Source organism: Cupressus sempervirens, chromosome 8, assembly GCF_028749045.1.
Source record: "Cupressus sempervirens isolate cs-2001-9-10 chromosome 8, ASM2874904v1, whole genome shotgun sequence".
NCBI classification, from domain to species: Eukaryota; Viridiplantae; Streptophyta; class Pinopsida; order Cupressales; family Cupressaceae; genus Cupressus; species Cupressus sempervirens.
In genome coordinates this window covers 656,128,504-656,272,682 of record NC_143125.1, presented here as the reverse complement: position 1 = coordinate 656,272,682, position 144,179 = coordinate 656,128,504, and positions in this window count along the sequence as shown.

The following is a 144,179-nucleotide window of genomic DNA, read 5'->3' as shown; positions in this document are numbered from 1 at the left end:
TTTTTATAAACTATGTATTAAAATTAAATAGTTATATTTTATTTCTTATTTATTACATCATATTTATTCATCAACATCAAATTTATATGTATTACATCTATTTATTATTTACAAATGTACTTATTAAATTATATAGATATTATTTCATAATTAAAAATTACTTACTTTTATGAAAAATTTGGAAATACAAAACATTAAATAGTAAATCTTCTCTAACTATGTAAAATTAAACAATTAGTTTTACTTATAAAATATTTTTATATTTCAATACATTTCATTTTTGACAAATGTGAGTTTTAATATAAAAATTAAATTCTTAGTTTCATTAATTATAATATAATATATTTTAATTTTTCATTATAACCATGATTTTATTTTGACAATTTGTTTTATTAAGAAAAATAATTATATTTAATACTCTCTCTCTCTCTCTCTCTCTCTCTCTCTCTCTCTCTCTCTCTCTCTCTCAAACTCTCAAATACACACACACACACACACACACACACACACACACACACAACTTATGTTTGTATCGCTCCATCTTACTATTTTATCTCTCTTCCTCTTCCTCCTATATATTCTCTATCAGTTTTTCCTTTACATATATGTTTATGTTGTTATTGTTCTATACTACTATTTATTTCTATCTAATGATTAAAAATAGTGTGACTTCCATTTGATAATTAAGATGAGAATAATACATAGTTGGGGACTTTGGCCTCTTATTATTAGGCTTAAATGCCCAAACATACAATAATATAACACGCGAACTTAACAACAAAATATGAGTCATCCTTTCAGATCACAACTGCACTTCTAAGACGAGAATTTAATAACAAAATATGAGCCATTCTATCAGATCACAAGTGCATTTCTAGGCAAAAATTAATGCATTCAAAATGTTAATTTAGAACTATTTAACCTTATTCTCACTCATCTACACCTCTACAACCATTATGCATTAGGTAGGAACTATGACGCATTGCGTCTCTTGTCTACATCTCTTTTTTTGAACTCTTTAAAAACAATAATTAAAAATTATCTATCACAAAACTAGTAATAGGAGGTCTCTTCTACCATGATGTCTATGTCATCATCAAAACATATTTTTTAGTTAAATTTAAATTTTAAATTTTATTGTTAAAAAATAAATTTGATGGAAGGTTCAGACTTGCGAGGCAACCTAGTGAGGCATGAGGCTTGCAAACTACCAACCAGCGAAGGCTACCACTTGAAGATTTAGGAACATGATACGGACCCACACGTGCCTGAAACATCTTTGGCTTAGAGGCAAGGACTGAGGGGCATCCACGCTTTCAAAATCACCAGGGCATAATCTCGGCCTCGTTCCTTATAGTGTTGGAGCCTTGCACTCAGCAAGATTTGATCCCTGGTGGACTTTTTGTGAGCCATTCAACATTCAACTTCACCAGTCGACTTAAAATTTGAAATTAAGATATAATTCTAAATTGATTTTTAATTAAATTAGTAAAAACAGGAAATTGCCGCCCTCATGCTGGCATAGACATTGGCCTATTGTCTTACTCAAGGTGCTCGCTTCGAGGTTGCTTAGGAAAAGGAAGGTTTGGGAATTACGCAATAGCAGAGGCTCTAAGAAGTCCTTCAGCTGTCCTCAACTAGTCACTCTAACTCTCTTAGTAAGACTCTGATGCTTCTTCGTTTCTTCCGCGGGGTTACCTCAGCAATACACGCAGTCTACGCGTTTAGTCCCACTTTTATTTCTCATTACTTATCCCTCTCCTGATCTTTTATATGCACCCACTCCTTTTCACCTCATCAACGAAAACTATTTTCCCGTAGGACAGCCCCTTTTTTCAACCTTAGTTGTGTCCGCTTGCATCTAATATCATGGCATCTGCTTCTAACCCACACAAGCCCCAACTGGATGAGGAATTTTGACCATCTTCATCTACTTCCAGTGGATCCAGAATACTTTATTGCCTTGTCGATCTTCTATCTTTCTTTTGTGGCGCTGTTCGGTTAAATTGCCAACACTTTGAAGAATTTCCACCATCTACATCTGCTTCTTGTGCATCCACGATGCCTGTGAAAGATTTCCCACGCTATGATGTATTTATCAATCATTTTAAACATCGTCTGGGCAGAGTAATTTATAAAGAGCTTGATGCGTTGGGACTGAAGGTTTTTTTGAATTCGGAAGAGCTCGATTTGGGGGATGAACAAGTAGAAGCAGCTTTTAAGAGTGCGTGGCTTTATATTCCAATATTTTCAGAGGGCTATGCACAATCCGACCGGTGCTTAGAAGAGCTGTCGTCCATGCACAACAGGGGTAAATTAGGCACTAAAATTGTTCCCATTTTCTGCCTTGTTAAGACTGATGATGTACGGTATGTAAAAGGAGGCTATGCATTTGATCCAAACAAGGTTGGACGCAACTCTGAGAAACTGGAGGAGTGGAGAAAAGCTCTTTACAGTGTTTCACATTATGTAGGTCTGGTCATTGAGAGCAAGGAGTAAGTACTAAGTACGCATCTCTCCACCAGATGCACTAAGCGTTTACTAATCGATGCATTCTTTTATCTTGAGGCTCATAGACTTCAGTTATCCATATAACTTGTGACGTTTACTCTGTTTTCTTCGTTGTCGAATGTGTCCAGGGACGAAGACATGCTGCTGAAGGCAATTACAGAGTGGGTAGCGAAAGAGAGAAACACGTGTCAAGAATTTGTAGGACCGGCTAAGACTAGTTCAAGCATCCAACAACAGGGTGAAGAATTTGCAGCCACTACATCTTCTTCGGGTGGATCTATAATGCTTGTGAAAAAGCTTGACTATGATGTATTTATTAACCATCAGGGTCCTGATGTCAAAAGTACACTCGCCACAGCTATCTATAAAATGCTCACAGGAATGGGACCGAAGGTTTTTCTGGATTCAGAAGAGCTTACGTGGGGGGGCCACTTTCCTAGTGTACTAGAACAAGTAATAAAGAGTACTTGGCTTAACATAGCTATATTTTCAGAGGACTATGCAACGTCCAAGTGGTGTTTGCGAGAGCTTTCGTTGATTAGCGGAAAAGAAGGCAGTAAGTTTGTTCCCATTTTTTACCATGTCTGGCCAGATGATATAAGAAATGGAAAGGGAAGCTACGGTGAGGCATTTGGCCGGCACCAAGACAAGGGTAGACATAACTCAGAGAAGCTGGAGGAGTGGAAGAAAGCACTTCTCCATGCTTCATACTATGTGGGTCATATCATCAATAGCAAGGAGTAAGTTAACACAAGTTCTTGTTGATACATTCTTTGCATGTTTCCTTCCTCATTTTCAGGCTCACAGACCTTTTTTTTCGATATCTTAAACTCTGAAGTTTATTATGTTTCCTTTTTTGTTGAATATGTCAGCGACGAGGACATGCTCATGAGGATGATGGCGGATTTGGTAACGAAAGAAGGTAAAGAGGCTCAAGAATTCAAATTAGGTAACCCTCGTCCTACCATTCACCCACGGGGTAAATTGGCATTTCTTTCTGGTGGAATATACGCAAGGCCTACGAGAGATGTCCGTTATGATGTACACATTAATCATCGCGGACGTGATGTTAAGCGTTCACTGGCCGTACCTATCTATAACAAGCTTAAGGACATGGGACTGAAGGTCTTTCTGGATACAAAGAGCTTAGATTGGGGGATCACATATCTAGTGTAATAGAAGAAGCAATAAGCAGTGCTAAGATTCATATAGCTATATTTTCCAAGAGATATGCACAATCCCCCTGGTGTTTGTTAGAGCTGACACTTATGCTCGAGACAGGCGCTAGAATTGTTCCTATTTTCTATTATATTGAGCCAGGGGATGTCCGGTATGCTAAAGGAGCCTGTGCTCATGCAATTGATCGACATGTAAATAATAAAAAAAATGCCTCGGAAAAGATTTTGGAGTGGAAGGAGGCGCTTCACTGTGTTTCATTTAATGTTGGCCACATCGTTGAGAGCAAGGAGTGAGTACTAATTACTACCTTCAATTTATCAATGCATCCTCTGCAATTTTTTAAAAATATTTTATCAGAATAAGGTGAACTGTTACAGCCTAATTTTTATTCAATGTTATGTTTGCATGTGTAGAGACGTGGACAAGCAGCTCGAGCATATCGCTCATCGTGTGGGGACAGAGGTTAGAGAGGTACCGCGGGTTGCCGCAGAACATCCGGTGAGACTGAGCGTAGATGGAGTTGTATATGACTCTAAAATGAGCACACTTCAAATATGTTAGAAGCCTTCAAAATGTACCAAATGAAGCTAAAAAGTTATAAATAAGAGAAATGTAGCTTTCTTATTCGATGTTAGAGATGCTGCTGCCAGACATCTTGGCTTTCTCTATTACTCTATGTTATATTTGATTTGTAAAGTATTAATAATTATTATAGACTAACAAGACATCACTATTTAACTAACATAATATACATGATAAACTCTAATAGTTTAACTAGTTTTTAAAATAATTGAATTAAATGAAATTAACTCTTCTAAAATAAGATTACTAATAAAATAATAATATAACAATTAGACTAGTGTACGTCTTAACTAATCTAATTAAAATAGTTAATGAGTAATCTATGAAGTCACTTGTCATCACATGTAAGTATCAAACTATAATATTTGAAAAATATATATTAGAAATTGATATATCTCTAGACTTGATTTAGATGGGCATAGAGAATGACAAAGCATAAACACAATATGCCTTACATCTTAAACAAAATTCTAAATGTAAATAATTGTAAAATAAAAATTTAAGAAGGAAAAATACTAGAAAACTAAAAAAGAACTTTTCAATGATAAATAAAAAAGAAAAACAATAGAAAAGTAAAGAAATAACTTCCTTCCTAAACTTCGAATATTCTAGTGTGAATATGAATATCTCCAAACTTCATCAATTACATTTTTGATGAAAAGAAGGTTGTACAAAACCTATTTAAACATAATGAAGAATCTTGAGATTGTTGTGGAATGTACAGTTTGTTGACTTAATTCTAACATCATGATAGCTTGAATGCCTTCTTCCTTCATTTGATATTGTTGAAGAAAATAAGTATTTACTATTTACACTTACTTAAGTTTACTAAGGTTAATACATTTATTTATTAGTCACCTAGGAGTATGTGCACTCTTGTGAGTTGTCATGTTGACAACACAGGAGTTTGCACCTCTTTTATTCACATGTTGTCTACAACACAGGAGTTAGCACCTAATTAAGTACATGGTGTCTACAACCTTCTCATTCTTATCCACTCATCTAGAATGTTGGATAAGGTGTGTGCTTAGTTGTCATGATGCTTATCTTATCTCTTGGTTGTTTCTAGAGAGATTCAGGTGCTTCCTGAGAAGCCTTTATATATAGGCACTCCTAGTGTGTTTGTACATAGCGAATAGAGAAATGTATTAGGACATATTTTCATTAACTGATCATATCCATTTTTGGTCTATAGTTGTGCTTGTGTTGAGTTCTACGATCTTGGGTGAATCTTGCTCTAAGGCAAATTTTTACAATGTATCAGAGCTCTTGGAGAATTCCTCTTCACAAAGTTGTTCAAGACCATCATCTTGCTTCAGGACCATATCCCAACTCTAGAGTATTGCAGAAATTGGGGGTGTCTAGAGCCAGATCTGAGCTCGCCATTGTGTCCAGAATGCTGATTCAGTGAAAATTGGCTATAAACTCAGCTACCCTAGCCCAAAGTCAACTGTGAGGCAATTTTTTTTGCAAATTGGCACTCATAGGCCCCGATTTGCAGTTTGAGTATGGTCTTTTTTTGTAGATTTAACGAATTTATTTGAGTCTACAATTTTATTTCTTTGCAATTATTTTCGTTTGTATTAGTTTGAATTTTTTTTTTCCCATCGGGCAGATAGTAGAAATTTTTTTTTAGCAGAACTGGGTTGTGAGCTCTTGGCCCTGCACATGGAATATCCCATTTGTTTACAAGGTATATTCCATTTTTTTGGCAGACAAATCTGACCACACATCACATTACCGACCAGCACCTAAGTCCATACTCCTATTGTGCCTCAAGTTTTGGCTAGCGAGTTCCACATCAATTGGCGAGATTTCTTTTGTATGCACGGGCTTTACAATATATATTGCCTTGGTCGATCCCCATGCTCAATGTGGGATCAATAATCCAAAATCCAGCCATCACACAAGTTCATAACTTCGGCAAGTTAAGGTTCCTCGTGCACTGTCTGACGTCGTAAACTCTAACCTTGGTTGCACTTAGGAATTTGGCAATGCACATTACAACTTGGTGTATCAAGGATTTCCAATGTATTTTTAGAATTTTTCTTAGTGGACTTTCGGTGATTGCACTTTTTAATTTTTGGCACGTGTACTAGTTCTCCAACCACCGTTCTTTACAACTTTTGATGAGTATCAATTTTGCAACCACATCCTTGCTTTGCCATGCTTCACTTTTACATTGGACACACATCAGACAAGTCTCCATGTCACCAAGCACATGCTGTAAGTGCCACGTAGACCCAACATACAACCCTTTCATACAACCACATGAGCTATCTATACCGCTACGTGTACAGTCCGTACCATACAGATGGCCTAGTCATCTGACACATTAGTAGGTGGCCCATTTTTTTGCTGATGTCAGCATTTACCTATGTTAAATTTGATGACCGTCTGACCATCAAATCCATGGAATTTTCAACTACGGTGATGGTCATTTGACCGTTAAATTTAGACACAATTTTTCTTCCAGACTCTTTTTCAAATTTCTTTTCAATTTGGTAGCCTGACTTTGCGAGCCCATAACTCGGACATCCAAACTCTGATTCAGGTGTATTTTTTTTTAAATTGGGTAGAATTTCCTAAATTTTCTAGTGGTGGTGTTATTTTCTAGTTTTGGTACAAGGATTTGTCAAAAATTTCATCTTTTGGTGACTATACCTATTCAATCTTGCATTTTACAACTTGAAACGCTCTGTACAGGCTCATCTGGACTCCTTTTCAAGTTTTATTTTCTTTGAAAGTGCATTTTTTTTGTCTACTTTCCAAATCTATAGTTAGATTCTAGGGTTGTGTGGACAATAATCTCACTTTAAGAACTAGGGCCTTTTCTACATTGTATTGCTTTCATTTCTTTTCAAAATTGTTGTATCTTTGAGATACAATGCTTAGTTCTAGATTTAGGCCTCAAAAGGTAGTTGCAACAGTCAAAATCAGAAGTCTACATTGTTCATTTTGACAAGTAGCCTATTGTAGATGCACTACTTCTAAAGTGCCAAAGCATCTTTTTCAGGGTGGGGGGGGGGGGGGGGGGGGTGGTTGTTTCTTTGATTCTTTCGGGGTTCATTAATTGATCTCGTAGAGGAGTAGTGTTTCACATTTCAGAATGGCATTAGACCTAGGTTGACAAAATGAAACTATCACACATAGAGTGATACACTTCTTGATCATCTTAGAAGAGAGCATAAGGAAGTATTTCCTTATTTATGTTCCAATTAACTAATCTCTAATGAAGAACAACCATCAGTTGGCTGAGTGATTGTTATCATTCTTACCAATCTCTCTTCTTCTGATTATTCTAAGCTAGTTTCCAAGATATGGCCTCCACATGATTATTGGATGTATCTTTGGGAGAAGTATGGAGATCCAAACATTCCTCCTTTCCTAGAAGATATCTTACCTCTAGTTGTAGTTGTATCCTCTTTAGATGAGATCACACCTCCAGCTCCTATTGCTCCTACTGATCCTATTCTAGCCATAGATGCTTCGAATTCAGTGCGGTAGGACCCTTTATGTCTTCCTACTCTACCTTCATGTGATGAATTCTTTCCAGTCCTTGTAGGCTTTTTCATGGAGTCTCAAATTGAAGATATGGGAGACATCTTAGATGATATTTGTCTTCTTTTTCAGGTGAATAATTCATTCATTACCATAGTGACACATTCATGTACTTCAACACAACAGGGTACACATGGTCTTCCAGGTGATGATTTCTTACCAAACATTTTAGCTTTGTTCTTGGAGTCACACACAATAGATTTGGAAGACTTCTTTGATGATCTATTGCTTCTCTTTGCTGAGGAATATCCTTCTATAGTTGTTGCGAGGGCCCACTCTGACCCTTATGCCCATTCTCTCCATGATCAATCTTCATAGGTTGGTGTGATTGTGGATACTTATGTACATCAATTGTCGAAGGTCTCTTTATCAATTGAGAAGACTATTGGTTCCTTGAAAATGGTTCTACATCACTCCTTGTTCGATCTACACTTCTTCTCAATAGTTTTGGAGGAAGCCATCATCAACATCGACATAGGGACACTTGAAAAGGTTTCAAAGACATCATTCATCATAGAGATTCCTTCTCCATACAGGGGACACATTTCCTTTGTACCCTTGCCTTTGTTTCTTCCAAAGGGGAGAAACATCATTCCATGGTCATGGATCAACTTCTACATTGGAGCATTTCTCACTGGTTGGCACACTACTTTTGGGGGGGGGACTACCTCGTCTCCTTCTTCTCCTTTTTGGGGGGACTTTTTCCTCTTAGGGGGTTTTGTCCTTATCCATTTTCCTCTTGTATATACTCAATGTATGTCGTAATGGTGGGGGGGCCTTGATTACTCCATCCATCCATGCATCCCTTTTCATCTCTCTTTTTGGGGGAGCATTTTTCCCACAAGGTTTTCCCTCTTTCTTCACTTTATGAGAGATTGCATCTTCATTATGTACATGGGTACCTAACATGGCCTAGTAGCTGTTAGAGTAAATAATTAAGTATTAATTATTTATTCTATTTACTTAAGCTTACTTAGGTAAATGCAATTATTTAATACTTTTGTATTTAATGCATGTTGTGGTTAGTTGATGACAACATGGGAGTTTGTTCCCTTCTAGTTGTCATCCTTATCTTCTACCACCTTTCAGCTTGTTCTACAAGCTTCCATGAGGTATTTATAAGCGACCTCTCTCTCTTTGTATTTTCATAACATCACATATCATATTGCATATTGTAAATACATTTCTTATTGTGTTTGCATAATTTTCTCTCATGTCTGTTTAGGGTTTTCCCTTGCTCCATGCTCTTCCCCTTCTTGGCTTCTCTTTGACAGGTCTCGCATGCAGGTGATCTTGGGCATCGTCGAAGTTGGCTTTTCTCAACTCCAACATGGTATCAGAGCCTTCCTGCTGCTGCTTGGTTGAAGAAATTTTTAAGCCATGATTTGAAGTCACAAACCCTAGTTTGTTTGTGTAATTTTTCTTCAAATCAGGGGATCAAAAATTTTTTGGAGCACTTTCAGCCCAAACGGACATCACCATTGGATCCGGAAGGCCGTTTGCAGTTAGGATTCATATAAAGCTTGTTGTTTTTGGAGACAGAGCTTCGGGAGACAAAAATTTTTATTTTGTTGCAAGTCATTTCCGTATGGATCGTACGGATTTCTGAGCGAATAAAATTTAAAAAATAGTTATAAGGGCCGGCCACCGAGCGGCCACCACTGCGCTATCGTGGCCCAGCCCTTGCACCGTCTGCCGCCGCCATCTGCAGCCGTTGCAGTGCACCGCCGCGGGTTCTGCAACCTCAGCCTCAGTTCGGCTGCCCTTCAGCAATCTCCGCCGGTGCTATTTTTTGTCTCGCTGCCCTTACAGCCACCTCCGCTGGCTCCTTTGCTCGTGTCCCAGTCACCGGCCCACGTCAGCGCCCGCGGCAAATGCATAGTCAGCAGTCAGCAGCATTTTACTGAGTCAGCGCCAACAGGGGTGACACATGGCCTGGGCACCATGTAGCACACTGCCACGTGGACCCGCCACATCATCATCCGTACCTGCCATGTGGCGATGCCACCTGGCATCCTTTTTGCGGTGACGGCCTCCAAGCTGTCAAATTTAATCATGGGTTTTGCTGACATCAGCATGACGTCATCGCTGTGTCATCATCCTTGCTTGCACTCTCCTTCAAATTCTCTTGTAGACCTACTTGTGGTTTTTTGGCCATAACTTTTGCATACGAAGGTATTTTTCTGATCTGAAAGAAGCGCCAGAAAGATGGTTCCGAGACAGAGACTTTGGCGTAGGTATTTTTAGGTTTTGATGCTTTTTTATTGCTCATTTTTTCTGTTGAAGTCTGAAGTCCTCTTTTTGACTCCGGCATGCATATCTTTTTCGTCCCATGTCAGTTTTTTGAAAACTTTATATTTTTGGAAAGCTGGTTCTGTCACCTTTTCAGAAATGTAATCCTTGTCCTTAGTTTTTGGGCTCTACTCTTTCTATCATAGTTTTGACAGTTTTTCTCTATGGTTGATATTTCGAGTGTTTTAGGCCCGAGGATCATTTTCCTGGCATGGTTTGTTTTTTTTTGGCTGTACTTTCCTTTGTTGCAGCTCTTTTTTAGTTTTTATCATTGTAGCTATCATTTTGAAGCACTTTTTTATTTCGCACTGAGATAAAGTGTCACTTTTGCATTCCGGGAATCATGAATGTTGTTTTGAGTCAGTTGTACTTGCACTATTTTCATAAAGCACCATGGGGGGGATTATTGTTTTCTATTTTAGGCATTCTCCCTTTGTCAAGTGAGTGTCCCTTCCACGACATTAGACCCATGCAGAGTCAGTTTGACCGTGTCTTTATCGGTGTCTGTACCTCTTTTCCTCTCTCCTCATTCTTGGTTCGTTTGCAAGAGACTTTGGCCCACCTTCTCAGTTGACTGTCATCACACCCCATCTACATTAAGGGGGGGTTATGATGTTTTTCTAATGCATTCATGTTTCAGTGGTTCGATAGTGTGAACTATGTATTCAGTGGTTGATCCTATATACAAGGCGATTGCAGTGGCTGGCTACCTATGCATTTCGGTGAGATGTATCATCTACCATATAGACATGCTCGGTTCGTGCCTTCTTCTTCCATGGAGGTTCTTTTAATCAGTAGTTTGGTAGATTTGCGGCTTCTTCATGCTTCAGTGATGCTGCTTCTTCATGATCACTCCTTGTTCCTATTTTAGGGGACAATTTCCCTAGTTGGAGACTTCTTCAGTTCTTCACTAGGTTCTTACCTCTTTTTGGGGGAGGGTTTCTCTCACGTGGTTTTCTCTCTTTCCCTGTTTACAGAGGTTGCATCTTCTTGCATTGTACTTGGGTACCTAACATGGCCTCGTTGCCGGGACTCATTATGCATTCATCTTAGTTTTGTGAGCTTAAGGCATTTCCCTAAGTTGCACTTAAGGGGGGGTGTTAGAGTAAATAATTAATTATTAATTATTTATTCTATTTACTTAAGCTTACTTAGGTAAATGCAATTATTTAATACTTTTGTATTTAATGCATGTTGTGGTTAGTTGATGACAACATGGGAGTTTGTTCCCTTCTAGTTGTCATCCTTATCTTCTACCACCTTCCAGCTTGTTCTACAAGCTTCCATGAGGTCTTTATAATCGACTTCTCTCTCTTTGTATTTTCATAACATCACATATCATATTGCATATTGTAAATACATTTCTTATTGTGTTTGCATAATTTGCTCTCATGTCCATTAGGGTTTTCCCTTGCTCCATGCTCTTCCCCTTCTTGGCTTCTTTTTGACAGGTCTCGCATGCAGGTGATCTTGGGCATCTTCGTAGTTGGCTTTTCTCAACTCCAATAGTAGCTGGGACCCATTATGCATTTCATCCTAGTTTTCATAAGCTTAAGGGCATTTCCCTAAGTTGCACTTAAGGGGGGGTGTTGGTGAAAATAAGTATTTACTATTTACACTTACTTAAGTTTACTTAGGTTAATGCATATTTTTTATTTATTTATTAATCACCTAGGAGTATGTGCACTCTTGTGAGCTATCATGTTGACAACATAGGAGTTTGTACCTCTTTTATGCACATGTTATCTACAACACAGGAGTTAGCACCTAATTATGCACATGGATTCTACAACCTTCTCATTATCATCCACTCATCTAGAATGTTGGATAAGGTGTGTGCTTAGTTGTCATGATGCTTATCTTATCTCCTGGTTGTTTCTAGAAACATTCTAGGTGCTTCCTGAGAGGCCTTTATATATAGGCACTCCTAGTGTGTTTGTACATACTAAACAGAAAAATGTATTAGGACATACTCTGATTAATCGATCATATCCATTTTTGGTCTATAGTTGTGCTTGTGTTGAGTTCTATTATCTTGGGTGAATCTTTTCCTAAGGCAAATTCTTACAGATATAAATGTGGTAAGAGTTTTCAATCTTGCATGGGAAGTTGTCGACTATCTTTTCACATTAACTATTTGTAATTGGGGAATACAAACTTCATATACTCAAATTTATGTAAACCCATTATGTTTTCTCTTTTGGTAAGTTTTGGCCTTCTACTTGTTATCCTTCAATTTCCTTGGTGTGGGACTATATATATTAACATTGTGCTCTTTGGAAATTTCCTATTTCTTAAAAAACATTGTGTATTAAATGTTAGGCAGAAGTGTGAAACGTGGGTGTAAAAATTTGAGAAAATTGGGGAAGGAAGGGTGAGATAGACCACACATAGAGATATAAAATATGACAAGAAGATAATGGTTTAACACAAAAACATATTTATTGATATTGCAAATCCATTAGATATTGCATGTTGTTTTTGATGTTACATTGGGTAGTTTTTAGAGGTTACAACCTCTAAAATTATATATATAGTCTATAATTTTTTTGATCGGTAAAAGTATATTGCCAATTTTATTCATCATTTCAAAATAATACAAATTATTTATGCCTTGTTCAAAGTATGGGCATTGGGGAAAATATAACCGAGAAGAAAAATCCCTATATAACTTGGGATGTAATGTCTTGACTACTACAATGGCCTCTTTTCTATCTGAGGTCTTTAGGAAGACATACCTTCCTTTACATATTATATAAAATTAAAATTACAATGGATTTTGTTTATAATTTCCCCTAAATTCATTTGGGGTCTATAAGAAGGTATACCTTCCTTGTATAGATTGTTTGAATTATAAAATAGTGTGGAACTATGAGATACTTTCTTTAAAGTTCTGCATATCTTATTTTGCCAAGATGATTGCTAATTCATAAGAAAATAGTTATTTTTGATTAAGGGTTAAAATGAGTTTTTTCCACAAGGCCCAAAATCCCAATAGTTCTAATAAAAGAATTAGAAATGAAGTGCCAAAATGAAATTATGTTGAAGAGAACATCACACCCATTACAACATCTAAAACAATAGACACTTGAACCAACTTTAACAATTACTTGAGCCCGTTTAGTTATTAGAATACAACTGGAATAGGAATAAGAAATTATAATATATTTTTTATTCATTTTTTGGTGCACCAAATTAGAATTGGGAATAGGAATACATATTCCCATTTTGCCCCTAAAATGAGCATATTTCCATTCCAAAAACTACTTGTTATTGGAATAGCTATTCCTATTCCCATTTTTACATTTTCTTATTTGATAATATTTTTAGATCCACTTCAAACTTATGATACTGAAAAAATATTTTCAAGATCTATAAGCATAGATTAAATTACTTGGAAATCACCCATGAGACATTCTTCACAACATCCAACTGATAGATCCATAGCTTGTGGCATCGTAGTTTAGAATTCTGGAAATCTTGCTCAAAGTCCATGTTGAGCAAAATGTTGGAGGGTTTCAAATCATAGTGGAAAATTGGCTACAAACATTCATGATGAGGGTACTTCATCCTTGCTGCCATGCCCCACAATCCTCAAGAAAATAAATTCTCAGTTTGTAGAAGAGAGACGAAGAAACCCTAATGCAGAAAAAATACAAATTATAATAAAAAATAAAATCAAAATTTGATTTCTATGACATTTGAAACTTATTGATCTGAAGTTAACTATTTCTTTTCTCGATGTGCTCGGTCAAGGTTTGATTCAACATAAACTCCATAACCAATGTCGTGATCCTTAATGATGGAGAGGGCCTAGGATTCTATCTAATAACCACTTCTAATTAAGGTGCTAATCTTGAATTATCCAATGATTCTTATTTCTTGTATTTTCCACCAATCCAAGCCCCCATGACTCTTCCTCCAACTTGCCTCCTAGATGTAGTTGGTCTGGTGTAGACATAATCCCCCTTCTAAGGCACTAGTCCTACTAGCCCTTCTTTCCCTTAGAACCCTAACCCTCACTTAGGATCTTTTTCTTCCACTTCATTGGAGTCAATTTTTTTTGTAGATACCCTCCATAACCTTCCTAACCTCATTCAACACTTCCAGTCACAGCAACAACCAAAGAAAACTCAATTTCTTCACATAGCCTAATTAGGCCTCTTATCTTCTAGGTCTAGTAACCCCGTTTTACACCGTTACTTCAGATTCTTCCAAACAATCCAAAAAAAAACCTTAGGAATCTAGAAGCCATCTCCTAGCACTCAAAGATTCCAAAATTTTAGAGCTTCAAAACAAAACAACCCTATGCTTCCTTAAGCCGAAGTTTTTAGCTTAACTTTTAGGCCTCCAAATCAGTCAGCACTAAAAAGCTTCTAACTTCTTTCAAACTGCTAATCAGTCTTCCATTCCATTAGCACATTCGAGGTAGCATACTAGGGCTTCTAGGAACACCATTTGTTAGAACAACCTTGATCATGGGTGTGCTCTACAACAACTTCCATAAACTCTCCAAGCTCACACACTCGTAGCAGTTAGCCTAGGGCATCAAACCATAGTTTGGAAACCAACCTTAAATATGCAAATTAAAAAAAAAAATACTATGTACAATTTCTAACCTAACATCCCACCAGGTTTCATGTATTTTCCACTGTGGATGATTAGGTTAGAGCCATTGTTGTGAAAAAAACCTTGTGAAGGAAGTTCTCAAACTAGACGGCAAGAAAATGCTACAACTTGCGAACTTGATAACTTAAATCCAAAATTGAGTATATAATAGAACAAGGAAAAGCTAAACTACAGAAAACTTAAGCCTAATCTCTTGTGTCAATCTATACATAGTAGTACTACAACATTAAACAATGTAAAACTTAAGAAATTGTCTGTACAATAGGTCCACACATGCATAATCTGATGGTAAACCTTCCAACCTTTCAAAATATGATCTTCCATTCTCATATACCTGAGTATGGATAGTTACAACCTCCAAAAATGTTATTTGCAACTTTTTGCAAAAATTGTAAGAGTTTCTCAAGCAACTTTGCACCTTTTGAGCAATTTTGGCTCCTTAGAACCTTTGGTCAAATGGGTTCACCTAGGACCATTCTAGGACCCTAGATAAGATACATAGGACCTATTTAGATAATCAAAGACCTTAGTTACTCATCCCTAATCATATTTGACCTATTGAGCAACTTTTTGACTCAATGAGAAACTTTTGAGCAACCTAGGACCTAGTGAGCAACTTGACTCTTACATTTGGACTAGTTGCACTCCACGTGCTCTTGGAGATTATTAAGAACACACACACACACACACACACACAAAACTAACCTCTAAAAAACCCAAACACCAAAATTAGAGAGGTTCCCTACACCACTTAAGCCCAAATGTAACCCAACAGACAAACCAAGTTATCTTATCACTGCTAGTGCAAATCTCGAGCGACCAAATTCTTTGGAAACTGGAGCATGGGATTGATACGGCCTATGAAATTCTCATTTTTGTTTTTCTAACCAAGAATAGAGAGAAAAATCCAATTCCAAAAAAGCAATTCCTATCCCCGCAACCAAACAAACCCTAAATTTAAAAATCAATATACTTAAATGTTGATCATGAGAAATTAGGAGCATTAGATTAGTACTAAATATTTAAAAGAGAAGTTGACCACATCGTAGTGGAAATTATGTTGAATAGCAGGTCGAAAGAAGCCATAATGTACCAAACAAAAATGGCAATGTTGAATTTCATAATAAGAAAGGATGTGTGCCACATACAGTCTTGCTGAATAGTGGACTTGATGAAGCCATGCATCACTTGCCATAATGTTGTTTATTGAAGTGACATGATGAAATGGCTTGTCAAGAAACTTCATAACATGGAGAAAACTTTGTAACATGGATAATTCTCACATTGATATATTCCCCACAGATATTAAAGTAGTGAGTGATGTGACACGAGGACTTCCGCATCACCCATCAGATGCTATTTTGAAAGGTGCATAAAAATTGGCATTGTTATTTGACTTTATGTTAGTGAAAGTGTTCATATATCATGACATCCATTAGCCTTCATTATAAGTACCATATATTCTAGTAGAAAGGAGAATGGTCTTGGTGGAAATATTACTTATTTTTATTAATGTTTAATAACCATCAATATTGAACTTGAGTGTTATGTATATTCTAAATAGGCTATGTTATATAGTTCAACTTATTCTTAGAAGATCATAATTTTACATGGACATGCACTAGAATTTTTTAGTATAATTAAATATTTTAAATACTTCAACTTCTAGAAAAAATAAACCTTCCAATAAAACAATTTTATTTAATTCAAATAATTTCTTTCTTAGATATTATCACTTTTTTAATTTTAAAGGGTCCAACACATTATGCAAACTCTTTTATGTAATTCACAAGAAGTTAAATTAGTAAATATCAATATATTTATGGAGTCAATTGTGTTTGTTTTTAGCATCTAGAAAACACACAATCAAATTTAAAAATATATTGATATTTACTAATAGCATGTGGAAATATGATATTGTTAAGTTAAATTAGAAGATCCGTATTATGATCCATGATTTTAAGTTATGCAAGTTTATCCCCCCATTTTCTCCAAACTCACTTGACCTTAGCAACAAAAAAAATTTGTAACACCCTTCATCCTCAATCATATGAAATCTACTTTTTCTTTATTCGTATCATACAAGCCGAGTTTCTCTATTTTCTAATTTCAACCTAGAAAATATGTATCACATATATGTCATATATTTACATGATGACAAATTGTAGGTTACATTAAATTTATACATGTATGCAATGATGATACCCTTTAATATTTAAAATCTTATGTTATGCATACAGTGAGTGTCAATGCTACATTTTTTAGACGTATAACCAATCTAGGATTCACACAAATCTCAAAGGTAGGATAATAAAATTATAAATTTTGTATACCAATCATAATTTCAATTTATTTTTATGTTTATTCTAAGGAAAATTTCTTGAAAAATAGATATATTGACAAATGAAATATTTATTCAAACATTACACATATTTCCTATTCAATTATCCCCTAACATTTTCTTTATGGACACACATCTCAATAAAGTAGCCCTAATTGTACATTTACCAAATGATTATATGCATACATATAATTTAGATTAATCCATTTTTTATGTTGTAATTTGAGGGACTGGCCTTACATTTATAGACTTGACCTAAGAATATTGAAAATAAAACATGGAAAATTATGTCCACTCATGCTAATTGTTTTCCTTAGAGAGTGTGATGAACTAATTTAAAAAACAACATCATAAAGAGTAAGAACAGAGTTAAATAAAACAAAGCAGCAAAACAAGATTCAATATATCAAATATGCACACTTTATCATTAAAGCACTATAATTTTTCTTCATGCTTTTACAGATGAGAGGAATGCTCTATTTATAGAGCTTATACATATTTCTAGAGACTTTTTGAGAAGCTTCAAGAAAAGAAGCATTCTAGAGATTTCTATATATTTTTAAATTTACATATTGCTCAAAGAAGGAAGCTTCATGAGGTTGAAGTAGAAAGTTCTAGAATACGCATTAAATACATTCCTATGAATAAATAAAAATTATTCTAACACTCCTCCATAATGTTTATTTGGAGAGAATAGAAACATCTTTAAGTTGCAATAGATCTCTAAATTTCATAAATTTGGCTATGGATGATGCTTTTGTAAATACATTAGCAACTTGATCTTCTAAATTCCACAAAATTGTAGCTCCACCTCTTGACTTTCAATTAAATCTCAAACAAAATGATGATGCATTTCTATATGCTTGGACCTTGCATGATATATTAGATTTTTTGGTAGCTTGATAGCACTTTGATTATCACAAAATATTGTTGTTAGAGAGTCTTTTGGATGATGCAATTCTTCGAGTAACCTCCTAAGCCACAATGCTTCTTGAGATGCCTTTGATGAACCAATATATTTAGTTTTTGTAAATGATAGTGACACTATTGATTTCTTCTTGCTGCTCCATGAGATTGGTCCCAATCCAAGATGGAAGATATATCCTAAAGTTGACTTTCTATCATCAATGTCACCTGCACAATCAAAATCTATATATCCAACTAAGTAGGCTCTCCTTCATATATGTATTAGATGCCAAGCTGGTAAGTACCCTTAATATATCTTAATATTCTTTTAGCCACTTTCCAATGTTCAATGTGTGGATCTTCCATGTACCTGGATACAATACCAACAACATATGAAATATTTGGTCTAGTTATAGTAAGATACAAAAGATTTCCAACAACCTACCTATACAATTTTTCATCCACTTTCTTTTGAGTAGAGTTAGTACTCAACTTCAGTCCTACTTCACATGGTGTATTACATGGTTTACAATCACTCATATTGAATTTTTTAAGTACATCAAGAGCATACTTAGTTTGAGAAAGCATGATCCTTCCTTCTTCTTGCCATACTTGCATACCCAAAAAGTAGTGCATTAGTCCAAAATCAATTATTTCAAAAACTTGTTTGAGTTGATCTTTAGTTTTCTCAATATCATGTGTGCGATCGCCTATAATAATCAAGTCATCCACATACAATACAATTATAACAACTTTATCATCACTATATTTTACATACACATCTGGATCAACTTTACTTCTTTTAAATCCAACATCTAGAAAGTACTTATTTATTTTTGAGTACCATGCCCTTGGTGCTTGCTTAAGACCATAGAGTGATTTTTTTAATCTAGGCACCAAATTTTCTTCACCATATTTAATAAATCCTGGTGGTTGTATGTAAATTTCCTTCCTTTAAATCGCCATGTAAAAATGCACTTTTTACATTAATTTGAAAGATTTTCCAACCAAACTTTGTAGCTAAAAAAACTATTGTACAAATGGCAGTCATCTTAGCTATTGGAGCAAAGGTTTTAGTATAGTCTATACCTTCTTCTTGTGAGAAACCTTTAGCCACTAACCTTGCTTTACATTTTTCAATAGCTCTATCTGATGTGAACTTGGTTAGATATAGGTCCACTTTCAATTAACCACATTTTTTCCTTCTGGAAGTGTTGTTAGTTCCCATGTTCAATTCTTTATCAAAGAATTATATTCTTCTTGCATCGCTGCTTCACATTCATCTTTTCCTTTTGCTTCTTCATACATGCTTGGAGTGTCAACCTGAATCACCTTAGTCATAACAACATAGTTAGCAAATGTATTTCTAGGACCTTCTGGATAAATCTCTTGGATGCATCTAAATTTCCTTGGATTTTCATTATCGCTTTCACTTGATTCTTCAACTGGAGTCTCTTCCCATGTATTAGTTTGCACACTTTGACTTTGACTATTGGTAGAAGTAGAATTTTCTTCATCAATCAAAATTAGAAAGAAGATAATGTTGGAGAGTTATCATTCTTAACATCTTCATCAAACCATACTTTTCTTTTAATATAGATTTCATTAGTTCTAGGATTGTATAACCTATATCCTTTTGATTCCTCACTATATCCAACCATTATGCACTTCTCACTCTTCCTTTCAAGTTTGCTCCTTCTTTCATCAGGAATGTGAGCATATTCTTTACAACCAAAAATTCTAAAATGAGATATTGTAGGCTTTCTTCCACTCCATGCCTCTTCTGGTGTTATTTTCAAAATAGCCTTAGTAGGTGTTCTATTCAAGATATATACAATAGTATGAACTGCTTCAACCCAAAATTTAGCTTCTAGATTTCTAAAATGAATCATACACCTAGCCATTTCTATTATAGTTCTATTTTTCCTTTCACCAACCCCATTTTTTTGGGATGAATAATAGATAGTTGATTCCTTCTTTATGCCATGTTATTTAAAAAAATCTAAAAAGGTCTTATTCATGTATTTAGTCCCTTTATCAGTTCTTGTTATCTTTAAACACTTTCCACTTTGTTTTTCAGTCAAAGCTTTAAACTCCTTAAACTCTTAAAACACTTCATCTTTCTTTTGTAGAAAATACACCAAAATTCTTCTACTATAATCATCTATAAAGGTGAGAGCATACCTTGATCCTCCAATTGAAGGTGTTTTAAAAGGACCCGTTACATCACTATGGACTAAATGTAGAGGAGTTTTTACTCTCCATGATTTACCTTGAGGGAAACTTTCCACATATTGTTTTCCCATTGCACATTTTTCACATACCTTAGGACGAAATGATATCTTTGGAAGCCCATGCACCATTTGTAATCTCTCCATAAGCTTAAGACTTTGAAAATTGACATGTCCCAAGTGCTCATTCCATAACCTGCTTATATCATCATGTTGGGCAATAAAACACATATGTTTGTCTCCACATTTAGAAGTAAATTCTTGAAACTTATATAATCCATTCTCCATTTTACCAATTGCAATAACTCTATAATTATCATTGACATCCTTGATTAAGCACTTATCATTGTAGAACTCTATTTTATGCCCTTGACTTGCAATTTGAGATACTGAAAGTAGATTTGTTTTTAATTCAAGGACTAACTTCACATTTTTAAACAAATCATTATCAACTTTGACATCACCAGTCCCTTTAGCTTTTAAAGCACTAATATCCCCCAAATATATTTTCTCTATATTATTTTCACTTATTGATTCAAATTGATTCTTAGTATGAGACATGTGTTGTGTAGCACCATAATCAATAACCCACTCATCTTTGAAAGTATTATTTTCTTTAAGTGCAACACAAAATGCATTTCTTTTAGAATCACCAAAATTTGGAGAATTATTTATCTTTTTCACTACATCTTTCTTCTTTTTGAAACATTCATTTTCCTTATGACCCAGTTTACCACAATAATGACATTTTCATTTACTTCTATTATGATCTATAGATGAAACACTCTTATTTTCATACTTCAAATTTCTTTTTTTAAATTGATTATCTTGTGACTTCTTATAATATTGTTTTCCTTTCATTACAAATGCTTGAGATTCACCATCAAATGATTCTTTTTCTTTAACTTGTCTTTCTCTTCTTGAACTAACTTAGCACACAATTCTTCAGATTTAATACTTTTTAATTTATTCACAACATCTAAACCCCTTATAAATGATTGATAATATCTCGGAAGACTTTGTAATATAATTTATACAAAATCTCTATCATCTATATCTTTTCGAAGAGAAGCAAGCTCATTCTTCTTTTCCTTTAACTTACTTAAATGTGGGACTATCTCTTGTAAGCTTGATAATTTCATATTATATAACTCAATAGTCAGAGATAAAATCCATACATCACCTGAATTTTGATATAGATCCTTCAAAATCTCCCATACTTTGACTCCACTTCTTTCATTATAAACTTTCGAAAAAACCTCTTTTGAAAGTGTAAGCTTGATTAGTGTTGCTGCCCTCTTGTCCCCTTTATCCCAATTATCTTGATCCTTTCCTAGATTTGTGGGCCTATGTTCAATACCAGTCACAATATCATAACAATTTTGTAGAGTTAGAGTGATTTCAACATGAGATACCCAATCATAATAATTTTTCCATTTAATTTAATTGTGGGCAGAGTAACACCAAGTGATTCCATTGTTAAATTCTCTCTTTTTTGGATGAGAATGAAAGATATTTAAAAAAATTGAACACACAGACTTAAAATTGAAAAACTCTCACCAATTTGTTGAAGAAAAACCCTTTTCTCTTGTTGTAATATTCTTTCTTTGTCACAAGAAATGTTGGTGCTGCTCACTCCCAAATTTTACACCTGCAAGTATTCACTCATACCAAAAACACCATATATACATAGCCCAAAGAACTAAAACAATTCAGATACCATGATGAACTAATTAAAAAAATAGTAGCATAAAGAGTAAGAACAAAGTTAAATAAAACAAAGCAACAAAACAAGATTCAATATATCAAATATGCACACTTTATCATTAAAGCACTACAATTTTTCTTCATGCTTTTACAGCTAAGAGGAATTCTCTATTTATAGAACTTATACATATTTCTAGAGACTTTTTGAGAAGCTTCAAGAAAAGAAGCATTCTAGAGATTTCTATGTATTTTTAAATTTACATATTGCTCAAAGAAGGAAGCTTCATGAGGTAAGTAAAAAATTCTGAAATATGCATTAAATACATTCCTACCATTGAATAAATAAACATTATTCTAACATGGTGACTAATATAAATACAATTCATTTTCTCATTTGATAACATTATGCACTCAAAAACTATCATTCACATTTAGCATTCAAATTGAGATAATAGAATGAATCTGAATTTGAATAATCATCCTAGAAACATTTTCCATAAGATTGATGTTCTTGATGTTCATCAAGAAAACATTCCTTCATATGAGGAAAAATAATATTATAATATACCTGAATACAATTTAAAGTACATGATAAAAGCAATTTGAAAATACAACTCCCTTTATGCTGAGTATTTTGCAGCATTTCATTTAGAACCTATTCGGCAATGAGAATACAAGTAGAATAGGCATATGTAAATTCTTAAAATTTTGAATTATTCATTTGGATGTGCCAAATCGAAATTGAAATACAAAATAAAATAGGAATACATATTCTAATTTTGGCCCAAAATTGAGGTTTTGCAATTCCACCTAAATAGGTGGAATTGGAATACGTATTCCTATTCCAGTTTTTATTTATTTTAGAAAACATAAATTTTTGGGTCCGTGAATTCCCCATCAAATTTTGGGTGAACCAAATAGAGAATAGGAATATGTACCCCCATTTTTTATTCTACAATAAGTATTCCAGAATAGCTATTCCTATTCTTGCAATCAAATAGGCCCTTAGCTTTACAAATCCCTGACATACAGATGGAATATTTTTGAACAGCAAATCCCCATGTCTTGTGCTATATATAAAACCAAAATAGAAAAAATAAACATTAGCTTCAAGAGTTGCGATTATACTTAATACGAAATACAAGAAAAAAAAAATCAAATAAGTATAACAAATAAACATTAACTTTTCAGAGTTTGAGTTTGTAATTGATAAGAAAAGAATAAGGGATTTGATGCTCACTCCTCGCTAAGGATTGGACCGAGATGCCATGAAGGCCTGAATAGCATCCCCTTGCACTTTTGAAGCTGCTTTGAGGTGAATCTAGCCTTCTCTTTCAGTCGGTGAAAAGCATCCCCAAAAACTCTTCTTGTATATCGAACTAGTTCAGATTCAGCATGATATAAATGGGAACTCTCGCAAACACCATTTTGACTCTGCATAGTTCATTGAGAATATAACAACATGAAACTTTGCTCTCTCCATCACTTTTTCTAGTACACTAGGCACGTGATTGCCCCATGTAAGCTCTTTCGAAAGGGCAGAGACAGATCCATTATAATGAAAAGCTTTCTCGGATTTTTCTCTTTTTCCATCCCATATAGGCCTCTCTCAATATTCTTCCCATTCTTGCTAGAAAAACCCCTCTTTATCAATTATTTCCACAGTATATAACCTTTTCATCTCTTTCCAGGGAACAATTCTACTGCCTTTCCTTCTTCTGTGTATAAAAGTCAGCTCCTCCAAACAGCGGCTGGATTGAGCATGCTCCTTCGAAAATATGAATCACGCTCGATTGTTGTTTGTACTTGTTGATCCGCCAATTGAAGCTCTTCTAAATTCAGAAAAACCTTGAGTCCCAAGACATTAAGCTTTTCAGAGATAAGTTCAGCCATCGGATGTTTGGTGTGACTAGTAAATACATCAGACGGAGGAGATTCTACAATATGCGGAAAACTGCTGCTCATGTTGGAAGATGATGCCATGAAATTGGATTCGACGGAACACAACAATGAAGGGGAAAAAAATGGAAGCGTCAAAGAAGAAAGGGATTCTTGTTTTTGACCACCAGAGAGAATTGCTGACCGCGTATGTTAACACAAGAAGCCTGGCAGAACAAACAGAGATGATTGACAGGATACAATGTAATTAAGCAAAAAGTGGCTCGTTGTGGAGAGAAGAATAAGAAGGAAGCACACTAGAACTTTCTAAAATTGTCCCATTTTTCCGTTTGACTTTTTGTGAGGCGAAATGCAAAGCATATAGCAGAGGAGACGATACGGATAAAGACATAAAGAAGATGAAAGCATGCTGATGTGGCATCATAACGGGTGACATGGATTTGCAACCTTAGTTGTAAGTAGATGACTCGCCAAGTAAGCTGCTGTAAAAAATTGGGAGCAATTTGAAATTTTCACGTAAGGTTTCGATAAGCGCAAAGTCAGGGTGTTCAAGTACTAGGTCCTCTCCCCTAGTAGAGGAGACGATAGCGATAAAGACAAAAAGAAGATGAAAGCATTGATTGCTAACAAAGGCGTTTGCATCGTGGAAGAAGTGTGAAAGACATTAGGGAGGCACATGTTGGTATACATCAATTTCTCTACCAAATTTCACCTGTGTCAACCTGTACATTAATGTTGGCTATCTAATTATGAATTTGGTCATTGAGCATTTTATAAATTTGGAAAAGAACATTGTTATTTGACTAGATGGCTCACACTAAGCTTCATTCTAAGAGTAAAAGTATTAAATAGTCAAAGTTGACTTATATTTCCAAAGCTTAATTTTAATGGTGGCCTTATTTGACTAATCCTTCTATGCTTCTTTCAACCATTTTCTAACATGTTTATTACTTCTATCCAACAAGGATAAGTATTGTATTTTTTTCTTTTCATTTTTCATTATTTTATAAATCACATTTATGATTAATTCTATTGGACCATTTTTTTGGTAGGGAGAAAATTCAAAAATTTTCAACCAAATTACAAATATTTTTCCAACATGAAAAGATGTAAATCCATAAAATATATCATCTATTAATGACAACTTTATCTATTTGGGTATGGATTTGACATTGGAATAATGCATGTTTATGTAAAGTCTAAGGCATGTGACGAAATCTCATACAATCTCAATAGTGCAGTTTTTTTGGTTATTGATATTCCTTTACTATATGCATTCTCAGTAGAAACATTACTAACATTCTAAGTCCCTATAGTTTCAAAAATAGAATCAATGACATTTACACTAGTATATGTGACATTGCCACCAATTTTTGTTTTTGTTTTCTTCTCCTCTTTGTTACATTATCAACAATAGCACTACCAACATTGTCTACAAGTTCATTAATGTTCTCACCAACAAAATCACTAACATTTACACAATCATCTATAACATTATCACCAACATCATGACAATGAGAGAAGAAGTGATGTTGTCACAAGAACATCACCCACACTGGAAAAAAATTTAAAATTGATAGTTTTAATCTAGCTACATTGGATACCCATTGGAACATTCTATGTGACATATGCATCAAGTGAAGGCAATGATGTTCTAGATCCATCTAATAGACTATGAAAATATGGCATTATATTATTATTTTTGCATTTGATGGCCTCCCTTTGTGATGCAATGCAAGGTAGGAGAATCCACAAAAGAGATGTCCTAACTCCCAACAAACAACCATACAATGAAAACACAATAATAATGCAAGATCTGATATTAAATCACAACTCTTTATTCATAAAATAACTAATTACATGCAATGTCATGGGCTATAAGGCCTTCCTGGTTATGGCCAAATCCAAAGCAAGTAATAGCTCTACAAGATCCCTCAAGATCCAATCCAACCCTAGCTAGTCTAGATCCACACTTTGGTAGAAACCTTCAAGGAAGATCCAACTTGTGCTCACAAGCCCACCAAGAAATCTCCTTGTTTTCCAAGCTGTAGCTGCTAGCTCTTCTCAAATTTTTCTCCTCTACCACCTCCTCTTCTCCAAGATGGATGAATAATCACAATCTTGATGTAAATTACCTTAGATTTGATGCTTTGTCCATAGACTCAGGAAAAAAGTTGCTACCCAACTATTCTCCACACTCACTCCTCCTCCTCTGAATGAATAATGGAAAAAGACTTCACAATACCCCCTACTTATACCCAACTAAGCCACAAGTCAGCCCAATAAGCTAAAAATTAAATATCCCTTAAATTAAATGCTTGAAGAGCCACAAGTCGACTTCCAGCAAAATAAATAACAAATTCTTTTAAAGGCTTAGAATACTTATTAAATACATGAAAATTAATTACCCAAGACTAAAATAAGTCCACTCAACTCTACTAAAATCCCTTAATCATGCATGATAGCCAACTACCCCCAAATGCTCCTGCATCAAACTCCCCAGGTGCAAAAGAAAAGTGTGTCCCACACTTTGATGCCCAATTAAAAAGTTTGAAAATGTCTTCATCTTCACCAAAGACTTCCATTTCAACGAGCACAAGAAAACATGTAAATCATCCACATCTGCATCACTCCATCAAACACCAGAATCTCAACCATCCAATCAACATGCTCACTCTCAAGAACAAACTGAACATAATGCTTCATCAACAAAACCTCATCCACATCAACAACTAGTAAATCCACACCAGCAACAACAAACTCCATAATAACAGCAATATGTAACCCCTCAACAACATATGCCAAAATCTCAACACCAACCATCTCATTGCTCACAACAAGATGCTCTACAACATACAAGTCACCACCAACATCAACTAGAACATCCACAAATGAGTGCTCTTCAATCTCCATGTTAGACTCAACCAACTGATCATGAAAACCAATCTCCATCCCAGCATCAATAAGATTAGGAATATCCTCAGCAACAAACTCTAGTTGGTCTACAGGTTTTGTATCAGGCTCCACAAATTGATCAACAAAGGCAATCTCCTCCACCCCGATCTTACGATACCATGTTCTCTCTCGAACAAGTCTTCTAACAAGTTAGAAAACTCTCTTTTGGATCAATAGACTCCAATAGCATACAACTTCCTTCTTTTGTTTCTCAACTCTTTTAGGAAAAGTAGCATCCACAATAGCATCCACCCGAGCTACTGTCTCATTAATCCTCCTCTCCACTATATCACAAAGATTCACAATCACCATAGGGTCTAATCCTCTCAGAGCCATCTTCAAAGATCTTTACAAACCCTCTACAAAAAAATAGTAATAGATCAATCACTACTAAATACAAGAGTGTTTTAAGATGTCTCTTTTAGCCAAAATTAGTATTTTTTCTTGAAAGTATAAAATCTTAATTTAATTAATTTAAGTTAAATTTTTGTTTTTTTTCATTACCTTAGTTTTATGACTATGAAAAAATAGAATATGCATTTCCCCCAAATGTGAAAAAGACATGCATTTGCACTTTCACGGGCAGGGTAGACGAATAGCGAGGAAGCAAAATGTTAACACGTTTTAGGAGTAATAAATCGATCCAAATTGTATTGCATTTCTTTTCTTCCAAAATGCAAAAGAATATACAAAAAGCTCTCATTGCAGACAAGTACAGTTTGAGGATATATTAGTTTATGCAGTGAAATCTTTTCTGGTTTGTGAAAGGAGTTTTTACCAGGTACCAAGAAAATATATCTATTTTAGTTTTTTTATAAAATTTCATTACCCAGTACTTATTTTTTAATTTTTTTGGTATTATTTATCTACAGGGTAATAGTGATGTTCTCCTCTATTCTTTCTTACAACACATCTTCTTCAAAAGTGATCTTCTCCTTTGTTCTTTCTCAGGGCATCTCTTCTTCAAAACAACGGTTTTGGTGAAAAAATACTAAAGATTTATATCCAATCATACATTTTTAGGTATCTAATGTATTACTATTCTTTAAATGATTTTTTTTTGATTTGGGTTTCACAAAAATAAAATAAACATCCAAAAAATTTACAGGCTACAAATGTTGTGATATAAATTCTCCTAAAAAAATCTACAGACTAAGAGTGATCTTATCCTGTATTCTTTCTCAAGGCATGTATTCTTCAAAACAAGGGTTTTGATGAGAAAAGTCTGAAGATTTACATCAAATCATACATTTCTAGGTATCTCATGTATTACTATTCTTTAAATGGATTTTTGTAATTTACGTTTCTGAAAAATAAAATAAACATCAAATAAATCTATAGGTTGTAAATGTTGTGATATAAATTATCTTGAAAAATTATGTAGGGTAAGAGTGATCTTCTCCTCTATTCTTTCTCAGGGCACGCCCTCTTCAAAATAAGGGTTTTGATGAAAAAGCACTAAAGATTTACAAGGAATCATAAATTTCTAGGTATCTTATGTATTACTATTCTTTAAATGGATTTTTCTTATTTGGGTTTCAGAAAAATAAAATAAAAATCAAAAAAATCTAGAGGCTATAACTTTTGTGATATAAACCCCCCTATAGAAATCTGAAATTTGTTAGTATAGACTACATTTGGACCGATGAAGTGAGGGAACTAAACTTTCTTGGTTTTCATAAATATTTTAGGCATTATTGCATTTTGGTTGTATAAATTATGATTCTATGGTTCTCTCATATTATTTGGTTATTACATTAAGGCTATCTGGTTTTGTTAGATCATTGTGGTTTTGTAGTTTAAGATGTAAAAGACTAGTTGAATGTTCCCATGGCCTCTCATGCGTACTCTTCTGACATTGCAAGTAGCTCTTCCTAATAACTTAAAAGCAACTAGTATTTTTTGACTTAGATATCAAACTTGGGTACTCTTCAGAAATTTGTATTGTTTTGAAAGCTAGGTTAATTGTGTAATTTTATTTCATATCCTAGGAAAACTATCGAGAAAACAAATCACCAAGAAAATTATTATCATCTGTAAGACATTTGGACATAGGATTAGGCTTTCCATCTTTGAACACATTATTTGATTGTATCATTGAACCTTTAGTAGATAATGGTGTTGGAAGACATGTTAGGAAGTCTAGATCTTGATTTTTATAAATTAAAATCATCTTCTCCATTAGGGGAACACATTTGCAAGTCATTTGTTTCTATAGTTGGGCTTTTGCTGCTACACACCAAATCCTTGCGAATAATTTTGTGGGCATTGCTACCACTCTTCATAATTTTCATTTTGAGCTTCTTCCTTAAATGGGTATGCTAGAAATTATTTATCTCATTATCAATTCTCCCAGGTAGTATCAAAGAAATTTCAGACCACCTATAACTCATCACAATTTCATAAGATATTAGTAATTCATTACTGTTTTGTATAGATCTTAGTTCTTTTTATTGACCATTTTGATGGAAAGTATTTACTCTAATAAAGAAATGACAACAAAATGACATATTTGAAATATTTTTTCCATTACTATTCCTTATTCTTTCATACTCTTTCATGTGCATCAACAATAATTATTTTCCTGGTCTCAAGTAATGATACATCTAAGCTTGCAACATTTTTGGTACTTATATAGGCCTGGATTAAAAAAAATAAAAGCATTCATTGAATCCATCATTGATAAAAAAAAAATATAGAGCAACTTTGATTTTATTTTCAAGGTTATGTTTAGTGCTTTTACCCTATTTTCCCTTTTCCCGCTTTTGTTGTTAAATTGTCTTATCTATTCACTACTGTTAATAAAATTTATAATAACAACCGCTTATTCACTTATGATTTTTTCGTAAAATCCAATTGTATTACTATGATGATGATTTTTCTTTTAACAATGCTTTATTTTATCAATATAAGATGATTAATAAAAAAGGCTATTCGATTCTCATGTGGCAAAAAGAAAAAACATGAAGAACAAGATGAATTACCAGGGCCGTCTCATGGTAAAAGAAGATGTGTTGATTGAGAGGAGCTTCATTAGTAGAAAAATATTTTTTTGGAGCAAGGCCTTTGTAGGGTTGTTCTTCTCATCCAAGAGTTTCAACAAAGTCATTGAAATCCATTGCATACTCTAAGCCAATTTTTTTGAAGGGAATAGCTCTAGAATCATGCATTTCTCTTTCAATCTATGCTCAATTCTCTTCTAATGCCATGAATTTCAAAATTGCTCCAATTTCTTCCTTATGAAAAGGCCTTAAAACTTTGGGAAACAAGTGACCATCTTGGATTTTTTATCCTCAACTCTACCCTCAATCAAATTCTCCATATTTCTAGATTTAATATCACACACATATTCAAGTCAAAGAAGCCACACAAGTACATATATATTTTCCCATCTGAGATAGGTTAAATAGGACAAGGAAATGCATTAAATTTGGTAGGTCAAAGAGAAAACAATAGTTCATGACAACTACAATTTCTATGACATGTCTTGTGGGTTATCTGTGAAGAAATTGTCTTTGACTCATGTTTCAATTGAAATCAATGACATTTTCTGTTATGTTGGTTTTGATTCTTCACGTTGGTGGACTTTTCAGCATTCTTATGTTACACGACATTTCAACTTGTGTTGATTCCTTTCATATAATATGTTAATACCTTGTAATAATTATTCATCACATGGAACAAACTATTCATATTTATAGTGGGTGGTGGGGGATTCAGAAGTAGAGTCAATTTGACCATAAGTAAATCATTGGGATCATTGATAAACATGGTGTTTAAAGAATTTTACAATATGGGTCAATTTGACCTTAAAAACTAATTTTGTGAAGTATAATTTGTGCTTTACACTGTGAAAGAAAGTATCTAATTTGTCTTAGAAAATCCCAAATACCAACGGATAACAAGGTATATACATTTGGTCTTTTTCAGCCAAGACAACTCTCACAATATGTGGTTTGAATTAAATTTTAAAAATGTTTTGGAGTGTGGGTAATAGATTGTGTTGAGCAGTGGGATGAAAGTAAAATGACAAGATGATAAAAATATTTGAAGACAAATACTTTGGTTCCCTATATAGGTGACCGGTTTAGACATCTCAAAAGCAAACATTTCTCTCAATTCGACAATCAAGGTTATGTTCAACTTGATTATGATCATTTAGAAACTTATGCCCTTTTGGATTATTGAATGACCTTTGCAATCAGCTTTCTTCTCCCTCTACCCATGGAAAAATAGATAAAACTACCATCACGAGAAACAACTCTTATTATTATTATTATTATAAATTTAGGCTTTAGAATAGTGATATAATTTTTAAAAAATGGTGGCTAGTAAGTTAGTATATTCTCAATGTCTATGTTAGACCAGTTCTGAAATGAATATAAGATTTCAAATGAGCCACTCCATATTTAACATTAAAATAATGAGAGGAGAAAGCAACATAAGTAATAGATCATTGCCTTTCTTCTTAATATTAAAATAAGTGAGTAGAGAAAGCAACATAAGTAATAGATTATCCCCTTTCTTCTTAATATTAGAGGTAGGATTGTTATCAATATACTTTTAGCTAATAAGAGTACCACCTTTAAGGTTGAATGTAATGTGAAGAATTTAATAATTCTATCTAGGGACACTAGTTAGAATCTAATTAATGATAAAAAAATGTTCGCGAGAAGTGGTACAAGTTGGTGGTGACAATTGAGACCAATTATGAGAAATGTTCTCTATTTCTTAGGAGTTGAGAGTCATCAGGGGGACACAACAATCATTCCATAATATGGTTACAACCTCTACCAGCTCAAGTTCTTTTGATTTAAATTTTATATAAATCAACATACATACTAGATAGGAAAATCCTAGTATAGAAAGAGAAAAAAATATGAATTGAACTTCCTAAAAATAAGCAATAATTCAATTTTTTGAAATATTAAACATAGTTTTTACCTTGAAAACATATTAAATTTTAGTATACTTGAAAGGGAGATAAGGATAGCCTCATAAGTAATCCATGTGCCATAAAAAGGAGCAGGCCTAATTCAAGTTCAAGAATTATTGATGGTTCAACTAATCAACCTTAAAAGGATAAAAATATAGCTAGAAATGTTTTTTTTACCAAACTTATACTAATGAAATGGTACATCAATATATTTTTCCAATTCCTTCCACTAAGATTTGAAATATTTAACACCAATTTCAAGCTTCATAAGATTTTCTACAAAATCACTAAAGATACTTGAGAATCCCAAAATATGATCCACAAAATAGATAATGAGATGAAGAAATCAGTAATGTGTTAAAAAGGAACCAAAAGGAAGAATGAATGAACCTAGAAAAGTGGGGTAAGTTATAACTCAAAAACTAATGATGGTTTAGCTAATCAATAATGTAAAGTTAAGAAACAGACAAACATACTCTTTGCAAGGCTTGTAATTATGAAGTGTTATATATGTCAAGATACCATTCTAGTCCTTACACCATGGTTTGAAAGATTCAACCCCAACACCAAGCTTTTGGAGCTTTTATACAAAACTACTAAAGATACTTTAAATTCTCAAACAACCAAATAAGAAAAACATGGGGATTATGAATTCATAATTTTTTTAACACATAATAAAGTGGAAAGCCTTGATAAAATAATGCACTAAAAAATGCAATTTAAGCTCAAGAATCTAAGATGGTTCACCTAATCAACCATAGAAAGATTAGGAGAAAGACACAAATATCCTTAAAAACCCTTATAAGTATAAAATGACATGTCAAGTTACCATCTTCAATCCTTCTGAAATATTCAACCTTAGTTTTATCAATACTATAGACAAGAATAACATTGATAGTAGTTTGAAAACTCTCTTAGAGTCTTGACTAAATAATTTAATCTCATTTTAACTTTTTAACCAAAAAATATTGGTGGAAATTGATGAGATTTAATAATTTCAAGGCATGGTCCCATGATATCTTATCTATTGGGTGACCTTCACAAGATAAAATAGAATCTCACAAAATACACTCTTGGTTGATTGAAAGGTCATTACAGTAATTATTCCTTCTAAAGAAGTCAAACTCAATAGCCTCCTAGAATTTTTAATTGATTTTGATGACAAAAGTATCTTGTTAATAATCTTTCTACAACATGGTGAGAAGAGTATTTGACTCTTACACTTTCCAATAGAGAACTTGAAAGGGACACTTGAAATACCACACAAGGGGGTTCATGTGTCTTGGTATTTGTATATAGTTTTGTATCTTTTGTTAACAACATCACCACCTCTTCAAATAAGGAATGGACTAATAAAAATTCAATTGCAAACTGATGTACCAATATATGGTATATTGTTGTGTCCATTTCTTTGTCTATGTGAAAGTTTTTGCATCACCATATTAGATCAAACTATATGACTAAAAGGAAATAAAGAACAAAGAGAATGATCCATCACGTTTTGGTTTCTCTCACTTGGCTATATTTTTATCTGTGATAGGGTACTATATAATTAGAACTAATAGCTATAAATCTGAATGTTGTTCAAATTTCTTTGATGAGTGTTTAACATCTTTGAGTAGTTAAGTATATTGAATGAAGCTCTAATAGTGGATGCATCTTTCCATAGTAGCTTGAATTTCATGTGAGAAATGATAAGTGACCTCTAAAGTCATATATTTCTGCCTTGCTAACATGTTTAAATACAAGTTCATGTTATCTTTTTTTATTGCAAAATAATTAAATATTTTGAATACAATAGTTTTTGTTTAGATATTTTGGATGAGTTATGTGTACTTTGAGTTACATATATTTTCCTTTAATAAGAAGCTCATTATGTAATGGTCTTGACTGACATTGATACACTTATCTTTCTATATTTCTATTAGGATATTCTTGGAGTCCATACAAAATGTCTAACTAGGTACACACACACACACACACACACACACACACACACAGATATATATATATATATATATATATATATATATATATATATATATATATATATGTATGTATGTATGTATGTATGTATGTATGTATGTATGTATGTATGTATGTATGTATGTATGTATGTATGTATGTATGTATTTATATACTTTTAGTATCATTTTAGTTAAATGAAACATGAATCATTAAAAGTAATCTTTGTTATAATCATTATGATGAAAATATTGAACTAGTTAGTGATAAAAAAAAATGTTTTAGAGTATTTTTTATTAATTATGGAACTCCTATTTGAGGTCTCCAGAATTGTTCAAATAAGAGAACTCCTTCACAAGACATACCATATTACAAAACTAGGAGTAATGTCACATAAGTACTAGTATAGGAACAAAAAACTATCAACTTGTACTAGTAGTGCTATACATCCACATTGCAAATGCCCATGAAAGGGTGATCTAATAATAAAAACCCACACTTTAAATATCATCTCTTTGAACTTGAAAAATATTTATTAGTTTGTGTGCTAAAAAATTATATACAAAAAATAGGTACAAATATTTCATTTACATCCCCTTAAAAGCCATGTTTTCAAAGTCTCAAATTCCTTGATTTGTATCAGTCTTGTTCTCTTCATGGAGATGAAATATGCAAGTTAAAATTTGTACACTTATTGTTGATAGTACATGGTGCATTCAGGAAATATTGCATCATCATCATTTGAATATTTAGATGAGCGGACAACAAGACCTATTCTAGGTACAAATGAATACTTCAATGAAAAGGTATATTGCAGTTATCAAAGGTGCCAAATTGGAAATTAAAGAAGCAATGCCTTGTTGATATCCATAGATTGAAATATGGGGTTTATATAAAAGAGGTACACTATAAGATCGACATATTGGTAATCTTGTAATAGGTAATTTTCATACTATTGAATTCATTATTATTGATCATATTATTTGATCTTTTGATGAAAAGACACTTTCAATTCCCAATATTGTTGAAGACACATTTATGGATAAAACCACTTCATAGTTAAATGAAGCTGGCATCAATGAATTTATCCAAGACTTCTACACATCTTGTGAAGAAGGTATTGATTCACCCCTAGCTCAGCTGGCTAGGACGCCTCTTTTTCCAAATGTAGATACTTCTCTATTGGAAACACTCATGTTGTTGATGAACTTGAAGGTTGCACATGGATTGAAAAACACATGTTTTAGTGATATATTAAGGTAGGCATTGATATTACTATTAATTGATTCTCTAGATGCCTTATTTATTTAAAGTGGTGCATATACTTATAAGAATCATTTGTTGCATCATATAGGCTTTTGGAAAACAAAATACTTCCAAAGGATAATAAGTTGCCTCATTCTCATAGATAAGTATATTCAATAATGAAAGACATTGGAATGTAGTACAATATATATGATGCATGTCCAAATGATCATATATTGTACTATGGAAAGAATGAAAACTTCCAGCAATGCCCAGTGTGTCACACAAGTAGGTATCATCAAGACCAAGTATCCAAGAAGGTTACTTATAAAGTACTAAGACATATTACGATAAAGCCAATGTTTGAGAGGATGTTCAAATCTAAGGAGTTGAAAAAATACATGGATTATCATGCATAGGGGAGAAGCCAAGATGGTGTCATGCGTATAGTTACAGATAGAAAATGTTGGAAAGAGATTGATGAAAAATGGTCACATTTAAGAAATGAGCCAAGGAATGTAAGAATTTCTCTAGCAATGGATGGTGTCAATCCTTTTGGACATCTTAGAACAACATACTCAATTTGGCCAGTTTTAATTATTAATAAAAATCTTCCACCTTGGATGACAATGAAAAAGGAGCATGGAATGTTAACTCTTGTCATACCAGGTATTAGAACATATGTATGGAATTTATATAAAAATATTTTAATTTTTTAAAACCCTAACAAATTTTTTGGTTAATTAGGGAAATATCAAGTAAAGGATATGGATGTATATATGGAGCCCCTCATTGACAAACTTTGTGAATCATGGGATGGTGTAAATATGTATGATTTATTAAAACCCATCGATGATAGAAACTTTCACTTTCATGCAATACTTATTTGGACAATTCATGATGCCTTTGGGCTCTCTATTTGTTGTGGTAATATATGATAAATTGAAATTTGAAATTATTGTGTTTATTGTGTCACTTACTATTTTTCATTCTTATTTTAGGGCTACAAACAAAGAGGAAACATGGTTGTCCATCATGTGGGCCAAAACTCTTATACAGGCAATCCAAAGAGCTCTATAAAACTATACATGATGAATATAGACAATTATTACCTCAAAATCATTGTTATAGAGTGCATGAAAAAAAAAAATTCAATGGAAAGGAAATAGAAATGAGAAAGCCAAGAAGGATGGACCTTGTTAGGTGGAAAGTGATATATGATAAAAAGAACGGATGAGATTTCCATGGGGAATGAAAAGATTCTCAATTTTCTACAAATTAGAATATTATTAGAACTTACCAAGAGTGCATCTGTTTGATACTATGCACATTGGAAAAAATGTGGAAGAGTGCTTGTGGAAACATCTAAATGGAAACAATTTTGAAGCACAAATAAAATTATGAAAGGACTTGCAAGTTGCTAATATCATACCAACAATGTGATTGCATGTAGAAAAATCATATGTTCATGCTCCATGGACTCTTACATCAAAGGAGAAAGAAAAAATCATTGATATAATGAAAACAATAAAATTTCCTATTAGTTTTGGTCTGACATTGAAAAACTTATTCAGAAGAGATGGATCAGAGTTGTCAGGGCTAGAAACACACGATTGGCACAATTGGATAAAGGTAACTTTGTAGTACATTAAAAATATTGAAAATATAATTATAAATTTTTATATTTGAATTATAGAATTTGTTCATGCATATTTTAACATGGATATTCATCAATGGTCATACAACATGTGCTGCCTGCAATAATACCAAGCACTTTTGATCACAATGTTACATCAACTATTTATAAATTATCCAAATATTTGAGGTAATTTGAATAATTCATTTATACTTTTCCATGAGTATTATTATTTTAATCACATCATCTTTTTGTTTTAAGGATATCATAAATCTTAATTATAATACATGTTAATATGTGTAGGTGGGTCTCATCTAAAGAGATACATCACGATGACTTGAAGTATTCGAAGAGGAATATTTCAATTTTGATGTGTGATCTTCAAATGTACTTCCCTCCAAGCTTCTTTAATTCTCAAGAACACTATCTTCCACACGTTGTATAAGAGATTAAGTTGTGTGGTCTTATTCACATTTGAGCAATGTGGCTTGTGGAGAGATATATGAAGGTTTTAAAGAAATTTGTATGGCAAAAAGCTTGACATGAAGGGTCCATGGTTGAGGGGTATATGGTTTTCCAAGAAATGGTCCATTTAAGTGAGTACTTACTTCAATTACACCTTGAAGCCTCATGATTATGGAATTATAACCAACCTGAGTCATTTGAAGGAGACAAATTAGAGGGCCAGGAGACTTCAAAGAGGATAAAAGGTATGCAAAAATGTTGGAGGTAGTTATTTTTATCTTAAATTTTATGATGCATGGCTTCAAATAATTATTAATTTGTTTAATTTCTTTATTAAATTCAATGTAGATGCTAAGAATTGGGAGGAGTTACATTTGTACATTGCATACAATTTTGATTTTTTGTTGGAGTGGATAGAGAAGTATATTGAACAAAAGAAATTAGAGGATGAAAAAGCATGGGTTGACATATACAATAGGCATGGTCAAAATACCACTTGAGGACTATCTACAAGCCATAAAAGAAAATGGCCAAATAGATGCTCATGGAATTGGTTAAAGACCACTATTGAACACGAGGCCAGAAAAAGGAAGAATAGAGTGACACCACAAAAAATGAATTTCATTAAAGGATCTATAAATGGGGAGGTGATAAATATATATTTACATGCTAGATATGTTCAAAATTATCATGCTAGATATGTTTAAAATTGTCTTTTATATTATTGAATCTAATTAGTTTTTATTTATATGAATTTAGGTAAGCTATTACAAAGGAATGTGGAATTTTGGTCATCATTTTTGCATAAGAAGAGTTGATGAAAAGAGACAAACATATGATTGTGGAGTTTCAACATCATTTGAGGTGGATTTTCATTCACATGCAAATGATAGACAACCAATCACAAGCACATTTCAGTATTATGGAGTTTTGGAGGCTATTATAGAGCTTAATTTTACATCTTTCAAAAAGTTGTTTTCTGTGTTGAATGGTATAAGCTTATCAAAGTGGGTGAAGAAAAAACTATCTTATTGCACAAAAATGGATTCTACATAATCAATACATCTAGGTTTGAAGCCACTTCTGAACCTTATGATTTTCCAAATCAATGTGATCAGATATTTCTTATTCCAAACTTAGAACAACTTGGATGGTCATTTGTGATTGATTATAATCCAAGAGGACAAAGAGTAACATTTTCTCAAGATTTAGAGGATCATGATTTACTTTAAGATAAAGAAGTCCCCCCTGAAGACATAGATGGTCAAGTTGGAGATGATGAAGTTTTTTTTGTTCAAGATGGAGTTAACCAAGATGAAGATCATAATGAGTTTATTGAAGTGTCTAAAGGACATGAGCATCAAGTCCATGAGGATGACAAACTTATTGATTTTGATTTACCTATATTTCAAGGTGATGAAGACCATGAAAATGATAGTATTAATTTATTTGTGGACTTAGGTCCCATTAATGATGGGGCCCATATGTCATTAGATAATGAAATTTCATGTGAGGATGTCAATAATTTATTACCATGCTCACTTTAAGGTGGTTGTTATTATTATTATTTGTAACACCTCTAATATTGATCCAATAATCTATTACTTATCTTTAACAATGTTGGTGAATTCATTTCATTGTGAACTTATTTTATGCCTTCATGTTGTTATGAATGCATCTGAAGTATTGTAGGGGTGTATTATCTACTATTTTTGTTTCGTATGTTGTTAAGGTGTGGTTCATATTTCTAAATAGATGTTATTGTTCAATAATCCTATATTTTTGGACTATCCTCCTTTTTAAATGTGTTTCCCATTTTAGAAAAATACATATTTTTACGTAGTAGTATATCTTTGGAATAATTTGAAAACTACTAATCAGATTTGTTTGGTGGGGGAATTTTTTAGAATACATGTTGACTGTAATGACTACACCCAATTATGGGCTTAAACATTCCCACGCAATGAAAAAATGATCAATTTTTTTATTAACATCTTTCCTATATGAAATTAATATTGTTTTTGACAAGCATTTAGTGATTAACTCATAAAGTATGCACAAGGTTGGTTTGGATGTTGAACTACTTTCCTCTAGAATTGAAATTCTTAGTGCACTGAATGCATAACTTTCATAATGAAATATATGATATAAGGAGGCTTATCCTACATTACATGTTTTCTATTTGTATCTTTCTTTTTCAAGGATAGTTCATATCATATTTTTTAGCTTACAACAATTCAATTTTTTTATGTCTCAACAATTCCATGTAATGAGTTCAATTTCTTTATAATGTGGTTACCTTGTCAAGAATTAAAAAATTGAGAATGTATGATTAGAAATATTTGAACTCAATGAATAGCAAAAATCCTTCTCTTAAAGGTTTGTGCTAACCTACATTTGAAAATTCCACTTAATCTTGACAAATAATCTAAAATATGCTTTCTTATAAAGTCCAGTGAAAATTTAATGGAACTTGAATTGTACTATTAGGAATATTGTTGTCATTTCTATATGACTATAAGATTGGATCCATTGCCAGTCAAAAAGTGTGGCATAGTTTGATACATTGGGCTACAGCGATTTATGGATGAGAAACACAACACTTTTATAATATTACTATCCACTTTGAACTTTTTACTATTTTTAATACAACTTGCATTTGTCCTCTTATCAATATTACATCATTTTATATCATTATGTGTTTCTTTAAGGATGTGTCTATGGGTGCACCCAATTCTACTATAGGATATCCAATTATCATAAATACTATAATTAAAATGCTAAGGAATCAGGAAGGACAAAATATTACTACGATGGTTCATGAGGTATGTGATATTTTATTTGTTTTATCATCTTATGTTATTTATTATAGCACATTAACTTATGTTTTTGAAATGCAAGCTATCTCTAAAGTTATTCAACCCCTTATTATTCCTATTAGTCCTTCTAATACCATGCCAACATTAAGATCTCATCTATATTTTGTGCACTTAATTAACTTATTTTACCTTTTATATGTTGTTAATATTTGAATTTTCTTCCATAGGACACTTCTAGAGTAACTACACCAAGCACAAATCTCATTGGCATGCAAGATCCAATTGTAACATCTAATACATCTAATATCATGTTAAATGTAATACTAAAACATATTTTTGTGTGGCTTTGATAATGTTAGTTAGCTTATCATATCACTTTGTGATTTATATTTGTGTTTTATAAGATATATCAAGATCTTCCATGCCCTCCACTTCTAGGCTGGGAACACCTATAATAGGAGTGACATCAAGCACAATACCTCACATGACACCATCTACATCAAAAATAGATGCTCCTAGTATCCCTATTAAAATGGAAATTTACGCACCTAGTAGGAGTATGCCACGATTGTCAAATAATCCATCAAGTGTAGGTTCAGTTAGAATTTTCCCAGCAACACCTGAACAAGTTTCCTTGAGGAATGTTATGGAATCACAATCAAGGATGTTAAGAGTCCCACCTGATAGTCTTGAAAGTGTTTAAATTGGGAAATAAATACTTAAACAAATTCATATCTACAAGAGGACATTGTTGGGGAGCACAAGCCTTACTACAGTTGAACAGATAAAGTTAGCTGATGTACTATAATATTACTCTTTTGAAGTTCATATTTTTTTTAGTATTTAGTATTTTATTTTTCACAATATGAGAATTTTTATTTTTTATTACATGGTGCCTTCATTTATTTTTGAATCACCTTTATAATGTATAGACCTTATACTACACCTCTTGGCAAGGTATAACTACAAACTTGTATCTAATGATTGAAAGTCATTGCTCTTTTATTCTTCTACTGATGTTTCTACATTGTAGCTATCATTAAACACCAATTTCCTTTCAAGGTATGACTACAATATTTATTGTGTTGAAATATTTAACCTTAATTTATGTTACATTTGTATTTTCTTGAAAAATTGTATTCATGGTTATTGCCAATACATTTACTTTTCATTATTGTCATATCTTTACTTGAATTATTTTGACTTAAATTAGTATAACTTAATACTATTGTCTTACCTTTACCTGATTCATGTTTTATAGAATGCATTTCTTTCACCAAACTTGTTGTTCACAACCCATAACCCATGGTGGTGACCTATGGAGTAAGGCAAATATTGATATTTACCTAGTTAGCAAAAGACATAAGTTTAAAGAAAGTATTGCAGCTTTTAGGGGAACAGACAATTTCTAATGAGAGTTTGATGGAAAGAGGAATTCATTCATGCAACATTAAAGTTCTATTACCTCTTGCAAAAAATCAAACCTCATACTTTTAGGATGGAAACCCTAAAGATCTTATTTGGGATACAAACCCCAAGATTTTTAAATTGAGTGGTGTTGGATTATGCATATTTTAGCAATCTCTTTAAATCTAGTGCATGTCTTAAAGGAAGCAGGAGAGACCTAGGTAATTCTAATGATAGCATAAATAATGAGATAATATGCCCAGAACTAAAGAGTTTGAACATAAATTTTAGATGCCTTTTCCCAATAAAAAATCATAACCTTTCATTGAGTAAGGCAAACAAATGATACTTCCTCAAGCAATCAAATATAGAGCTATAACAAATTCAGTGAACCACCTGTTGAATTTACCTCAGACCTAGCTTGTTCTAACTATATGTCCAATGTCATTTTTGTATAGAAGAATCAATATAAATGAAGGTCACTTTAACTTAAATTTCTTACTAGTTTTAATTAAGGATTTTCTTTTGTATTTTCTCTACAAATTTTATTTCTAGTCATTATTAACATTTCACAGAACTATGTTATAAAACATAAACTTGTAATTAGTTAAATCAAAATTCCAAAACTTCATCAAGAAACTTAGTCAAAATATTCCATTTTTTGTACTTGAAAGATTATGGAATAGATGATGACACATCTATAGTGTAACTCAGAATCCATACCAACAAAAAATAAGTTGTTTGCAAAAAAAAAAAACACTATCAAGAAGCTTTTATGATATAAATTCATACCCATTAGAAAGCCTATAAGCATGTGTGAAAGAGAAATTTGTTAGGTGTTAAATTGTGAGATCCCATTGTGTGTGAAGAAGTGTTTCTTTTAATCTTTTTGTTTCTTTGAGTTGTCCCTTTAACTTTAAATTAGAAAATAGTTGGATATTATGGTTGAGTTTCTAACAATTTTATAATCTCATTCTTAAATATAGGAAAGAGATAAAGAAGTGAGTTATGTACCTATAAGGGCATCTACCTCAACACTTAAGACATCAACAATGTCTTTCATGAGTACAAAAGGGATGCAAGAAGTTACAATCTTACTCTCCTCGAATGGAAATGTTTTGAAAGATGAAAATGGTATGAAGTTCTTTCATTTTATATATCATTGTGAAGAGCATTTATTCAGAAATACAATTTGAAAGGATTGGAGAAAAGAAGAAAAAAATTACAAAGATCAAGTTTCTAAAGATGTAATCATTACATTTGGAAATCCTAGTTTTAACTGGGAATTTATATTGGATATTGTGAGAAAATACATTCATTCCAAAAGAGACAATTTAATGCCCAAATTGACTAAAGATTTAAGATATCCACATCCAACTTGGATAAAAAACCAAGTTACATGGGATGAAATTATCAAAGATGCTAAATTTAATAGGAAGGTACATGATAATCCAAACTATTGTCCATCTGTTAGAGGAGGATCTAAAAGATACCTTCTAGATATAAAAAAAGCAACCCAAGCTAGAGTTTTCAGTAATAGATCCCATAAATTAGGATCTGGTCAATATAATAGCATTTGTGGTGGTTTGGTATGTAACTCTGCTCATCTTTATTGTTTTCTATTTCATAAAAAATTCATGATAAAATTATGAGTTGATTATATCTTATAAATCAATATAACTTATAAATTTGGTTCGAATTTTTTATGTAGGTTCACCATTTTCAAAGGGAGGCTTCAGAGGAGGACTTAAAGTACACCTTGCTACATGGTTCTCAAGGATTTCAACAACAGTTGATAGAACAAGGGGAGAAATTAGTCACTGGTCATGAATTTGAGGTAACTTCTTTATAATATTCTATCATATACAATAATTTAATTAGAGGTATTATGTTATTTTAATAAATTAAGTTATCTTATGTATAGGTAAGTGCACCAGGTTGTGGTGCCAAAAGGGGGGTATAAGTGGACACCTTTTTTTTGAAATCAGCAATTTTTGAACTTCAACAAGAATTTGAAGATAGTTACACTCAAAATTTTAAGATATGACAAAAACAAAAGTAGTAGTCCTTTGAATCTAGTTTCTAAACTACTAATTTTTTTTCTCAAAATAGTTTAGTTTTAGGTCCTCAAAAAAGGGGGCCACAGAAAGTGGTACTATTTATTCCAAAAAAACATAACACAGTACAAAGTGTGGCCCCCCTAAAATTTTAACTTTTTTTTTTGAAATTATTTAATTGCTCTAGTCAAAAGTTACTTAACACTATGTAGTTTATCCCAGATTTTTTAGGTAATTTTATAATGTGATTTTTTTTAATGAATTTTTTAATTAGACACATCCCAAAAATATGAAATATCTGTGTGCTCCCCCTAGAAATGATTGAAAACTAATCTAAAATCAAAACTTATTTTTTTCAAAGTGTGTAGAATGGAGTCTAGTTTCTAAAAAACTAAGTTGTTGCAAAATTCAATAAACGGGCTAAAATCTATAGCTCAATTAGTACATGTTGGTTTTTGACAAAAAAAGACATACATTCAAAAGAAATTATAGATGAAAGGCTTGAAATAGTTCAAATAAAAAATAAATTATATGGTTATATAGCTAACATAGAGACCTAAAAATTCATGTAACCTGATCTTATCGATGCTCAACCATAAGGAATCTTGAAGGAGAACACATAAGAAAAATCAATTATTTTTTGTATGTTTGCAACAAAACACGTCTCAAACTAGTTTATAGACTCCAAATCTTTGGGTTGGATCCCCAAGGCAAAACCAAGCCTTAGGCTTGGTTGAATGCAAAGGTTTCAATAACATGTACACCCTATATCATGTGCGTGCTATAGCACACATGCACTATTTAAAGTTTTTTAAATTTGGGTCTTAATAGCACATGCACACTTTAGTGTGCATGCACTATTGAGACCTAAATAATGCATTGAGAGGTAAGAAGAGAGGTAGAGCAAGAGCAAGAGAGAGAGGGGGGATGGGTGTGTGTGTGTGTGTGTGTGTGTGTGTGTGTGTGTGAGAGAGAGAGAGAGAGAGAGAGAGAGAGAGTAGGGGATGTGAGAGGGGATAGAGAGAGTAGGGGATGATAGAGAGAGAGTAGGTAGTGGGAGAGGGAGAGAGAGAGAGGAGGATGGGAGTGTGTGAGAGAGAGTAGGGCATGTGAGAGAAAGTAGGGGATGGGAGAGAGAGAGAGAGAGAGAGAGAGAGAGAGAGAGAGAGAGAGAAGGTAGTGGGAAAGGGAGAGGAAGAGGGAGAGAGAGGGGGGATGGGAGTGTGTGTGAGAGATCTAGAGAGTAGGGGATTGGAGAGGAGAGAGGGGGGGTGAGAGTGTGTGGATGTGTGAAAGATATAGAGTAGGGGGGGGGGGGAGAGAGAGAGAGAGAGAGAGAGAGAGAGAGAGAGAGAGAGAGAGTAGGGGATGGGAGAGAGAGAGTAGGTGCTGGGAGAGGGAGTGGGAGAGGGAGAGAGGGGAGAATGGGAATGTGTGTGTGTGTGTGAGAGAGAGAGAGAGAGAGAGAGAGAGAGAGAGAGAGAGAGAGAGTAGGGGATGGGAGAGAGAGGAAGTGTGAGAGAGTAGGGGTGGTAGAGAGAGAGTATAGGATGGGAAAGAGAGATTGAGAGTAGGGGATGGGGGGAGAGAGAGAGTAGGTGGTGGGAGATGGAGTGGGGAGAGAGAGAGTGAGAGAGAGGAGGATGGGAGTGCATGTGTGTGAAAGAGAGAGAGAGAGAGAGAGAGAGAGAGAGAGAGTAGGGGATGGGAGAGAGAGAGTAAGTGCTGGGAGAGGGAGTGGGAGAGGGAGAGAGGGGGGAGTGGGAATGTGTGTAAGAAAGAGAGAGAGTAGGGGATGGGAGAGAGAGGAAGTGTGAGAGAGAGTACAGGATGGGAAAGAGAGATTGAGAGTAGGGGATGGGGGGGAGAGAGAGAGTAGGTGGTGGGAGATGGAGTGGGAGAGGGAGAGTGAGAGAGAGGAGGATGGGAGTGCATGTGTGTGAAAGAGAGAGAGTATGGGATAGGAGAGGGGGGAGAGAGAGTAGCTTGAGAGAGAGAGTAGGGGATGGGAGAGAGAGTAGGTGGTGGGAGAGAGAGTGGGTGAGAGAGAGAGAGAGGGGTGATGGAAATGTGTGTAAGAGAGAGAGAGAGAGATTAGGGGATAGGAGAGAGTGTGAAAATGTGAGAGTAGGGGGTGGTAGAGAGAGAGTAGAGAGGGAGGGAGTGAGAATGAGAGAGAGAGAGAGAGTGAGAGTGAGAGAGAGAGTAGGTAGTGGGAGAGGGAGTGAGAGAGGGAGAGTGACTAAGAGATAGAGTAGGGAATGGAAGAGGAGAGAGAGAGCAAGAGAGAATAGGGGATGGGAGAGGAGAGAGAGTGAGAGAGAGTAGGGGATGGGAGAATTGAGAGAGAGTGTGAGAGAGTAGGGGATGCAAGAGAGAGAATGAGAGAGAGAGAGTAGGCGGTGGGAGAGGGAGTAGGAGAGGGAGAGTAAGAGAGAGTAGGGGATAGGAGAGAGAGAGAGAGTAGGGGATGGGAGAGAGAGAGTAGGTGGTGGGAGAGGGAGAGAGAGAGGGGGGATGGGAGTGTGAGAGAGAGTAGGGGATGGGAGAGGAGAGAGGGTGAGAGAGAGTAGGGAATGGGAGAGAGCGTATGTGGTAGGAGAGGAAGAGTGAGAGAGAGAGTAGGGGATGGGAGAGGGGAGAGAGAGAGAGAGAGTAGGGGATGGGAGATGGGGGAGAGAGAGAGGGGGGATGGGAGTGTGTGAGATAAAGAGAGTAGGGGATGGGAGAGGAGAAAGGGTGAGAGAGAGTGGTGGTGGGAGAGGGAGAGGGAGAGAGAGTAGGGGATGGGAGAGTGGAGAGAGAGAGAGTAGGTGGTGGGAGAGAGAGGGGGTATGGGAGTGTGTGAGACAAAGAGAGTAGGGGATGGGAGAGGAGAGAGGGTGAGAGAGAGTGGTGGTGGGAGAGGGAGAGTGAGAGAGAGTAGGGGATGGAAGAGGAGAGAGCAAGAGAGAGTAGGTGATGGGAGAGGATAGAGAGTGAGAGAGTAGGGGATGGGGGAGAGAGAGTGAGAGAGAGTAGGAAATGGGAGAGGGCAAGAGAGAGAGAGAGAGAGAGAGAGAGAGAGAGAGAGAGAGAGAGTAGGGGATGAGAGTGGAGAGAGAGACTAGGAGAGAGTAGGGGATGGGAGAGGAGAGAGAGAGTAGGGAGAGAGAGAGAGTAGGGGGTGGGGGATGGACATAGTGCATAAGCACTATAGTGCCTATGTTCTTTAAAGTGCATGCATGCTATAGTGCGTACACACTATGTGAAATCAGGAAAAAATGGCCACAAAGCAAGTTTGGGTCGCTTTTGATCTATATTCTACTTTTTTTGTATTGTGCATTCTATTGTTCCAATAGAAAACACAGGTTTCAAGCTGTTGGAAGTTAGAAAACACTATTTGAAGACTTTTTGAAGCTTGCAAACACCAAATTCAATCATTGGATATGCTATTTGAAGGCTTTTTGAATATTCTTTCTATAGAAAAGGTTAGTACAATCCTTTTTAAATATTGTTTATTGATATATAGAGACAAATTTGATTATAATTTGACATATTGTTTAATATATAGTGAATTCATTAAAACTTGTATGTTTGAATGAATTGTTATTTGGAAATGGTTAGAAATTTGGCAAGTTGTTTGATATATATTGTGTATTCATTGAAATAATTGTAATTTTTATATGTATTTGAATGATTTGTAATTTACAAATTGTAAATAATTCAGATGTTTGAATAATTTGACATGTATAAATCATCATCATGCCAAGGAAGAAACAAAAAACTCAAACAAATGAAGAGAGGGAGAGAGATTTTGCAATTAAAAGAGATAAATTGAAACTACTATGTGAACAAAGAAAATTGCAAAGCAATAATGAAGAATTGACTTTCGAAGAGGAAAAAGAACCACTTATACAAAGAAACAAAGAGGAAGAATTGGAAAGACAAAGAGAACGAATGAGACTTTTATGCTCAAAAAAATAATTGAATTGTGAAGCTACACCATCTTCCAATGTTGGAGTCATATCATCCTCTCATGTTGAAGAGACGCTAATTTATAGATCTGACGATGTACACACTCCATCATGTCATGTTGAAGGCACATCAACATATCAAGTAGGTGATATTCCATCTTTGCATATTATTGCCAAGGCACATCATCTTCAGTTCAAGGTACACAAAAAACTGAACCTTATGTTGATGTTCAAAATGTTGAGGGAGTGGAAGAGATTATTACACCTTATAGAATTCTTTTTAGAAGACCAAAATATTTGATTGATATTGATACTAACATTTTGAAATCAATGCCTAACAAGATTAGCAAGCATGCTTGTCAAAGAAAAGTTAATCATACGTGGAGATTAGTCTTTGAAGAATTAAATGTTATAGGTCAATGCTAATTATTTGTTGAAATGATGAGGAATTTGAAATTTAGGCTTATCATGAAGATTCTTGGGCTAAGAAAGATGGACGATTCAAATGAAAAAAGCATTGTAAATAATCTAATGAGTGCTTATGACAAAGGGGGTTCTAAATCACATACCAAAGATAGTAATATTACAAGATGAGTACTTACATCAACAACAGTAAGTACCCAAATGAAGAAATCTCAACTCATGAGAAAGATAAGCAAAACATTGAAAATTGATAGAGGTACTCTAAGGAGAGCCATGCTAAGGCATGAGGGATTGGAAGATCCAACAAAAAATGAGTTATGGAAATTTAGCAGTAGACTATCGCGAAAGGATAAAGAAATTAGTGAAGCTTTGAAATACTTGATCATTGATTTTTGAAAAAAGAACACACGTGTTTCCTCTAATCAAAGAGATGTTGTAAGGAGGAGGATTTCTAGCCAAAATTGTGACCCACCTGCGAAACATTTTTTGGACTCAACTCAGACACATTTTTTGCAAAATTTATTGGTATGTATCCTCAAATTTTGGGTAAATCCTTTTATGTGAAGATAAATAACACATGCACAACTTGTTGTTGTAGGAAACATATTGAATTTACTAACCATTTTGATATTTTTAGGCATATATGTGTGTTTTTGCATTATGAGTTTGTTTTGTAAGATTGTGACATGAATTAGCCACCAAGATCTTCAAGGGAATTCATATCCAACATTTTATGTGAAATAAGGGATGGCCAAATATTTTACAAGACATCATGCTCGGATGGTACATGCTTGTTTTGTGGTTCTTTGCAACTTTTATCAACTTGTGAACATATGGATAGTACACATGCAATTGGAAATAAAATATTAGATTACAGAAAATTTAAGACAGTGACATATGCTCTAAAAGATAGGAAATAGGGTAAAAGATGTGATTTAGTCATTGAAAAGATTCCAGCATATGAGTTTATGATGATTTTTCATGAAAAGATTATTTACGAGTATGCAAGGCATACACATAGAGCTCGATAGTTGTATTTGCAATTCAAGTTGTACAAGGATACATTTCCACTAGATACCATTGTTTCAGTTGTAGACTTCGTAGAGAACTACACAATATAATCACAAAATGAGGTGCAAGAAAAGTATTATACTTCTCAATAGGTTTTCATATTTGTTCACATAACATTCATGTATTCACCTACAAGTACAAAGAATGACAAGAAGATTTTGAGGGAGTACCATTTTTACATCAACAATGATCGATCTCATTCTACGAAGTTTATACATGGTTGTTTTCATCTATTTTATGGAGATTTGGCTAATAGGGGCATAACATATCATCAGCACATTATTTGGTTAGACAATTTCACATCTCAATTCAAGAATGCACGAATGTTCTATTGGTTGAGCAGGATGCATAGGTTGTGTAGAATTCAATATATGTGGAATTTTATAGAGGTTGTTCATGGAAAGGTAGAGCACGATGGTGCAGGTGCATGCATCAAAAGAGCCTTAGCTCGTGAAGAACTAAAGTAAAGAGATGGAGCAATATTAACATATGTAAAATCCATAATCTAGTGGTGTAATGCTAGAATGGGTCTAGTCAAGGAAGGTGAGTCTACGGTTTGTAGATTTTTTTGGTTGATAGATAATACTAATATTGACCCATACAAGGATTTTTGCACACTAACAAGATCATATGAGTTTCACTCTTTTAGAAACTCTGATGCAAGTTCACAGAGTATCCATACATGAAAAATGACATGCTATTGTTCATCATGTGTAGAGGAAAATTGGGATGACAGTGAGTCAACTGAATGGGTGGACAAATGGGATATATAGGTTTTGGACCCAATTGACACCTATCATCCCCCACAAGCACTAGAAATGGTAGAGATGGATTCGTCTATTGAATTTGACCACTTTTCTAATCTAGTGCAACTTGGTCATATATATATTTATATATCTTTTTAATTTCAATATGTAACTTTATAAATTTTACCTAAGTATTTCTGAATTGATAATCGTATTTTGTACATTTGTCACTGTAGGCCATGTTTTTGCTATTATTGCACCTGAAGACAATGAAGAAGGAATAGATTATTATTTGTGTCATTGTGTCCAAGCCAAAGAAAAATTAGATCACTTGGTTATAGATGGTGAAGGTTTAGAGTACCATATTGTTTCGGTGGTTGTAACTAGCACATGGCTTAGAGGATATTCTATGAAGAACCCTAACTTGTGGTTATTCAAGGATTGGCAAACAAAGAGGAAGATTCTTCATTATTCAAACCTTGTTGTAACATCAAATGTCCACTTGATAAAATATGGTGAAAAATCACATAATAAGATTCTTTGGAAAGTTCATGAGTCAGACCATGAGGCAATACTTGAGACATTAAAATGTTGAGCAGATCCAGTTGGTTCATTAGATTGAATAGGGAGAGAGGGAGAGAGAGAAAGAGTGATCAATTGAATAGATAGGTGTCATCCTAGTTTTGAATTAGGAACAAGGTTGCAAAATGATGTAATAAGACCCAAGATGTAAGGTCAATTGGACTCTAGGTGTCATTATAAGCCAAAGTGCCAAATCGAACCAAGGGGTAAAAAATGAGCAATATAGGTATGCATAATTATACATAATTACATATGATACATGTTAATAATCCATCCCCAAGTCACAATTAGAATAGAAAGGGGATGGTTACATTATTTTGCTTGAAGGAAACTAGTGTAGGACACCAAGTTAAATGGATAGTGGTCCTAGTTTTGGATTTGGAACATTAATAAGAATGTTGTAATAAGACCAAAATGTAAGGTCAATTGGGCTCTAGGTGCCATTATAAGCTAGAGCACCAAATTGTACCAATGGGTCAAAAATAAGCAATTTTGGTGGTTTTTCAATGCAAATAGGATTTTTGTGATCCTTAGAAGGTTTTAATAGTCCTTAGGGTCATTTGGTCAAGTCCTAGCTTTTCCAAATTTGTTTGTATTCTTGTATAACAAATAGACCTAACAAAGGAGACATAAACATTGTTTTGTTCACACCTCTTACTGAACTTGGTTCACACCTATCTTTAGAGTATAGAATGGAACTTATTACAAGGCCAAATTTAAAAAAGCACTAAGTGACAATGAATTTTTTTAAATAGATCAAGTTGAGATAGGTTTTCTAATCATTTGAGGTATATTTATATACTTTGTGAGATCTTTATTCATATGAGCAAGAATTGCACAAATGTAGAAGTCTCTAATTAGAGTTTTGAGACTAGTTGGTGGGAAAAAATGGCCTGGATTATTCATATGATGCAATTGATACAACCAAGGGGATCATCAAGTCTAAAATACACAGTAGTCTAAAGATATACATGCTAATATACACCATCACAATGATAAATAGAATTAGTAGATGCAATGTTCTCTCCATGATCTTAAATACTATCCCAATCTAGTGGTTTTTACAAAGTTCATAGAGACATACAAAGGTATCAAAGGTCCTCTTCAAATACATCAAAATACTTTCTATAATTTAAAGGAACAATAGACAACCATGGTAGAGTTGTCATCATACTAATAGGAAAAAGCATCAACCTCCAATTTAGGTGTTATACCAAATTCAGGATTTTTAATGTTTTTGATCAAGAAATCATAGGACTAAGTTTTTTTTAGTTGGTTTTAGGTATGTTAGAACCTTTTCCAAGTCGTAGAAGTGGAATCAAGTGAAAATTATAAAAATTGCACTTTTTGTGCAAAGTTGCATTGTTGAAAGTTGTAAAAGTTGCTCAAATTTGCAATTTAGTGGGAAAAGGGTTATAACTATTAAAATATTGGTTCTAACCATTAAAATATACATAGGAGATATATATAACTCATTTGTGAGGTTTGGAGGGCATTAATATATGGATTGGAAGAAGTTGCAAAGAAAGAAATTCAATTTTCAAGTCATTTTTACTATTGTTTTCACTCTACACGAAATGTATAAAATTTTAGACTAGATGTGATGAATTTTTGAGATATATCTTTGAATTATCTTTCTTTTTCTTCTCGTCTCATTTTTGTATGTGTTTTCTAACTCTAGTTATTGCATTTTTAGTGAAACTAAGTTTTTAGGACAACATTTTGGTGCACACAGCAAAAATGGGCCTCTAACTACAATTTAGTTGGTTAAATTTCATGACCACTTGGGAAATGGTAGTTAGTAGGGTCATTTTTAAGATTCTAGGGTTTCAAGACTTGAGGATGAGTTTTGTGATTTTTGTAATCAAGCCCTAGGTCAAGTACCATGAAGGATTTGACCTCTTGTAACATGTTGATTTGTGAATGGAAGAAGTTTGAGAATTAGTGAAGGACTAAGCATTTGGAAATAAGTTATTTTAGTGTTGCCAAACTTTTTTCAAATTGTAGAAATGGAATCAACTAAAAAATGTAAAAATTGCACTTTTTGTGCAAAGTTGCATTGTTGAAAGTTGTAAAAGTTGCTCAAATTTGCAACTTAGTGGGAAAAGGGTCATGGCATAAAACTTTCTATTCCATTAGCTCTAGGTGGGTGGGTAAACCCTAGCCCTAAGCTCATCCCATCTCATTAGGCAGTCAAATGTTCTTGGGCATGCTGAATTGAAACATCCCTAAGGGTCACTAAATGCCATAGGGTAGTGATCTTTGATGGGGCATATCTAGAGCTTGTGCAAGGTATGGATACAATTCTAGGTCCTATAAGACCATGTTGTGGAGACCTACAATAACTTCTCTCACTTTTTGGAGATCTTAATTTATTTTGATTTTGGGACACCATCTCAGGTGATGCTGAAACTCGTAGTGTTGGCCAGTACAAAGTTGCCAACTGCCAAATCTCCCTCACTATTTGTCGTGGGATTGAACTATCTATTCCATTAGCTTTAGGTGGCTAAGTAAACCCTAGCCCCAAGCTCATCCCATCTTGTTGAGCACTTGAACATTTTCGAGTAGACCAAACTGAAACGTCCCTAAGGGTTACTAAATGCCATAGGGTAGCGATCTTTGATAGGGCATATCTTGGAGCTCATGTGAGGTATGATTAAGATTCTAGGCCCTATAGGACCATGCTATAAAGGCCTACAATAACTGCTCTCACTTTTTGGAGATCTTACTCCATTTTAATTTTGTGACGCCATCTCAGGTGATGTTGGAACTCATAGTGTTGGCCAATACAAAGTTGCCAACTGCCAAATCTCCCTCACCATTCATCATGGGATCAAACTATCTATTTTTTTAGTTTTGGGTGGCTAGGTAAACCCTAGCCCAAAGCTCATCCCATCCCGTTGAGTGGTTGAACATTCTCGGGCATGTCAAACTGAAATGTTTGTAAGGGTCACTAAATGCCATAGGGTAGCTATCTTTGACAAGGCATATCTCAAAGCTTGTGCAAGGTATGGATGCAATTCTAGGTCCTATAGGATTGTATTGTAGAGACCTATAATAACCTCTCTCTCTTTTTGAAGATCTTACTCTATTATGATTTTGCGATGCCATCTTGGGTGATGCTGAAACTCATAGTGTTGGCAAGTACAAAGTTGCCAACTGCCAAATCTCCCTCACCGTTCATCCTAGGATCAAACTATCTATTCTGTTAGCTCTGGATGGACAAGTAAACCCTAGCCCCAAGCTCATCCTATCCTATTCAGCACTCAAATGTTCTTGGGCATGCCGAACTGAAATGTCCCTAAGGATCACTAAATACCATAGGGCAATGATATTTGATAGGGCATATCTCAAAGACCGTATGAGGTATGGATGTGACTCTAAGTCCTATAGGACCATGTTGTAGAGACCTACAATAAACTCTCACTTTTTGGGGATCTTACTCCATTTTGATTTTGCGATGCCATCTAGGGTGATGTTGAAACTCATATTGTTGGATAGTACAAAGTTGCCGACTACCAAATTTCCCTCACTGTTCATCATGAGATTGAACTATCTATTTTGTTATCTCTAGAAGGCTAGTTAAACACTAGCCCCAAGCTTGTCCCATCTTGTTGAGTGCTTAAACATTCTTAGACATGCATAACTGAAACATTCCTAAGGGTCACTAAATGCCATAGGGAAGAGATCTTTGATAATGCATATCTCAGAGCTCATGTGAGGTATGGATGTGATTCTAGGTCCTATAGGACCATGTTGTGGAAACCTAAAATAACCTCTCTCACTTTTTCTAGATCTTACTACATTTTGATTTTGCAACGCCATCTCGGGTGATGCTAAAACTCGTAGTTTTGATCAGTACAAAGTTGCCAACTACCAAATCTCTCTCACCTTTCATTATGGGATCAAACTATCTATTTTGTTAGTTTTGGGTGGCTAGGTAAACACTAGCCCCAAGCTTGCCTCACCTCATTGAGCACTTGAACATTCTTGGGCATGCCGAACCGAAAAATCCCTAAGGGTCACTAAATGCCATAGGGCAGTGATCTTTGACGGCGCATATCTCGAAGCTCGTGTGAGGTATGGATGCAATTCTGGGTCCTATAGGACTATGTTGTGGAGACCTACAATAAACTCTCTCAATTTTTGGAGATCTTACTCCATTTTGATTTTGCGATGCCATCTCAAGTGATGCTGAAACATGTAGTGATGGCTAGTACAAAGTTGCCAACTACCAAATCTCCCTCACCATTCATTGTGGGATCAAACTATCTATTTTTTTAGCTCTAGATGGCTAGGAAAAACCTAGCTCCAAGCTCATATTATCCTATTGAGCACTCAAATGTTCTCAGGCATGCCAAACTAAAATGTCCCTAAGGGTCACAAAATTCCATAGGGCAACAATCTTTGACGGAGCATATCTCGGAGCTCGTGTGAGGTATGGATGCGATTCTAGGTCTTATGGGACTATGTTGCAGAGACCTACAATAAACTCTCTCACTTTTTGGTGATCTTACTCTATTTTGATTTTAAGATGCCATCTTGGCTGATGTTAAAACTTGTAGTGTTGGCAAGTACAAAGCTGCCAACTACCAAATCTCTCTCACCATTCATCGTGGGATCAAACTATCTATTTTGTTATCTCCAGGTGGCTAGGTAAACACTAGCCCAAAGTTTTTCCTATCCCATTGAGCACTCAAATGTTTTCAGGCATGCCAAACTGAAACATCCCTAAGGATCACTAAATGCCATAGGGCAACAATCTTTGACCGTGGCAACTAGATATGTCATCTCATCCAATGATGGAGACTCGTGATAGATGGTAAAGGGGTGACCATACACATCATTTTGAACATGTTATTTTTTTATGGTAATAAGGTAATCCTCAAATCTTTCTACTTCATCCCATGCCCTATTTTGGTACTTCTTCAACCTTGGGTTTTTCATATTTAATATTCCCCTAACAGCAAGGCTCAACAATTCCTACCAACAAGGCTTCATACTCCGTTGTTGTATTTATGTTGTTTTATCCTAGTTTGAAAGAATAAGGGAATTTATCACCTTGTAGTGATATCAACACTACAACAAGTCCTATACTATTGGATGAATAGATACCATTGAACTTAATATCCTATAGGGAATCCTTAATATTAAGTTTTGATTCAACAACCTCTTCCCCTTCTAAAATAATGTAGTTAAAAATTTAACACCTAGTGCATAGAATTTGGGCTCGAGGATCTTCTGATGAAAGGAATGTACATAGAGTTTCCATATGGTTGGAGTGTCACAATTTCCTTACGCACTAGTATAGTATCTTGGGACCAATCCAATTTAACTTTTCCTTCTAGGTCCCTACAAAAACTCTTTCTTGACATGTCATTACTAACTAGGATATTAGGAATGAAAATAGTTATCTTTAGTGTCTTTCCTGGATGAGTGGCTAATGCAAATTGAGCATTTTTTACTTGTTGTACTAGAGGGGCCTTATTATAATCCATAAAAGACCATTTACCAAAGATTTTTGTTAGGGGGGAGGGGGGTGGATCTAGTAATTTTAGAAAATACAAGGCATTGTATTGTTAGAGGCCCTAGAGTCAATTATACAATTATTGATCTTATGGTTGTGTATGAACATAGAAATATAGAAAGGTTTGAGCTTCATATCTAATGAGACGTATTTTTCATATGAACCAAATTTAGCCTCAAATTTAACAATGGAGGAATGAACTGCATAATTTTGACCAATTTCTAAAGATAAAACATTAGTTAATTATTTATCAACAACTTTAGGCACAAACTGATGACGTATGACATATTCAATCAACTTATCCAATTTGTTAGGGTTTGATCTAAGGTACTCATAGGGGGGATTTTTTAACTTTTGGATGACTTATAGAAGTATGGCTTTTTTTAACAAATGAGATTTTGGAGTCATTGAACTTTGAAATTTTGAACCAAAGGTTTGACAAAAATGATGTTTACCTTTGTTCAGCTACTTTAGGCACAATGTATTCCCCTGAGCCTTAAGGATCTATTGGCTTCTTGTTGGAATAGTGCGTGAAATATATCTTGACATTACCAGGATATTGTCCTATTTTTTTACATCAAATTTATATTCAAGAGGACAATTTACATAGTCGACAAACATTTAAGGATTTCCTACATTTTCAACCATCTCTCAATAGGAATTACCATTGAACTTGGGAAAGATTTCTTTAGCTCCTTTAGGTAGGTTGTTTAGATTAGCACTTAAGAGGTGGAAGCTCTCCATGGTTGAGCCATTGCAGAAATTAGAGTTGAGATAGTGACTTTAGGGTGAAAATTTGTCCCATGTAAAGTTTAAGTTTTCCAAATAGTAGGTGGGAGTTGACTGGGTTTCCTTTAAAAGAGATGAAGGTCTACTTTTTGGTTTTCTTCTAGACCTTGTAAGGTTTGGTGAGAAGTTAAGGTCTTGTAATTATTGAAATATAGAATCAGGGATACCTTCCCTTTTTTGAGATCTACTGTACTGTTTAGAGAATAAAAACTCCAATTTTCCCAACAATGCTTCACAGACTATGATATTTGGGATTCTTGGTTTCTAGAGGTTATTTGGTTTTTTCCTTGTCTTTGTTGTTGTAGTTGTCTAATAAAATCATCGATATCTTCTTCCTCCCTGAGAACTCTACTAGCTCTATGCTAATCTTCTCGAGTTCTCCTAGACTACCAAGCAAGAATATTTAATTGACTAACAATATCTTCTTCTTGTCTTGAAAACCAATATTGGGTTCCAAAATTGGTATAATGTTTTCATGTACTTTGTAATTAAGCTTTGAAAAAACCCTAAAACCTATCTCTAACCCAAGGAGAAACCTATTTATGCTTGAAGAAACCTTAATCAAGGGTTGGCAACTCATTTCTTGTGTGAATCTATACTGTTGGAATGTATGTTGCAGACTGTGACTATTTTAGCACAAATTTTACTAGTTTTTAATCTTGTTTGGAGGTAAATCACACGGCTATTATCATTTTTTTGCATGATATAGTTGTCTTATTGTTTGTTTTCCATTTTCCATGCATTAGTTATAGTTTGTGACCAAGTTTTGAAAGGGTTTGTAAATTTCTTCAAAGATACCTATTTGCTGCTAGTTTTGGAGTTGTATATCATGAAAGTGATGTAAGTATGTGTCCAAAATGGCCTTCTAGATTTCAAGGCTATAGAACTTAATGTATTATATTATGCAAGAAAAGGCCCTGGAAGTGAGTGCAAATAATTCTTTGACCAAGCCCTAGGCAAGCTAGGCAATGCCCGGCTAGGGACTGTCAGCAAAGAAAGAGCTCTTAAGAGAAAAGTTTGAAGAATGAAGACTTGCCCTTTTGAAGGATTGAAGAGGGATATGAGGAGGATATAAATTGTGGAGGAGGAGTCTTGATGAAGTTTGGAAGGTGCCTTAAAATTTGGGACAACAGGCATCCAAGAAAACCCTACCAAACCCTCAATTTTGTTATTTTTGTTGTATGACTTGTATTCACCTAAGACCTTAAAAATATTTGAGAATGATTCATATGTATGAATTTTTCTTAAGGCCAGAGGTGTTGAAACTCTAAGACAAAGGAGCTATTGGCCCTCAAAATTTGGGTGGAGGCCTAATTAGGGACTCTCCTTATAGCCCTTTTGTGAAGAAATCTTGAAATTGAGTACAAACCCATTGTTGTTATCCATTGAAGAATAGTAAAAGTGTTCCAATAAAACCTTAGGACATCATGGAAACCTTGGTTGGACTAGGGAGTACTATGGTACCCTAGTAGACCTATAAAACCTTTGGAGGGATATTGTTCCTAGAAGAGTAAGGGAGTGATGCTACAAGTTTGGATCAGTTAACTTGGTGAGGAGGTTAGGCAAGGTCAGTGGATGTTCTAAGTAGCAAGAGATCCTATAGACCACATAGGTGTAGAGAAATCACCAAGATCCACATATAATATACATGGTTGCATGGAGACGAGGGTACTTGGTACCTAGGTATGGGTACGGGTATGAGTTTATCTATTTTTTATAATAGGGGATGGGATTACTTGGGTATGTCAAACTTTATTTTTAATTATACTTTTATATTTATAGAAAACCTAAATCTATGATTGATGACAATGATTTTTCAAATCAAGAACAGTGATAAAGTTTGCAAATGTAATGTATTGTTTTCAATTTCAAATTTGTTATATGTTTGTAATAATAATTTATGATAAATGTTTAGATCTGCATACATAGAAGGTAGGCTTTAAACATGAACAAGAAGATCATAAATCATATAACAATGACATATTGCAAATGATAAATTTCATTTCTAGCTTTAACACTGATAAAGTTTATTGTTGATCAATATTGTATCAAAGTTTCAAACTGATTAGGTATTGAGTTAAGCTTGATAAACAAATAGCAGAGAAGGAAAACTTTAAACATGAACAAGATCATAAATCATATGATGATGACATATTCAAAATGATAAACTTATGCTTGAACAACTATAATGTTTATTGTTAATCAATATTCTATCAAAGTTTTGAACTAATTAGGTATTGAATTAAGCTTGATAAACAATGAGCTAATACACAAAAAAAAAATCGAAAAAAAATATCCCAAATCTCAATCAAGGTCCTAAGCTATGATGCTCTCCACCAAGTACCTAGTACTTGGGATATGTGTACCCAGTACTTGGGTACATGGGTACAAGTACCCATGCAACCTCATAATATATTATGATAACCAATAATGTTATACATGAACAAACATAGAATAGAAAATGATAACCAATAATGTCATACATTAACAAAAACATAATATATTATGATAACCAATAATGTCGTACATGAACAAAAATTTCATATATTAACCAATAATGTCATGCATCAAATAAATGTTATACATCAAATATAAAATGTCATATATACATCAAACGTATATCGAATATGTCCACTGACATAAAATCCAACATATATGTTTGCTGATGCCTATACATGTGTGTCTATCAACTATATCTTCTCCTTCCCACGAGGGGAAGGAAACAAATCTCTCGAGGTCTTTGATCATCATGTGGAGGGAGATGATGGGGATGATGGGGTCTTCCTCACATTTTCGCTTGTCCTCTTGTTGAGGCTCTTCTCTAACTCGAGTTGATACAAAAAAAGTGGATATGAATCAATAATTATTATACATTGAAATCAAATATATGTACACAAAATTAATTATTTTCATACAGGCATCAAATAGTCACTCTGCAACTCCACCTCAAAGGCTCATGGATGATCGGGTATAACAAGACCCTAAAACAATTCAATCAATATAATCACTTATAAATAAAATTAGAAATTTTGATACTAACTATTATAAACAACAACTAAAACCAAGAAAATTCTTTCATACCTCAGTCAATGGCTATGAACTAGCCATAGTTGCAGCCACTTCATGATCGATGAACTGTCAAAGATGAGGAGGAGTCTTAGATGTCAAGAGTTGCATGTCATATAATACATGTTACATGTAACATGAAACAAATATAATCAAATGAATTAAATTAACATGAAAAAAATGTACCTCTACGAAGCTCATATCACATCTAGGCTTAGAGTCCCTAGTGAATGTCGACGCTCGTATAGAGGACTGATGCACATGCATAATTTTTTTTGTCAATCATTCATATGATTACTTAATAAATATATGTATTAATTTAAATGATTAAATTAATACATACCTTTGGACTCATTCATGGGATGAAAAATGGGGCTGGGGGATCACTACTAGGGCCGCCAACACTTCGATCCTGAATTTTGAACAATGTCAATACATGCTAATTAATTAGTCATTCACTATACATATGAAATGTGATCAAATTAGTTTATTATAATTTTCATTTACCTGTGTGTCAATGCCAATTGTCTCATTTATGAATTGATCAATAACTAGCCCATCATCCACACTATCTCCAGCATGACTACCAAATATGCATAAGGATCCCATGATGTGCATATGTGACCGTGATGCACAGAATGATCCTCCTCAACTAATGGACTCGTGCAATGAATGAGAGTGTACGTTAAAGCATTAATAGTCCCTAGGGTGCTGGCCTCTGTATGTTCCTTCACAACTGAAGGAATAGTCACATGCTCATGCCCTATAGCTTGACAATAGGTGCCCTAGCTACATTAGGGTCATGGCGTGCCCCCCGACCTCTCAAATGATGACCCCCAACCTCTACCCTGAGATTCTAATATATCAAAATAATTGGGGATCTCCCCAAAGACAAACTCACAATACAATTTCTTTAAGAAATACATTAGGACCTCATGATTATTGTAGGGAGGGGCATCAAAAACCATCCACCATCTATCCCAAAAATTATTTCTAATACCATCATGTAGGCACCAATGGATGGGAAACCGTTTAGTTGTCTCTCTTACAATATTTTGTTCACCAGGCTTTCTAAACAATGTACAAATGCTACCTTTTGGTATTTCTTTTTTTAGCATCTTTATATGATAATTTTTTTGCATAATATCTTTTTTGTTCATCCCTCTTGACCTACCAAATATCCAACTGACCACTAAAAGAAGCTATGTGGGTCATAATGGACTCGAGGGAGGATGTCAATTGAGCTCTCATTGGATTGGTTTGTCCACAAGCTTTCAACCTACCAATGAGTGCTTCTAATTCATTTTTGGCTCTTTCTATTTCATTTATTATGTTGTCTTGTGTTCCAGGAGGAGGTCTTCCAATCGGTGCAGGTTGTGGAATTTCTTGTTCTTATTGTGGAGGATTTTGATTCTCATCTTGTTGAGGGTTTTGGTTTGGATCTTGTTGTGGGTTTTGGTTTTGATCTTGTTGGGAATTTTCTAGTTCATTATTCACATTTCCTGATAAGAAATCAATTGCAATCTAAAAAAAAAAACATTGAAAGCAAAAGTGAAAAAAACTGACAAAACAATACAAAAACATATAAAACAATGCAAAAAGAAGGCTAGACAACATACAATGTGATAACAATCTCAAACTTTGATGAGGAGGAGGCATATTGATAAGGTGGGTGGCAAAAATCTTCAATTTATTGAATTCACATACGCACTATGAGGAGAGGAAGTTGCAAAATGAGGAAAAAAGGAATGGGCTGCAAGTTTCTAGCCCATTTATAAAATTTTTGGGTTTTAAAAATGCATGTACACACTATAGTGCATGCACGTTATAGTGCATACATGCTTTCTAAAGTTAGAAAAAAAAAGGGTGTCATCTTTTTGCCACCACAACTTGGTGCACTTACCCTATAGGAATCACAATAGTCAAAGTCATCCAATAGTGAGTATGAAGAGGAGCTAGAGGAACATACTGAATTATTTGTTTCTCATAATGATCCAACTATGATTCTGGAACCACAACAAGAAACTCTCCTTCAATTTGAACAAGTGAGAAACAATAATAATGAGGCTATTTAACATGATGAACATTATATGCCCCCAATTACAATGGTTCCTCACAGAAAGAGGACTCTAAGGAAGAAAATGGATAAAGGACAATGATGAACTTGATCTGTAGTAGTGAATCTTCCCAAACAAGATCAACCTTCCATCTTTGCAACCATAGACCCATCTACATGTCCTTCCAAGGTCCTGGTGCAAACTGCCTCAACTTTAGTGATCTGTCAACACACTTAGGAACAACCTTGCTCTGATACCACTTGATGTAGTGCAAGGTAGGAGAATCCCCAAAAGAGATGTCCTAGCCCCCAACAAATAACCATACAATAGAAACACAATAACAATGCAAGATCTGATATCAAATCACAACTCTTTGTTCATAAAATAACTGATTACATGCAATGCGTCAGGTTGTAAGGCCTTCCCGATTATGGCCAAGTACAAAGCAAGTAATAGTTCTACAAGATCCCTCAAAATCCAATAGAAAACCTAGTTAGTCTAGATCCACACTTTGGTAGAAACCTCCAAGGAAGATCCAACTTGTGCTCACAAGTGCACCAAGCATTCTCCTTATTTTCCTAGCCACGACTACTAGCTCTTCTAAAACTTCACTCCTCTACCACCTCCTCTTCTCCAAGATGGATGAATAATCACAATCTTGCTATAAATTGCCTTATATTTGGCACTTTTTCCACAAACTCAGGGAGAAACTCACTATCTAGCTACTCTCCACACTCACTCCTCTTTCTCCTCCGAATGAATAATGGAAAAAGACTTCACAATACCCCCTACTTATACCCAACTAAGCCACAAGTCAGCCTAGTAAGCTACAAATTAAATATTAGTTACATTAAATACTTGAAGAACCACAAGTCGACTTCTAATATAAGAAATTAAATACTAAATACCTTTAAAGGCTTACAATACTTATTAAATACATCAAACTTAATTATCCAAAACCCAAATAGGTCCACTCAACTCTACTAAAATCTATTAATCATGCAGGATAGCCAACTACCTTGGGATGCTCTACATCAGTTTGATAGGTCGATGTGTCCTACTACTCAACATCTCTTACTTTCAAAAACTTCAAGGATGAATTTGATTCCTAAAAAATGTAGTAATAGATAAAAAGAGGAAAAAAACAAGGTATTTTTTGGTGTTGTAATGCATGCCATGTAGAGAAGATCATATTAAAATAGAAAATACAACTAAGCTGGAAGAAAATTCTAAGATCAAAATAATAGAAAATAACAACCAAAATAAAAAATACTAACATCAATATTATTTTTGTTACTTATCTTAAAATTTGCATAGTAATAGGGTCTATTGGTGATCAACATTTAAAGAATATCCCAACAATATTTGACCAAATTGCAAACTGATCTGGACAAGCCATAAACTATAAAATGTTTAACAACTCAAAATGGGAAATAATATCTTCAATCCTATATCCTTCTTCACTTACCCTTACATTTTTACAACAACATGGTCCTTAAATGACTCAACATCTAAATAATTCCTCAATAAATTGTTTAGATAGAGCTTGTGGAAGTGCAGATTGGTCTAAACAACAAACTAAATGTAGAATGTTTACAATCTCATGTACTTAAATATTAAATGAATTTAGTGAATTGTGTACCATTCTACCATTTTGGAGATTAAAATTTGGCAATCTTGGATGGGATTATGGCCGTGTCATTCTAAATTTGAAGCTGAACTATGAAGTCAATATTACTATTCAATAGCCCCCATTAAGAAAAGTTGATGCGGGCCTAAAGAAGATATTAATAAATATTTTTTGTTAAATGGTGCCTTAAAATTCAAAACTCATGGGTAGATTTTGGCAAATACATGTGTCTCCTATTGGAATATTAAATGCTATTCTCATTTTCCCCTAGAGCCAAATGCACACCTACCACCTCTGATGACCTGCACAGTAGATAGAAATTTGAATGCGATAGGTGAGTTTCAAATTTGGAAAAGAGGGGGAAACATTTTTGGAAATGACACAAAAAGGAATGTATTGATTCATTCGTTCAGTTCAGTAGATCAAAGAGAGCAAATATTTTGCAGAGCTGAGCTGAGAAGGAAGAAGGAAAGAAAGTGATCAGTAGATCCAGGCGTGCAGAAGATAGAAGGAAATTTGTTTCGTGCCTATAGTTTTCCATGTTTCTTTTCTGATCATTCTGTAAGTTTATTGTTTGTTGGATTTGTCCTTTGAAGTAGTGATTGCTCTAGGAACTATTGTATGCAGCCATTAGAGCTAAAAGTTTAAAGTTTCAAGTTTCAAGTTTTACAAGTTTGAAGTTCTTAGGGTTATATTAGGGTTTTTTGGTTGAAGCCGAATGCTCCCAAATTTTGTAATAGTTTTAATCAAAGTTGAATAGAAGGCAAGTAGGCATACTTGAATCCATTGTTCTTCCTCTATTCATTGCATTTGAAAAGTTTATTGTTGAGAGTTTCAAGGTTTGACTCTCTAGTTTTAATAGTGAAAATATTCACATTATAAATCTATCACTCAGTCTTGTCTTATTTGAAGTTCTTCTCTCTGTAGTTTAAGCCGAGCTCACTCGGCATCCACACTGCCGATCTCACTTGACATCCATTTGTGCCAAGTTGCCCTTCAAGTTCTGAGCTCACTTGGCTCCTTCATGTGCCAAGCTAACTTGGCACCTTCTCCTATCACTCGGCAACTATTAGTGCCGAGAAAAATTGGCACTTGGCAATAGTTAGTGCCGAGTGAAAATTTCAAAGTTGTGATTTATATTTTACATGGTCTTAGAGCTTTGAGGCCCCACATCCATAATGAGTTAGGGCATATTTTTTCTGGGATATTTCACATGGTAGGAGATGCAGGAAAGATATGGTAGCAACCATCGTCCTTCAATGGAAAAAATTATGATACATGGGCAAAGAAAATGAAAACTATTATGGTTGCAAATGATTTATGGGAGTTTGTGATAAATGGGTTCAATGATGTGATAGAACCAACTCAGTATGTTTGCCTCACAAATCCACAAAAGACTTAGTTGAAAGAGTCTTGGAGAAAGGATGCAAAGGCATTAAGTTTGATTGAGGCAGTAATGACAAATGCAATTTTTTCCAAAATTGCAGCAACAAATTATACAAACAAAGCATGGGATATCCTTGAGATGAACTTCAAGGGAACTGATAAGGTTAGAATAGTGAAGCTATAGATGATCAGAAGAGAGTTTGAGAACCTTTAGATGAGGGACAATGAACCTATTGCACAATTTAACTCATGAATCTCCACTTTGATAAACTAGCTCAAATCAAATGGAGAAGAATATAATGAGCAGAAGATTGTAGAGAAAATATTAAGGAGTTTACCTCATAACTATGACAATCTTGTCATGACCATAGAGGAGGCTAAAGAACTCACCACATTGACCTTGGATGAGTTGATGGAAACTCTTCAAACCCATGAGAACTGAATAAATAGGTCAGCTACTACTTCCCAAGAGAAATCTTTTAAGGCTCAAGAGAATTCAAGAGGCAGGGGAGAGGAAGAAATGGCTCTGGTAGAGGCTCAAGAAGTAGAGGTTGTGGAAAGAATGGTCAAAGGAATGCTAGTGTAGAAAGCTTAGAAAGAGCAAGCAACCAAGTGGGAGCAAACACCTATCAAAACAACTCTAGAGGAGGTAAGAAGGATTACAACACCAATAAGAGTAATGTTGAATGCTACTACTATCATAAATATGGACATTATGCAAGTGAATGGTGGAAGAAACATGGTGATTGGTCAAAGAAAAATGCTAATGTGGCTGATACAAACATGGGAAATGCAATCAATCCCACTACTTTCATCATGTGTAACATTGGTGAAGAAGGAAGCCCTAAGGTATGGTACCTAGACAGCGGATGTAGCAACCAGATGAGTGGTAATGAAAGTTTATTCTCTTTCATTGATAAGACTTTTAAGTCTAAAATTAAAATTGGAAATAATAGAAGTATTCCCATGGTGGGAAAATGATCTATTATGGTCCACACCAAGCAAGGTGAGAAGAAGGAAATACAAAATGTGTATTTTTCCCTTGGTATGAAGTACAATTTGATGAGTGTTGGACAACTCATTCAAAATGGATATAAAGTGCTGATGAAAAATGGCATGTGTGTCATTTATGAGAAGGATGGGAGTAATAGATAACTTGCAGTAGTCCAAATGACAAAGATTTGGATGTTCCCATTGAGAATAGAGACATGTGTCTCTTCTCAAGTTAGTGTTGCACCTCCCAAGCATGCATGTACAATAGTACACTAGCAATCAGCTATTAGGAGTGTGATTGAAGACCCCTCCAAGCTTTGGCATCTCAAATATGGACATCTTGGTTTTGCTAGTTTAAATTTTTTGTCCAAGAAAAGAATGATAGATGGTTTTCCAAGCATTGTAAATTCATATGACAAGTGTGAGGCTTGCATATTGGGTAAGCAACATAGGCTTCCTTTTAATTCTAGAAATTCTAGAAGGGTTAGAGCACCATTAGAATTGGTGCATTTTGATTTTGTAGGCCCTATGAAAATTGCTTATATTGGGGGGAGTACTCATTTTATGACATTCATAGATGATTTTAGTCATAGGACATGGGTGTATTTTTTGAAGAATAAATTTGAGGCATTTGATAAATTTGTAAAATTTAAAGCCCTAGCTGAAAAAGAATGTGGACACTATATTAAGGTCCTTAGATTAGATAGAGGAGGGGAGTATACCTCCAATATGTTTGTAAACTTTTGCAAGAAGAATGGCATCAAGAAAGAGTTGACAACTAGTTATACTTCGTAGAAAAATGGAGTGGCTGAGAGGAAAAATAGGACCATTGTTGAAATGGCAAGGAGCATGATGAAAACAAAAGGGCTTCCAACTGAATATTGGGGAGAAGCTATAGCAACAATAGGATATTTGATCAACAGGTGTTGTACAAAATTAGTTCATGACAAGATATCTCTTGAGGCTTGGTCAAGAGGCAGATGGACAGTTGAACACTTGAGAGTGTTTAGATGTGTAACATATGCAGATGTGCCTAAAGAACAAAGGAAAAAGCTAGATGAAAAAGGTGTGAAGTGCATCTTCACAAGGTACAACTCAGAATCAAAGGCTTATAGGCTATATGATCCAATTGCCAAGAAGATCATCATTTCAAGAGATGTGGAGTTTCTTGAAAATCAATCATGGGATGGCTCGGTAGATGAATCCTCAAGCATTTCAAGTAAAGTGCCTACTATTAAAGAGGAAGAAGATAACATTGATGATCAGCAAGAAGATGGAGCAGAAAACATAGATTGTAGACAAAGGCAAAAAGGGAAGCAACCCTTAACATGTCGAGCATCAACTCCAAGCACATCAAGACAACCACATGCTAGTATGAAAATCAGTTGTAGTAGCAATACTAAAAATTCAGACCCTACTCTTGCCTCCCTATTTCCAAGAAAGACTAAAAGTCTAAGGGAGATATACTAAGATGAAAGGTATGTGGAAGATTATGACGAGAGTGTAAATTTTGCATTATTTTCTCATAGTGACCCAATTTATTGAGGAAGCCATGAATGAGGAGAAATGGTGTAATGCCATGGATGAGGAAATAGATACTATTGAAAAAAATGAGACATGGGAGTTAACCACATTGCCTCCCAAGAAACAAGTACTTGGAGTGAAATGGGTATACAAGACCAAGTGCAATGCTGAAGGAAAAATAGATAGCCATAAGGCACATTTGGTGGTCAAGGGGTACAAGCAACAGTATGGTAGAGATTATGATGAGACATATGCCCCAATTGCAAGAATGGAAACTATGTGTGCTATCATAGCAATTGTAGCCCAACACAAATGGAAGGTATATCAAATGGATGTGAAGTCTGCCTTCCTAAATGGTGTATTAAAGGAAGATGCATATGTGGAGTAGCCACCTAGTTATGAAGTTGTAGGTGAAGAACACAAATTTTATAGATTGAAGAGAGCTCTATATGGGTTCAAACAAGCTCCACGGGCATGGTATAGTAGGATTGACTCATATTTGATGAGCAATGGCTTTAGTAAAAGTGATGGTGAGCCCACAATTTACATCAAGGAAACAAATGGTAATGTGTTGATTGTTGTATTGTATGTAGATGATTTAATTTTCATTGGAAATGATAATTTCCTTATTGGTGAGTTCAAAGAGGCCATGAAAAATGAATTTGAAATGACAAATCTAGGTCTCTCGAAGTATTTTCTAGGAATAGAAGTAAAACAAATGCATGATGGCATCTTCATCTCTCAAGAAAAGTATGCAAGGTAGATCTTGGAGAGATTCAAAATGCAAAATAGTAAAGTAGCCCCAACACCAACAATAGTAGACCTCAAGTTGAGTAAAGTAGATTGTAGCAAACATGTGAATCCAACACTATACAAGAGCATGGTTGGAAGTTTAATGTATTTGACTGCAACTCGGCTAGAAATAATATATGCAGTAAGTTTGATTTCTAGATTTATGGAAACACCAAAGGATTCCCATTGGCAAGTGGGAAGGAGGATCCTAAGGTATGTGAATGGTACCAATGGATTTGGAATTTCGTATACTGCAGAAAATGATTTCAAGTTGGTTGGTTACATGGATAGTGATTGGGCTGGAAGTCTAGATGATAGGAAGAGCACTTCCAGATACATGTTTCATATGGGATCAGGTGCAATTTCCTGGGCATCCAAGAAGCAACCTATTGTTGCTCAATCTATAGTGGAGGTTGAATACATAGCAGCAAATGCAACAATATGTCAAGCTATTTGGTTAAGGAAGATCTTGATAGATTTTAATGAAAGGCAAGAGGATGGAACCTCAATTTATTGTGACAACATCTCATTAATTGCATTGTCCAAGAATCCAGTCTTCAATGGTAGAAGCAAACACATAGAGATTAGATATCACTTCATCAGAGAACTGATGGAGAATGGGGATATCAAGATAGAATTTTGTAAGTTTGAGCAATAGCTAGCAGACATATTTACTAACCCATTAGGCATTGGAAGTTTTGTACACCTAAGAGAGTGTCTTGGTGTAGTTGATTTGGATCAGTAGTGATCCTTGATTGTTTGGCTCAGGACAAAGGGGGAGTGTTGGAATATTAAATGTTGTTGTCATTTGCCCCTGGAGCCAAATGCCCACCTACCACCTCTGATGACCTACACAATAGATAGAAATTTGAATGTGGTAGGTGAGTTTCAAATTTGGAAAAGAGGGGGAAACATGTTTGGAAATGAGACAAAAAGGAATGTATTGATTCATTCATTCACTTCAATAGAGATTTTGCAGAGTAGAGCTGAGAAGGAAGAAGGAAGGAAAGTGATCAGTAGATCCATTCATGTAGAAGATAGAAGGAAATTTTTTTCGTGCCTGTAGTTGCACATGTTTCTTCTCTGATCATTCTATAAGTTTATTGTTTGTTGGATTTGCCCTGTGAAGCAGTGATTGCTCCAAGCACTATTGTATGCAACCATTAGAGCTACAAGTTTAAAGTTTGAAGTTTTACGAGTTTGAAGTTTTTAAGGTTATATTAGGATTTTTTGGTTGAAGCTAAATGCTCCCAGATTTTGTAATAGGTTTAATCAAAGTTGAATAGAAGGCAAGTAGGCGTACTTGAATCCATTGTTCTTCCTCTATTCATTGCATTTGAAAAGTTTATTGTTGAGAATTTCAAGGTTTGGCTCTCTAGTTTTAATAGCAAAAATATTCATGCTATAAATTTGTCACTCGGTCTTGTCTTGTTTGAAGTTCTTCTCTCTGCAATTTAAGTCGAACTCACTCGATATCCAAACTGTCGAGCTCACTTGACATCCATTTGTGCCAAGTTTCCCTTCAAGTGTCAAGCTCACTCGACTCCTTCATGTGCCAAGCTCACTCAACACCTTCTCTTGTCACTTGACAGCTATTGGTGTGGAGCAAAACTGCCACTCGACAATAGTTAGTGCCGAGTGAAAATTTTAAAGTTGTGATTTATTTTTTACATCTCCATCAATGGTTTCTTTAGAAAATTTTGAAAAAATTATGACTAAGCAATATTCATACCGAGTATGATCTCATGGTGAATAAATTATTTTTTAGTAAATATTACTCAACCCCAAGGTGGAAAATAAACCAGCCATTATAGAAATCTTGCATGAAACTAGGCGATATGACCAACATTTTTAATAATTACATTCACCAATTTGTCGATGTTGTCAATATCTACAAATTGACAATCGGCAAAATTCTGCCACTTAAAAAACCACTCTCATACACCATATATGAAGCACACCATATAGGGAAAGTGCCATATTATCAAATTTTGAGAAACATTAAGCCTTAGGCTGAGTGCTCTAATAGATTTGAGACGTTCTTTAGAAAACATACAAAACAATCTTATATTTTTATCTGTATTTCCTAATAGTTTTGTACATAGTTTGACATAGACAAAATTAAACACCATGAGTGTGTTAAACTCTATGTTAGCTATCTAATCATAAAGGTTATTTTTATTTTTTATTTTCTGAAGTTTTGCATCTCTAATATCTTCAATAATTAGGTCTATTTTTTGTCAAAAACTAGTGTGTAGTATTTTAGGCATGGGTTTTGACTCTTCCACCAAATTTTAGATAAATAATGTTTTAAAAAAATTCCAATTTAAATATCTAGAGAAAATGAAGATTTTATTGTTTATTAATTTTCAACATTTTCTAGAATAAGGACACTCAAATTTCACATCTTTAGGATTTCTCCACTTTGAAAATTTATTAAAAAAATTCATATTTCCATAGAAAAGTTGAAAATCTATGATAAAATTCTCAATGCTAACTAACTTCTCACTGTAGAAACAAAATATATTCTAGGAAAAAAGCTTATTTTGTGGCTCAAGCACACCAAATGTTATGTTTTTTTTTTTGCAAAAATAGTAGGATCACTTTGTGTGCTCCTTTGTGAGGTCATTAATCTCAACCATTTTTTTAATATAATAGTTTAAAAACTACAATTGGAGCACTAAACTTTATATTTTTTCACATCTTCAAATTTTGAAGATATACTAACTTTTCGGTCACCCATCATTTTGCACTTACCCCTTATCTTCCTATCTCTCAATCTCCTCCTCTCCCATTATCTTTCTTATTCTACATTCATCTCTCCAAATTTCTCTTTCGCTCTCATATGTCTCTCCCTATCTACATGTTTATTTTAATAAAAACCCCTCTATCTTACCCAAGATCTCTCTCTCTCTCTCTCTCTCTCTCTCTCTCTCTCTCTCTCTCTCTCTCTCTCTCTCCCTCCCCCCCCCCCACACACACACACACATTGTGCAAAAAATGTGGACGAATAGAAAAAACACTTCTAGGAATCCTTACACTCAAAATCCTTCAAAATAACACCATGAAAATGCAAGATCTCAAGAAACGACTCATAACCTCTTATCATCAATGTGCAAAGACCTTCAAAGGTTTGAAGTGGTAGCTCTCATATGAGCATCAATCCTGGTCTTCACAAGTACATCCAATAAAAAGAAGATTCAAAATGATCATAAAAATGCAAGATATCTCCAAGTCTCCAAGAAAGCTTCAAAAATATCTATAATAATTGTAGCATAAGAAATCATCCTATCAAAATGAAGAAGGAGGCCTCCTTTATATATCAATCCAAAGAGGCATTCCCAAATTGGAGGCAAAATGAAAATTAAATGAAAGGGTATGACCCACTTAAGAGAATGTGCAATTAGCATTTAATTAAGAGATGTATAGTGTAACACTCCATAAAAATTATAAGGTGAGAGGCATTTTTATTTAATTTAAATTTAAAATAATCTTTTTTCTTATAAAATAAAGTGTGTGATGGTTATTTATTTATTTCTTTTAAAATAATAATTGTTGCACATAAAATTAAGTGAGGAGGGGTTTTATTAAAAGAGATCAAAATCCTTTAAATAAATAATACAAAAATCAAGATGATCAAACCATTTATTTAAAGTAATTAAATTAATTAATTCCAATTTAATCAAGGAAATTGATGTAAAATAATAATGATTAATTAAATAATTCAAATAATTCAAATAAATTGAATAATTCAAATAATTTAATTTGATCAAAGGAAATGATGATGCAAATATTGATTCAAGTATGACATAAATTATGAAATTGGGGCACATACTCAAGGTGACCATTTTTGTGTGCTTACATTTGCCCCTCTTTGTCTAATGTGTATCCACATACATGACAAGTGCATTAAGTAAAAGAACCATAAGATAAAGTATGTATAAAGATTGATTTATGAAAAATATATATAAAGATTAAGCATCCAACTCTTGTTCCTTCAACATGCCATCAAGGGTCTTACAGTGCTTGGAACACAATATACCCCTATGGGTCTTATAATTGTAGGTCCGCCCAAAGAGTTTTTAACAAATATAAAATTCATGAAATATATATAAAGTAAAAAGACAAATATCAACACCTAAGAAAATGACAAATCACACATTGACTTGCCCCAGGTACAATAATCATCTACCCCAAGCTAGACAGAAAAATATGGGTAGATTTCAAATCAGGTTTTCTAACAATGAAGCTCAATAGAGTGTTCTTTCCCCCTTGGGATCGAAATTGAAATTATGGAGAGGCTAAGAAAGAACAAGATAGATATGATCAAATTATAAAAAGTTTCATGATGAGAGATAAGCAACATATAGATCAAGAAATAGGGGTTAAATCACCAAGCATGAAAAGAATGCCCCAACTAAGAAGAAAGAAGGAGGGTGAATGAAAGACAAGAAAATGGAAAGAAGAAAAGGTAAAATTGCCTCAAAAAAAATCAACTCTGCAAGATAGGAAATTTTGATTGAGATCATGAACAAGTGATGTGTACTAAAAAGAGCACAATCATGATCACAACTTATAGTAAAGAAAAGATGAAGGAGACCTCCAAAAGGTAAAAAAATAAATCAAAACCTCCAAAAAGACAAGGGGATAAGATGCAAGTTCATGTCCATATGACGCTTCTCTCCATTCTATGTACTTAATCATTTTAGCCAAGATTAAGATCCTAGTTTTAATCATTGAGCTGAGCTACACAACCTTCACTAGTCGAAACTATGAATATATGAATGTAACTCTATCAGAAAGATCACACAATCATCACTAATCACTGAAGTAATATGAAGATATGAATATGATCATAAGCCTCCCACAATAATTAGTAGTAACCAAGGCAACTATGATGATATGAATGAGATCTTGTAGTGTTGAAAAGTACTACGAGTCTTGAGATCAAAACCACAAAAGCAAGAAATCAACCAAAAACATGTCTCATGGTCCATAGTTCTCTCAATATGAATCCAGAGAGAACCATAGAGAAACTCATCAAAAATCAATAGTAATCAAATTAGTTATAAAAATAATAAACCACATGCTCCTCTAGTGCAAAATGACTAGGGAGAGAATAAAAAAAATGCAGATATAGTGCAATAAACATGTATATATATAAATGAATAGTCAGCATACGAAGAGAGATCAAAGCATAGCTCAACATTAATTATAAACTAAAGTGTGATAATCAAAACTGAGTCTCAAGGAAAAGGTCAAAATCTCACAAGTGGGCAAGGATCACAAAAGAAGACTCTAAGGGTAGTGTTGAGAAAAAATATTTTGGTGTTAAAGATATTTTGATATTGAAAAATACCATTTTCTTTTATTTATTTATTTTTGCATTTTTGGAATATGTCACTTTTTTTGAATTTTTTTTTTAGGACCCATAAATATGTACAAATGCTCCTAGTAAGAATGGACATCAAGGATAGAACTTTTTCAAATGAAGCACATTGATAGGATCAGGGAGTTGATCTCCCTCAAGTGTAGACAATAAATATAGACACCCAATCCAAAAGTAGCTATAATAATTAAAGGACCCAACCAATTAGGCTCAAATTTTCAAGACTTTTTGAGCTCTATTTTTGTGATTCTTAGGACTCTCATGCAAAACAAGATCTCCCAGTAAAAACTCTCTAGGGAAAACTTTCTTTTTATAAGTCTTAGACAATATTTTCTTATAAACTCTCATGTGATCAAAAACATCTTTTATCTTCTCATTAAGTAACTTGAGTTCTTGTAATCTCATAACTCTATAGTTTTCATTTGTCACTAATACATTAAGAGTAACCCTCAGTGATAGAATCTCAACCTCTAAAGGCTCAAGATTGTAAATAAGAATAACATCCTTGTTGGAAACTGATGAATCAAAGTCCATCAAGTTCCTCTTAATTTCTCTTGAATCATAAAGTTGTCCAATAATTGGAGAATTTGACTCATGAGGAATATGTGAGTTCAAAGTCTCATTAATTGTACTGGGTTGAGCATCATAAGCATGAATCACATTGATACCCAAATCAATTGTACAAGGCTCTAAAAATAAATCCATTTCATACTTATTTGATAATGTTCTTTCATCATTTTTTTCTACATCTGAATCATTTTGAATTTTTGAAGTAGAAGCTTCATTAACCAAACATGTTTGTCTCCCCAAAGAAGATTGTAAAGGGGATCAAATCATCACATATATCACGTTGATCAAGTATATACACTTCTTCATCATCATCATCATAAACATAAAAGATGGGTCCATCATCATTTTCTTCTTTGTAAATCCAAATTCTAACAACAATTCTTCTTCCTCTTCTTCCATAGGAAGTAAAGGTTCAACCAAAGTATCACACTCAATCTTAGTAGTAGAAGAAGGTTTCATCTCATGTGAAGGTAACTCATAGGAATGAGGTAAAAATGGAAGAGTACCAATAGAATCCATCCTATACTCTCCCTTTCTTTGTCAAGGTATTTAATTTCATCTTCACAAAGTTTGAAATTGGTATATATCTTATCTGAAATTTTTGAAGAAACAACCTCACATCCCTCTATTTCACTGTTAAGTGTCTTGAATTCTAACACACATTCTATGGATTCTTCAACTGTCTCATCTGAAACTCTATCCAAATGTATATGTGATTCTATTAAAATATTATCAATACCCAAAATATTAAATCTTGAAATACACATTTGAATCCAATTATATGGAAATGTAACACATTGATGATATGTGGAAGGAATGACTTTCATTTCATGTATCTTGGGTCTACCCAATAAAATGTTATAAGCATCGGTACTAGTGTCCACCACATGAAAAAAAAATCTCTTTCAAATGACTCAATCCAAATAGGTAAAACAACCAATCCTTTAGAATGTCTTTCACTACCATCATAAGCTCTTATAGCAACCTTCTATGTAGTATTAATATGTTGTTCTGAATATCCCAACTTTCAAGTATGTTGAAAGGACAAAAATTAAACCCAACACCCCCATCTATCAACACGCATCTAACAAGAGTTATATGAATTATGACTTCAATATGTAAGGCAAGATTATGTGGATGATTAAAATCCTTATCATTTTCCTTAATTTCAACCATGTTGACAACATTGTCTGCATTACAATATCCATAATTTTGATTGGAATAAGTATAGTTCACTTGAGCTTTCCCATTCTTAGACGTTTCACCCTTTTCATACTTAGGCAATGGATCTTTATAAGCTTGATGATCATTATTAGTAACATGAATAACAACATCAATTGTTAACTTTCCATTATCAATCAAATTCTGAATATCATGTTTTAACCTTTGACAATTTTCTGTAGTATGACCATTTTTTCTCTGATGATATGTACAATAGGCATTATCATCCCAACATGGACCCTGTTAGTGTAGTTTTTAAATTTCCTAGTGGGTTATTTATTTTTTCCATTAGTGCTAGGTTTTTCATGTACTTTTAATAATCTTTCTTAGGTTAATAAAGCATGTCTTATTTAGTAAGTGGTTGTGACGTGTCACCTTCCTACATGTGAGCATCCATTAGCTATCTTAGGAAGATACTTTTTAATCTTTAGTCCGATAGATGGTTGCTCTTCATTGGTTGGTGTTGCCACCTCCTTCCTCTTCCTAGTCTATATAAGCATACTGTCTAGCTTGTATTTAGAATTGATTTCATTTGCATCTTCTTAATGCTATTTTGCTTCTAGAATTTGCATTACTATCTTGGAGACTAACTCTATGTTTCTATTTTTTATTTTGTGTCATTTGCATTCATATTTTAGATATCTATTCTTTGCACTTGTTTTCTAGGTTATCAATCTTTTTAGATTCTAACATGGTATCAAAGCTTTTCTATGTGCAACAGTAGATTTTAGTTTCCTTATTTGAGAGATTCAGGAGGGGGGGAGGGGGGGCTAATAAATCTTATTGTAGTTTTTTTTGAAAAAAAGAGTATGCTCTTCTCTTGCATCTTTTGATGATCTTGAGAATCAAAAATGTTTGACAAAAAAATGTTTTTTGAATCTCTGGGGTTTCAATCTCAAATCTGACAACCAACTTGCATATTTAGTGGTTTCAATCCATATTGCAGGTTCCAACATGCCATTGATTGACTTAGGTAGCTGATTCAACATTTGCATGCCATATTTTAGTTGTTGGGGTCGTTTCTTGGTTGTTGGGGCCATTTTTTATTGTTAAAGGTGTCTAATTTACACTGCACCTACATCTTTTGTACATCAGCAAGAAAAATTCTTTCTGGGTTTTGTATGCAACATTGAAAAACTATCTCGGTATTGTTTAGTTTTTGCATGTAATCTTTATATTTTGAAAAATTGACCATGGAAAACTATAGGTGTACCCCTCTCTATTAGCCGTCGCAAATTTGAACGTAGTTTTCAAATGCCTCATTCTTGCTCATACGGGCTCCGATTTTGATGATTCTTGTTATGACCTTGGTTTTTTTTGTGTTCTATCCACTAGTGGAGTTGTTGTTTGATTTTCATGCAAAAATGATTTAGAAATTGCAGATTCTTGGCCATGACTATGTATAGTTCTCATTTTGGAAACTTCAGAGATCATAACTTTCTCATACAACCTCGTATTAAGGTGAATTTTTTTGAAAGTGCATGATTTTTTGAGTCGATTGCAGTGGTGCTATTTGTTTCCTTGACTATTTTGCCCAAGTTTTACTTTTAGCATATGCTCTTCATGAGTGTTTTGTAATGCATTGAAATCAAGAACACTTAGTATTTCTTGCTAGTGGTAGTTGTAAACACATTAAAATAAAGTGGAAAATAATATATCTTTGGGGGGGTTGTTCTTTGATTGAGTAAAAATGGGGTACATTATTGTGGCTAGATTTTCTATTTTAGCATTTCTTCTCTGCATTTCTTCATCATGTATCAAACAAATATGCCCATCCTAACTCCATACAATTACTTTGAGGGGAAATCACGCATGATGATTCACTTAAGGAAAGTTGGATTAAATAGGATAACTATGGGACTTGAAACTGAACCTGATAAAGATGAAGATAAGCCTAAGTGGTTCAACAAATATGATGGGGCATATGAAACATTGTGTTTGTCTATTTCTCCTGATTTTTTATTTCACATTGAATCTTTGGATACACCAAATGGAATATGGACAAAGCTAGAAACACTATTTGGCACACAAGATTCAATGAAGGGTCATATGTTGGAAAAAGAAATAATTAGTTTAAGTCCAGGAAATTTCAACACAATCTAGGATTTCTTCACTAAATTGAAGTGACTAAGGCTACGGTTAAAACAATGTGGACTTGAAAAGAAAGATAAAAATTTGATTCTTAGTATTCTCTCTAAGCTAAGTTCAAAATATTTTGTTTTTGTCTCTACCTTCTATGCTACTAAGGGTGCACTTGGTACTTAACTCACCATGCCATCTTTAGATGATTTTTCTATCAATCTCACTCAACAATAAGACAAGCTAATCCAGATGGGCACTCTTAAGTCCTCTAAGTCACATACCTTGGCTACCAACCAAGGCAAAAAAGAACAAAAAGGAAAGAGTAGTAACAACAATAGTAAGGACAAGAAACAAAATAATAGCAAAGAGAAGAAGGATTAGATACCTATTTCTTCAAAAGCATTTATTGATACACCGTCTTCCAAGGGCGATAAGCGTAAGAAAGAAAAGGTCTAATGTGCTTATTATAAAAGATCTAGTCATGATGAACATAAATATTTGAAGAAACAAATTGATCACTTGACACACATTCTTGAGAAGAATAATATCAGTGTTCCTGAGTCTATCACACAAAGTTTGAATGAAGGGTCTAACAAGGAAAAATAAAATAACAAGGGGAAAGGAAAGGGCAAGACCCTTGTTGTAGTTGCTTCCTCATCATCCACTTGGGTTCTTAATTTAGGTGCTTTGCACCACATGGCTTCATTTGAGGAAGAACTTGCATCCTTGGAGCCGTGTACTATGCATTCTATTTTGATGGGTGATGACACTCCTACTGAGGTGTGTGGGAAATGGTCTATTGATGTGGGGGATGGCACATCTCATGATGTTATTTGTGTACCCTCATTGTCAACTAATCTCCTATCGGTATACTAAATCGCTCACACAGGTTCAGGAAAGTGGGTTGAGTTCACTCTTGATTCAGTGGTTATACGTGAGTTGCACAATGATTCTAAAGTTGTAGTTGAGAGAGTAGATCATCAGTCATGACTCTATCTATTTTCTCACATTGTTCTTGATCCTCCTTTGACTATTTTTCTCACTCACTCTAATGATGTGAGTAAATTATGGCATGAGCGATTTGGCCATCTTAACTTCTGCTACTTGCATCAGCCTAACCAATAGAGCATGGTCATAGGGTTGCCTTCAATTTAGTTCTCAGGAAATGTTTTCCAAGGTTGCATTCTTGGTAAGCATCGTAAGGAAGATTTTGACAAAAGTAAGGCATGGAGAGCTTCACAAATACTAGAGTTAGTTCACATTGATTTGGCTAGTCCAGTTTAGCATCCTTTTAGCAGCGCCCAATATGTCCTCACATTCATTGATGAATTTTCTCGATATACTTGGGTGTACTTTCTCAAATAGAAGTTAGAGATATTTGATCATTTTTAGGACTTCAAAATTTTTGTAGAGAAGCAATCCGAGAAAGCCATCAAAGTTTTGGACACAAACAGTGGTGGTGAGTATGTCAACAATCTATTTGAAAGATTTTGCACTTCAGAGGGGATTAATTTATAGCATTCAATTCCATATAGTCCTTAGCAAAATGGTGTTGTAGAATGGAAGAATAGATCCTTGAAGGAAATGGAAAACTATATGATTCACTCTAGATCTCTTGCACCACAGTATTGAGCAAAGGCCATTAACTATGCTTGTTATATCCAGAATCATGTTCCTCATAGAGCCTTGAAGGGAGTTACTCCTTTTGAAGCTTGGAGCGGTTAGAAACCATCAGTTAAGAACTTTTGAGTGTTTGGCTCTCCTGCATGGGCCCACATTCCTGTAGAGAAATACAAGGCCTTGGATCCACAAAGTAGACATTGCATGTTTGTAGGTTATCTTGATGGTGTGAAGGGTTATCGATTGCTCCACCTTACTACACATGAGTTGTTGATTGAGATGAGTGTTTAGTTTGAGGGGGGACCTTCAAGCTCCCTTTCTATCACTTCTCCAACTCCTACTTTGACATTGGAGTCACTTGGAATACATGAAAAATCTTTTGATGAGTCAGATTCACCTGAGCAGTCTTCTACCTCCACTTCTGATGCAGAGAGTGATTCAGAGGAATCACCTCCTTCCTTTCCTAGTCATCATTCATAGGTTGATGATTCTCCTCTAGATTCTCCATCTTCTGGTCCACTTTGGGCTAGACATACCTTGTAGTCTGCAGGTGATTGGATTGGGGAATCATCAGACACCAGGCAAACTCATTCATGATTCTAGGATGCTCCACATGTCTTCATTTCTACTGCCTTTGGTCTATAGTTATTTCATGAGGCTTTTGGTATTTTTGAGTGGGATAAAGCTATGCAGGATGAGTATAGTTCCTTGATGAGGAACCACACTTGGGATCTTGTCCCTCTTTCTAAGAGAATAAAACTTGTTCGATGTAAGTGGATCTATCGGACAAAATTTGTAGCAGATGGGTTAGTTGAAAAACACAAGGCATGCTTGGTCACAAAAGGGTTCTCCCAGGTTCTTGGGATTAAATAGTCTAAATTTTTTGTGCCAGTTGCCTGAGTGAATTCCATTTGACTTTTTCTTTCCATTTCTATAGCTAATCCTTGGGAAATGCATCAGATGGATGTTAAGAGTGCTTATTTTCATGGTAACCTTTATGACAAGATCTACATGGAGCAGCCACAGGGATTCCTTCAAGGTTCTTCACTTGTGTGCCATCTACAAAAGTTTCTCTATGGCCTTAAATAGGCTCCTTAGGCCTGGTATGCCAAGATGGACACCTTCCTTCTATCAGTGGGTTCACTCGGTGCCATTTTGATCCTAATATCTACATTCTACAATAGGGTGATTCACTGCTATTTTTGGTTTTGTATGTTCATGACTTGCTGATCACAAGAAGTTCTTCACTTGCGAGCTTTGCTAGGGGTGCAGGATGCTTCATCTTTTGGGAGGGGGCTCTTCCTCTCACTTGGAGTCCTAACTTTTTTGGGAGTCTCTTTTCTCTCTCTTTTGGGGGACTTTTATGTACATGGGTACCTCATCTAGCCTGACTTTCTGAGACCCATTTCTACATCCACCTAAATCTCGCTTATGGGGGGTGTTAGTGTAGTTTTTTAAATTTCCTAGTGAGTTATTTATTTTTTCCCTTAGTGCTAGGTTTTTCCTACACTTTTAATAATCTTTCGTAGGTTAATAAAGCATGTCTTATTGAGTAAGTGGTTGCAAAGTATCACCTTCCTACATGTGAGCATCCATTAGCTATCTTAGGAAGATACTTTGCTATCTTTAGTCTGGTAGATGGTTGCTCCTCATAGGTTAGTGTTGCCACCTCCTCCCTCTTCCTATTCTATATAAGCATATTGTCTGGCTTGTATTTGGAATTGATTTATTTTGCATCCTCTTAATGTTATTTTGCTTCTAGCATTTGCATTACTCTCTTGGAGACTAACTCTATATTTCTATTTTGATTTTGTATCATTTTCATTCATAGTTTAGATATTTATTCTTTGGATTGGTTTTCTGGGTTATCAATATTTTCATATTCTAACAAACCCTTTATAGGAGGTGGTTGCCAATTCTCAATCAAAGTTAATATCTTGATAAAACCAACTCTTTAAAAACATCCTCATAAGGTCTAGTAATCTTTGTAAAAGTTCTTCTCTCTTGAGGATTTCTATAATTGTATCTTGAATTTTCTTTGGAGTTTTTTCTATTATTTTGTTGAGAAGGTGCTTGAAGTTTCATAGCATGAACACCATATGATAATCTAAAAACAACTTGACCACTAGACTTGGAGGTGTCAACTACACCATCATTAACCACATATTGATTTCCTTTATAAGAAGTACTCCTATTCTTAAATTTCCATTGTTGTGGTTACTCTTGCTGCTAATGTGCTTGATAATTCCTTGATTCTTCAAAACATTTTCAATATGGAGAGTTGTTCCTACAATATTATGAAAAGTCTCAAACACCCATTTCCCAATTTCATTTCTCAATTTAGGAACCAAAATACTTACAAGCATATCAATTTTCTTTTTTTTCTAGAATTTCTCTACAGTAATGAGAACATAACTTTCTCCATCTTTGTGAAAAGGTAAGAAAAGGTTCTCCTAGATCTTGTTTGAGGCTATATAAATCCAACATAGAAACTGGTTTTTGAACATTGTAAGAGAAGTGTTGGATACATTATTTAACAATGTCCTCAAAATTCTTAAGTGGGGGAGTAATCTTAGTGAACGGTTCCATAGCTTAGCCCTTTAAACTCCCAGGGAACAATCTCATAAGATAATCATCTTTATGTGCAAATTCCAAGCTTAAAACCTTAAACTATCTCACATGATCACTAGGGTCTCATTTTCCATCATACTTATCATAATGTGGAAATTTTATTTTCTTAGGGAATCCAACTTCTAGAATACTCTTCTCAAAAGGTAAAGGACACACATTCTGTAAGAAAATAGATTCTTAAGTGTAAGTTTATCCATTAACATCTTCATATTTTTCTCAGTTTGTTCTTGAAATGAAGGATCTAGGAAGTATTTATTCTTATTAATATGAATATATTGATCATTGTAATTGTGAAATTCTGGGTCTTAGTCTAATAAATCATAATCCACACCAAAACCATGCGCAGTAAATTGAGAATGTTGCTGTGAATTCCTTGGAGCAGACATTTTCCTTTATTGATATCTAGGAGAAGGAGATGTTTTTCTCCTATTTCCCTTAGGAGATTGTGAAGGCAACATATGTCTAGTAACTCTTGGAGGAGGAGAAGGAGGTGGAGAACCACTATCACCACCAAGTAAAAGTACATCATTATGTTTTTGATGGGCTATTTCATGAGCTTTCTTTTCTACCTCATGTTATATGAATGGATCCATGTAAGCTTTTTTTTCTTGCAAAATACATCTCTCTTCATCACCTCTAGGAGATATAGGAGGTTGAGAAACATTACCCATCTGAGAAAGAATGTCATTAACCATTTGTTGAGCCATGCCTTTAGCCATATTTTTAGCCATTTCTTTAGCTCATGCTTCCATATACATCTTACTTTACTAAACTAACCATTTGGGATTCTTGGAGTTTTGCTAAGAAATTTTTGAGATTTAGCCAAAGTTTCATTGATTTTTTGTGCTACTTGTTTCTCTTTTTTCTCCAAGTATGTTGTCTTTTCCAATTCATCTTGCTCGATTTTATAATCCATTGGGTGAAAATATTTAGGTAAAAATCTAGGAGGAGTAAGAAATGTAGAGTAGTGTTATTTTCCTCTATGTAAATCTCTATCAAAATCATTTGTCCAAGTAGTTCCATAGATATCTTCATGAGTTATGCGAGGTCCCAAAGGTTCAACTCTATGTTGCCTCAATAATCTATCATTCATCGTGTCATCCATGCTTTTATCTTTGTTTCCAGTGAATATCATGTCTTGCTCAAAAAGTGAAGACGCTGTAGGTATGTATCATTCACTAAGATGACTAGGAAGAGTAAACTCAATTTTTGTTTCTCCCTTAGGTGATTGATCAAAGATAGTTATTTTCCTTTACATTTTTGATGAGTTGAAACTAAGGGTAATTGATCAAAGTTAACTTGAGGTTGTTTACAGTGACTCACTTGAAACCTAGTCATAACTAGCATGAGAGGGAAAACACTAGTAAATAGGAAGACTCCAAGAAGTGTTGGTATTACTCTCGAGTAGTAAAGTAATCACTTCTCAAATTAATAAGGTGTAATAATGTAATTGTTTGTCACTCTCGTTAACTCAATTAGCCACTAGAGGGCTCATGATTAGTTAATACACTATGCAACTATTGGTCTTACAAATGTTGAATTATCCAAGAGTTCTAATGTTCTGTAACAAAAATGTAATAATATGAGACAAATTGGTATGTTTAGACAAGTGAATACCCACAATCCAAGGATGAGATCAAAGAACCCCAAAGAAAACCTTCTCCACTAGGGAAATCTCTAACTTAGCAAGTTTTGATGTTGAAAACAAGATAAGACAATATTTACTAATTGAAAGATAACTATGGTGCAAGGATCCAAAGTGACAACAAGTTTAGACACTCAAGATTAGGTCCGCAATGGTCAAATTAACTCAAAAATGACAAAAACAAGGTTACCCTAGAGTCACATTGATGAATTGAACTCTCCAAATGATGAATGTTGACTAGGAAATTGGTTCAAAATAAGCAAGGTGGTAGCTAGACAGTAAACTAGAAAGTTGGATTTGGGGAACACAGTTTTGATTGTTCTTTTTAACCAACTAAAAACAATTTCAGATTAATAAATAATAATAATCAGGCACATAGAACAATAATTAGGGATTCCTAGAAAATGTCTATGTTCTTTCTTTCCTTTAGAGAAAAAATTGAAATGTGATCTATGAAAGCAAGAAATCACTCAAGTAAGACACATGAGAGGTTCATTTTAATGAAAGGAAACCAACTATTATAGAGCTTTAAACAAAATACTTGGTAATCCATGCAACACAGTTAGTATATTTTACCTTATTTTTTATTTTTGTTGAGATTTTCATACAAGCAAGCCACAAACTCTCTAACAAGCAAGACAAACAAACAAATAAGTAAGCAAACATGATATGCAATGTATATTCAAATTATGCAAACCCTAGGGTTAGATCTGTAAATAAATTGCTAGGAGAAATAATAACCAAAAAAAATCCAAATGACAACTCATATCATGCATTGAACTATGAGAAAAATAAGTGCAAGCTAATCATTACATGCCCATTTATTTAATTTTGATTTTTGACCTCGTCAACAAGAATGGACCTATATGACATGGATTCGGATCCAAAACCCTAAGTGTAGAAAAGAGATCCTTGTTAAAAAATAGAGAGCTTTCCAAAAATGTCATAATTTCAAAAAAATATTTTCATTTGTGCCCTAGGGATCCATTTTGTTAAAATAGACAATTTTGTAAATTGAGTATTTGAGTCCTCATATGATCTCTAAAATTAAAACATAATGAAACAACCCTATTTAGAATTCAGAGACCTTTCCAAAAATGTAGGCTTTCTAAATATTTTGAAAATCAGAATCCAAAAATGATTTTTCATGAAAAGTAAAGAAAAAAATTGTTAAAATTACGAACTACCTTAGAAAACTCTGAAATTTTAATTGAAGCCTCTTTGATATTTCACTAAGCTACAAAAAAACCTTTCAAACCAAAACACCAAGCTATTCAGGGGATATGATCAAATCTTTAAAAATCTAGGGTTTTCTCCTCCAACCACATTTGCACAAGGGGTTAGCTCCAAAAATATCTAAAACCAACATGTAAAGGCGGGTTGCCCCATGGTGGGTGCCAAAAATTTGTGTGAAAAATGAGGACAAATAGCAAACACACTTCTATGAATCTTTACACTTGAAAATGCAAGATCTCAAGAATCGACTCATAGCTTCCTATCATTAATGTGCAAAGACCTTCAAAGGTTTGAAGTGGTGGTTCTCATATGAACGTTAGTCTTGGTCTTTGCAAGTACATCCAATGAACAAAAGATTGAAAGCAACCATAAACATGCAAGATATCTCCAAGTCTCCAAGAAAGCTTCAAAAATGTCTATAGTAACTGTAGCGTAAGAAATCATCCTGTCAAAATGATGAAAGAGGTCTCCTTTATATATCAATCCAAAGAGACATTCCCAAATTGGAGTGAAAATAAAAATTAAATGGAAGGGTATGACCCACATAAGAGAATGTGCACTTAGCATTTAATTAAGAGATGTGGAGTGTAACACTCCATAAAAATTATAAGATGAGGGGTGTTTTTATTTAATTTAAATGTAAAATAATCCTTTTTCTTATAAAATAATGTGTGTGGCAGTTATTTAATTATTATTTTTAAAATAATAATTGTTTCACATAAAATTAAGTGAGACCAAACTCCTTCAATTAAATAATACAAAAATTAAAATAATCAAACCATTTATTTGAAGTAATTATTAATGAAGGAGATTGATGTAAAATAATAATGATTAATTAAATAATTCAAATAATTCAAATAAATTGAATAATTCAAATAATTTAATTTGATCAAAGGAAATGATGATGCAAATATTGATTCAAGCTTCACATAAATTATGAAACTGGGGCACATAGTCAAGGTGACCATTTTGTGTGCTTGTATATATATGTTTATCTTCTCATATATCTATACCTATGTCCCCCCTCTCTCTAAACATATTGGTAATCGAGCATGATTACCTCTCTTAGTTTGCTTCAGTACTGCTTAGAACTGCATAAGTAAAAGAGAAGTCACTTTGAAGCTATCTCATCTTTATTATAATATATTTTTATTAATATTAAATATCATTTATTAAATGACCTACCAATTAAATTAATGTAGTAAACAAATGTATAAAAAGATACACCAAAATTTAGCTAGATTAACCTCTCACAACAATTCAACATACCCATTACACAGTAAAGTAAAATTACTAACTAGCTATATATACCTCTATATATATTACGCCGAGAGTAATCGTTCTCGAGGCGCCTATTTTTATTTAATCCCAAAGTTATTTTAATCGAAGTTGGGATTAATGAAAATAAAAATAGGCGCCTTGAGAACGATTACTCTTGGCGTAATATATATAGAGGTATATACAGCTAGTGGCAGTCGCGGCGCAATAGGAAAAATATTTACTTTTTATTTTTTATTTTGATAAGGTTACTATAAAATTGTTAATTAATTTTTAATTAGAGTTGTATGAAGTTAGTATAAAATTATGCTTCAAAATATTTTTAAAAATTTAATAGAAGGAGTTTAATATAGATTAAAAATATATTTTTTATTTTTGGGATATTGTAATGTAAAATGTTATAGTCATACATAGATATATGGTTAGGGACAAAGTTACCATTATAGTTAATGTTAACCTTAGGGATAGAATTAGGGTTAGGGTTAGCATTAGAGTTAGGGTTGGAGTTAGGGTTAAGGTTTGAGCTATGGTTAAGGTTAGGGATAGAGTTATGGTTATGGTTATTGTTAGAGTTATGGTTATGGTTTAGATTAGAGTTATGTTTATGGTTAAGGTTAGGGTTAATGTTATGGTCATGGTTAAGGTTAGGGTTAGAGTTATGGTTATGGTTATGATTATGGTTATGGTTAGAGTCAGGGTTAGGATTAGGGTTATACATAGGGTTAGGGTTAGGGTTAGGGTAAGGTTCTGGGTTAGGGTTAGGGCTAGGGTTAGGTTTAGGGTTAGAGTATGAGTTAGGGTTAGAGTTTGAGTTAGGGTTAGGGTTATAGTTTGAGTTAGGGGTAGACAGAGCATTATAATTTGGGTTAGGATTAGGGTTAGGTTTAGGGTTTGAGTTTGAGTTATGGTTAGAGTTAGGGTTAGAGCTAGAGCTAGAGTTAGAGTTAGGGTTAGAATTAGGGTTAGTTTTAGGGTTTGAGTTACCAATAGAGTTAATTTTATAGTTGGGTTAATGTTAGAGTTAGGGTTAGGGTTAGAGTTTTGAGTCAAGGTTAGGGTTAGAGTTAGGGTTAGGGTTAAAATTAAAATCCAATTATGGTAGAGTTAGATTTATAGTTAGAGTTATGAGTAGGGGTAGGGTTACGCTTACAGTTAGGGTTAGGGTTAGGGTTAGGGTTAGGATTAGGTTTATATTTAGAGTTAGGGTTATATATAGAGAGAGTTATATCAATGTTAAGGTTAGGGTAAGGGGATTGAGTCAGGGTTAAGGTTAGAGTTAGGGTTAGGGTTAGGGTTAGGTTTAGGGTTTGAGTTTGAGTTATGGTTAGAGTTAGGGTTAGAGCTAGAGCTAGAGTTAGAGTTAGGGTTAGAATTAGGGTTAGTTTTAGGGTTTGAGTTACCAATAGAGTTAATTTTACAGTTGGGTTAATGTTAGAGTTAGGGTTAGGGTTAAAGTTTTGACTCAAGGTTAGGGTTAAGGTTAAAATTAAAATCCAATTATGGTAGAGTTAGATTTACAATTAGAGTTATGGGTAGGGGTAGGGTTACACTTACAGTTAGGGTTAGAGGTAGATTTAGGGTTAGGGTTAGGGTTAGGGTTATGGTTAGGTTTATATTTAGAGTTAGGGTTATATATAGAGAGAGTTATATCAATGTTAAGGTTAGGGTAAGGGGATTGAGTCAGGGTTAAGGTTAGAGTTAGGGTTAGGGTTAGGGTTTCAGTCAGGATTAAAGTTAGTGTTAGGGTTAGAGTCTAATTATGGTAGAGTTAGATTTACAGAAAGAGTTAGATATAGGGTTAGAGTTAGGGGTAGGGTTAGGGTTAGGGTTAGGGTTAGAGATAGGGGTAGACAAAGGGTTAGGCTTAGGCTTAGGGTTAGGGTTAGGGTCAAAGTTAAGGTTAGGTTTAGGGTTAGAATATGAGTTACGGTTAGAGTTTGAGGTATAGTTAGAGCTATAGTTTGAGTTAGGGGTAGACAGAGTATAAAATCCTAGCTACGATTAGGGTTAGGTTTTGGGTTACGGTTATGGTTACGGTTAAGGTTAGAGTTAGGTTTAGGGTTATAGTTATAGTTAGGGTTAAAGTCCAATTATGTTAGAGTTAGATTCAGGGTTACAGTTAGTGGTAGGGATAGGGTTACAATTATAGTTAGGGTTAGGGTTAGGGTTAGAGTTAGAGGAAGGGTTATATTTAGAAGTTTTCTTATGGTCACAGTTATAGTTAGGAGGGGAGTAAGGATTGGGATTTTAGATTATATTTATTATTATATAAGGTGCCCTATATAATAATATGTATATTCCCATGCTCATGGATAAGGTTAGAGAAAGAAGTAGGATTGTGGTTATTAGTGTTACATTTAGAATTTCATTTAGGAGGGCATTGTGTGCTATTTTTTCTCCCTATTCAACCCATCACTGATGTCTGATCTGTGAGACCTTAAATGGGATAGGTTCTTTGCAGAGGATTAACATCGCTAAAGTTGGCGGCTAACATTTTGTGTTGGCTCGGTTTCTTCATTGACCACGCTGGATCATTTTTTCTTGGTCGGGTTGATTCATGCTGCGAGATTCGATAACTCTTATTTCTTCGCGAGCTATCTTCCCGTCTTCCCAAAAGTGCAAGATGTTGCCATGCATTCCCATTCTAACGTTTCTTTATATGCTAGTGTCTTCGAAACACTCTAAAGCCTAGAATTGCACAAGATGCTGCCATGCATCTCCATTCTGATGCATCGTCATGCTACATTTTTTCTTCAATTCTCTGAAGCCCAAAATTGCATCATGCTACCATGCATTGCCTTTCCAACATTTCCTCACTCCACAATGCTTTCATGAGTCTTTAAGACCCAAAATTGTGCCACATGGAGGGGGTTCACACCTTTTGTGCTATCTGCTTCATTTGTTCCGAGGAATCTCTTCACTACATCTTAGTCATCCATTGGAAATAAAGCCAATCTTGATCGACGAATGTGACTTAATCCTTCATTGGGAGGAGTTTCCTCGTTGCATCTCAGTCATCCTTTTTGAGGGGAGAATCTACATCGACGGTTGTGACTTAATCCTTCATTGGTGAGGATTCACGATGCATCTATGCTGTCTATTTCGAGAGGAAGACCTTCATCGATGACCATCATTCATTTTTGGGGAAACCAAATTCCCCCTTGGGATCAACCTTGCATTTTTTGTGGGAGGTTAAGACATCATGTTATCTCTTTTCATAGTTTTTTTCCAGCGACATGAATGTCTTTCCTCTTCTTTCCATGAGTCTCCATTCTAGCATTTCCTTAAGCTGCATTGTTTCCGCAATGCTCTAAAGCCCAAAATTGCATCATGCTACTACATGTCACCTTTATGACATTTTCTCACTCTGTAGTGCTTTCGCAAGGCTCCAAGACCCAGAATTGTGCCATGTAGCGGGGGTCTCCACCTTTTGTGCTATGGTTACAATTTAGATTTTAGGGTTATGGTTAGAATCAAGGTCAATTCTAGAGTTTATAGAATATTTAGAGTTAAGATTAGGGATTAAATATACATGAGGGTTAGCATTGGGTTGTATGATAATTACAGTTAGGATTATAGTTAGATATATCATTTAGATTAAGTTTTAGTCAGGGTTTAATTAGACTTAAGATTAGGGTGAGGATCAAGGTGAAGTCTATATTAGGGTTCATATCATGGTAGGATTGAAACTAATGTTAGGGTTAACATTGAAATTATGATTAGGGGTAAGGTGAAGATTTATATTTGATCATGATTGTGGTTTGTGCTAGGATTAGGGTCTAAGCTATGATTAATTTTATGATTGTACCTTTAGGGTTAGGGTTTTGTTTAAGTTTATGATTATGGTTACAACTATGGTTTATGGTTCAAGTTTAAAGTTGGGAATGTGATTAGGATCAGGGATTAGTAAATTTTTTAAGAGTTCGGTTATAGATTTACACCATGGTTAGGACCTTGGGACTGGATTTAGAGTTTAATATCATGGTTATCCATATAGGTAGGTTTAGGATTTTGATCAATATTTTGGATTTTTTTTTACATTATGGTTAAGGGTTAGAATTTAGGGTTAGGACTATAACCAATATTAGTGTGTAGGTTTTTGGTTTAGATTATGGTTTGGACTGAGATTTTCGTTATATCAATAGGGATATGTTTTAGTGCTAGGGCTAAGGTAGGGGTTGTTGTTAGGGTTAACTAAGGATGACAATTAGGATGGTTTATCTTTTCAAGTAGAAAAAAAAACTCATATTGATTCGAAAACAAAGAAATTATACTTCGAAAATATTTTTCTATGTCATAATAGATTCATTTATTTTAATTATTGTATTAGTTAATTAGTTGTTTGATGTTTCAAAGTAAACATGGCTTCTTTTATTTAAATTTAAATAATATTATTGTTTTGAATTGAATTTAGCTCAATTGTTAATGATCATATTTATATTTCTAATATTAACTCCAATTTGATCAAAGACCAAATATATTTTTGGTATTTTTGTAAATGAACTTGCTTAACACTTCCCTATTTCAAAGTTAATAAAATATCATTTCTATTGTCTTAGATTTGAGAGTAAGTATATTAAATAAGTAATAATAAATGAACATTATGATTAATATATTTCTAAAATAAAAATATATTACTTAAAAACTTGTTTACTTTAAATCAATAAAGTACTCATTTACTTGTAAATTTTTAAAATAGAAATTAATCTACATATATATAAAATATTTATTATTTTTCCTATTTGCATACAAATTAATTAAAATCTAAACTTTAAACTACATAAATATTTTTAAAATATATATCCATCAATAAATTGTTTAGAATAAAGTAAAATTTAAAAATTAGAGACATATAGAATCTTTTTAATTTCTATATACATGTTTTTCTAATTTATTTCTACAAACATGCAACTGATATTTCTATTATCCATTTTTTTCCATTCTAAAAAAATCTAGATGTAAATAGAATTTTTTTAGATGCATGCAATCTTTCTAATTTTTTCTACATACATATATTAGCATTTCTATTTTATATTTTGTTTTTACATTATGGTTATTTCAATCAAAATATGTAGATGTAAATAGAATTCTTTTCAAAAAAATTTATTTAAATTTAAATAACATTATTGTTTTGAACTGAATTTAGCTTAATTGTTAATGATCATATTTATATTTCTAATATTAACTCCAATTTGATCAAAGACCAAATATATTTTTGGTATTTTTGTAAACGAACTTGCTTAACACTTCCCTATTTCAAAGTTAATAAAATATCATTTCTATTGTCTTAGATTTGAGAGTAAGTATAGTAAATAAGTAATAATAAATGAACATTATGATTAATATATTTCTAAAATAAAAATATATTACTTAAAAACTTGTTTACTTTAAATGAATAAAGTACTCATTTACTTGTAAATTTAAAAAATAGAAATTAATCTACATATATATAAAATATTTATTCTTTTTCCTATTTCCATACAAATTAATTAAAATCTAAACTTTAAACTACATAAATATTTTTAAAATATATATCCTTCAATAATTAGTTTAGAATAAAGTAAAATCTAAAAATTAGACACATATAGAATCTTTTTAATTTCTAGATACATGCTTTTCTAATTTATTTCTACAAACATGCAACTGATATTTCTATTATCCATTTTTTTCCATTCTAAAAAAATTTAGATGTAAATAGAATTTTTTTAGATGCATGCAATCTTTCTAATTTTTTCTACATAAATATATTAACATTTCTATTTTATATTTTGTTTTTACATTATGGTTATTTCAATCAAAATATCTAAATGTAAATAGAATTCTTTTCAATAAATCTAGATGTATACAGAATTCTTTTTATTTTTTACATAAATAAAATCTTTCTAATTTTTTTCTACATACATAAAAGAATAATTTCTATTTTCTATTTAAAAAACAAAGATATCATAAAGATTGATAAAAAAATTGATTGCATATGCATTCTTTAGTTTGTGCACTAAATGCAAAAAATAAATTGTATAGATTAAAACTTCCCGTGCTGGGCACGAGAATATACAATAGAAATATCAGTTACCAAGAATAGTCGGCCATAAGAAATCAAATCTTAAACTCTACAAAATTTCTTGCAAGCAATCTTTGTTTTGTCTTCGGCTGAAAAGAAAAAAAAGAATTTCAGATCTGAGATTGTTTATATTGCCCTATTCGATTCAAAATGCCATGGAAGTCACCGCAATTACATCTCCAAGAGGCCTAATGTGCCTTGATTCAGTACCCACATGCTTATCTCCACGAAAAACTCTGCACAGGTCCCCCAGGGGCCTCAATTTCGGTCATATGAACAGAATTCTAAATCTAAATGAAATTAATTAAAATTGAAATATAAATCAAAGTAGAATATTATAACTAATTTTGAATTTCAATTTACTTCTACATCTAAATCTAAATGAAAATGTAAATAAAAAATAGAAATCTGACCTGCAAAAATGTTACTCCAAAACTTCAATTTACTCCTATTCAAAAACTCCAATCTAATCCTCCAATAACTTCCACCTCTTCCTTCCTGCAAAAACATAAAATGAAAATGAAATGAGGAGCCTTGGTTTTATAACTTCTGAGAGGCTCCTCATATCGCCCAACAGACGTCTCTTCACATTCCACGAATTTGTTTCAAATTCCCCCACTCCCCGCAAAAAAAAAGCATGAATGTGCATGCAAAATTATATTCAACAAAAAAAAAAATCATATTGAAATTATTTCACCCCTTTTTTCTTGGGCCCTATTTTTTTGGGTCCTACTTTTTCGGGCCCTACTTTTTCGAGCCTATTATTTCAGCCTCCATTTGGCTTCCTATTAATTCAGCCAGCTATTATTTCGGGAATTCTTTTTTAATATTTAATTTGGAAGTTTGTAACTGCTCCCAATTCTTTTTTATTGACAAAGAATCTTGGCATATTCCCATGCTGGGCATTTGTGCTGCCATTGTATAGAACGCCTCTCGGCGTAACTAGCTATATATACCTCTATATATATTACGCCGAGAGTAATCGTTCTCGAGGCGCCTATTTTTATTTAATCCCAAAGTTATTTTAATCGAAGTTGGGATTAATGAAAATAAAAATAGGCGCCTCGAGAACGATTACTCTCGGCGTAATATATATAGAGGTATATATACCTAGTGGCAGTCGCGGCGCAATAGGAAAAATACTTACTTTTTATTTTTTATTTTGATAAGGTTACTATAAAATTGTTAATTAATTTTTAATTAGAGTTGTATGAAGTTAGTATAAAATTATGCTTCAAAATATTTCTAAAAATTTAATATAAGGAGTTTAATATAGATTATAAATTTATTTTTTATTTTTGGGATATTGTAATGTAAAATGTTATAGTCATACATAGATATATGGTTAGGGACAAAGTTACCATTATAGTTAATGTTAACCTTAGGGATAGAATTAGGGTTAGGGTTAGCATTAGAGTTGGAGTTGGAGTTAGGGTTAGGGTTTGAGCTATGGTTAAGGTTAGGGATAGAGTTATGGTTATGGTTATTGTTAGAGTTATGTTTATGGTTTAGATTAGAGTTATGTTTATGGTTAAGGTTAGGGTTAATGTTATGGTCATGGTTAAGGTTAGGGTTAGAGTTATGGTTATGGTTATGATTAGGGTTAGTGTTAGGGTTATAGTAAGGCTAACGTTAGAGTTATGCTCATGGTTAAGGCTAGGGTTAGAGTTATGCTTATAGTTAGGGTTAGGGATAGGATTAGAGTCCAATTATGGTAGAGTTAGAATTAGGGTTAGAGTTAGGTGTAGAGTTATGTTTATGGTTAAGGTTAGGGTTAGAGTAATGCTCATGGTTAAGGTTAGGGTTACGGTTAAGGTTTGAGTCAAATATTATTTTAAATTTAATATAAGGAGTTTAATTTAGATAAAAATATATATTTTATTTTTGGGATATTGTAATGTAAAATGTTATAGTCATACGTAGATATATGGTTAGGGACAAAGTTAGGGTAAGGTTTTGAGCTATGGTTAAGGTTAGGGCTAGGGTTAGATTCTAATTATGGTAGAGTTAGATTTATGGTTAGAGTTAGGGGTAGGGTTAAGGTTAGTGTTAGGATTAGAATTAGGGTTAAGATTAGGATTAGAGTTAGGGTTAGGATTAGGGTTATAGATAGGGTTAGGGTTAGGGTTAGGGTAAGGTTCTAGGTTAGGGTTAGGGCTAGGGTCAAGTTTAGGGTTAGAGTATGAGTTAGGGGTAGAGTTTGAGTTAGTGTTAGGGTTATAGTTTGAGTTAGGGGTAGAAAGAGCATTATAATTTGGGTTAGGATTAGGGTTAGGTTTAGGGTTTAAGTTTGAGTTATGGTTAGAGTTAGGGTTAGAGCTAGAGCTAGAGTTAGAGTTAGGGTTAGATTTAGGGTTAGTTTTAGGGTTTGAGTTACCAATAGAGTTAATTTTACAGTTGGGTTAATGTTAGAGTTAGGGTTAGGGTTAGAGTTTTGAGTCAAGGTTAGGGTTAGAGTTAGGGTTAGGGTTAAAATTAAAATCCAATTATGGTAGAGTTAGATTTACAGTTAGAGTTATGGGTAGGGGTAGGGTTACGCTTACAGTTAGGGTTAGAGTTAGATTTAGGGTTAGGGTTAGGGTTAGGTTTATATTTAGATTTAGGGTTATATATAGAGAGAGTTATATCAATGTTAAGGTTAGGGTAAGGGGATTGAGTCAGGGTTAAGGTTAGAGTTAGGGTTAGGGTTAGGGTTTCAGTCAGGATTAAAGCTAGGGTTAGGGTTAGAGTTTAATTATGGTAGAATTAGATTTACAGAAAGAGTTAGATTTAGGGTTAGAGTTAGGGGTAGGGTTAGGGTTAGGGTTAGAGATAGGGGTAGACAAAGGGTTAGGATTAGGCTTAGGGTTAGGGTTAGGGTCAACGTTAGGGTTAGGTTTAGGGTTAGAATATGAATTACGGTTAGAGTTTGAGGTATAGTTAGGGCTATAGTTTGATTTAGGGGTAGACAGAGTATTAGAATCCTAGCTACGATTAGGGTTAGGTTTTTGGTTACGGTTATGGTTACGGTTAAGGTTAGAGTTAGGTTTAGGGTTATAGTTATAGTTAGGGTTAAAGTCCAATTATGGTAGAGTTAGATTCAGGGTTACAGTTAGTGGTAGGGATAGGGTTACAATTATAGTTAGGGTTAGGGTTAGGGTTAGAGTTAGAGGAAGGGTTATATTTAGAAGTTTTCTTATGGTCATAGTTATAGTTAGGAGGGGAGTAAGGGTTGGAATTTTAGATTATATTTATTATTATATAAGGTGCCCTATATAATAATATGTATATTCCCACGCTCATGGATAAGGTTAGGGAAAGAAGTAGGACTGTGGTTATTAGTGTTACATTTAGAATTTCATTTAGGAGGGCATTGTGTGCTATTTTTTCCCCCTATTCAACCCATCACTGATGTCTGATCTGAGAGACCTTAAATGGGATAGGTTCTTTGCAGAGGGTTAACATCGCTAAAGTTGGTGGCTAACATTTTGTGTTGGCTCGGTTTCTTCATTGACCATGCTGGATCACGTTTTCTTGGTCGGGTTGATTCATGCTACGAGATTCGATAACTCTTATTTCTTCGCGAGCTATCTTCCCATCTTCCCAAAAGTGCAAGATGTTGCCATGCATTCCCATTCTAACATTTCTTTATATGCTAGTGTCTTCGAAACACTCTAAAGCCTAGAATTGCACAAGATGCTGCCATGCATCTCCATTCTGATGCATCGTCATGCTACATTGTTTCTTCAATTCTCTGAAGCCCAAAATTGCATCATGCTACCACACATTTCCTTTCCAACATTTCCTCACTCCAAAATGCTTTCATGAGTCTTTAAGACCCAAAATTGTGCCACATGGAGGGGGTTCACACCTTTTGTGCTATCTACTTCGTTTGTTGGGAGGAATCTCTTCACTACATCTTAGTCATCCATTGGAAATAAAGCCAATCTTGATCGACGAATGTGACTTAATCCTTCATTGGGAGGAGTTTCCTCGTTGCATCTCAGTCATCCTTTTTGAGGGGAGAATCTACATCGACGGTTGCGACTTAATCCTTCATTGGTGAGGATTCACGATGCATCTATGCCATCTATTTCGAGAGGAAGACCTTCATCGATGACCATCATTCATTTTTGGGGAAACCAAATTCCCCCTTGGGATCAACCTTGCATTTTTTGTGGGAGGTTAAGACATCATGTTATCTCTTTTCATAGTTTCTTTCCAGCGACATGAATGTCTTTCCTCTTCTTTCCATGAGTCTCCATTCTAGCGCCTCCTTAAGCTGCATTGTTTCCGCAATGCTCTAAAGCCCAAAATTGCATCATGCTACTACATGTCACCTTTATGACATTTTCTCACTCTGTAGTGCTTTCGCAAGGCTCCAAGACCCAAAATTGTGCCATGTAGCGGGGGTCTCCACCTTTCGTGCTATGGTTACAATTTAGATTTTAGGGTTATGGTTAGAATCAAGGTCAATTCTAGAGTTTATAGAATATTTAGAGTTAAGATTAGGGATTAAATATACATGAGGGTTAGCATTGGGTTGTATGATAATTACAGTTAGGATTATAGTTAGATATATCATTTAGATTAGGTTTTAGTCAGGGTTTAATTAGACTTAAGATTAGGGTGAGGATCAAGGTGAAGTCTATATTAGGGTTCATATCATGGTAGGATTGAAACTAATGTTAGGGTTAACATTGAAATTATGATTAGGGGTAAGGTGAAGATTTATATTTGGTCATGATTGTGGTTTGTGCTAGGATTAGGGTCTAAGCTATGATTGATTTTATGATTGTACCTTTAGGGTTAGGGTTTTGTTTAAGTTTATGATTATGGTTACAACTATGGTTTATGGTTCAAGTTTAAAGTTGGGAATGTGATTAAGATCAGGGATTAGTAAATTTTTTAAGAGTTCGGTTATAGATTTACACCATGGTTAAGACCTTGGGACTAGATTTAGAGTTTAATATCATGGTTATCCATATAGGTAGGTCTAGGATTTTGATCAATATTTTGGATTTTTTTTTACATTATGGTTAAGGGTGAGAATTTAGGGTTAGGACTATAACCAATATTAGTGTGTAGGTTTTTGGTTTAGATTATGGTTTGGACTGAGATTTTCATTATATCAATAGGGATATGTTTTAGTGCTAGGGCTAAGGTAGGGGTTGTTGTTAGGGTTAACTAAGGATGACAATTAGGATGGTTTATCTTTTCAAGTAGAAAAAAAAACTCATATTGATTCAAAAACAAAGAAATTATACTTCGAAAATATTTTTCTATGTCATAATAGATTCATTTATTTTAATTATTGTATTAGTTAATTAGTTGTTTGATGTTTCAAAGTAAACATGGCTTATTTTATTTAAATTAAATAATATTATTGTTTTGAATTGAATTTAGCTTAATTGTTAATGATCATATTTATATTTCTAATATTAACTCCAATTTGATCGAAGACCAAATATATTTTTGGTATTTTTGTAAACGAACTTGCTTAACACTTCCCTATTTCAAAGTTAATAAAATATCATTTATATTGTCTTAGATTTGAGAGTAAGTATATTAAATAAGTAATAATAAATGAACATTATGATTAATATATTTCTAAAATAAAAATATATTACTTAAAAACTTGTTTACTTTAAATGAATAAAGTACTCATTTACTTGTAAATTTTAAAAATAGAAATTAATCTACATATATATAAAATATTTATTCTTTTTCCTATTTGCATACAAATTAATTAAAATCTAAACTTTAAACTACATAAATATTTTTAAAATATATATCCATCAATAAATAGTTTAGAATAAAGTAAAATCTAAAAATTAGACACATAGAGAATCTTTTTAATTTCTATATACATGTTTTTCTAATTTATTTCTACAAACATGCAACTGATATTTCTATTATCCATTTTTTTCCATTCTAAAAAAATCTAGATGTAAATAGAATTTTTTTAGATGCATGCAATCTTTCGAATTTTTTCTACATACATATATTAACATTTCTATTTTATATTTTGTTTTTACATTATGGTTATTTCAATCAAAATATGTACATGTAAATAGAATTCTTTTCAAAAAAAATTATTTAAATTTAAATAACATTATTGTTTTGAACTGAATTTAGCTTAATTGTTAGTGATCATATTTATATTTCTAATATTAACTCCAATTTGATCAAAGACCAAATATATTTTTGATATTTTTGTAAACGAACTAGCTTAACACTTCCCTATTTCAAAGTTAATAAAATATCATTTCTATTGTCTTAGATTTGAGAGTAAGTATATTAAATAAGTAATAATAAATGAACATTATGATTAATATATTTCTAAAATAAAAAAATTTTACTTAAAAACTTGTTTACTTTAAATGAATAAAGTACTCATTTACTTGTAAATTTTAAAAATAGAAATTAATCTACATATATATAAAATATTTATTCTTTTTCCTATTTGCATACAAATTAATTAAAATCTAAACTTTAAACTACATAAATATTTTTAAAATATATATCCATCAATAATTAGTTTAGAATAAAGTAAAATCTAAAAATTAGACACATATAGAAGCTTTTTAATTTCTAGATACATGTTTTTCTAATTTATTTCTACAAACATGCAACTGGTATTTCTATTATCCATATTTTTCCATTCTAAAAAAATCTAGATGTAAATAGAATTTTTTTAGATGCATGCAATCTTTCTAATTTTTTCTACATACATATATTAACATTTCTAATTTATATTTTGTTTTTACATTATGGTTATTTCAATCAAAATATCTAGATGTAAATAGAATTCTTTTCAATAAATCTAGATGTATATAGAATTCTTTTAATTTTTTACATACATAAAATCTTTCTAATTTTTTTCTACATACATAAAAGAATAATTTCTATTTTCTATTTTTTTTTAAAAGCTATCATAAAGATTGGTAAAAAAATTGATTGCATATGCATTCTTTAGTTTGTGCACTAAATGCACAAAATAAATTGTATAGATTAAAACTTCCCGTGCTGGGCACGGGAATATACAATAGAAATATCAGTTACCAAGAATAGTCGGCCATAAGCAATCAAATCTTAAACTCTGCAAAATTTCTTGCAAGCAATCTTTGTTCTGCCTTCGGCTGAAAAGGAAAAAAAGAATTTCAGATCTAAGATTGTTTAGATTGCCCTATTCGATTCAAAAAGCCATGGAAGTCACCGCAATTACATCTCCAAGAGGCCTAATGTGCCTTGATTTAGTACCCACATGCTTATCTCCATGAAAAACTCTGCACAGGTCCTCCAGTGGCCTCAATTTCGGTCATATGAACAGAATTCTAAATCTAAATGAATTTAATTAAAATTGAAATATAAATCAAAGTAGAATATTATAACTAATTTTGAATTTCAATTTACTTCTACATCTAAATCTAAATGAAAATGTAAATAAAAAATAGAAATCTCACCTGCAAAAATGTTACTCCAAACCTTCAATTTACTCCTATTCAAAAACTCCAATCTAATCCTCCAATAACCTCCACCTCTTCCTTCCTGCAAAAACATAAAATGAAAATGAAATGAGGAGCCTTGGTTTTATAACTTCTGAGAGGCTCCTCATATCCCCCAACAGACGTCTCTTCACATTCCACGAATTTGTTTCAAATTCCCCCACTCCCCGCAAAAAAAAAGCATGAATGTGCATGCAAAATTATATTTAACAAAAAAAAAAATCATATTGAAATTATTTCGCCCCTATTTTTTCGGGCCGTATTTTTTCGGGTCCTACTTTTTCGGGCCCTACTTTTTCGAGCCTATTATTTCGGCCTCCATTTGGCTTCCTATTATTTCGGCCAGCTATTATTTCGGGAATTCTTTTTTAATATTTAATTTGGAAGTTTGTAAATGCTCCCAATTCTTTTTTATTGACAAGGAATCTTGGCATATTCCCGTGTTGGGCATTTTTACTGCCATTGTATAGAACGCCTGTCGGCGTAAATATACCTCTATATATATTAGGCCGAGAGTAATCGTTCTCAAGGTGCCAATTTTTATTTAATCCCAAAGTTATTTTAATCGAAGTTGGGATTAATGAAAATAAAAATAGGCACCTCGAGAACGATTACTCTCGGCGTAATATATATAGAGGTATATATAGCTAGTGGCAGTCGCGGCGCAATAGGAAAAATATTTAATTTTTATTTTTTATTTTGATAAGGTTACTATAAAATTGTTAATTAATTTTTAATTAGAGTTGTATGAAGTTAGTATAAAATTATGCTTCAAAATATTTTTAAAAATTTAATATAAGGAGTTTAATAAAGATTAAAAATATATTTTTTATTTTTGGGATATTGTAATGTAAAATGTTATAGTCATACATAGATATATGGTTAGGGACAAAGTTACCATTATAGTTAATGTTAACCTTAGGGATAGAATTAGGGTTAGGGTTAGCATTAGAGTTAGGGTTGGAGTTAGGGTTAGGGTTTGAGCTATGGTTAAGGTTAGGGATAGAGTTATGGTTATGGTTATTGTTAGAGTTATGGTTATGGTTTAGATTAGAGTTATGTTTATGGTTAAGGTTAGGGTTAATGTTATGGTCATGGTTAAGGTTAGGGTTAGAGTTATGGTTATGGTTATGATTAGGGTTAGTGTTAGGGTTATAGTAAGGCTTACGTTAGAGTTATGCTCATGGTTAAGGCTAGGGTTAGAGTTATGCTTATAGTTAGGGTTAGGGATAAAATTAGAGTCCAATTATGGTAGAGTTAGAATTAGGGTTAGAGTTAGGTGTAGAGTTATGTTTATGGTTAAGGTTAGGGTTAGAGTAATGCTCATGGTTAAGGTTAGGGTTACGGTTAAGGTTTGAGTCAAATATTATTTTAAATTTAATATAAGGAGTTTAATTTAGATAAAAATATATATTTTATTTTTGGAATATTGTAATGTAAAATGTTATAGTCATACGTAGATATATGGTTAGGGACAAAGTTAGGGTAAGGGTTTGAGCTAGGGTTAAGGTTAGGGTTAGGGTTAGATTGTAATTATGGTAGAGTTAGATTTATGGTTAGAGTTAGGGGTAGGGTTAAGGTTAGTGTTAGGATTAGAATTAGGGTTAAGATTAGGATTAGAGTTAGGGTTAGGATTAGGGTTATATATAGGGTTAGGGTTAGGGTTAGGGTAAGGTTCTAGGTTAGGGTTAGGGCTAGGGTCGGGTTTAGGGTTAGAGTATGAGTTAGGGTTAGAGTTTGAGTTAGGGTTAGGGTTATAGTTTGAGTTAGGGGTAGACAGAGCATTATAATTTGGGTTAGGATTAGGGTTAGGTTTACGGTTTGAGTTTGAGTTATGGTTAGAGTTAGGGTTAGAGCTAGAGCTAGAGTTTGAGTTAGGGTTAGAGTTAGGGTTAGTTTTAGGGTTTTAGTTACCAATAGAGTTAATTTTATAGTTGGGTTAATGTTAGAGTTAGGGTTAGGGTTAGAGTTTTGAATCAAGGTTAGGGTTAGAGTTAGGGTTAGGGTTAAAATTAAAATCCTATTATGGTAGAGTTAGATTTACAGTTAGAGTTATTGGTAGGGGTAGGGTTACGCTTACAGTTAGGGTTAGAGTTAGATTTAGGGTTACGGTTAGGGTTAGGGTTAGGTTTATATTTAGAGTTAGGGTTATATATAGAGAGAGTTATATCAATGTTAAGGTTAGGGTAAGGGGATTGAGTCAGGGTTAAGGTTAGAGTTAGGGTTAGGGACTAGGGTTTCAGTCAGGATTAAAGTTAGGTTTAGGGTTAGAGTCTAATTATGGTAGAGTTAGATTTACAGAAAGAGTTAGATTTAGGGTTAGAGTTAGGGGTAGGGTTAGGGTTAGAGATAGGGGTAGACAAAGGGTTAGGCTTAGGCTTAGGGTTAGGGTTAGGGTCAAGGTTAGGGTTAGGTTTAGGGTTAGAATATGAGTTACGGTTAGAGTTTGAGGTATAGTTAGGGCTAGAGTTTGAGTTAAGGGTAGACAGAGTATTAGAATCCTAGCTACGATTAGTGTTAGGTTTTGGGTTACGATTATGGTTACGGTTAAGGTTAGAGTTAGGTTTAGGGTTATAGTTATAGTTAGGGTTAAAGTCCAATTATGGTAGAGTTAGATTTAGGGTTACAGTTAGTGGTAGGGATAGGGTTACAATTATAGTTAGGGTTAGGGTTAGGGTTAGAGTTAGAGGAAGGGTTATATTTAGAAGTTTTCTTATGGTCACAGCTATAGTTAGGAGGGGAGTAAGGGTTGGGATTTTAGATTATATTTATTATTATATAAGGTGCCCTATATAATAATATGTATATTCCCATGCTCATGGATAAGGTTAGGGAAAGAAGTAGGACTGTGGTTATTAGTGTTACATTTAGAATTTCATTTAGGAGGGCATTGTGTGCTATTTTTTCCCCCTATTCAACCCATCACTGATGTCTGATCTGTGAGACCTTAAATGGGATAGGTTCTTTGTAGAGGGTTAACATCGCTAAAGTTGGCGGCTAACATTTTGTGTTGGCTCGATTTCTTCATTGACCACGCTGGATCATTTTTTCTTGGTCGGGTTGATTCATGCTGTGATATTTGATAACTCTTATTTCTTCGTGAGCTATCTCCCCATCTTCCCAAAAGTGCAAGATGTTGCCATGCATTCCCATTCTAACGTTTCTTTATATGCTAGTGTCTTCGAAACACTCTAAAGCCTAGAATTGCACAAGATGCTGCCATGCATCTCAATTCTGATGCATCGTCATGCTACATTATTTCTTCAATTCTCTGAAGCCCAAAATTGCATCATGCTACCACGCATTGCCTTTCCAACATTTCCTCACTCCACAATGCTTTCATGAGTCTTTAAGACCCAAAATTGTGCCACATGGAGGGGGTTCACACCTTTTGTGCTATCTGCTTCATTTGTTGGGAGGAATCTCTTCACTACATCTTAGTCATCCATTGGAAATAAAGCCAATCTTGATCGACAAATGTGGCTTAATCCTTCATTGGGAGGAGTTTCCTCGTTGCATCTCAGTCATCCTTTTTGAGGGGAGAATCTACATCGACGGTTGGGACTTAATCCTTCATTGGTGAGGATTCATGATGCATCTATGCCGTCTATTTCGAGAGGAAGACCTTCATCGATGACCATCATTCATTTTTGGGGAAACCAAATTCCCCCTTGGGATCAACCTTGCATTTTTTGTGGGAGGTTAAGAGATCATGTTATCTCTTTTCATAGTTTTTTGCCAGCGACATGAATGTCTTTCCTCTTCTTTCCATGAGTCTCCATTCTAGTGCCTCCTTAAGCTGCATTGTTTCTGCAATGCTCTAAAGCCCAAAATTGCATCATGCTACTACATGTCACCTTTATGACATTTCCTCACTCTGTAGTGCTTTCGCAAGGCTCCAAGACCCAGAATTGTGCCATGTAGCGGGGGTCCCCACCTTTCGTGCTATGGTTACAATTTAGATTTTAGGGTTATGGTTAGAATCAAGGTCAATTCTAGAGTTTATAGAATATTTAGAGTTAAGATTAGGGATTAAATATACATGAGGGTTAGCATTGGGTTGTATGATAATTACAGTTAGGATTATAGTTAGATATATCATTTAGATTAGGTTTTAGTCAAGGTTTAATTAGACTTAAGATTAGGGTGAGGATCAAGGTGAAGTCTATATTAGGGTTCATATCATGGTAGGATTGAAACTAATGTTAGGGTTAACATTGAAATTATGATTAGGGGTAAGGTGAAGATTTATATTTGGTCATGATTGTGGTTTGTGCTAGGATTAGGGTCTAAGCTATGATTAATTTTATGATTGTACCTTTAGGGTTAGGGTTTTGTTTAAGTTTATGATTATGGTTACAACTATGGTTTATGGTTCAAGTTTAAAGTTGGGAATGTGATTAGGATCAGGGATTAGTAAATTTTTTAAGAGTTCGGTTATAGGTTTACACCATGGTTAGGACCTTGGGACTGGATTTAGAGTTTAATATCATGGTTATCCATATAGGTAGGTTTAGGATTTTGATCAATATTTTGAAGTTTTTTTTAACATTATGGTTAAGGGTTAGATTTTAGGGTTAGGACTATAACCAATATTAGTGTGTAGGTTTTTGGTTTAGATTATGGTTTGGACTGAGATTTTCGTTATATCAATAGGGATATGTTTTAGTGTTATAATTATAGTTTAATGTTGGATTATAGTTATATTGTATATCATTGTTGGGGCTAGGGCTAAGGTAGGGGTTGTTGTTAGGGTTAACTAAGGATGACAATTAGGATGGTTTATCTTTTCAAGTAGAAAAAAAAGCTCATATTGATTCAAAAACAAAGAAATTATACTTCGAAAATATTTTTTTATGTCATAATAGATTCATTTATTTTAATTATTGTATTAGTTAATTAGTTGTTTGATGTTTCAAAGTAAAAATGGCTTATTTTATTTAAATTTAAATAATATTATTGTTTTGAATTGAATTTAGCTTAATTGTTAATGATCATATTTATATTTCTAATATTAACTCCAATTTGATCAAAGACCAAATATATTTTTGGTATTTTTGTAAACGAACTTGCTTAACACTTCCCTATTTCAAAGTTAATTAAATATCATTTCTATTGTCTTAGATTTGAGAGTACGTATATTAAATAAGTAATAATAAATGAACATTATGATTAATATATTTCTAAAATAAAAATATATTACTTAAAAACTTGTTTACTTTAAATGAATAAAGTACTCATTTACTTGTAAATTTTAAAAATAGAAATTAATCTACATATATATAAAATATTTATTCTTTTTCCTATTTGCATACAAATTAATTAAAATCTAAACTTTAAACTACATAAATATTTTTAAAATATATATCCATCAATAAATAGTTTAGAATAAAGTAAAATCTAAAAATTAGACACATATAGAATCTTTTTAATTTCTATATACATGTTTTTCTAATTTATTTCTACAAACATGCAACTGATATTTCTATTATCCATTTTTTTCCATTCTAAAAAAATCTAGATGTAAATAGAATTTTTTTAGATGCATACAATCTTTCTAATTTTTTCTACATACATATATTAACATTTCTATTTTATATTTTGTTTTTACATTATGGTTATTTAAATCAAAATATCTAGACGTAAATAGAATTCTTTTCAAAAAAATTTATTTAAATTTAAATAACATTATTGTTTTGAACTGAATTTAGCTTAATTGTTAATGATCATATTTATATTTCTAATATTAACTCCAATTTGATCAAAGACCAAATATATTTTTGGTATTTTTGTAAACGAACTTGCTTAACACTTCCCTATTTCAAAGTTAATAAAATATCATTTCTATTGTCTTAGATTTGAGAGTAAGTATATTAAATAAGTAATAATAAATGAACATTATGATTAATATATTTCTAAAATAAAAATATATTACTTAAAAACTTGTTTACTTTAAATGAATAAAGTACTCATTTACTTGTAAATTTTAAAAATAGAAATTAATCTACATATATATAAAATATTTATTCTATTTCCTATTTGCATACAAATTAATTAAAATCTAAACTTTAAACTACATAAATACTTTTAAAATATATATCCATCAATAATTAGTTTAGAATAAAGTAAAATCTAAAAATTAGACACATATAGAATCTTTTTAATTTCTAGATACATGTTTTTCTAATTTATTTCTACAAACATGCAACTGATATTTCTATTATCCATTTTTTTCCATTCTAAAAAAATCTAGATGTAAATAGAATTTTTTTAGATGCATGCAATCTTTCTAATTTTTTCTACATACATATATTAACATTTCTATTTTATATTTTGTTTTTACATTATGGTTATTTCAATCAAAATATCTAGATGTAAATAGAATTCTTTTCAAAAAAATTTATTTAAATTTAAATAACATTATTGTTTTGAACTTAATTTAGCTTAATTGTTAATGATCATATTTATATTTCTAATATTAACTCCAATTTGATCAAAGATCAAATATATTTTTGGTACTTTTGTAAACGAACTTGCTTAACACTTCCCTATTTCAAAGTTAATAAAATATCATTTCTATTGTCTTAGATTTGAGAGTAAGTATATTAAATAAGTAATAATAAATGAACATTATGATTAATATATTTCTAAAATAAAAATATATTACTTAAAAACTTGTTTACTTTAAATGAATAAAGTACTCATTTACTTGTAAATTTTAAAAATAGAAATTAATCTACATATATATAAAATATTTATTCTTTTTCCTATTTGCATACAAATTAATTAAAATCTAAACTTTAAACTACATAAATATTTTTAAAATATATATCCATCAATAATTAGTTTAGAATAAAGTAAAATCTAAAAATTAGACACATATAGAATCTTTTGAATTTCTAGATACATGTTTTTCTAATTTATTTCTACAAACATGCAACTGATATTTCTATTATCCATTTTTTTCCATTCTAAAAAAATCTAGATGTAAATAGAATTTTTTTAGATGCATGCAATCTTTCTAATTTTTTCTACATACATATATTAACATTTCTATTTTATATTTTGTTTTTACATTATGGTTATTTCAATCAAAATATCTAGATGTAAATAGAATTCTTTTCAATAAATCTAGATGTATATAGAATTCTTTTAATTTTTTACATACATAAAATCTTTCTAATTTTTTTCTACATACATAAAAGAATAATTTCTATTTTCTATTTTAAAAAAAAAGCTATCATAAAGATTGATAAAAAAATTGATTGCATATGCATTCTTTAGTTTGTGCACTAAATGCACAAAATAAATTGTATAGATTAAAACTTCCCGTGCTGGGCACGGGAATATACAATAGAAATATCAGTTACCAAAAATAGTCGGCCATAAGCAATCAAATCTTAAACTCTGCAAAATCTCTTGCAAGCAATCTTTGTTCTGTCTTCGGCTGAAAAGGAAAAAAAGAATTTCAGATCTGAGATTGTTTAGATTGCCCTATTCGATTCAAAAAGCCATGGAAGTCACCGCAATTACATCTCCAAGAGGCCTAATGTGCCTTAATTTAATTCCCACATGCTTATCTCCACGAAAAACTCTACACAGTTCCTCCAGTGGCCTCAATTTCAGTCATATGAACAGAATTCTAAATCTAAATGAAATTAATTAAAATTGAAATATAAATCAAAGTAGAATATTATAACTAATTTTGAATTTCAATTTACTTCTACATCTAAATCTAAATGAAAATGTAAATAAAAAATAGAAATCTCACCTGCAAAAATGTTACTCCAAAACTTCAATTTACTCCTATTCAAAAACTCCAATCTAATCCTCCAATAACCTCCACCTCTTCCTTCCTGCAAAAACATAAAATGAAAATGAAATGAGGAACCTTGGTTTTATAACTTCTGAGAGGCCCCTCATATCCCCCAACAGACATCTCTTCACATTCCACGAATTTGTTTCAAATTCCCCCACTCCCCGCAAAAAAAAAACATGAATGTGCATGCAAAATTATATTTAACAAAAAAAAAAAAATCGTATTGAAATTATTTCGCCCCTATTTTTTCGGGCCCTATTTTTTCGGATCCTACTTTTTCGGGCCCTACTTTTTCGAGCCTATTATTTCGGCCTCCATTTGGCTTCCTATTATTTCGGCCAGCTATTATTTCGGGAATTCTTTTTTAATATTTAATTTGGAAGTTTGTAACTGCTCCCAATTCTTTTTTATTGACAAGGAATCTTGGCATATTCCCGTGCTGGGCATTTGTGCTGCCATTGTATAGAACGCCTCTCGGCGTAACTAGCTATATATATCTCTATATATATTACGCCGAGAGTAATCGTTCTCGAGGCGCCTATTTTTATTTAATCCCAAAGTTATTTTAATAGAAGTTGGGATTAATGAAAATAAAAATAGGCGCCTCAAGAACGATTACTCTCGGCGTAATATATATAGAGGTATATATAGCTAGTGGCAGTCGCGGCTCAATAGGAAAAATATTTACTTTTTATTTTTTATTTTGATAAGGTTACTATAAAATTGTTAATTAATTTTTAATTAGAGTTGTATGAAGTTAGTATAAAATTATGCTTCAAAATATTTTTAAAAATTTAATATAAGGAGTTTAATATAGATTAAAAATATATTTTTTATTTTTGGGATATTGTAATGTAAAATGTTATAGTCATACATAGATATATGGTTAGGGACAAAGTTACCATTATAGTTAATGTTAACCTTAGGGATAGAATTAGGGTTAGGGTTAGCATTATAATTAGGGTTGGAGTTAGGGTTAGGGTTTGAGCTATAGTTAAGGTTAGGGATAGAGTTATGGTTATGGTTATTGTTAGAGTTATGGTTATGGTTTAGATTAGAGTTATGTTTATGGTTAAGGTTAGGGTTAATGTTATGGTCATGGTTAAGGTTAGGGTTAGAGTTATGGTTATGGTTATGATTAGGGTTAGTGTTAGGGTTATAGTAAGGCTTACGTTAGAGTTATGCTCATGGTTAAGGCTAGGGTTAGAGTTATGCTTATAGTTAGGGTTAGGGATAAAATTAGAGTCCAATTATGGTAGAGTTAGAATTAGGGTTAGAGGTAGGTGTAGAGTTATGTTTATGGTTAAGGTTAGGGTTAGAGTAATGCTCATGGTTAAGGTTAGGGTTACGGTTAAGGTTTGAGTCAAATATTATTTTAAATTTAATATAAGGAGTTTAATTTAGATAAAAATATGTATTTTATTTTTGGAATATTGTAATGTAAAATGTTATAGTCATACGTAGATATATGGTTAGGGACAAAGTTAGGGTAAGGGTTTGAGCTAGGGTTAAGGTTAGGGTTAGGGTTAGATTGTAATTATGGTAGAGTTAGATTTATGGTTAGAGTTAGGGGTAGGGTTAAGGTTAGTGTTAGGATTAGAATTACGGTTAAGATTAGGATTAGAGTTAGGGTTAGGATTAGGGTTATATATAGGGTTAGGGTTAGGGTTAGGGTAAGGTTCTAGGTTAGGGTTAGGGCTAGGGTCGGGTTTAGGGTTAGAGTATGAGTTAGGGTTAGAGTTTGAGTTAGTGTTAGGGTTATAGTTTGAGTTAGGGGTAGACAGAGCATTATAATTTGGGTTAGGATTAGGGTTAGGTTTACGGTTTGAGTTTGAGTTATGGTTAGAGTTAGGGTTAGAGCTAGAGCTAGAGTTTGAGTTAGGGTTAGAGTTAGGGTTAGTTTTAGGGTTTTAGTTACCAATAGAGTTAATTTTATAGTTGGGTTAATGTTAGAGTTAGGGTTAGGGTTAGAGTTTTGAATCAAGGTTAGGGTTAGAGTTAGGGTTAGGGTTAAAATTAAAATCCTATTATGGTAGAGTTAGATTTACAGTTAGAGTTATTGGTAGGGGTAGGGTTACGCTTACAGTTAGGGTTAGAGTTAGATTTAGGGTTATGGTTAGGGTTAGGGTTAGGTTATATATTTAGAGTTAGGGTTATATATAGAGAGAGTTATATCAATGTTAAGGTTAGGGTAAGGGGATTGAGTCAGGGTTAAGGTTAGAGTTACGGTTAGGGTTAGGGTTTCAGTCAGGATTAAAGTTAGGTTTAGGGTTAGAGTCTAATTATGGTAGAGTTAGATTTACAGAAAGAGTTAGATTTAGGGTTAGAGTTAGGGGTAGGGTTAGGGTTAGAGATAGGGGTAGACAAAGGGTTAGGCTTAGGCTTAGGGTTAGGGTTAGGGTCAAGGTTAGGGTTAGGTTTAGGGTTAGAATATGAGTTACGGTTAGAGTTTGAGGTATAGTTAGGGCTAGAGTTTGAGTTAGGGGTAGACAGAGTATTAGAATCCTAGCTACGATTAGTGTTAGGTTTTGGGTTACGATTATGGTTACGGTTAAGGTTAGAGTTAGGTTTAGGGTTATAGTTATAGTTAGGGTTAAAGTCCAATTATGGTAGAGTTAGATTTAGGGTTACAGTTAGTGGTAGGGATAGGGTTACAATTATAGTTAGGGTTAGGGTTAGGGTTAGAGTTAGAGGAAGGGTTATATTTAGAAGTTTTCTTATGGTCACAGCTATAGTTAGGAGGGGAGTAAGGGTTGGGATTTTAGATTATATTTATTATTATATAAGGTGCCCTATATAATAATATGTATATTCCCATGCTCATGGATAAGGTTAGGGAAAGAAGTAGGACTGTGGTTATTAGTGTTACATTTAGAATTTCATTTAGGAGGGCATTGTGTGCTATTTTTTCCCCCTATTCAACCCATCACTGATGTCTGATCTGAGAGACCTTAAATGGGATAGGTTCTTTGTAGAGGGTTAACATCGCTAAAGTTGGCGGCTAACATTTTGTGTTGGCTCGATTTCTTCATTGACCACGCTGGATCATTTTTTCTTGGTCGGGTTGATTCATGCTGTGATATTTGATAACTCTTATTTCTTCGTGAGCTATCTCCCCATCTTCCCAAAAGTGCAAGATGTTGCCATGCATTCCCATTCTAACGTTTCTTTATATGCTAGTGTCTTCGAAACACTCTAAAGCCTAGAATTGCACAAGATGCTGCCATGCATCTCAATTCTGATGCATCGTCATGCTACATTGTTTCTTCAATTCTCTGAAGCCCAAAATTGCATCATGCTACCACGCATTGCCTTTCCAACATTTCCTCACTCCACAATGCTTTCATGAGTCTTTAAGACCCAAAATTGTGCCACATGGAGGGGGTTCACACCTTTTGTGCTATCTGCTTCGTTTGTTGGGAGGAATCTCTTCACTACATCTTAGTCATCCATTGGAAATAAAGCCAATCTTGATCGACAAATGTGGCTTAATCCTTCATTGGGAGGAGTTTCCTCGTTGCATCTCAGTCATCCTTTTTGAGGGGAGAATCTACATCGACGGTTGGGACTTAATCCTTCATTGGCGAGGATTCACGATGCATCTATGCCGTCTATTTCGAGAGGAAGACCTTCATCGATGACCATCATTCATTTTTCGGGAAACCAAATTCCCCCTTGGGATCAACCTTGCATTTTTTGTGGGAGGTTAAGAGATCATGTTATCTCTTTTCATAGTTTTTTCCCAGCGACATGAATGTCTTTCCTCTTCTTTCCATGAGTCTCCATTCTAGTGCCTCCTTAAGCTGCATTGTTTCTGCAATGCTCTAAAGCCCAAAATTGCATCATGCTACTACATGTCACCTTTATGACATTTCCTCACTCTGTAGTGCTTTCGCAAGGCTCCAAGACCCAGAATTGTGCCATGTAGCGGGGGTCCCCACCTTTCGTGCTATGGTTACAATTTAGATTTTAGGGTTATGGTTAGAATCAAGGTCAATTCTAGAGTTTATAGAATATTTAGAGTTAAGATTAGGGATTAAATATACATGAGGGTTAGCATTGGGTTGTATGATAATTACAGTTAGGATTATAGTTAGATATATCATTTAGATTAGGTTTTAGTCAGGGTTTAATTAGACTTAAGATTAGGGTCAGGATCAAGGTGAAGTCTATATTAGGGTTCATATCATGGTAGGATTGAAACTAATGTTAGGGTTAACATTGAAATTATGATTAGGGGTAAGGTGAAGATTTATATTTGGTCATGATTGTGGTTTGTGCTAGGATTAGGGTCTAAGCTATGATTAATTTTATGATTGTACCTTTAGGGTTAGGGTTTTGTTTAAGTTTATGATTATGGTTACAACTATGGTTTATGGTTCAAGTTTAAAGTTGGGAATGTGATTAGGATCAGGGATTAGTAAATTTTTTAAGAGTTCGGTTATAGGTTTACACCATGGTTAGGACCTTGGGACTGGATTTAGAGTTTAATATCATGGTTATCCATATAGGTAGGTTTAGGATTTTGATCAATATTTTGAAGTTTTTTTTAACATTATGGTTAAGGGTTAGATTTTAGGGTTAGGACTATAACCAATATTAGTGTGTAGGTTTTTGGTTTAGATTATGGTTTGGACTGAGATTTTCGTTATATCAATAGGGATATGTTTTAGTGCTATAATTATAGTTTAATGTTGGATTATAGTTATATTGTATATCATTGTTGGGGCTAGGGCTAAGGTAGGGGTTGTTGTTAGGGTTAACTATGGATGACAATTAGGATGGTTTATCTTTTCAAGTAGAAAAAAAAACTCATATTGATTCAAAAACAAAGAAATTATACTTCGAAAATATTTTTTTATGTCATAATAGATTCATTTATTTTAATTATTGTATTAGTTAATTAGTTGTTTGATGTTTCAAAGTAAAAATGGCTTATTTTATTTAAATTTAAATAATATTATTGTTTTGAATTGAATTTAGCTTAATTGTTAATGATCATATTTATATTTCTAATATTAACTCCAATTTGATCAAAGACCAAATATATTTTTGGTATTTTTGTAAACGAACTTGCTTAACACTTCCCTATTTCAAAGTTAATTAAATATCATTTCTATTGTCTTAGATTTGAGAGTACGTATATTAAATAAGTAATAATAAATGAACATTATGATTAATATATTTCTAAAATAAAAATATATTACTTAAAAACTTGTTTACTTTAAATGAATAAAGTACTCATTTACTTGTAAATTTTAAAAATAGAAATTAATCTACATATATATAAAATATTTATTCTTTTTCCTATTTGCATACAAATTAATTAAAATCTAAACTTTAAACTACATAAATATTTTTAAAATATATATCCATCAATAAATAGTTTAGAATAAAGTAAAATCTAAAAATTAGACACATATAGAATCTTTTTAATTTCTATATACATGTTTTTCTAATTTATTTCTACAAACATGCAACTGATATTTCTATTATCCATTTTTTTCCATTCTAAAAAAATCTAGATGTAAATAGAATTTTTTTAGATGCATACAATCTTTCTAATTTTTTCTACATACATATATTAACATTTCTATTTTATATTTTGTTTTTACATTATGGTTATTTAAATCAAAATATCTAGACGTAAATAGAATTCTTTTCAAAAAAATTTATTTAAATTTAAATAACATTATTGTTTTGAACTGAATTTAGCTTAATTGTTAATGATCATATTTATATTTCTAATATTAACTCCAATTTGATCAAAGACCAAATATATTTTTGGTATTTTTGTAAACGAACTTGCTTAACACTTCCCTATTTCAAAGTTAATAAAATATCATTTCTATTGTCTTAGATTTGAGAGTAAGTATATTAAATAAGTAATAATAAATGAACATTATGATTAATATATTTCTAAAATAAAAATATATTACTTAAAAACTTGTTTACTTTAAATGAATAAAGTACTCATTTACTTGTAAATTTTAAAAATAGAAATTAATCTACATATATATAAAATATTTATTCTATTTCCTATTTGCATACAAATTAATTAAAATCTAAACTTTAAACTACATAAATATTTTTAAAATATATATCCATCAATAATTAGTTTAGAATAAAGTAAAATCTAAAAATTAGACACATATAGAATCTTTTTAATTTCTAGATACATGTTTTTCTAATTTATTTCTACAAACATGCAACTGATATTTCTATTATCCATTTTTTTCCATTCTAAAAAAATCTAGATGTAAATAGAATTTTTTTAGATGCATGCAATCTTTCTAATTTTTTCTACATACATATATTAACATTTCTATTTTATATTTTGTTTTTACATTATGGTTATTTCAATCAAAATATCTAGATGTAAATAGAATTCTTTTCAAAAAAATTTATTTAAATTTAAATAACATTATTGTTTTGAACTGAATTTAGCTTAATTGTTAATGATCATATTTATATTTCTAATATTAACTCCAATTTGATCAAAGATCAAATATATTTTTGGTACTTTTGTAAACGAACTTGCTTAACACTTCCCTATTTCAAAGTTAATAAAATATCATTTCTATTGTCTTAGATTTGAGAGTAAGTATATTAAATAAGTAATAATAAATGAACATTATGATTAATATATTTCTAAAATAAAAATATATTACTTAAAAACTTGTTTACTTTAAATGAATAAAGTACTCATTTACTTGTAAATTTTAAAAATAGAAATTAATCTACATATATATAAAATATTTATTCTTTTTCCTATTTGCATACAAATTAATTAAAATCTAAACTTTAAACTACATAAATATTTTTAAAATATATATCCATCAATAATTAGTTTAGAATAAAGTAAAATCTAAAAATTAGACACATATAGAATCTTTTGAATTTCTAGATACATGTTTTTCTAATTTATTTCTACAAACATGCAACTGATATTTCTATTATCCATTTTTTTCCATTCTAAAAAAATCTAGATGTAAATAGAATTTTTTTAGATGCATGCAATCTTTCTAATTTTTTCTACATACATATATTAACATTTCTATTTTATATTTTGTTTTTACATTATGGTTATTTCAATCAAAATATCTAGATGTAAATAGAATTCTTTTCAATAAATCTAGATGTATATAGAATTCTTTTAATTTTTTACATACATAAAATCTTTCTAATTTTTTTCTACATACATAAAAGAATAATTTCTATTTTCTATTTTAAAAAAAAAGCTATCATAAAGATTGATAAAAAAATTGATTGCATATGCATTCTTTAGTTTGTGCACTAAATGCACAAAATAAATTGTATAGATTAAAACTTCCTGTGCTGGGCACGGGAATATACAATAGAAATATCAGTTACCAAAAATAGTCGGCCATAAGCAATCAAATCTTAAACTCTGCAAAATCTCTTGCAAGCAATCTTTGTTCTGTCTTCGGCTGAAAAGGAAAAAAAGAATTTCAGATCTGAGATTGTTTAGATTGCCCTATTCGATTCAAAAAGCCATGGAAGTCACCGCAATTACATCTCCAAGAGGCCTAATGTGCCTTAATTTAATTACCACATGCTTATCTCCACGAAAAACTCTACACAGTTCCTCCAGTGGCCTCAATTTCAGTCATATGAACAGAATTCTAAATCTAAATGAAATTAATTAAAATTGAAATATAAATCAAAGTAGAATATTATAACTAATTTTGAATTTCAATTTACTTCTACATCTAAATCTAAATGAAAATGTAAATAAAAAATAGAAATCTCACCTGCAAAAATGTTACTCCAAAACTTCAATTTACTCCTATTCAAAAACTCCAATCTAATCCTCCAATAACCTCCACCTCTTCCTTCCTGCAAAAACATAAAATGAAAATGAAATGAGGAACCTTGGTTTTATAACTTCTGAGAGGCCCCTCATATCCCCCAACAGACATCTCTTCACATTCCACGAATTTGTTTCAAATTCCCCCACTCCCCGCAAAAAAAAAACATGAATGTGCATGCAAAATTATATTTAACAAAAAAAAAAAAATCGTATTGAAATTATTTCGCCCCTATTTTTTCGGGCCCTATTTTTTCGGATCCTACTTTTTCGGGCCCTACTTTTTCGAGCCTATTATTTCGGCCTCCATTTGGCTTCCTATTATTTCGGCCAGCTATTATTTCGGGAATTCTTTTTTAATATTTAATTTGGAAGTTTGTAACTGCTCCCAATTCTTTTTTATTGACAAGGAATCTTGGCATATTCCCGTGCTGGGCATTTGTGCTGCCATTGTATAGAACGCCTCTCGGCGTAACTAGCTATATATATCTCTATATATATTACGCCGAGAGTAATCGTTCTCGAGGCGCCTATTTTTATTTAATCCCAAAGTTATTTTAATAGAAGTTGGGATTAATGAAAATAAAAATAGGCGCCTCAAGAACGATTACTCTCGGCGTAATATATATAGAGGTATATATAGCTAGTGGCAGTCGCGGCTCAATAGGAAAAATATTTACTTTTTATTTTTTATTTTGATAAGGTTACTATAAAATTGTTAATTAATTTTTAATTAGAGTTGTATGAAGTTAGTATAAAATTATGCTTCAAAATATTTTTAAAAATTTAATATAAGGAGTTTAATATAGATTAAAAATATATTTTTTATTTTTGGGATATTGTAATGTAAAATGTTATAGTCATACATAGCTATATGGTTAGGGACAAAGTTACCATTATAGTTAATGTTAACCTTAGGGATAGAATTAGGGTTAGGGTTAGCATTATAATTAGGGTTGGAGTTAGGGTTAGGGTTTGAGCTATAGTTAAGGTTAGGGATAGAGTTATGGTTATGGTTATTGTTAGAGTTATGGTTATGGTTTAGATTAGAGTTATGTTTATGGTTAAGGTTAGGGTTAATGTTATGGTCATGGTTAAGGTTAGGGTTAGAGTTATGGTTATGGTTATGATTAGGGTTAGTGTTAGGGTTATAGTAAGGCTTACGTTAGAATTATGCTCATGGTTAAGGCTAGGGTTAGAGTTCTGCTTATAGTTAGGGTTAGGGATAGGATTAGAGTCCAATTATGGTAGAGTTAGAATTAGGGTTAGAGTTAAGTGTAGAGTTATGTTTATGGTTAAGGTTAGGGTTAGAGTAATGCTCATGGTTAAGGTTAGGGTTACGGTTAAGGTTTGAGTCAAATATTATTTTAAATTTAATATAAGGAGTTTAATTTAGATAAAAATATATATTTTATTTTTGGGATATTGTAATATAAAATGTTATAGTCATACGTAGATATATGGTTAGGGACAAAGTTAGGGTAAGGGTTTGAGCTAGGGTTAAGGTTAGGGTTAGGGTTAGATTGTAATTATGGTAGAGTTAGATTTATGGTTAGAGTTAGGGGTAGGGTTAAGGTTAGTGTTAGGATTAGAATTAGGGTTAAGATTAGGATTAGAGTTAGGGTTAGGATTAGGGTTATATATAGGGTTAGGGTTAGGGTTAGGGTAAAGTTCTAGGTTAGGGTTAGGGCTAGGGTCGAGTTTAGGGTTAGAGTATGAGTTAGGGTTAGGGTTTGAGTTAGGGTTAGGGTTATAGTTTGAGTTAGGGGTAGATAGAGCATTATAATTTGGGTTAGGATTAGGGTTAGGTTTACGGTTTGAGTTTGAGTTATAGTTAGAGTTAGGGTTAGAGCTAGAGCTAGAGTTAGAGTTAGGGTTAGAGTTAGGGTTAGTTTTAAGGTTTGAGTTACCAATAGAGTTAATTTTACAGTTGGGTTAATGTTAGAGTTAGGGTTAGGGTTAGAGTTTTGAGTCAAGGTTAGGGTTAGAGTTAGGGTTAGGGTTAAAATTAAAATCCAATTATGGTAGAGTTAGATTTACAGTTAGAGTTATGGGTAGGGGTAGGGTTACCCTTACAGTTACGGTTAGAGTTAGATTTAGGGTTAGGGTTAGGGTTAGGGTTAGGTTTATATTTAGAGTTAGGGTTATATATAGAGAGAGTTATATCAATGTTAAGGTTAGGGTAAGGGGATTGAGTCAGGGTTAAGGTTAGAGTTAGGGTTAGGGTTAGGGTTTCAGTTAGGATTAAAGTTAGGGTTAGGGTTAGAGTCTAATTATGGTAGAGTTAGATTTACAGAAAGAGTTAGATTTAGGGTTAGAGTTAGGGGTAGGGTTAGGGTTAGAGATAGGGGTAGAAAAAGGGTTAGGCTTAGCCTTAGGGTTACGGTTAGGGTCAAGGTTAGGGTTAGGTTTAGGGTTAGAATATGAGTTACAGTTAGAGTTTGAGGTATAGTTAGGGCTATAGTTTGAGTTAGGGGTAGATAGAGTATTAGAATCCTAGCTACGATTAGTGTTAGGTTTTGGGTTACGATTATGGTTACGGTTAAGGTTAGAGTTAGGTTTGGGGTTATAGTTATAGTTAGGGTTAAAGTCCAATTATGGTAGAGTTAGATTTAGGGTTACAGTTAGTTGTAGGGATAGGGTTACAATTATAGTTAGGGTTAGGGTTAGGGTTAGAGTTAGAGGAAGGGTTATATTTAGAAGTTTTCTTATGGTCACAACTATAGTTAGGAGGGGAGTAAGGGTTGGGATTTTAGATTATATTTATTATTATATAAGGTGCCCTATATAATAATATGTATATTCCCATGCTCATGGATAAGGTTAGGGAAAGAAGTAGGACTGTGGTTATTAGTGTTACATTTAGAATTTCATTTAGGAGGGCATTGTGTGCTATTTTTTCCCCCTATTCAACCCATCACTGATGTCTGATCTGAGAGACCTTAAATGGGATAGGTTCTTTGTAGAGGATTAACATCGCTAAAGTTGGCGGCTAACATTTTGTGTTGGCTCGATTTCTTCATTGACCACGCTGGATCATTTTTTCTTGGTCGGGTTGATTCATGCTGCAAGATTCGATAACTCTTATTTCTTCGTGAGCTATCTTCCCATCTTCCCAAAAGTGCAAGATGTTGCCATGCATTCCCATTCTAACATTTCTTTATATGCTAGTGTCTTCGAAACACTCTAAAGCCTAGAATTGCACAAGATGCTGCCACGCATCTCCATTCTGATGCATCGTCATGCTACATTGTTTCTTCAATTCTCTGAAGCCCAAAATTGCATCATGCTACCACGCATTGCCTTTCCAACATTTCCTCACTCCACAATGCTTTCATGAGTCTTTAAGACCCAAAATTGTGACACATGGAGGGGGTTCACACCTTTTGTGCTATCTGCTTCGTTTGTTGGGAGGAATCTCTTCACTACATCTTAGTCATCCATTGGAAATAAAGCCAATCTTGATCGACAAATGTGGCTTAATCCTTCATTGGGAGGAGTTTCCTCATTGCATCTCAGTCATCCTTTTTGAGGGGAGAATCTACATCGACGGTTGTGACTTAATCCTTCATTGGTGAGGATTCACGATGCATCTATGCCGTCTATTTCGAGAGGAAGACCTTCATCGATGACCATCATTCATTTTTGGGGAAACCAAATTCCCCCTTGGGATCAACCTTGCATTTTTTGTGGGAGGTTAAGACATCATGTTATCTCTTTTCATAGTCTTTTGCCAGCGACATGAATGTCTTTCCTCTTCTTTCCATGAGTCTCCATTCTAGTGCCTCCTTAAGCTGCATTGTTTCTGCAATGCTCTAAAGCCCAAAATTGCATCATGCTACTACATGTCACCTTTATGAAATTTCCTCACTCTGTAGTGCTTTCGCAAGGCTCCAAGACCCAGAATTGTGCCATGTAGCGGGGGTCCCCACCTTTCGTGCTATGGTTACAATTTAGATTTTAGGGTTATGGTTAGAATCAAGGTCAATTCTAGAGTTTATAGAATATTTAGAGTTAAGATTCAGGATTAAATATACATGAGGGTTAGCATTGGGTTGTATGATAATTACAGTTAGGATTATAGTTAGATATATCATTTAGATTAGGTTTTAGTCAGGGTTTAATTAGACTTAAGATTAGGGTCAGGATCAAGGTGAAGTCTATATTAGGGTTCATATCATGGTAGGATTGAAACTAATGTTAGGGTTAACATTGAAATTATGATTAGGGGTAAGGTGAAGATTTATATTTGGTCATGATTGTGGTTTGTGCTAGGATTAGGGTCTAAGCTATGATTAATTTTATGATTGTACCTTTAGGGTTAGGGTTTTGTTTAAGTTTATGATTATGGTTACAACTATGGTTTATGTTTCAAGTTTAAAGTTGGGAATGTGATTAGGATCAGGGATTAGTAAATTTTTTAAGAGTTCGGTTATAGGTTTACACCATGGTTAGGACCTTGGGACTGGATTTAGAGTTTAATATCATGGTTATCCATATAGGTAGGTTTAGGATTTTGATCAATATTTTGGAGTTTTTTTTTACCTTATGGTTAAGGGTTAGATTTTAGGGTTAGGACTATAACCAATATTAGTGTGTAGGTTTTTGGTTTAGATTATCGTTTGGAGTAAGATTTTTGTTATATCAATAGGGATATGTTTTAGTGCTATAATTATAGTTTAATGTTGGATTATAGTTATATTGTACATCATTGTTGGGGCTAAGGCTAAGGTAGGGGTTGTTGTTAGGGTTAACTAAGGATGACAATTAGGATGGTTTATCTTTTCAAGTAGAAAAAAAAACTCATATTGATTCAAAAACAAAGAAATTATACTTTGAAAATATTTTTCTATGTCATAATAGATTCATTTATTTTAATTATTGTATTAGTTAATTAGTTGTTTGATTTTTCAAAGTAAACATGGCTTATTTTATTTAAATTTAAATAATATTATTGTTTTGAATTGAATTTAGCTTAATTGTTAATGATCATATTTATATTTCTAATATTAACTCCAATTTGATCAAAGACCAAATATATTTTTGGTATTTTTGTAAACGAACTTGCTTAACACTTCCCTATTTCAAAGTTAATAAAATATCATTTCTATTGTCTTACATTTGAGAGTAAGTATATTAAATAAGTAATAATAAATGAACATTATGATTAATATATTTCTAAAATAAAAATATATTACTTAAAAACTTGTTTACTTTAAATGAATAAAGTACTCATTTACTTGTAAATTTTAAAAATAGAAATTCATCTACATATATATAAAATATTTATTCTTTTTCCTATTTGCATACAAATTAATTAAAATCTAAACTTTAAACTACATAAATATTTTAAAAATATATATCCATCAATAAATAGTTTAGAATAAAGTAAAATCTAAAAATTAGACACATATAGAATCTTTTTAATTTCTATATACATGTTTTTCTAATTTATTTCTACAAACATGCAACTGATATTTCTATTATCCATTTTTTTCCATTCTAAAAAAATCTAGATGTAAATAGAATTTTTTTAGATGCATGCAAACTTTCTAATTTTTTCTACATACATATATTAACATTTCTATTTTATATTTTGTTTTTACATTATGGTTATTTCAATCAAAATATGTAGATGTAAATAGAATTCTTTTCAAAAAAATTTATTTAAATTTAAATAACATTATTGTTTTGAACTGAATTTAGCTTAATTGTTAATGATCATATTTATATTTTTAATATTAACTCCAATTTGATCAAAGACCAAATATATTTTTGGTATTTTTGTAAACGAACTTGCTTAACACTTCCCTATTTCAAAGTTAATAAATATCATTTCTATTGTCTTAGATTTGAGAGTAAGTATATTAAATAAGTAATAATAAATGAACATTATGATTAATATATTTCTAAAATAAAAATATATTACTTAAAAATTTGTTTACTTTAAATGAATAAAGTACTCATTTACTTGTAAATTTTAAAAATAGAAATTAATCTACATATATATAAAATATTTATTCTTTTTCCTATTTGCATACAAATTAATTAAAATCTAAACTTTAAACTACATAAATATTTTTAAAATATATATCCATCAATAATTAGTTTAGAATAAAGTAAAATCTAAAAATTAGACACATATAGAATCTTTTTAATTTTTAGATACATGTTTTTCTAATTTATTTCTACAAACATGCAACTGATATTTCTATTATCCATTTTTTTCCATTCTAAAAAAATCTAGATGTAAATAGAATTTTTTTAGATGCATGCAATCTTTCTAATTTTTTCTACATACATATATTAACATTTCTATTTTATATTTTGTTTTTACATTATAGTTATTTCAATCAAAATATCTAGATGCAAATAGAATTCTTTTCAATAAATCTAGATGTATATAGAATTCTTTTAATTTTTTACATACATAAAATCTTTCTAATTTTTTTCTACATACATAAAAGAATAATTTATATTTTCTATTTAAAAAAAAAAGCTATCATAAAGATTGATAAAAAAATTGATTGCATATGCATTCTTTAGTTTGTGCACTAAATGCACAAAATAAATTGTATAGATTAAAACTTCCCGTGTTGGGCACGGGAATATACAATAGAAATATCAGTTACCAAGAATAGTCGGCCATAAGCAATCAAATCTTAAACTCTACAAAATTTCTTGCAAGCAATCTTTGTTCTGTCTTCGGCTGAAAAGGAAAAAAAGAATTTCAGATCTGAGATTGTTTAGATTGCCCTATTCGATTCAAAAAGCCATGGAAGTGACCACAATTACATCTCCAAGAGGCCTAATGTGCCTTGATTCAGTACCCACATGCTTATCTCCACGAAAAACTCTGCACAGGTCCTCTAGTGGCCTCAATTTCGGTCATATGAATAGAATTCTAAATCTAAATGAAATTAATTAAAATTGAAATATAAATCAAAGTAGAATATTATAACTAATTTTGAATTTCAATTTACTTCTACATCTAAATCTAAATGAAAATGTAAATAAAAAATAGAAATCTCACCTGCAAAAATGTTACTCCAAAACTTCAATTTACTCCTATTCAAAAACTCCAATCTAATCCTCCAATAACCTCCACCTCTTCCTTCCTGCAAAAACATAAAATGAAAATGAAATGAGGAGCCTTGGTTTTATAACTTCTGAGAGGCTCCTCATATCCCCCAACAGACGTCTCTTCACATTCCACGAATTTGTTTCAAATTCCCCCACTCCCCGCAAAAAAAAAAGCATGAATGTGCATGTAAAATTATATTTAACAAAAAAAAAAATCATATTGAAATTATTTCGCCCCTATTTTTTCGGGCCCTATTTTTTTGGGTCCTACTTTTTCGGGCCCTACTTTTTTGAGCCTATTATTTCGGCCTCCATTTGGCTTCCTATTATTTCGGCCAGCTATTATTTCGGGATTTTTTTTTTAATATTTAATTTGGAAGTTTGTAACTGCTGCCAATTCTTTTTTATTGACAAGGAATCTTGGCATATTCCCGTGCCGGGCATTTGTGCTGCCATTGTATAGAACGCCTCTCGGCGTAACTAGCTATATATATTTCCAAAGTTATTTTAATCAAAGTTGGGATTAATGAAAATAAAAATAGGCGCCTCGAGAACGATTACTCTTGGCGTAATATATATAGAGGTATATATAGCTAGTGGCAGTCGCGGCGCAATAGGAAAAATATTTACTTTTTATTTTTTATTTTGATAAGGTTACTATAAAATTGTTAATTAATTTTTAATTAGAGTTGTATGAAGTTAGTATAAAATTATGCTTCAAAACATTTTTAAAAATTTAATATAAGGAGTTTAATATAGATTAAAAATATATTTTTTATTTTTGGGATATTGTAATGTAAAATGTTATAGTCATACATATATATATGGTTAGGGACAAAGTTACCATTATAGTTAATGTGAACCTTAGGGATAGAATTAGGGTTAGGGTTAGCATTAGAGTTAGGGTTGGAGTTAGGGTTAGGGTTTGAGCTATGGTTAAGGTTAGGGATAGAGTTATGGTTATGGTTATTGTTAGAGTTATGGTTATTGTTTAGATTAGAGTTATGTTTATGGTTAAGGTTAGGGTTAATGTTATGGTCATGGTTAAGGTTAGGTTTAGAGTTATGGTTATGGTTATGATTAGGGTTAGTGTTAGGGTTATAGTAAGGCTAACGTTAGAGTTATGCTCATGGTTAAGGCTAGGGTTAGAGTTATGCTTATAGTTAGGGTTAGTGATAGGATTAGAGTCCAATTATGGTAGAGTTAGAATTAGGGTTAGAGTTAGGTGTAGAGTTATGTTTATGGTTAGAATTAGGGTTAGAGTTAGGTGTAGAGTTATGTTTATGGTTAGGGTTAGGGTTAGAGTCTAATTATGGTAGAGTTAGATTTACAGAAAGAGTTAGATTTAGGGTTAGAGTTAGGGGTAGGGTTAGGGTTAGGGTATCTCACAATTTAACACCTATAGATGTCACAATGGGATCTCACAATTTAACACCTAACAAATTTCTCTTTCACACATGCTTATAGGCTTTCTAATGGGTATGAATTTATATCATAAAAGCTTCTTGATAGTGTTTTTTTTTTTGCAAACAACTTATTTTTTGTTGGTATGGATTCTGAGTTACACTATAGATGTGTCATCATCTATTCCATAATCTTTCAAGTACAAAAAATGGAATATTTTGACTAATTTTCTTGATGAAGTTTTGGAATTTTGATTTAACTAATTACAAGTTTATGTTTTATAACATAGTTCTGTGAAATGTTAATAATGACTAGAAATAAAATTTGTAGAGAAAATACAAAAGAAAATCCTTAATTAAAACTAGTAAGAAATTTAAGTTAAAGTGACCTTCATTTATATTGATTCTTCTATATGAAAATGACATTGGACATATAGTTAGAACAAGCTAGGTCTGAGGTAAATTCAACAGGTGGTTCACTGAATTTGTTATAGCTCTATATTTGATTGCTTGAGGAAGTATCATTTGTTTGCCTTACTCAATGAAAGGTTATGATTTTTTATTGGGAAAAGGCATCTAAAATTTATGATCAAACTCTTCAGTTCTGGGCATATTATCTCATTATTTATGCTATCATTAGAACTACCTAGGTCTCTCCTGCTTCCTTTAAGACATGCACTGGATTTAAAGAGATTGCTAAAATATGCATAATCCAACACCACTCAATTTAAAAATCTTGGGGTTTGTATCCCAAATCAGATCTTTAGGGTTTCCATCCTAAAAGTATGAGGTTTGATTTTTTGCAAGAGGTAATAGAACTTTAATGTTGCATGAATGAATTCCTCTTTCCATCAAACTCTCATTAGAAATTGTCTGTTCCCCTAAAAGCTGCAATACTTTCTTTAAACTTATGTCTTTTGCTAACTAGGTAAATATCAATATTTGCCTTACTCCATAGGTCACCACCATGGGTTATGGGTTGTGAACAACAAGTTTGGTGAAAGAAATGCATTCTATAAAACATGAATCAGGTAAAGGTAAGACAATAGTATTAAGTTATACTAATTTAAGTCAAAATAATTCAAGTAAAGATATGACAATAATGAAAAGTAAATGTATTGGCAATAACCATGAATACAATTTTTCAAGAAAATACAAATGTAACATAAATTAAGGTTAAATATTTCAACACAATAAATATTGTAGTCATACCTTGAAAGGAAATTGGTGTTTAATGATAGCTACAATGTAGAAACATCAGTAGAAGAATAAAAGAGCAATGACTTTCAATCATTAGATACAAGTTTGTAGTTATACCTTGCCAAGAGGTGTAGTATAAGGTCTATACATTATAAAGGTGATTCAAAAATAAATGAAGGCACCATGTAATAAAAAATAAAAATTCTCATATTGTGAAAAATAAAATACTAAATACTGAAAAAAATATGAACTTCAAAAGAGTAATATTATAGTACATCAGCTAACTTTATCTGTTCAACTATAGTAAGGCTTGTGCTCCCCAACAATGTCCTCTTGCAGATATGAATTTGTTTAAGTATTTATTTCCCCATTTAAACACTTTCAGGACTATCAGGTGGGACTCTTAACATCCTTGATTGTGATTCCATAACATTCCTCAAGGAAACTTGTTCAGGTGTTGCTGGGAAAATTCTAACTGAACCTACACTTGATGGATTATTTGACAATTGTGGCATACTCCTACTAGGTGCGTAAATTTCCATTTTAATAGGGATACTAGGAGCATCTATTTTTGATGTAGATGGTGTCATGTGAGGTATTGTGCTTGATGTCACTCCTGTTATAGGTGTTCCTAGCCTAGAAGTGGAGGGCATGGAAGATCTTGATATATCTTATAAAACACAAATATAAATCACAAAGTGATATGATAAGCTAACTAACATTATCAAAGCCACACAAAAATATGTTTTAGTATTACATTTAACATGATATTAGATGTATTAGATGTTACAATTGGATCTTGCATGCCAATGAGATTTGTGCTTGGTGTAGTTACTCTAGAAGTGTCCTATGGAAGAAAATACAAATATTAACAACATATAAAAGGTAAAATAAGTTAATTAAGTGCACAAAATATAGATGAGATCTTAATGTTGGCATGGTATTAGAAGGACTAATAGGAATAATAAGGGGTTGAATAACTTTAGAGATAGCTTGCATTTCAAAAACATAAGTTAATGTGCTATAATAAATAACATAAGATGATAAAACAAATAAAATATCACATACCTCATGAACCATCGTAGTAATATTTTGTCCTTCCTGATTCCTTAGCATTTTAACTAGAGTATTTATGATCATTGGATCTCCTATAGTAGAATTGGGTGCACCCATAGACACATCCTTAAAGAAACACATAATGATATAAAATGATGTAATATTGATAAGAGGACAAATGCAAGTTGTATTAAAAATAGTAAAAAGTTCAAAGTGGATAGTAATATTATAAAAGTGTTGTGTTTCTCATCCATAAATGGCTGTAGCCCAATGTATCAAACTATGCCACACTTTTTGACTGGCAATGGATCCAATCTTATAGTCATATAGAAATGACAACAATATTCCTAATAGTACAATTCAAGTTCCATTAAATTTTCACTGGACTTTATAAGAAAGCATATTTTAGATTATTTGTCAAGATTAAGTGGAATTTTCAAATGTAGGTTAGCACAAACCTTTAAGAGAAGGATTTTTGCTATTCTTTGAGTTCAAATATTTCTAATCATACATTCTCAATTTTTTAATTCTTGACAAGGTAACCACATTATAAAGAAATTGAACTCATTACATGGAATTGTTGAGACATAAAAAAATTGAATTGTTGTAAGCTAAAAAATATGATATGAACTATCCTTGGAAAAGAAAGATACAAATAGAAAACACGTAATGTAGGATAAGCCTCCTTATATCATATATTTCATTATGAAAGTTATGCATTCAGTGCACTAAGAATTTCAATTCTAGAGGAAAGTAGTTCAACATCCAAACCAACCTTGTGCATACTTTATGAGTTAATCACTAAATGCTTGTCAAAAACAATATTAATTTCATATAGGAAAGATGTTAATAAAAAAATTGATCATTGTTTCATTGCGTGGGAATGTTTAAGCCCATAATTGGGTGTAGTCATTACAGTCAACATGTATTCTAAAAAATTCCCCCACCAAACAAATCTGATTAGTAGTTTTCAAATTATTCCAAAGATATACTACTACGTAAAAATATGTATTTTTCTAAAATGGGAAACACATTTAAAAAGGAGGATAGTCCAAAAATATAGGATTATTGAACAATAACATCTATTTAGAAATATGAACCACACCTTAACAACATACGAAACAAAAATAGTAGATAATACACCCCTACAATACTTCAAATGCATTCATAACAACATGAAGGCATAAAATAAGTTCACAATGAAATGAATTCACCAACATTGTTAAAGATAAGTAATAGATTATTGGATCAATATTAGAGGTGTTACAAATAATAATAATAACAACCACCTTAAAGTGAACATGGTAATAAATTATTGACATCCTCACATGAAATTTCATTATCTAATGACATATGGGCCCCATCATTAATGGGACCTAAGTCCACAAATAAATTAATACTATCATTTTCATGGTCTTCATCACCTTGAAATATAGGTAAATCAAAATCAATAAGTTCGTCATCCTCATGGACTTGATGCTCGTGTCCTTTAGACACTTCAATAAACTCATTATGATCTTCATCTTGGTTAACTCCATCTTGAACAAAAAAAACTTCATCATCTCCAACTTGACCATCTATGTCTTCAGGGGGGACTTCTTTATCTTAAAGTAAATCATGATCCTCTAAATCTTGAGAAAATGTTACTCTTCGTCCTCTTGGATTATAATCAATCACAAATGACCATCCAAGTTGTTCTAAGTTTGGAATAAGAAATATCTGATCACATTGATTTGGAAAATCATAAGGTTCAGAAGTGGCTTCAAACCTAGATGTATTGATTATGTAGAATCCATTTTTGTGCAATAAGATAGTTTTTTCTTCACCCACTTTGATAAGCTTATACCATTCAACACAGAAAACAACTTTTTGAAAGATGTAAAATTAAGCTCTATAATAGCCTCCAAAACTCCATAATACTGAAATGTGCTTGTGATTGGTTGTCTATCATTTGCATGTGAATGAAAATCCACCTCAAATGATGTTGAAACTCCACAATCATATGTTTGTCTCTTTTCATCAACTCTTCTTATGCAAAAATGATGACCAAAATTCCACATTCCTTTGTAATAGCTTACCTAAATTCATATAAATAAAAACTAATTAGATTCAATAATATAAAAGACAATTTTAAACATATATAGCATGATAATTTTGAACATATCTAGCATGTAAATATATATTTATCACCTCCCCATTTATAGATCCTTTAATGAAATTCAATTTTTGTGGTGTCACTCTATTCTTCCTTTTTCTGGCCTCGTGTTCAATAGTGGTCTTTAACCAATTCCATGAGCATCTATTTGGCCATTTTCTTTTATGGCTTGTAGATAGTCCTCAAGTGGTATTTTGACCATGCCTATTGTATATGTCAACCCATGCTTTTTCATCCTCTAATTTCTTTTGTTCAATATACTTCTCTATCCACTCCAACAAAAAATCAAAATTGTATGCAATGTACAAATGTAACTCCTCCCAATTCTTAGCATCTACATTGAATTTAATAAAGAAATTAAACAAATTAATAATTATTTGAAGCCATGCATCATAAAATTTAAGATAAAAATAACTACCTCCAACATTTTTGCATACCTTTTATCCTCTTTGAAGTCTCCTGGCCCTCTAATTTGTCTCCTTCAAATGACTCAGGTTGGTTATAATTCCATAATCATGAGGCTTCAAGGTGTAATTGAAGTAAGTACTCACTCAAATGGACCATTTCTTGGAAAACCATATACCCCTCAACCATGCACCCTTCATGTCAAGGTTTTTGCCATACAAATTTCTTTAAAACCTTCATATATCTCTCCACAAGCCACATTGCTCAAATGTGAATAAGACCACACAACTTAATCTCTTATACAAGGTGTGGAAGATAGTGTTCTTGAGAATTAAAGAAGCTTGGAGGGAAGTACATTTGAAGATCACACATCAAAATTGAATTATTCCTCTTCGAATACTTCAAGTCATCGTGATGCATCTCTTTAGATGAGACCCACCTACACATATTAACATGTATTATAATTAAGATTTATGATATCCTTAAAACAAAAAGATGATGTGATTAAAATAATAATACTCATGGAAAAGTATAAATGAATTATTCAAATTACCTCAAATATTTGGATAATTTATAAATAGTTGATGTAACATTGTGATCAAAAGTGCTTGGTATTATTGCAGGCAGCACATGTTGTATGACCATTGATGAATATCCATGTTAAAATATGCATGAACAAATACTATAATTCAAATATACAAATTTATAATTATATTTTCAATATTTTTAATGTACTACAAAGTTACCTTTATCCAATTGTGCCAATCGTGTGTTTCTAGCCCTGACAACTCCGATCCATCTCTTCTGAATAAGTTTTTCAATGTCAGACCAAAATTAATAGGAAATTTTATTGTTTTCATTATATCAATGATTTTTTCTTTCTCCTTTGATGTAAGAGTCCATGGAGCATGAACATATGAATTTTCTACATGCAATCACATTGTTGGTATGATATTAGCAACTTGCAAGTCCTTTCATAATTTTATTTGTGCTTCAAAATTGTTTCCATTTAGATGTTTCCACAAGCACTCTTCCACATTTTTTCCAATGTGCATAGTATCAAATAGATGCACTCTTGGTAAGTTCTAATAATATTCTAATTTGTAGAAAATTGAGAATCTTTTCATTCCCAATGGAAATCTCATCCATTCTTTTTATCATATATCACTTTCCACCTACCAAGGTCCATCCTTCTTGGTTTTCTCATTTCTATTTCCTTTCCATTGAATTTTTTTTTTCATGCACTCTATAACAATGATTTTGAGGTAATAATTGTCTATATTCATCATGTATAGTTTTATAGAGCTCTTTGGATTGCCTGTATAAGAGTTTTGGCCCACATGATGGACAACCATGTTTCCTCTTTGTTTGTAGCCCTAAAATAAGAACGAAAAATAGTAAGTGACACAATAAACACAATAATTTCAAATTTCAATTTATCATATATTACCACAACAAATAGAGAGCCCAAAGGCATCATGAATTGTCCAAATAAGTATTGCATGAAAGTGAAAGTTTCTATCATCGATGGGTTTTAATAAATCATACATATTTACACCATCCCATGATTCACAAAGTTTGTCAATGAGGGGCTCCATATATATATCCATATCCTTTACTTGATATTTCCCTAATTAACCAAAAAGTTTGTTAGGGTTTTAAAAAATTAAAATATTTTTATATAAATTCCATACATATGTTCTAATACCTGGTATGACAAGAGTTAACATTCCATGCTCCTTTTTCATTGTCATCCAAGGTGGAAGATTTTTATTAATAATTAAAACTAGCCAAATTGAGTATGTTGTTCTAAGATGTCCAAAAGGATTGACACCATCCATTGCTAGAGAAATTCTTACATTCCTTGGCTCATTTCTTAAATGTGACCATTTTTCATCAATCTCTTTCCAACATTTTCTATCTGTAACTATACGCATGACACCATCTTGGATTCTCCCCTATGCATGATAATCCATGTATTTTTTCAACTCCTTAGATTTGAACATCCTCTCAAACATTGGCTTTATTGTAATATGTCTTAGTACTTTATAAGTAACCTTCTTGGATACTTGGTCTTGATGATACCTACTTGTGTGACACACTGGGCATTGCTGGAAGTTTTCATTCTTTCCATAGTACAATATATGATCATTTGGACATGCATCATATATATTGTACTACATTCCAATGTCTTTCATTATTGAATATACTTCTCTATGAGAATGAGGCAACTTATTATCCTTTGGAAGTATTTTGTTTTCCAAAAGCCTATATGATGCAACAAATGATTCTTATAAGTATATGCACCACTTTAAATAAATAAGGCATCTAGAGAATCAATTAATAGTAATATCAATGCCTACCTTAATATATCACTAAAACATGTGTTTTTCAATCCATGTGTAACCTTCAAGTTCATCAACAACATGAGTGTTTCCAATAGAGAAGTATCTACATTTGGAAAAAGAGGCGTCCTAGCCAGCTGAGCTAGGGGTGAATCAATACCTTCTTCACAAGATGTGTAGAAGTCTTGGATAAATTCATTGATGCCAGCTTCATTTAACTATGAAGTGGTTTTATCCATAAATGTGTCTTCATCTTCATCTTGGGACTAACTATCATCAATGACATTTATTGGTTCTTCAACAATATTGGGAATTGAAAGTGTCTTTTCATCAAAAGATCAAATAATATGATCAATAATAATGAATTCAATAGTATGAAAATTACCTATTACAAGATTACCAATATGTCGATCTTATAGTGTACCTCTTTTATATAAACCCCATATTTCAATCTATGGATATCAACAAGGCATTGCTTCTTTAATTTCCAATTTGGCACCTTTGATAACTGCAATATACCTTTTCATTGAAGTATTCATTTGTACCTAGAATAGGTCTTGTTGTCCGCTCATCTAAATATTCAAATGATGATGATGCAATATTTCCTGAATGCACCATGTACTATCAACAATAAGTGTACAAATTTTAACTTGCATATTTCATCTCCTTGAAGAGAACATGACTGATACAAATCAAGGAATTTGAGACTTTGAAAACATGGCTTTTAAGGGGATGTAAATGAAATATTTGTACCTATTTTTTGTATATAAATTTTTAGCACACAAACTAATAAATATTTTTCAAGTTCAAAGAGATGATATTTAAAGTGTGGGTTTTTATTAGTAGATCACCCTTTCATGGGCATTTGCAATGTGGATGTATAGCACTACTAGTACAAGTTGATAGTTTTTTGTTCCTATACTAGTACTTATGTGACATTACTCCTAGTTTTGTAGATAATAGTAATTGAATAATAAATAATAGTAAATAAATAATAAATAATCTAGGCTTAGAACTCAACAATTATTAACATGTCCAACTCAATTAAAAAATAAAACAATCAGCAACCAAGAAAGCTAAAAAATGATCAACTATTAGTAAATGAACATGCATTATCTACACGTCATCATTTTCTTCAATTTTTAAAAATAATAATTAAAAAGTATCTATGAAAAAACTAGTAGTAGGGGGTCTCCTCTCTTCTCCTACTTAAGGTGCCCACTTCAAGGTTGCTTAGGAATTATGGAACAGTGTCGTCTACCCAGCCCCATTGTTCAGGATGGGTTGGATGTGTCCCCCCCATGCCATGCCATGCAATTGCATCTGCGGGCCCCTGTTGCACTTTCTCTAAGCGAGTGGCTATTAGACAGTAAAGGCATGAAGAGATGTGTGGGATGATTTTTGAAATAAATGTTCAAAATAGTGAATATTTTGTATATGTGCATGTGATTAGTTATAAATTTTAAATGTTTAGTTTTAATATTTATTATTTTATTATTTTATTGAACTAATAATGTTTATTATGTATATTTATTATTATTTTATATTGTTTAAGTTTAATATATATCATTAAGATATTCAATATATAAGTAGATTTATTTGTTTAATACATATTATCATTTACATAATAAATCTATATTTTAATTTTCATGTTAATTAGATTTAATTTTCATTAATACCAGTAAATTTAAGTGAATATGTATTAGTTTAATATAATTTGACATAAGTATAATATACAATATTAATTAGATAATAAATTTTCAAATGAATCTAGTTAAAAATAAAAGTTCGCACTTGGTAAAATTCGAAAAAAAATATCATAACTTAAATAAAAATATAACTAAGTGTCAATGGTGAGAAATCTAATTTAAAAAAAACTAAATGGACCTAAAATAATTTTTTTAGTGTTAATCATAAAATTTATCATTTATTTTCCTTTAACAAAGATTTTTTAAATGAAGCGATATAAATGACGTAATATAATGAAGCGATAATAGAGTAATAGATGATGCCGCTCTATCCATAACCGTGGGGCTGGATAGATGACGTCACTCATCCATGGCATGGCATGGCAACTGTCAGCCCCGTCGTCTAAGTGCATTTGCATTGGAAGCACAAACATTTATTTATTTATTCATAGTGCTTGTTTTTATGTTTGATTCAATTTTGGTTAAGTTAAATTTATTAATAGTTCGATTTATTAATAGCTAGATTTACTTTTAGTTAGAGTTGTTAATATTTTCAATTAAATAGTGTTTAATAATACTATATTTAAAAGTTACATTTACATTTTAACTCTACACAAATATATTATATTTTTAGTTACTATAAATAAGATTTTGTTTAGTATATCATAATAAAAATAGTTAGAGTTATTAATATTTTTTCTATTAGATATAAGAGTTACAAAAAGGAGGAGAACCAAAAAGGTCACCATGAGAGAAAACAAGGAGGCCAAGCCTCACCACAGAGAATCAGAGACCGCTGTACATCAAGTCAGAAAAACAATAGAAGAGAAGAGGAATAGTCTAGCTAAGAACATCATAGGGCGTATCCACCCACGTTGTCCAACCTAAGGGGCCCTCCAGTCAAACAATTCTTTTGTGCTCTTGAATCTGAATTGGCATGAATAATTCCTCTTTTCTGGCATGCCCTTTCTCTTTGATCTCCTTGGTCAGCCTATTATAATCATGCACGAAAACTTGCAAGTCATCCAAAGTTCTATGCCATTGGTACCCATCATGCAGGAACCTTCTCAATTTTCCTTATTAAATTTGTAACAAAATAATATTTTCTTTTGAAATATTAAATATTTATTTTATTTCTTAGATTTTAATAATGACTCTATTGAATTAGAATTTTAAAATTAATTAATTAATCGAGTTAATATCACTCTATAATTGTTTCATTATATTACTAACTCTATTGTATTACTTCATTTAAAAAATCTTTGTTAAAGGAAAATAAATGATAAATTTTATGATTAACACTAAAAAAATTATTTTAGGTCCATTTAGTTTTTTTTTTTTTAAATTATATTTTTCACCATTGACAATTAACTATATTTTTACTTAAGTTATGATAATTTTTTAAAATTTTTACTAAGTGCGAACTATTATTTTTAAGTAGATTAATCTGAAAACTTATTATCTAATTAATATTGTGTATCATAGTTATGTTGAATTATATTAAACTAATACTTATTCATTTAAATTTACTAACATTAATGAGAATTAAATTTAATTAACATGAAAATTAAAATATAGATTTATTATGTAAATAATATGTATTAAACAAATAAATCTACATATGTATTGAATATTTTAATGATATATATTAAACTTAATCAATACACAATAATAAAAATATACATAATAAACATTATCAGTTCAATATAATAATAAAATAAAAATATTAAAGGTAGACATTTAAAATTTATAACTAATCACATACATATATACAAAATATTATTCACTATTTTGAGACTAAAAAGAGAAAAAAATTCTGAACCTTTATTTGAAAAAGCATCCCACTTGCCCACATCTCTTCATGCCTTTACCGTGTGACGGCCACTCGCTTGGACAAAGTGCAACTAGGGCCCGCGGATGATGCCATGGCATTGCATGGAGGGGGGCGCATCCAGCCCATCCTGAACGATCGAGCTGGGTCCTTCTAGTTTTGTCCTTCAATTCTGCTTCTGTTGTCTTGTTTCATCAAATCTGATTTCATGGCATCTACTTCCAACACTAGCAGTGGCCAAGAGCTCGAAGAAATTGCCCCATCTACATTTAATTCTGGTGGATCCACAATATCAAAGTTGGAAGAAGGCCAAAGGAGTATGAAAAGTCAAATAAAACTTCAGCTGTCCTCAACTAGTCACTCTAACTCTTTTAGTCAGACTCTGTCATGCTTCTTCGTTTCTTCGTTTCTTCTGCGGGGTTACCTCAGCGAGTACACGCAGTCTACGCGTCTAGTCCAACATTTATTTCTCATTACTTATCCCCGCTCCTTTTCTCTTTGAACGCCCCTTTTTTCAACCTTTGTCATGTTCGCTTAAATCTAATTTCATGGCATCTTCTTCTAACCCGCACAGTGGTGTTCTGTTAAATTGCCAACACGTTGAAGAATTTCCATCATCCACATCTGCTTCTTGTGCATCCACAATGCCTGTGAAAGATTTCCCGCATTATGATGTATTTATCAATCATTTTAAACATCCTCTGGGCGTAGCAATTTATAAAGAGCTTGACGCGTTGGGACTGAAGGTTTTTCTGAATTCGGAAGAGCTCGATTTGGGGGATGAAGAAGTAGAAACAGCTTTTAAGAGTGCCTGGCTTTACATTCCAATATTTTCAGAGGGCTATGCACAATCCGACCGGTGCTTAGAAGAGCTGTCATCCATGCACAACAGGGGTAAATTAGGCGCTAACATTGTTCCTATTTTCTGCCGTGGTAAGACTGATGATGTACGCTATGTAAAAGGAGGCTACGCGTTTGACCCAAACAAGCTTGAACGCGACTCTGAGAAACTGGAGGAGTGGAGGAAAGCGCTTTACAGCGTTTCACATTATGTAGGTCCGGTCGTTGAGAGCACGGAGTAAGTACTGAGTACGCATCTCTCCACCAGATGCACTCAGCGTTTACTTATCGATTCATTCTCTTATCTTGAGGCTCATAGACTTCAGTTATCCATATAACTTGTGACGTTTACTTTGGTTTCTTTGTTGTCGAATGTGTCCAGGGACGAAGACATGGTGCTGAAGACAATTACAGAGTGGGTAGCGAAAGAGGGAAAAATGTGTCAAGAATTTGTAGGACCAGCTAAGACTAGTTCAAGCACCCAACAACAGGGAGAAGAATTTGCAGCAACTACATCTACTTCAGGTGGATCGATAATGCTTGTGAGAAAGGTTAAGTATGATGTATTTATTAACCATCGGGGTCCTGATGTAAAACGTACACTCGCCACAGCTATGTATAAAATGCTCACACGAATGGGACTGAAGGTTTTTCTTGATTCAGAAGAGCTTAAGTGAGGGGGTCACTTTCGTAGTGTACTGGAACAAGTAATAAAGAGTACCTGGCTTAACGTAGCTATATTTTCAGAGGACTATGCAACGTCCAAGTGGTGTTTGCGAGAGCTTTCGTTGATTAGCGGAAGAGAAGGCAGTAAGTTTGTTCCCATTTATTACCATGTCTTTTCGTATGAATTAAGATATATTGGAAAGGGAAGCTATGGTAAGGCATTTGGGCGGCACCAAGACAAGGGTAGATATAACCCAGAGACGCTGGAGGAGTGGACGGAAGCACTTCGCCATGCTTCGCTTTGTGCGGGTCATATCGTCAATAGCAAAGAGTAAGTATGAGCTTGAAGCATGATCACCTATAAAGTGGTGAAAATACACATTCCAAAATGATAAAGAAAGAAGGTAAGAATTAATGAACGAGTGAGATGACTTCAATGGTAGTCATTACTCCTACATTATTTCCAACCATTGGATGACAATTTTAGCCCCTCACCCTTCAAATAAGGAAATGCATACGATGTTAATTATAAATATTTTGAATTAATTGATGATATATAATCTAATGAATACATCTGTGTAGTTTTAATTAAGAAATAAAAGCTCAAATTTATTTTAAATAAATTGAAAGCATGCATTGACCTTGTTATAAATGTTCAAATTTTATATTCTCATTCAATTAGTATGTGATAAATTTAATTTTTAATTTTCAAAATAAGAGAATTATATGAAATATACATAAAATATAAGTAAATTCTAAGTCTTCCTTTATGAATTTTATTTTAACTATTTTGTACATCGTTTCTATTTTGTGTTTATGTTTGTTAAATGGGTGTAAATTATTATTCATTCATGGGAGCTTAAGGAAATTCAATTTTAGGGACCAATAGTTAAATAGATATATGACTTGCTTATTTAGCCATTCCAAATTCACAAGTCAAATTTTCTCACAAGAGCACACAAATGGGAATTTTTTAGTATATTTTTTAAACATCTACTATTTCATTTTAAAAAATCATTTTCATTCTAATATTTTGTTAAAAAATTATTTTATAAATTTATAAATTTTTTAATTTCACAAGAAATATCAACTTTATTTAAATAAAAATTAATTAATAACTAAATAAATAATAGATTAATAACAATTGACAATCTAATTGGAAAATATATATTTTCAAAAAATATAATATTTTATCATTGACAAGCTCAAAGGCACGAACTCCATCTCGCCAAGAGCTCTTCTTATTGAATGATCTAGACAATGTTAGTTAAATTTTATTTTCGAATAAATATAATTATGGTTAATTTCTTATCATGTTAATAGATGTGTGGGGAGAAAGAGAAGGAAGAGAGATGACTTTATATTAGTGAAAGTGCTCATATATTACATCATTCATAATCCTTCATTATAACTATCATATTCTAGCATAAAGGATGGTGTTGATGCGGATACTACTTATTTTTATTAATGTTTAATAACCATCAATATTGAACTTGAGTGTTGTGTACATTCTAAGTAGGCTATATTATATACTTCAACTTGTTTGTCAAAATTTACATGCACATGTACTATAATTTTTTTAGTATAATTAAAATTTTTTGGTGCTTCAACTTCTGGAAAACTTAAACCTCACAATAAATTTTTTTTACTTAATTAAAATAAGTTCGTTTTAGATACTATCACTCTTTTAATTATCAGGGTCCAACACATTATGCACTCTCTTTTATGTAATTCATAACAGATTAAATTAGTAAATATCAATATATTTCTAGATTCGATTGGGTGTTCTGTTAGAATCCAATAAACACATACAATTGAATGCAAAAATTTATTGATATTTACTAATAGCTTGTGAAAATTTGATACTATTAAGTTAAATTAGAATATCCTTATTATGATCCATGATTGTATGTTATGGCGATTGATCCATCCATTTTCTCCAAATTCACTCGACCTTATGAACATTTTTTTCTTCTCAACACCCTCCATCCTCAATTATATGGAATCTACTTTTGTTTTGTTCCTATCATACAAGCTAACTTTCTCTTTATTTTCTAAGTTCAACTTGGAGAATATGTATGACATATGTTGTATATTTACATGATGACACATTGTAGGTTACGTTAAATTTATATGTACGCAATAATTATATCCCTTCATATCCAAATTCTTGTGTTATGCATACATTTTGTGTCAATGCTACAAATTTTTAGACATATAATCATTCTAGGATTCACATGCATCTCAAAGGTAAGATAGAAAAATTATAAATTTCGTATACCAATTATATTTTCAATTTATTTCTGTGTTTGTTCTAAGGAGAATCCCTTGATAAATAGATATATTGACAAATGGAATATCTACCCAAATGTCACACATATTTCATATTTAATTAACCCCCAACATTTTCTTTATGCACTCATATCTCAATAAAGTAGCATTAATTATACATTTATCAAATGATTATATGCATGATTATAATTTAAATCAATCCATTTTCGGTGTTGTCATTAAGGGACCGATGTTAGATTTATAGAATTGATCCACAAATATTGAAAATTAAATGTTCAAAATAATGTCCACTCATGCCAATTGTTTTCTTTAGAGGATGACAAATATAAATACATTTAATGCAATTCATTTTCTCATTTGATATCATTATGCACTCAAAAACCATCATTTACATTTAGCATTTGAATTGATATAATAGAGTAAATCTAAATTTGAATAATCATTCTAGAAACATTTCCATAAGAATGAAGTTCTTGATTGTTCATCAAGAGAACATGCATTTGTATTGAGGAAAATAATAATAGGCCGCGACTATCCTCCTTACAAACTGTATAGTTGACCAAGTTTTTGAAAAATTGAAAACATCATGGATTTTTCAAAAAATTCAGCATTTGATCTTCATGATCTGCATAGTTTGTAGCTGAAAACAACAAAAAATTTGAGCAAAAATTACTATAAATTTGTGAATCTGGAAAGGAAAAGTTTGGCTTTATTTTTTCTTTAATAAATTTTGTCTAGAGATTAACCTATCGTATAATAATATAATATACTGAATACAATTTAAAGTACATACATTTAAAAATTGAATAATGATGAAAGTAGTTTGAAAATAGAGCTCCCTTTATGTTGAGTATTCTGCAGCCTTTCATTTAGTTTTACAAATCCTGTACATACAGATGGAATATTCTTGAGCAGCATATCCTCATCTCTCAACATATATAACAAAAAGATGCGAGAAAATAAACATTAGACTTTAAGAGTTTTGATTAAACTTAATACGAAATACAAGAAAAAAATCAAACAACTAAGCATTATCTTATAAGAGTTTAACTATGTAATTGATAAGAAATGAATAATTAGGGACTGATGCTCAATCCTTGCTATGAAGGATTGGACTGAGATGCCATGAAGCACCAAAGAGTGTTTCCTTCGACTTCTGAAGTTGCTTTGAGGTGAATCTACCCTTCTCTTTAAGTCGTTGAAAGGCATCCCCAAAAACTCCTTTCGTATATCGAAAATGTTTAGTTTGTACACAAGAGAAAATGGGAATAATCTGAGCACAAGTTTCAGATTTCATTAATGCCAGCTCTCGCAAGCACCACTTTGATTCTGCATAGTTCATTGAGAATATGGCTATATGAACCTTTCCTCTTTTCATTACTGTTTCTAGTACATCGGGCACATTATATCCCCATATAATGTGAAACTCTGAAATTTACTTTCTTCCACTTCCAAATCTTTTTTGAGTTGTATTTGCCTTCTCTTTTGTATCGCTCAAATGCGTCAAAATAGTCTCCCTTCAAATATCGTACATCTTCAGGCTTAACTTGGTAGAAGATGGGAACAATTCTACTGATTTTCCTTCTTCTGTGTATGAGTGCCAGCTCTTCCAAACAGCGGTTGGATTGAGCATGCTCCTTTGAAAATATCACAACATGCAAGGAAGCACAATCGATTGTTGTTTTTACTTGTTGATCCACCAATTGACGCTCTTCTGAATTCAGAAAAAACTTCAGTTGCATGGCTGCATATTTAATCTTTTCAGAGATCATGAGTCCAGCTAGCATATGTTTGGCGTTACTAATAAATACATCGGATGGTGCAGATTCTGCAACATGCGGAAAACTGTTGCTAGTGTTGGAAGATGATGCCATGAAATTGGATTCGACGGTACAAAACAAAAAAAGGGAAAAAGATGTAAATCTAAAAGAATAAAGGGGTTCTTTTTATTCATCAGGCGAAGAGAAATCCAAAACATACAAAAAGCTTAGAGGTGCAGGTAGCACAATAGAGAAATGTGAAGGAAGCCAGGCAGAACTAACAGAGAAGTGTGAAAGGATACGATGTAATTAAATAAGAATAATAAAAGTGGCTCATTGCAGACAAAGGAGAAAGGAAGTTAGCACACAGGAACTTTCAATCAATCTTTTTGAAATTGTCTCTTTTTGTATCACTTTCCGTGAAGCGAAGAAATGATAGTGATCCAAGACAAAGAGTGGCTGAAACCATTCATTGCTGACCGGTCTTTGCATAAGTAATAGCGCGGAAGACCCGCTGAAGTATCACCTGGTAAGCACTTCTAAATTCATAGACTTCCAGCCGATAATCTAGAATTGCTGATAATCTAGAACTCTGTGCCAAATCCACTTTCCTCATATATATATATATATATATAGATATAGATATATATATATATATTATTGTCTAGAAAGGGTTTTTAATTGGAAGACTTCCAACTGTAGAGTTGCAGACCATCTAGAACTCTTTATATATATAATTCATTTTTTTGAGTGGTTGTATTGTTTCATATATTCAACTGTCATATTTTGTACATGAAACTTTAAGCAATGTACCTTAGTGTGCAATGGGTACATGTGTAGATACGAGAGCTCAATTAAACAAAATTTTGACCTTACTTTTGTATATATACATGCACTATATTTAAATTTGTACATTTTCATATTTCTTTCTCCTACATCTTCCTCTATCTCATTAACTCTCCATCACTATCCATCCCTTATCTCTTCATCTCGACCTCCTTAAATATCACTTTCTATCTTTATCTTTACATCACTCCCTATCTCAATGTGCCTTCTTTATATATTTATATCTTCCATTCCTCTTTCTCTAAATTCCCCTCCCTCTCCTATCCTCTCCATGTCCCTCTTCTTTATCTTAGCATCTCTCCTCCTCTCGATCATCATCCCTTTGGCCCCTTTGGCAATATTGTTGTTTTTGTCAACACCGACTCAAGTTTAGGAAGATGTATCATTTGATGCCAAGGTCAAAGCTTAGATTCGTATAACCTTTCGGGCTAACTTTGTAGATAATAGTAATTGAATAATAAATAATAGTAAATAAATAATAAATAATCTAGGCTTAGAACTCAACAATTATTAACATGTCCAACTCAATTAAAAAATAAAACAATCAGCAACCAAGAAAGCTAAAAAATGATCAACTATTAGTAAATGAACATGCATTATCTACACGTCATCATTTTCTTCAATTTTTAAAAATAATAATTAGAAAGTATCTATGACAAAACTAGTAGTAGGGGGTCTCCTCTCTTCTCCTACTTAAGGTGCCCACTTCAAGGTTGCTTAGGAATTATGGAACAGTGTCGTCTACCTAGCCCCATTGTTCAGGATGGGTTGGATGTGTCCCCCCCATGCCATGCCATGCAATTGCATCTGCGGGCCCCTGTTGCACTTTCTCTAAGCGAGTGGCTATTAGACAGTAAAGGCATGAAGAGATGTGTGGGATGATTTTTGAAATAAATGTTCAAAATAGTGAATATTTTGTATATGTGCATGTGATTAGTTATAAATTTTAAATGTTTAGTTTTAATATTTATTATTTTATTATTTTATTGAACTAATAATGTTTATTATGTATATTTATTATTATTTTATATTGTTTAAGTTTAATATATATCATTAAGATATTCAATATATAAGTAGATTTATTTGTTTAATACATATTATCATTTACATAATAAATCTATATTTTAATTTTCATGTTAATTAGATTTAATTTTCATTAATGCTAGTAAATTTAAGTGAATACGTATTAGTTTAATATAATTTGACATAAGTATAATATACAATATTAATTAGATAATAAGTTTTCAAATGAATCTAGTTAAAAATAAAAGTTCGCACTTGGTAAAATTCGAAAAAAAATATCATAACTTAAATAAAAATATAACTAAGTGTCAATGGTGAGAAATCTAATTTAAAAAAAACTAAATGGACCTAAAATAATTTTTTTAGTGTTAATCATAAAATTTATCATTTATTTTCCTTTAACAAAGATTTTTTAAATGAAGTGATATAAATGAAGTAATATAATGAAGCGATAATAGAGTAATAGATGATGCCGCTCTATCCATAACCGTGGGGCTGGATAGATGACGTCACTCATCCATGGCATGGCATGGCAACTGTCAGCCCCGTCGTCCAAGTGCATTTGCATTGGAAGCACAAACATTTATTTATTTATTCATAGTGCTTGTTTTTATGTTTGATTCAATTTTGGTTAAGTTAAATTTATTAATAGTTCGATTTATTAATAGCTAGATTTACTTTTAGTTAGAGTTGTTAATATTTTCAATTAAATAGTGTTTAATAATACTATATTTAAAAGTTACATTTACATTTTAACTCTACACAAATATATTATATTTTTAGTTACTATAAATAAGATTTTGTTTAGTATATCATAATAAAAATAGTTAGAGTTATTAATATTTTTTCTATTAGATATAAGAGTTACAAAAAGGAGGAGAACCAAAAAGGTCACCATGAGAGAAAACAAGGAGGCCAAGCCTCACCACAGAGAATCAGAGACCGCTGTACATCAAGTCAGAAAAACAACAGAAGAGAAGAGGAATAGTCTAGCTAAGAACATCATAGGGCGTATCCACCCACGTTGTCCAACCTAAGGGGCCCTCCAGTCAAACAATTCTTTTGTGCTCTTGAATCTGAATTGGCATGAATAATTCCTCTTTTTTGGCATGCCCTTTCTCTTTGATCTCCTTGGTCAGCCTATTATAATCATGCACGAAAACTTGCAAGTCATCCAAAGTTCTATGCCATTGGTACCCATCATGCAGGAACCTTCTCAATTTCTCCTGCTCAATCAAAATGGTAGCTTGCACCTGCAAGTAGATTTTAAATTAAATAGATTTTAATAATATTATATTTAAAAGTGACATTTTTTACTAATTAATATTTTTAAAATTATTAAAAGTATAAAAGATTAAAATATTAATATATAAATTAATTTAGTAAAAAATAAAATGCTTATATTAATAAAAATTTAAAAAATATATCATAATAAAATATTTATCTAATTAGATGTATGTAGACTTTCATTTCTAACTAAATTAATTCAAAATCTTATTATCTTATTGTTTTTTATATATGTATTATTATTTATAACTTAAAGTGTTGTTTAGAATTGAATGTTAAATATTAAATTTTGTCAAATGATATTTCCTTCAATTTTTATGTTAAATATTATTTTCCTTATTAAATTTGTAACAAAATAATATTTTCTTTTGAAATATTAAATATTTATTTTATTTCTTAGATTTTAATAATGACTCTATTGAATTAGAATTTTAAAATTAATTAATTAATCGAGTTAATATCACTCTATAATTGTTTCATTATATTACTAACTCTATTGTATTACTTCATTTAAAAAATCTTTGTTAAAGGAAAATAAATGATAAATTTTATGATTAACACTAAAAAAATTATTTTAGGTCCATTTAGTTTTTTTTTTTTTAAATTATATTTTTCACCATTGACAATTAACTATATTTTTACTTAAGTTATGATAATTTTTTAAAATTTTTACTAAGTGCGAACTATTATTTTTAAGTAGATTAATCTGAAAACTTATTATCTAATTAATATTGTGTATCATAGTTATGTTGAATTATATTAAACTAATACTTATTCATTTAAATTTACTAACATTAATGAGAATTAAATTTAATTAACATGAAAATTAAAATATAGATTTATTATGTAAATAATATGTATTAAACAAATAAATCTACATATGTATTGAATATTTTAATGATATATATTAAACTTAATCAATACACAATAATAAAAATATACATAATAAACATTATCAGTTCAATATAATAATAAAATAAAAATATTAAAGGTAGACATTTAAAATTTATAACTAATCACATACATATATACAAAATATTATTCACTATTTTGAGACTAAAAAGAGAAAAAAATTCTGAACCTTTATTTGAAAAAGCATCCCACTTGCCCACATCTCTTCATGCCTTTACCGTGTGACGGCCACTCGCTTGGACAAAGTGCAACTTGGGCCCGCGGATGATGCCATGGCATTGCATGGAGGGGGGCGCATCCAGCCCATCCTGAACGATCGAGCTGGGTCCTTCTAGTTTTGTCCTTCAATTCTGCTTCTGTTGTCTTGTTTCATCAAATCTGATTTCATGGCATCTACTTCCAACACTAGCAGTGGCCAAGAGCTCGAAGAAATTGCCCCATCTACATTTAATTCTGGTGGATCCACAATATCAAAGTTGAAAGAAGGCCAAAGGAGTATGAAAAGTCAAATAAAACTTCAGCTGTCCTCAACTAGTCACTCTAACTCTTTTAGTCAGACTCTGTCATGCTTCTTCGTTTCTTCGTTTCTTCTGCGGGGTTACCTCAGCGAGTACATGCAGTCTACGCGTCTAGTCCAACATTTATTTCTCAT